A 112,852-nucleotide genomic window follows, 5' to 3' on the forward strand; every position below is an offset into this window, starting at 1 on the left:
TCCAGTCTTTGCAGATCATTCATGTCTACATGTTATTTAAGCAGTATTATTTAATGTAACATGGAAGCAAACTAAAATGACAAAGCTAAACCCAATATCATGATATTCACAAACCTAATATGTACTTAATTTAATTCACTAAATGGAACAAAGCATATTTTATTGCTTTTGAATGGATTTTACTACATATGGATTCTAGAAGGGTTTCAGTTTAAATATTAGAATTGGGATTAGAAACCAAAATTAGGGATTATTTGAGGGCATAGAATTCAATATATAATAATAATAATAATAATATATATATATATGCTTCCTACATCATTGACTCTGACTGGACTAATTATTTTTACTGCGTGTGCTTAAAGGGATAGTTCACCCAAAAAGGAAAACTCTCATCATTTACTGACCCTCATGGCATCCCAGATGTGGGTGACTTTCTCCTGCAGAACACAAATGAAGATATTTAGAAGAATTACTCAGCTTTTTATGTACATGCAGTGCAAATGAATGGTGGCCAGAATTTTGAATCTCCAAAAAAAAAATCACAGAAAAGCAGAATAAAAGTAATGTAAAAGACTCCAGTAGTTTACTCCATATCGTCAGAAGTGATATATGATTTATGTCCTTTTGTACTATAAATCTCCACTTTCGCTTTCAAAAAAGGGCTGTTTGAAAGTGGCTATGGGGCTGCGCTTGCTCAGCGGTTACTGACCAGAAGGTCACGGGTTCAAGCCCCAGCACCACCAAGATACCACTGTTGGGCCCTTGACCCTATCTGCTCCAGGGGCACCATATATGGTTGACCCTGCACTCTGACCCCAGCTTAGCTGGGATATGTGAAAACAAATACATTTCACTGTATATATGCAAGAATGTGACCAACATAAAGGCTGCTTCTTCTTAAATATTGATGTTTCTCACCTACACCTATCATATAACTTCTGAAGACATGGATTAAACCACTGGAGTCATCTTGATTACCTTTATGTGACTTTTGAAGACTTAAAGTTTTACCTACAGAGCTTAAATATTCTTCTAAATACCTTTGTATTCTGTAGAAGAAAGTCTTACACATCTGGGATGGCATGAGGGTAATTGATGAGAGAATTTTCATTTTGGGGTGAACTATCCCTTTAACAATGGTTGAGATCATTAAATGTTTCTTCCGTGAAACTGCAGGAATGTAACAGCAGTGAATATCTGCACAAATTGTTTAGTCAACTAAATAAGGCCTGAAGTCTTTGCTAAATTATTAAACAAAAAAACACACTATTCTACACAATTACTACAAAGGAATTCCAAATAACTGACCTATACAACAATCATAAAAAACAGCAGCATTTAAAACAGACATAGAAATCACTTTATTGAGTGAATACCTTCCAACAATACAAAAACACAATTAATCATCCAGATGTTTACTGTAATACAATTCAATGTAGCTACCAACAGAACAATGTCCCCTGTACTGTGGTAAATTGGTTGCGATTTGATATCATGACTGTTAGCATGGCTTTATTTGAAATACCAAATAAAAAAGGGGGAAAAATGGAGAAAAAAACAAGGCTGAGAAGACAATCATATACAACCATATACTACTCAACTAAACTGGTAAAGTATGAAACAAAGATAGACTGTAAAATTTTAAGACAGTGCCAAAGTTATAAAAAAGCATGGTAAGCAAAAACAAAAACCCTTGAATTTATGTTTTACTCAAACTATTTCATGACTGGTAGATGCAAGCACAACATTTTACTCATATTAAGTTATTCTTGCTTAACAATGGCAAAAAAAAAAAAAAAAAAAAAAAAAACTTTCAAGAGCCATAAAGCCCCAGAGTGCTCAAGTGGGCTTGTAACATCTTGCATTAAGTAAAAAGTTGTGCCTACCTGTCACACAGCTGACTGAATTTCAGTGGAGCAGCAATTAAGATGTAAAGCTCATGTGACATTATCAGAGTACTGCAGTCCTTTCACAACATCTTTCACTGTAGGATATTGGGGGGGGGTTTCTACTGTTCTCACTCGCTCTACTGCCAGGTCATGGGATTCAATGTTAAATTCTTAAGGACATAAGACTACAATGAGCAAAGTGAAACCAAGATTAATGGGGTGAGGTTATTGTGACTGGGCTGGCAGTCGCTCTTCAGGGGTGTTGTCTGAGGCCTGGGGTTCTGCTGGAGGTCCAGAGCTGCTTTCAGAAGGAGCGGTGCTGTCACTAGTGCCCTCGTCTGTAGCGCCCTCTGCAGGCTCAGGTTGGGCCAGTTTCTCTCCAGTTGCAACTGAGGCAACTTGCTCTGCCTCCGGAGGTCCTTCAGAACCTTCAGGTGGAGCCTCATCTGCAGAACAGACAACAAATAGGTCAGTTAAGTCAAACAGTCAAATATCTTACATTCTGCTATTTTAATGTTTAATCTTTGGATCGTTCAGGGTTTAGAGCAGTGGTTCTCATCTGGTTTTGCTTCTGGACCCAGATTTTAAGGCAACCCCAACAAAATATTAAACCTGTAAACTGTACTCTGGGTCATTTTATCATTTTGATTATGGTTTTCTAGGATGAAGGCATTTAATGTAACCTGTCCATGTTGGCATCTGCCTAATTTGGCTAGCTTCTACCAAGTTGCATGTTAATTTGTGCAATATACTGTTGAGTTTGTTGCTTGCCCATTAAGCCTATTGATGTTGCTATCCGGAATTTCCCTGCTTTTCTCAACCCAGATAACTGTATCTCTGTAACCCATTTTTGAGAACTACTGGTTTAGAGCTGCGTTTCACAATCCTGGTCCCGAGGACCCCATCGCTGTACATTTTGGATGTCTCTCTTATCTAACACACCACATTCTACTGATTAAATCAAAGACCTGAAATGAGTGTTTCAGATAAAGGAAAATGTGCAGTGCTGAGGTATTCCAGGATCAGGATTGAAACCCACTGGTTTAGTGGGTGGAATGGTAATCCGACCTGTCTCCATTGGCGTGGGCTTATCCTCTCCATCCTTGGCCTCACTGGTGGAGGTCTGCTCTGGGTTGGCATTGGTCTGGGCGCTGGCTGGCTGCTGTTCTTCTTGAGCAGCTCTCTCCACCTGCTCTGCCGCTTCCCTCTCTCTTTCCTCTGCCCTGCGGCGAGCTGCCTCCTCCGCAGCAGCCATTTCAGCTGCCAGCTTCTCCATGTCCACTTCCACCTTCAGACCGCACAACTGGACAAACAAACAGAAACAGTGAATCAGTCATTGACGGCGCATTTGGCATTTAAGCTCAGTCTAAACAGAAAGGCTATTAGTTTGCCAATAAAACTGAAATCACACCCGTTTGAGCTCATTGTTGAAGGAATCTGTACTCTCCAGAAACCTTCTCTTCTTATCCTGATGTCGGTCCTCAATCTGAAGCAGTTCTGCTTCCAGCTTTCTCTGAGATAACAAAATCAGTTAAAGATATGCATAATAGTCTTCATGTGTTTTATTTGTTTGTAAACATGGCCACTGACCTGGTGCACCATGAGAGACTGGACTTGACGTTTGAGGACCTGCATGCGAGCGGTGGTCACCACTGAGCGAACATCAGGCACCACAACCTCGCTCAGAATGTCGCTGATCAGCCGATGGTTCCTCTGGAAACGAGCTGCCGCTGTATGCTTCATGGAGAACCCGTCGTCATAGTCTACAACACATACAATGTCTGGATTTGAGATTTTACTTTTGGAATAATTTCATAAATACAGAATACATCCAGAGCTAAATAGTTGGTGCCATCTTTCAACATATAAAACGTAACAACTTAAGAATCATGTCTCCATTTTTATGAGATTTCACACTTGGATGATAAGGACAAATATGTATTGTAATTTGTCCATACCACCTACAGCAGCTCAACCTCTAATCCTCCACCTTCCTACATATGGATCCTTCTTCCCCAATCCATACTAGGGATGGGCAAGAGTACCCAAGTACTTGGAAGAGACAGCAATGATCGATCATGAAAATGATGATCGATAATGAAAATGCTTGACATGACTTTTAACTGAATTCAAAATTCACTGACAACTATACACTTTGTATCAAAGAGGGAACATATAATCAATCTCAAATTTAAAAATGTCATTTTCAGATGTACCCAACCAAATTGATAAACGATGCTGCAATGCTAGCATTTGTTCTACAGGTTTACGATAATTAAAAGAAAGTTCAATCCACCGTGTTTTGAACATCTGTCTCTGCAAACTTGCTAAGCAAGTTTTATTGTCATTTAATGTAGAAACTTTGACTCAATGTATATTATTTAATAAAAGTGAAGGTTTATCACTGACTACAAATCTCCCTTGGTGCCGACTTGTTTGCGTAACGTCACACACCTGCATTTCAGCTAAATCAGAGCTGAAGATTTTCGCACAAGTTTTAAGACCAACATAAAGTGGCATTCCATTGCATGAAGTTTAAAATTCTGAGTTAAATAGGAGAAAGCACGAATCATCACAGCAACAAACTCCAACAGAGCACAGCATGACTTTCTGTCTGGGGCAAAGACAGTGCACACACACAAGGTGGAATCTTTCATTCATATATTTAGATGAAGCACAGCTGAATGTAACAGAATGCAGGGTCTTCAAAAGAAAATTTCAACTTAACATTGCATTTTAAAAATGCAATGGTTATGGTGTCTCCAGTCACGCCAACTGCGGTTTGCAGATACATGGTTCAGAAACAGAGGTTTGTACCTACTAAGCTTATTACGGTAACCTGAAGGAAGAACAGAGACGCACGCTTCGTTTCACTGAAGAACATTGAGTCTTTACATAGACAAAATATCATGCATTATATTTTGATTATGACCTCTTTTGTACTTATTGTAACAGACTACAATATAAACAGCCTATAATAATGAATAGACACTGGAACAACGACAAGCAATTCAGCAGCCAAAGATGTATAACATATGTACATACTATACATGTATATGTCTATGCGCCCCCACCTCCCCCGAGTGGCAGTACTAGTACTATATTTGAAATTCTTTTAGCATTCATGAATTTTGCAGTTTGGCCTTTTTCATGGTACTTGAGGACCAACCATAGCACTTGACTTGTATACTTAGCTACCTGCACTGGTAATTAGCAAAACAATGTGTGCACTTTCTGTGCAGCAAAGGTTATGTCATTAAAGGATGCCAATCTCACCATCAGGGTCCTCAGCAGGCTGGATGCTCATATAGGGCTCGCCTTTGTCTAGTCGTGATTGTCTCTGCCGGCTTTCCTCCTCTAGGGCAGCTTCAGCACGGTTCTTAGCGTTGACGTATGCCAGGTAGGCTGGAGAGTTGTGGTAGGCCTTCAGAGAGTCATTATACTCGATCTGTGGGTAGAACAACCGCTTAGTGTCCTTAAACACTTTTGGACAATCACTCTCATATTGACCACACTCATAAAGAGCGGCCTCTACTGGTAGAAACAAACCTTCTCAGCTTCGTATTCATTTAAATAGTCCTGTTTTTCCTCATCAGTGAGGTCCCTCCACATGCCACCAATAATCTTTCCAATCTCCCATAACTTCAGGTCAGGATTAGAGGCTTTAACTTGGTCCCAAACCTAAGAAACAAACAAATGTGAGCTCAGCCTCAACAGAAAGCAGTACGGGATCATGGAATCTCCAAAAAAAAAAAAAAAAAAAAAAAAAAAAAGAGGGAGAGGGTCAGGTTTTTTTTTTTTCTTTTCAAAAGGATAGAGAGAAAGAGCACCAATCTTTTGTCTACCTATCTGATGAGTATTGTGTGCAGAGATGACCCTTTTAAAAGTCCTAATTTGAAAGTTTAACGTCAAAATTACAGATCTGACAGATTAAAATTAATCACTGATTGCAAATCCAAGTAACATTTATAAACTCAACTGCTGAAATATCTGCTTTGCTTTTTTTTTTTTTATTATTATCTTTATACAAACAATTAGGGATGCACTGATATGGAATTCCCGGGCTGATACAAATAATTTGCAGCTCATTGTGGCCGATACCGGTAACCAATATTTTTTTATTTTACGTTTACATTTTTAAACCTGGAGCTGCTAGCTAATTAAAAGCTACTTATTTGACAAATAAGTGTGACTGAAAAGCTTTAAGTTTGCCAGATATAACATGAACCAGACATTTGCCTACATTACAGATGTATGCTGATTTGAATGAGAAATACTGTAAATGAGAATGCACTTTCATAAACTGTATGGTGCCCATCTAAATGTGCATTTACCATTACCCTGATGATGTAATAATCCATTAAACCAAAACGAGGCGATAAATTAACAGCTTGTAACGCACATTAAACAACAAAACGCACAATACAAACCCTAATCTATGTATACATGGTGTAATATTTATGCTAGCAGCCAGACAGCCAGTGCAGCGGTGGTTTGTGTGTGTTATGCATGTGCGCATTGTGGACATGAGCATTTCATTAAATAGACGCTTATTACAGCGCTCACCTGTGACAGTTCCGCTGTGTACCACATTAAATGTGGTTACAATCATAATGGGAATAGGTAAAAACTTCATACCATTAGAGTAGTCATATAGTTAGAAATGTCTTAACTCATAGTACGACAAGCACATTTGTTTCACACACAAACTAGTGTCTTTAGCCATCTCGTATCGCACCGTGAGGATTATTTTAAGATCTTGGCACCGTGTTACACTGTGTTTGGGATAGTTTTATTTGCGTTGATTTGCTGTAACTAACAACACACTATTTTCCATATTCCGTTTATGTTTCATGAAGCTTTATGATTGCCCCCAAGTCAAATACATACAGTGCATCCGGAAAGTATTCACAGCGCTTCACTTTTTCCACATTTTGTTATGTTACAGCCTTATTCCAAAATGGATTAAATTCATTATTTTCCTCAAAATTCTACAAACAATACCCCATAATGACAACGTGAAAGAAGTTTGTTTGAAATCTTTGCAAATTTATTAAAAATAAAAAAAATGGAAAAAAATATCACATGTACATAAGTATTTACAGCCTTTGCCATGACACTCAAAATTGAGCTCAGGTGCATCCTGTTTCCACTGATCATCCTTGAGATGTTTCTACAACTTGATTGGAGTCCACCTGTGGTAAATTCAGTTGATTGGACATGATTTGGAAAGGCACACACCTGTCTATATAAGGTCCCACAGTTAACAGTGCATGTCAGAGCACAAACCAAGCCATGAAGTCCAAGGAATTGTCTGTAGACCTCCGAGACAGGATTGTATCGAAGCACAGATCTGGGGAAGGGTACAGAAAAATGTCTGCAGCATTGAAGGTCACAATGAGCACAGTGGCCTCCATCATCTGTAAATGGAAGAAGTTTGGAACCACCAGGACTCTTCCTAGAGCTGGCCGCCCGGCCAAACTGAGCGATTGGGGGAGAAGGGCCTTAGTCAGGGAGGTGATCAAGAACCTGATGGTCACTCTGACAGAGCTCCAGCATTTCTCTGTGGAGAGAGGAGAACCTTCCAGAAGAACAACCATCTCTGCAGCACTCCACCAATCAGGCCTGTATAGTAGAGTGGCCAGACGGAAGCCACTCCTCAGTAAAAGGCACATGACAGCCCGCATGGAGTTTGCCAAAAGGCACCTGAAGGACTCTCAGACCATGAGAAACAAAATTCTCTGGTCTGATGAAACAAAGATTGAACTCTTTGGCCTGAATGGCAAGCGTCACATCTGGAGGAAACCAGGCACCGCTCATCACCTGGCCAATACCATCCCTACAGTGAAGCATGGTGGTGGCAGCATCATGCTGTGGGATGTTTTTCAGTGGCAGGAACTGGGAGACTAGTCAGGATCGAGGGAAAGATGAATGCAGCAATTTACAGAGACATCCTTGATGAAAACCTGCCCCAGAGCGCTCTGGATCTCAGACTGGGGCGAGGGTTCATCTTCCAACAGGACAACGACCCTAAGCACACAGCCAAGATAACAAAGGAGTGGCTCCGGGACAACTCTGTGAATGTCCTTGAGTGGCCCAGCCAGAGCCCAGACTTGAACCCGATTGAACATCTCCGGAGAGATCTGAAAATGGCTGTGCACCGACGCTCCCCATCCAACCTGATGGAGCTTGAGAGGTCCTGCAAAGAAGAATGGGAGAAACTGCCCAAAACTAGGTGTGCCAAGCTTGTAGCATCATATTCAAAAAGACTTGAGGCTGTAATTGGTGCCAAAGGTGCTTCAACAAAGTACTGAGCAAAGGCTGTGAATACTTATGTACATGTGATTTTTTTTTTTCATTTTTAATAAATTTGCAAAGATTTCAAAAAACTTTTTTCATGTTGTCATTATGGGGTATTGTTTGTAGAATTGAGAAAAATAATCAATTTTGGAATAAGGCTGTAACATAACAAAATATGGAAAAAGTGAAGCGCTGTGAATACTTTCCGGATGCACTGTACATGTTTTGCCACATTTTCATTTGCTGCTTCATGAAATAAACAGAATATGGGAAATGGCACGTTGTTACTTACAGCAGATGATCACGATTAAAATCAGCTCCAAAACAATGTAAGGTGCAGAGATTTTGAAATTATCCTCACAGAGCGACATTCACTGACGCAAGCACGCTGTCACTTAAGTCTGCCCGAGTCTATGCCTAAGAGAGAAGCCGCAGGCAGTCAGAGATTCTGAGAATTGTGTATGCAGAACAAAAATTAGTGTTTTCCAATCAGCGGGCATTTGCTTTACACAATTTGCCTACTACATTAAGATTCTCTACTTTCACTGGATAGTCAGAAATGCCCATCCTAGTTTGGAAACGCCCACTGATTACATAATTGGCATGCCATACTTTCATTGGATAGTTGAAAAACGCCCACCCAGTTTGAAAACGCCCACTGATTGGGAAACACCCATTATAGTTCCACAGAAACCTACACTTCGGAGGATCGGTGATGATCTGGGGATGCTTCAGCAAGGCTGAAGTCGAGCAGATTCGTCTTTGTGAAGGACACATGAATCAAGCCACGTACAAGGTTATCCTGGAAGAAAACTTCCTTCTGCTCTGACAATGTTCCCCAACTCTGAGGATTTTTTTTTCTCCAGCAGGACAATGCTTTATGCCACACAGCCAGGTCAATCAAGGTGTGGATGGAGGACCACTGTATCGATCAAGACCCTGTCATGGCCAGCCCAATCTCCAGACCTGAACCCAATTGAAAACCAAAAGCCGAGCTGCTTGAATGTTTGCACCAGGAGTGGCATAAATTCTCCCAACAGCAATGTAACAGACTGGTAGAGAGCATGTCAAGGCGCATGAAAGCTGTGACTGAAAATCAGGATTATTCCACCAAATACTGATTTCTAAACTCTTCCTAAATTGAAACATTAGTATTGTGTTGTTTAAAAATGAATATGAACTGATGAGATCTAAAAACACTGCATCTTTTTGGTTATTTTGACCAGTTGTCATTTTCTGCAAATAACTGCTCTAAATGACAATATTTTTATTTGGAATTTGGGAGAAATGTTGTCAATTTATAGAATAAAACCAAAATGTTCATTTTACCCAAACACATACCTATAAATAGTAAATCCAGAGAAACTGATAATTTTGCACTGGTCTCTTAATTTTTTTCCAGAGCTGTATATATCAGCCCCCAATATATTGTGCATCCCTACAAACAATAGTTTGTGTAACTACTCCATTGTTTCTACTATAAACAATTTGTATTGGATCTTCTTTAAGCACACTTTTTGCTCAGAACAGAAAGAGAGTTCAGAAATTCCCCAATATGCAGAAAAGAAAGCAATTAATCAAACTGATTATTAGACATTATTCCCACTCCCAGCTTTGGTTGAACAGAGTGAAAAGCAAGCAATGAAGCGATGTTGGGGTATACCATCTGAAGGGGTGAAGTCAGGCCACTGACCGCCCCTCAGCTTTCAAGCTGATCGCAGAAGCACTTTCCTCAGCGATTTAAATTACAAGCAGTAAAAGCAGACACCGTGGGTGTCTTACCTTCCTGCTTACCTTCCGGCTATACCGCATGTAGGGCATCAGCGGCTTGTCGGGTGGTTTGGGTGGCTTAGGAACGGTGATCCCAGAGGAGTTCTGCAGGAGAGGGAGAGAAGCCCACACAGGATGTTATATATCACAAGAGGCATATGAGATCACAACAGGACACAGAGAACTATTATAATGGAGCACAATGGTGAAAGGGACAGGAGGCAAAAGCACAACTGAAAACGATGACAGCATGATCTGCTTCGGTACGGGGTAAGAGCACATACCTGAGGGACAAACCAAATACACCACATTATCATTACACTGAGAAGGCCATGCATTAAACTCTTTGAAACAAATCAACTGCCAATTATGGATTGCTCTAAGCTTCCCTAATGATTGTGCAGAGGTTTGTATAATACCAGCTGACAGCTAAAATGCCTTGAGCTTGCTAGGAAGCTGTGCCAAGTCAACAGTGCATGAGGCTACAAGCCAGACAGCAGTATCAGGGGCTGAAGTGTTCACACTGAATGCATTTTTGCATCTGCCTGTGCTATTTTTCAATTATTTTTCTATGTAGACAGACATCTTTGACCGTTGTGCTGCGCCTCACTGTTATTTTTCATCTAGCTAAATTGTTAAAGTGCAAGACCACGTTCTGTCTGAACGGCCCCTTACACTGTTTGGCACAGACATCGAAGCCATGCGAGTGGACAGGCATTATCTCTCATGCATGATGGTGTGATAAAATGGCCAACGGGCACAGGAGTAACAATTCTGAGAAGCAATCACTCTGAAACAACAATTCATACCTAAAGAACCTAGTCAATCACATCCAGTTATACAGAGAGAGTGACTGCTTGACAGAAACATGAGGATTATGGAAGCTACTAGTTGATAGAGCTAGACAACTACACTCAAGGCTTAAAACCTTCAACTAATCGACAGACTTTCACTCTACAAACTATAAATCAGTCTGTACAGTGTAAGAGCAATGTATTCGATTTCAAATACAGGACGAGTTATCGTTCTGGCTGGCTGGTTAACTTTAGAATACTCTTGTCTGGGGTTTTAATCCCTCTGCTGACGCTAAGGCCCTAGTTGGCACCGGTCCTACCATTACCCTGTTGTTCCCGCCGGGGTTCCCTCCCAGCCTGTAGTTGTTGTAGGCCAGATGGCTGTATGGGTTGTACCCCACAAACCCAGGGGTGGTGGGCATTTGCTGATGGAGACAAATGAGACAAAACACGAATGAGAAATGACACAAACAAGGGAGGAAGGGACAAAAAAAATGAGAAGAACCTGTTTTGTTTTCTGTCATGATTTGCAAAAAACATGCAAAAAGCAGCAAACTTTGCTAGCAGCACAACCTGGGATTATTTTACATCCATTTGAAGCAAGCCACAAACACTACGTGGTGGTGGTGGGTCTCAAAGAGGTACTAAAAGGCTTTATTAGCTTTGTGGATTTAGATTTGGAATATTTGAGCCGAATTTCATTGAGCGTGTTTACATTCATGTTCTTACACCAATTATGCTTAATAAGCCGACAAAAACGGCATTCCTTTATCATTGTTAGGTCATAAACAGCTCAAGAATAAACTGATCGACACAGGTAGATTTTTGCCCATTATGTCGATTTCGCATTGTATGTAAAACACCTTCACCGGCGTTCTTACAGGCTTATACAATGTGCAAAGTGTTGTGCACATGCCACTTTACTGTCTGATGTCAAAAGCAGAAAATAAAGTGATTATTTTAAATGTCATGTAAATGCGAATTTCTTGCTTCGTCTGATTTTTGGGAGTGATCAGTTTTTTGGTGTGAATGCAAACGGGCTCATTGTAATATACTATCTGTCGCCCTATCCCTCATCTTAAGACTGTGTTTGTAATCTGACCAAAATGTAATAAACGATAATTTCAATTAAAATTATTTAACCCCAGTTTTTAAAAATTACCATTGAAAATGAGCGAATTGGTCTTGCCCCCCTTTACTATGAACAGTTCTCACGATCCACTGTAATGTATGACAAGTGAAAAATTTCTATATGTAAAGGGAATTTCAAGCCTTATAAGTCCACAATTTTTATATATATATATATATATATATGAAAAAATCATAATAATCAAAACAGCCACCCCAAGTGATACTGTGAACTTGCCACAATACTTTCCTCTCATCTCTAAGTAACCTAAAGTACAGGTCTGGGTGATGGAGGGAAGGGGCCGTATGAATGATTGGCATGTTTTGAATACTTACTGTTGTGGGGGCTGGGGCAGGGGGAGGGGCATAGGATGGCCGTTCTGAGAGAGAGAAGGGGAAAAATTAATTGATTGTGACGAATGAGCCCTGGCACCACTTGGCATTGCCAGTGGGCAAAAATTTATTTTCACTATGAGTAAAGCCTACTTATTCGTCACATCTGCATCAGTTCAATTAGCATAAATTGAGACACTTTAGAGGCCATCACAAGTGTCAGGTAACATCAGAGATGTTATCAATGATCAAATACAGCTATATGATAAGCAAACCCGTATTTGAGCTATAAAACATATACACTTTAATCAGAGTATTAAAGGGCTAGTCCACCCAAAAATTATTTCAACATTTACTCTCATCATGCCCTCCCAGATGTTTATGACTTTCTTCTGCACAACACAAATTAAGATTTTTAGAAGAATATTTCAGCTCTGTAGGTTCTTAAAATGCAAGTGAATGGTGGTCAGAACTTTGAAGCTCCAAAAAGCACATAAAGTGACTCCAGGGGTTTAATCCATATCTTCAGAAGCGATCCAAGTGTGTCTGAGAAACAGATCAATATTTAAGTCCTTTTTCCAATCTCCACTTTCAAACAGCCCTCCTAAGCACTCGTCTCTCCTAAAAGTTCTTTTGTTTTGCCGATTAACATTCTTCTTGTATTTTGCCACCTACTGGGCAGGGAGGAGAATTTATAGTAAAAAAGGACTTACATATTGATCTGTTTCTCACCCACATCAATGAGATCGCTTCTGAGTAGGTGAATTTAATCACTGGAGTAATTTGGATTACTTTTATGCTGTCTTTATATGCTTTTTGGAGCTTCAAAGTTTTGGACCCTGCTGACTTGCATTGTGAGGATCTACAGAGCTGAAATATTATTCTAAAAATCCTTGTATTCAGCAGAAGTCATAAACATCTGGGATGGCATGAGGGTAAGTAAATGATGAGAGAATTTCAATTTTTGGGTGAACTAACCCTTTAAGAAAGAGAGAGTGGTAATATCAAATACAGGAACGGTACAGTATATTCATTAGAGCCATTTCTGAAGGGTTTAAGATGGGTGGCGTTTAAAACTATGTTGAAATGTGTTCTTACTTGACATCTTGTTTGTTGGATTGAGGATATCAGGCTATTGCCATCATTTGGTTCTGCAATAAGGTGAAAACTTATTAGACGAATAGGCATGCTTTCAATAAGTGCAAAGACACTATTAACTCAAACTGCAATTTAAAACTTTAGACTAACTTAGCATGTTTAAAACACATGAAATGTTAATTATAATACTTGCATTTCTTTAAATCTGACCCATTTCTGGTCATTCAAAACAAAAATGCACTCGCCGTTTTGCCTTTATTATAAAAAATAAAGGATGGTGGTAGACAGGAATGTCTTCACTCATCTTGTATGTAACACAACAACAACAACAACAACAACAACAACAACAACAACAACAACAGGCAGTGGGTTCAAGAAAAGGTAGTTATATTGTCAGGTTTATGATTTTCAGGCCTGATGGATGCGGATAATGGCGCGCACAATGAGGCGAGAGAGCTTTTAGCTCGCCAAGAGGTTTCTTTATATTCAAACGTAAAAATGACTACAGCAATTGGTGACAAATACGAAATACGTGCAACTAACACAAACGTGAGGTAAATATATTGCTCTTGGCAAGCTATGAGCTTCCTGGGGACATGAAAGTAAGCTGGTTGAGATGCTAACATGCAAAACATCAATGAATGAATCGGCACAATTAAATATCATATCTGACCATAAGAAATAAATGTTTCCTGCACGTCGGTTAGAAATTGTGATTTAATGTTGTTTAAATTATGATTAATATTTTCAAAAGCATCTGATGTTACATATTTTACGAACACGAGTTGGGGTTATCGAGAGAACAGCATGTGCTAACTGGCTTCAGAAAGTCCGACACCCGTTCTTTAGATGAGAATTACTTCTCAAAAAGCTGCGATTTCAAACTCGCATATTTGTCAAATGGTAATGGAATTAACATGTGGTTAGGCTGAAAACAGTATATGTTTTGGATAAAATAAAGGACGTTAGCAAATACTCACCACAACTCCTTTGTTCCCTCAATGGTTCTCAGCCAGGATGTGACACATTTTGAGCTTCATCTGACCTGATTTGCAGGCACATTCCTGCCACCTACTGGCTACAATCTGGTACTGTAATGACCCACCGCCATTTTGCCGTACTTGGCAACAAAACTACCACAATTTGCCAGATTTATTAAAAATAAATGAAAAAAAGAAAACCGAAAAACAATGCTGTTTTTAGATGTCTCATTGATTATATTTATAATAAATTATGCTTTATATATATATATATATATATATATATATATATATATATATACACACACACACAGTACTGTTGTTATTTATATTTTCAGTTTTAGTGTGTCAATAGGAAATATAAATGTTAGAATCCCAAACATTACTTTTGCAAATAGAAAAGATTAGAATAGAAGAACAGGAAGCCCTGTAACAGATGTCATGGCCCCCACAAAGCCCCCCACTGAACATCGAGTCAGTCTGGGATTACATGAAGAGACAAAAGCAATTGAGACAGCCTAAATAGATAGAAGAGCTGTGCCGAATTCTCCAAGAAGCTTTGAACATCCAGGTGTACCTAGGAGGATTGGTGCTGTTTTAAAGGCAAAGGTGGTCACACCGAATATTGATTTATCTTTTTTATGTTTACTGGACTTTGTATAACATTAAGTGATAAATGAAAACTATTTATGTCATTATTTTTGAAGACATCCTCACTATGCAAAACTTTTGCACAATACTGTATATATATATATATATATATATATATATATATATATATATATATATATATATATATATATATATACTGGCGGCCAAAAGTTTGGAATAATGTACAGATTTTGCAGTTTTGGAAGGAAATTGGTACTTTTATTCACCAAAGTGGTATTCAGCTGATCACAATGTATAGTCAGAACATTAATAACATGAAAGATTACCATTACAATTTGAAAAAAAAAAAAAAAAAAAAAATGTTCAGAACTTCTTAAACTACTTTAAGTAAAATCCAATTGGATCCACGTGCAGCAATGACCGCTTTGTAGATCCTTGGCATTCAAGCTGTCAGTTTGTCCAGATACTCAGGTGACATTTCACCCCACGCTTCCTGTAGCACTTGCCATAGATGTGGCTGTCTTGTCGGGCACTTCTCACGCACCTTACAGTCTAGCTCAGGGGTCGGGAACCTTTTTTCATTAAAGAGCCACATTTTTTCATTTTTTGGTTGAGGCATTTTTTTCGAAAGAGCCATATCACAAACTAATAATTTACTATTTTCAAAAAACAAAGTTTTTCAATAAAATAAAATGTTTATTATGCTCATAGACTACTCAAAAACACAAAAAGAAAACAAATATGCAGCAATTAATAGGTTACATTTTGTAATATGGAACTGAGTACACGTGTTTGTGTGGGTCTCCAAAAAATTACTTCATTTTACAATTGTTCATGAAAAAGTTCACTTCCCTTTTGGGCTGGGCGATATGTAAATGTTTTTTTGGAAAGATAATCACCTTACAAAATATCTCGATATCCAATTATATATGGTCAACCCCCCTGCTGAGGGTCAGTGAATATTTTTGCCTTATTGATTTTGCTTTACAAATTAAATTAATTTATTGTAACATGAAAAACTTAAAGTACATTTCTAAATTCAAATAGCACTTTAAATGAATTGAAAAAGCAATTAAAATAACTACGTGATCAAAAAATCCTATATATAACCACCTCCGCAAATCCAGACATGTACTGTCTCCAACGGCCCAATTTGACATCATCTACATATCAGTCAATGACACCAGGTTATACAGTTAATGCTGCCTAAAGAAAATAAAATAGAACTCAATTTTAGGTTCAAGGTGTCTTATATTATTTTATGATTTAATTTATTTTGTTTTCTTTCTTTGTTTCTTTAATACAAATATATATATTATATATAACAGAGTTGCGTTCACAAGGCTTAAGAGCGAACTGCTCCGTGGAAATAAAGCGAAACTAACAGCACCTTCTGAGATGATCTGAGATCATTTGCAGCTTTCTCATAGACGACTCTATTCTTACAAAAAGTTTTCAGACAATTGAAACAGAGAAAAGGGAGTGATAACTCTTTTGTGTTCCATGAGACAGGGTCCCGCTGCACTCCTCAGAACAAACAGCAAATCAGACACGAGCAATGATGGCTTTTCTTTTGTCTGTTTTTATATAATAAAAATATAATAACGTTTCTTCAAGATCTTTTTCTCACCCACACCTATCATATCGCTTTTGAAGACATGGATTGAAACACTGGAGTCGTATGAATTACTTTTATACTGCCATTATGTGCTTTTTGGAGTGTCAAAATTTTGGCACACATTCACTTGCATTGTGAGGACCAACAGAGCTGAAATATTCTTCTACAAATCTTAATTTGTGTTCTGCAGAAGAAAGAAAGTCACACATCTGGGATGGCATGAGGTAAATGTAAATTGGGTAAAAGAGTAAATGATAAATTTTCATTTTTGGGTGAACTATTCCTTTAAGTAGAAACAGTGATATAAATGATAACTTAAAACAAGTTGTTATTAGTTGCGAAATCTTATTCGTGTGACATATATTTTTAAGTAAATAAAGTTGAATGAACTGAAACATTTGTGTATGTCTAACAAATGTTTACTAGTTGTGCTGACATAAAATTACCATAAGTTCAATTTACTTAAAAAGCATGATGCAAAAATGCTACGTATATATTTTAAGTAAATCCAACACAATTTTTTTTTCAATGCATTTGTATTAAAGGGGCAGTTCAATCAAAAAATAAAATTCTGACATCATTTACTCACCCTCATGTTTTTCCACACCCATGACTTTCCTCCACGGAACACAAAAGGAGGTGTTAGGCCGAATGTTATTCTCTGTTATCATTCACTTTCATTATTTAGAAAAAATATGCAATTAAAGTGAATGGTGACTGAGGACAATATTCTTCCTAACTTATTTTGTGTTCCACATAAGAAAGAATGTCATAGGTCACAGGTTTGGAACAACATAATGGTGAGTAAATGATGACAGAATTTTCATTTTCTGGTGAACTATCACTTTCACTTTACAGCTTTAGAATACCCCACATTTACAAATGTAAAGAGAATTGTTCACATTGAATACTTAAATGATTTATTGGGCAGATATCACTCAATTCATTTAGCACTGTAAACACTCAGAGAAAGCAACATGCTCAAATTAGTCCCAGAAACAGGCTTGAAATCCTTTTGTTTGCCTGGTGTCAATGTTAAGTCCATATCCCTGTATATCTATATATATATATATATATATATATATATATATATATATATATATATATATACACTGTATATACTGTAAATACTGTATATACAGCTCTGGAAAAAATAAGGGACCACTGCAAAATTATCAGTTTCTCTGGGTTTACTATTTATAGGTATGTGTTTTAGTAAAATGAACATTTTTGTTTTACTCTATAAAGTACTGATGACATTTCTCCCAAATTCCAAATAAAATATTGTCATTTAGAGCATTTATTTGCAGAAATAACAAAAATCTGGCACCAATAATCATCCATGCGATTATCTAATCAGCCAGTCGTGTGGCAGCAGTGTTGTGCATAAAATCATGCAGATATGGGTCAGGAGCTTCAGTTAATGTTCACATCATCCATCAGAATGGGGGAAAAAATGTGATCTCAGTGATTTGGACCGTGGCATGATTGTTGGTGCCAGATGGGCTGCTTTGAGTATATCTGTAACTGCTCATCTCCTGGGATTTTCACACACAACAGTCTCTAGAATTTACTCCGAATGGTGCCAAAAACCAAAAACATTCAGTGAGCAGCAGTTCTGCAGATGGAAATGCCTTGTTGATGAGAGAGGTCAACAGAGAATGGCCAGACTGGTTCGAACTGACAAAGTCTATGGTAACTCAGGTAACCACTCTGTACAATTGTGGTGAGAAGAATATAATCTCAGAATGCTATTCTGAGATGCGGGTTGGCACTGTTTTTGTGGCACATGGGGACCTATACAATATTAGGCAGGGGGTTTTAATGTTGAGGCTGATTGGTGTATATATATATATATATATATATATATATATACACTATATTGCCAAAAGTATTCGCTCACCCATCCAAATAATTGAATTCAGGTGTTCCAATCACTTCCACGGCCACAGGTGTATAGAATGAAGCACCTAGGCATGCAGACTGCTTCTACAAACATTTGTGAAAGAATGGGCCGCTCTCAGGAGCTCAGTGAATTCCAGCGTGGTACTGTGATAGGATGCCACCTGTGCAACAAGTCCAGTCGTGAAATTTCCTCGCTACTAAACATTCCACAGTCAACTGTCAGTGGTATTATAACAAAGTGGAAGCAACTGGGAATGACAGCAACTCAGCCACGAAGTGGTAGGCCATGTAAAATGACAGAGCGGGGTCAGCGGATGCTGAGGCGCACAGTGCGCAGAGGTCGCCAACTTTCTGCAGAGTCAATCGCTACAGACCTCCAAAGTTCATGTGGCCTTCAGATTAGCTCAAGAACAGTGCGTAGAGAGCTTCATGGAATGGGTTTCCATGGCCGAGCAGCTGCATCCAAGCCATACATCACCAAGTGCAATGCAAAGCGTCGGATGCAGTGGTGTAAAGCACGCCGCCACTGGACTCTAGAGCAGTGGAGATGCGTTCTCTGGAGTGACGAATCACGCTTCTCCATCTGGCAATCTGATGGACGAGTCTGGGTTTGGCAGTTGCCAGGAGAACGGTACTTTTCTGACTGCATTGTGCCGACTGTGAAGTTTGGTGGAGGGGGGATTATGGTGTGGGGTTGTTTTTCAGGAGCTGGGCTTGGCCCCTTAGTTCCAGTGAAAGGAACTCTGAATGCTTCAGTATACCAAGAGATTTTGGACAATTCCATGCTCCCAACTTTGTGGGAACAGTTTGGGGATGGCCCCTTCCTGTTCCAACATGACTGCGCACCAGTGCACAAAGCAAGGTCCATAAAGACATGGATGAGCGAGTTTGGTGTGGAAGAACTTGACTGGCCTGCACAGAGTCCTGACCTCAACCCGATAGAGCACCTTTGGGATGAATTAGAGCGAAGACTGCGAGCCAGGCCTTCTCGTCCAACATCAGTGTCTGACCTCACAAATGCGCTTCTGGAAGAATGGTCAAAAATTCCCATAAACACACTCCTAAACCTTGTGGAAAGCCTTCCCAGAATAGCTGAAGCTGTTATAGCTGCAAAGGGTGGGCCGACGTCATATTAAACCCTATGGATTAAGAATGGGATGTCACTTAAGTTCATATGCGTCTAAAGGCAGGTGAGCGAATACTTTTGGCAATATAGTGTATATATATATATATATATATATATATATATATATATTGTTATAAACATAGAAACAAGTATAAAATAATTATTGTATTTTTATTGAAGAGTCCTTTCCTCTTTTAAGTCCTTTGTAATGGCCCTGTCTGTTGTTTGCTCTGTGTTTTGTTTCTCCTCCACAGAGTGGCAGCAGGTATGGGGCATTCCTTGGTTGCTCGCTGATGGGCACAAGGATAAAGATTGGTTCCTGCCTGTGCTGTCGGTCTCTCCCCTTGCTTCCAGTACTTCCTGGGGGCTCATTTGATTATTATTTTGGATGTTTTAAAGACCCTTATTTTTTTTCCTTTAATAAATGTATTTATTTTCGCTAATTTGAGTGTTGCCTTTTTTTTTCATGTTGCCCACCAGAAGCCAGGCGTGTGTAACAGTCTTGTTGATAGCTTCATCTTGCAGCATTTGTCCAAACTTCTTCAGTTTGTTGGCCATATTCTTCAGATTTTACCGGAAATTCAGAAGTAACTAATCAACATCAAGCTGTTATTTCAGGAGCCATTCATTCACTGAAAAGGGAAGCAGAGAATACAAACAGAGAGTCAAATAGCTTTGTCTCTGAAGCATAACACCTATTCACCAAGGCCCATTTTAAATATATTTCTGTTTTAAGAGCAATGGTTATTATAAAATAGCTCAATAATTATAATTGTCTATTTAGAGAGTTCAGCTTTAGAGTTTGCTTGCTGCATGGAAAATGTGTTATCTAATGGGTTTCTTTAACTGGTAGAGCATGCTTCTAGCAACGCCAAGATCATGGGTTCGATTCCCAGGGAGCCCACAAACTGATACAACGTACTAAATACCCTGAATGCACAGTAAGTTGCTTTTAATAAAAGCATCTGCCAAACACATAAATGTGACTGTTATGGGACAAAGCATGTGTATATTGTTTATGTAGAGTGCGAGACGGACCTCTATATTGTGGCCTCAGCATGCGGTTGTTGGGACAGTCCCTTTTCTGACTGAAGTTGATGTTGGTGCGGATGCAGCGCTGGTGTAGTGGCTGGGTTGGCCGCATGTTGTCACCCATACTCAGGAAGATCTGGGATGGCTGGTTTTGACTGAGAAGACGAAGAGATTGCATCTGAAGAGACAGTGAGAAAGGCAGTTAAATGTTAATTTGAGTTAGATTCCTCTTTAGATTATATAACATTAAATTCAACTTTATTGTTATAAATGCAGAGTCCAAGTACAGAGCCAATGAAATGCAGTTAGCATCTAAGCAGAAGTGAAACTAGTAATAGAGCATTTAGATTTATTTTGGAAAAGTGCAAATGGCTAATGAAGTAGAATGGCAAGTGAGGTACAGGCATTGTAGTGCAACTGATCAAAAGAGGTACAAAAAAACAGTAAAGTGCAGATGGTTCAGAGTAAAATGGGTAAAGCAATATATTCAAGTGTATGTGTATATATATATATATATATATATATATATATATATATATATATATATATATATATATATATATATAAATCATGTTTACACACACTACTGAATGGTTAAGTTTAGATAAGGGTTTTGGGTAAGGGCATAATATTAATAAGTATGTCCTTAACACCTTGTGCATGAAACTCGTGCTTACGTCCGCATTGGACATCAGGGAATTTGCATATGATGAAGTCGTACGAGTTTATGAGAACAACATCATGCGAGACCATACGAAATAGCCAACTCGTAAATTATGTACGACTTTTCATGAGATCGGGTTTAAAAAAACTGAAGATTTCATACAAAGGTGTACACTACAGTCTTCAAAGTCAAAGGACAACTGGCTCTAACAAGGACAGAAAGAGATATGGAAAGCCCAGATGTACAAATAAACAAGAGGATAAGTACATCAGAGTCTCTAGTTTGAGAAATAGACGCCTCACATGTCCTCAGCTACAGCTTCATTGAATTCTACCCGCTCAACACCAGTTTCATGTACAACAGTAAAGAAAAGATTCAGGGGTACAGGCCTTATGGGAAGAATTGCAAAGAAAAAGGCACTTTTGAAACAGAAAATCAAAAAGAAAAGGTTAGAGTGGGCAAAGAAACAGACATTGGACAACAGATAATTGGAAAAGAGTGTTATGGATCTTAACCCCATTGAGCTTTTGTGGGATCAGCTAGACTGTAAGGTGTTGAGAAGCGCCCAATAAGACAGCCACATCTATGGCAAGTGCTACAGGAAGCGTGGGGTGAAATGTCACCTGAGTATCTTGACAAACTGACAGCTAGAATGCCAAGGATCTGCAAAGCTGTCATTGCTGCACGTGGAGGATTTTTTTATGAGAACTCTTTGAAGTACTTTAAGAAATTCTGAAAAATAAATTTCAAATTGAAATAGTAATTTTTCGCATTATTAATGTCCTGACTATACATTGTGATCAGCTGAATGCCACTTTGGTGGATAAAAGTACAATATATAACACACATATGAAAGTGTAACATCTTATTTACAGAGAGGTTTCACTTTCAAAAAAGTATCAACAAAGTAACATGGTATACTATCTTTTTCTTTTCTTTCTTTCTTTTTTTTTTTTTTTTGGACATGTCCTTTGCTAATACCATGTATTCTTGTATTCTTAAAGGTACCTTGGAGTACCATGTAAATTTGATGGAACTTGATTTTAAGTACCATGGTATTCATACACAGGATTGGGAGGGTTACTTTTGAAATGTATTCCACTACAGATTACAGAATACATGCTGTAAAATGTAATTTGTAACGTATTCCGTTAGATTACTCAATGTCAGTAACGTATTCTAAATACATTGGATTACTTCTTCAGCACTGGTAGATTTTTTCACTTGTTTTGACTATAAAAACTCTGCCAGTACAGTAAGACAAAATACACGTTAAAAATACATTCTCTGAAAAACCTAAATGTCTTATGCAGTGTTGATTCTAAAACAAGATAAATCAAATTTATCTTGTTTTAAGGATTTTTAGATATTTTTACAGGAAAACAATACAAGAATTATCAAGAATATGATTTTTGTCCTAATATAAATGGTCTTAATGCACCAAAATAAAAAAAAAAATATGATCGCGCCTGGTAACGTGCATGTAAAATGGCTAGAAATAGCATTTTAGCTTAGCGTAAAGCTGACAATTTACACAAGGTTTATTTCTATTTCTTGTACTCCAAACTTACTTCAAACTTACTTCTCTGTCTGCTCGTATGAATGTGACATTCTTTCAAATGCACTTTGGATAGCATCATTTATATGTATACATTTTTCCATCTGAAAAGGACTAAATATTAAATGAAACAAATGACAATAAAATGCAAAGTAATCTCTTCAGTTATCAAAATACTTTTTGAATGTAACTGTATTCTAATTACCAATGATTTAAATTGAAACTGTAGTGGAATACAGTTACTTATATTTTGTATTTTAATACATGTATTTCGTTACTCCCCAACCCCGTGTGTGTGTATATATATATATATATATATATACACACACAGTTGAAGTCAGAAGTTTACATACACATTAGCCAAATACATTTAAACTCAGTTTTTCACAATTCCTGACATTTAATCGTTGAAAACATTCCCTGTCTTAGGTCAGTTAGGATCACTACTTTATTTTAAGAATGTGAAATGTCAGAATAATGGTAGAGAGAATGATTATTTCAGCTTTTATTTCTTTCATCACATTCCCAGTGGGTCAGAAGTTTACAAACACTTTATTAGTATTTGGTAGCATTGCCTTTAAATTGTTTAACTTGGGTCAAACATTTTAGGTAGCCTTCCACAAGCTTCTCACAATAAGTTGCTGGAATTTTGGCCTATTCCTCCAGACAGAACTGGTGTAACTGAGTCAGGTTTGTAGGCCTCCTTGCTCGCACACGCTTTTTCAGGCTTTGAGATGGCCTCTCCAATACCTTGACTTCATTGTCCTTAAGCCATTTTGCCACAACTTTGGAGGTATGCTTGGGGTCATTGTCCATTTGGAAGACCCATTTGCGACCGAGCTTTAACTTCCTGGTTGATGTCTTAAGATGTTGCTTCAATATATCCACTATTTTGTGGAGTGCACCAGTCCCTCCTGCAGCAAAGCACCCCCACAACATGATGCTGCCACCCCCATGCTTCATGGTTGGGATGGTGTTCTTTGCCTCACCCTTTTTCCTCCAAACATAATGATGGTCATTATGGCCAAACAGTTAAATTTGTTTTCATCAGACCAGAGGACATTTCTCCAAAAAGTATGATCTTTATCCCCATGTGCACTTGCAAACTGTAGTCTGGCTTTTTATGGCGGTTTTGGAGCAGTGGCTTCTTCTTTGCTGAGCTGCCTTTCAGTTTATGATATACAGTATGACTAATTTTACTGTGGATATAGATACTAATAGATACAACCTGTTTCCTCCAGCATCTTCACAAGGTCCTTTGCTGTTGTTCTAGGATTGATTTGCACTTTTTGCACCAAACTATATCCATCTCTAGGAGACAGAATGCGTCTCCTTCCTGAGCGGTATGATGGCTGCATGGTCCCATGGGGTTTATACTCATGTACTTCTGTTTGTACAGATGAACGTGGTACCTTCAGGCATTTGGAAATTGCTCCCAAGGATGAACCAGACTTGTGGAGGTCCACAATTTTTGTGGAACACTTGGCTGATTTCTTTTGATTTCCCCATGATGTCAAGCAAAGAGGCACTGAGTTTGAAGCTAGGCCTTAAAATACATCCACAAGTACACCTCCAATTCAGTACACCTCCTATCAGAAGCTAATTGGCTAATTGTCTAATAGCTTGACATCATTTTGTGGAATTTTCTAAACTGCTTAAAAGCACAGTTAACTTAGTTTATGTAAACTTCTGACCCACTAGAATTGTGATATAGTCAATTAAAAGTGAAACAATTTGTCTGTAAACAATTGTTGGAAAAATTACTCATCATGCACAAAGTAGATGTCCTAAACAACTTGCCAAAACTATAGTTTGCTAATTTTAAATCTGTGGAGTGGTTAAAAAAATGAGTTTTATTGACTTCAACTTAAGTGTATGTAAACTTCTGACTTCAACTGTATATATTTTTGTAGCATGGGGTGTGGTCATGTGTCTGTCTGCGGGAGAGAGAAAGTGGTAAAGCTCATCACCTGGGCTGTAATTACTCTAACACCTGTCTCTCATTATAATGATGGCAGAGGGAGACCTGATAAGGCATGCCAGAGTGTCAGAGTGGGAGAGAGAGTGGCAAAGGAACTGGTGTCTGAATGACTGGCAGCGATATCCAGAGACTGCATTTAGAGTTGTGCTCAAAAGATGCATACCCTTGGAGAATTGGTAATATATGTACAATTTTTAAAGAAAACATGAGTGAGCAGGCAAAACACATTTCTTTTATTTCTTATGGGTTCTATATGATTCATATTCAACTGTAGGTTATAACAGATTTGCACAATCATAAAACAAAACATGGCAACAAAAGAAAAAAATGAAATGACCCCTGTTCAAAAGTCTGCATACCCAAAGTTCTTAATACTGTGTATTGCCCCCTTTAGCATCAATGACAGCGAGCAGTCTTTTGTAATAGTTGTCTATGAGGCCCCAAATTCTTGCAGGTGGTATAGCTGCCCATTCGTCTTGGCAAAATGCCTCCAGGTCATGCAGAGTCTTTGGTCGTCTTGCATGAACCGCACGTTTGAGATCTCCCCCGAGTGGCTCGATGACATTAAGGTCAGGAGACTGTGATGGTCACTCCAGAACCTTCACCTTTTTCTGCTGTAACCACTGGAGGGTCAACTTGGCCTTGTGCTTAGGGTCATTGTCATGCTGGAAAGTCCAAGAGCGTCCCATCCGCAGCTTTCGTGCAGAAGAATGCAAATTGTCTGCCAGTATTTTCTGATTACATGCTGCATTCATCTTGCCATCAATTTTCACAAGATTCCCCGTGCCTTTAGAGCTCACACACCCCCAAAACATCAGTGAGCTACCATCATGCTTCACAGTGGGGATGGTATTCTTTTCACTATAGGCCTTGTTGACCCCTCTCCAAACATAGCGCTTATGGTTGTAACCATAAAGCTCTATTTTGGTCTCGTCACTCCAAATTACAGTGTGCCAGAAGCTGTGAGGTGTGTCAAGGTGTTGTCGGGCATATTGTAACCGGGCTTTTTTGTGGCATTGTTGCAGTAAAGGCTTCTTTCTGGCAACTCGACCATGCAGCCCATTTTTCTTCAAGTATCGTCGTATTGTGCTCCTTGAAACAACCACACCTTCTTTTTCCAGAGCAGCCTGTATTTCTCCTGAGGTTACCTGTGGGTTTTTCTTTGTATCCCGAACAATTCTTCTGGCAGTTGTGGCTGAAATCTTTCTTGGTCTACCTGACCTTGGCTTGGTATCAAGAGATCCCCAGATTTTCCACTTCTTAATAAGTAATTGAACACTGCCACTGACTGGCATTTTCAAGGCTTTGGATATCTTTTTATATCCTTTTCCATCTTTATAAAGTTCCATTACCTTGTTATGCAGGTCTTTTGACAGTTCTTTTCTGCTCCCCATGGCTCAGTATCTAGCCTGCTCAGTGCATCCACGTGAGAGCTAACAAACTCATTGACTATTTATACACAGACACTAATTGCAATTTTAAAAGCCACAGGTGTGGGAAATTAACCTTTAATTGCCATTTAAATCTGTGTGTGTCACCTTGTGTGTCTGTAACAAGGCCAAACATTCAAGGGTATGTAAACTTTTGATCAGGGCCATTTGGGTGATTTCTTTAATCATTATGATTTAAAAAGGAGCCAAACAACTATGTGATGATAAATGGCTTCATATGATCACTATCCTTAAATAAAAGACATGTTCAGTCATATTTTCAAAATCAATGCCAAAATTTCACAATTTCTGCCAGGGTATGCAAACTTTTGAGCACAACTGTATATAGTTCTATGAGCCCTGTTTGAGTTGGCCACTGAGAGCCGTTTTTCTGTTTTAGGGTCATTGTCTGCCAGTATTTTCTGATTACATGCTGCATTTATCTTGCCATCAATTTTCACAAGATTCCCTGTGCCTTTAGAGCTCACACTCCCCCAAAACATCAGTGAGCTACCATCATGCTTCACAGTGGGGATGGTATTCTTTTCACTATAGGCCTTGTAATTGTTAATTTCTCACTTATTAAGAAGTGGAAAATTCGGGGATCTCTTGACCTGACTGTGTGGAGGAAAGAAATACTCATCTTAACTGTTTGCTGTCTCCTGACTACTCCATTGTCCACCAAATTAGATCCTTCACAATATTTAAGTGAATATGTATGTCAGGGTTCTGCCCTTATTAGTTTTTTCCCATTTGTGGCGGAGCCATGACATGTACGTGTTCTATGTCTGATTTATATCTTGTGTCTGGATTCAGCCACTTTGGTTGGTTTGGTTTATTTACTCTGTGGCTGAGACCAGGCACTTGTGCTTTGTCTCTTGTTTTGTGAATGCACTTGGTTTTGTGTGTTTTCATTTCCTTGTGCATTTGTGTCTGTCTTGTCTTTAGTTATACCCGCCCTCTTGTTTGCCTTGTTACATGTTTGATTATTAGTTTATTGTCCCAGCTGTGTTCCCTGGTATTTCTCCTGATTTCTCTCCCTATTTATTCTCCCTGTGTGCTCAGTCTTGTGCCAGTTTGTTGCCAAGTCTGTCTAATCGTGTTTTTCTGCAGTCTTGTAGTTCAGTTGAGATTGATCTTTGTCTGTTAGTTTTGTATTTGCCTTTGTCTCTCCATTGTGAGAGTTTTTGTTTCTGTTTTGTGTTTTCAATAAAAGTCCATATTCATCCTCTTGCATTTGGGTCCTCTCCTCTTCACACTTGTTAGTGTTTTCGTGACGGAATGACTGGCCAGTTTTAGACCCAGCAGAGACAATGGGCATCTTCCTCTTCCCATCTCCCAGCCAGCAAAGTTCCAGCAACCAGCAGTTGGTCCAGCTCAACCAGCTCTATTCCCTTCTTGAAGGGGAGGGTGATGTTAGAGATTTCGCCTGCAAATTCTTCATTGCAGCAGATGAGCTGGATCTCAGTGAGGCTGACAACAACTAACAACTGCCTTAAGGACCCTCTCAATCCTGGGAGATGGGAAGGCTGGGGTTTCTTTCTTTTTGGGAGATTGTGGGTTATGTTCACCACCTTAAGGAGTGGATAACTCCGGAATATGGGCAGCCTCCCTCATTTAACACTCACACACTCTCAATTAATCAGAGCCCCAGTCCTCTGATGATCCATAAATGGAGAAGGAGGAAGAACGGCACTGCCTCAGTTTACCCAGTTTTTCCCCAGGAAGCAGTTAAGCCCACCGTTGAATGCCTGGAGGAGTTTGCCGATCCTGCTGCAGTGCTCCTAGAGGAATCAGCTGAGCTCACCGCAGCGTACTCAGAGGTCGTTCCACTGCCAGTGCCCTCGGCCATGGAGGCCATTCCCCTCTCAGCAGTTCTTCCCGTCCTTGTCAAGGAGATCGGTATGCCAGTTGAGCTTACCATCTCTTGCCTGGCTACCGCCCTCCTGTGTGTTTGGGCTGCTCATGTCTCCATGCTTCTCCCAGCGGCCGCCACCCAGTCCGACCCTTGCCAGCGGCCACCACCCAGTCTGGTCCCTTGTCAGCCGTGGCTGCCCAGTTTGACCCCGCTCCTATCCCAGAGCCCCTACCGGACCATACTCCTGTCCCGAGGCTGCCTGATCTCATTCCCACTCGGTTCCTCAAGTCGCCTCCCAGGCCACCGGACCCTGCCCCTTACCTGTACCCTCCTCCCAGGCCACCGGACCCCACCCCCTACCTGTACCCCCCTCCCAGGCCACCGGACCCCACCCCTGACCCATACCCTCCTTCCAGACCGCCTGACCCCACCCTCTATCTGAAGCCTCCTGCCAGGCCAATTGACCCCACCCCTAACATGGAGTCACATCCTTGGTTTCCCCCACTTCCCCCCCTTGGTCTGCTCCACCCTGGACTGTTCTGCCAGCTCCGCCCGCTCCGCCCTGTCCTGGTTTCCCCCACCCTCTTGTAGTTCGAGATTGATCTTTGTCTGTTAGTTTTGTATTTGCCTTTGCCTCTCCGTTGTGAATTTTTATTTCCGTTTTCAGGAAGTTCAGTTTTGTTATTATATTTTTTTTGGTTTTCTCTCCATCGTGAGTTTTGTGTTATTTTCAATAAAATTCCATTTTCGTCATCATGCGTTTGGGTCCTCTCCTCTTCACGCTTGTTAGCATTTCGTGACAATATATGTGTGTATATATAACATGTTCAGTAAAAAAGTAATTAAGTATGGTATTGACAAAGTATGCAATGTATAGAATAATACAATGTGCAGAAGGCAGGGTGAAACATACAAATACAATTATTTATCAGTGAAACAATGTTCAGTTCAAAACCAGACAATATTCAAAAAGTAAACCGGTTAAAATGAACATCCAAAAATAATTTACAGTGTTTGAATATTTGACCAATGCACTTTTACCTCTATCTGTGAGATGTATATTGGCTTGTTCATTAAGATCCAGGTGGCTGTCTCAAGGCACGGTGGAATAGTTATCGAGCCCTCATACGTAATAAAACGGGAGGTTTCTGGATATAGCTCATCAATATTGAGCCCCATCAGTAAGTATGCATCATCTGAAGAAACAGTATAAAACAAACAATGCATTACAGACAATTGCAATAATGGATCAAAAGGATATCATCACTCTAAGATGTCTTAATACATTCCTACATTCCTTTATCAGGATTATTAGTTTTAGATCATGTTTTGATCATGTTTCAATGCAGAGGATAAAATTGAACTTCCTAACAAAAAATGCCCACAAGATGGTAATAGAGAGCTAGGAGTATTTTAGTCTTTTTTAAATTAAGTTACTAAGCCCTTTATTATAGAGGCAATTTTTCAAACTCAGACCGTGGCAAACTCTTAAATTAAATCTTGAATTGGTGGCAATTTTCAGTCACATTTCTTTCAACAATTTTTTAAGAAACATAACTTTTAAAATTTTCAAGAGCATACAAAAGACATTAAGACCTCCCCAGGCTCCAGACCATATGGCATTATTAAAGTTAGGAAGTAGTACACGGATATTTGTGGACACTTACATTTATATGTAATCCTTGTAATGGTTTCTCTGCTCAGCATACGGTTTAAAAATGAATTTGTAGGCTCTGAAATCTGAAAAGTAGAGCCACATTTAAAAGAAAACATTATACACATCACACTGAAAAAATGTTCACTAAAACAAATCAGGTGATAAGTGATAATATATAAATTAACTAGTTTTATTCACATCAAAAATATTATTTGACATCACTGAATCGACCTGAATAGATTAGTGTAACATTTGTAACATGCTTGGTGTAACCCTTTTTTTTTTTTTTATAAATAAAGTAAAAGAAATAAAAACTGATCTAACCCTTAAAATTATTTATTTTGTATTTTTAAGTAACAATTGCAGGTAACGCATTTTTCAATGCAGACATCTAATATAAAGGCACAGTTTAATAAAACATGGTTTTGTTGAAATCATTAATCACAAAACTCAGAAATGACATATGCTTTAAAGGTTTCAAGTGTGTAATTTCCACACTACTAGCATCACCAAACAGACAACATACAAAAAATAATGACTGTTTTTACACAGGTTTTCAGAACACTTCCTGTCGTCCATTAGTCAACAAAACAGGTGCCACCCCAAACTCACCATTGTTTGAGCCAGTGTTACTGTGTCAGGCTGGTATAGGGATTTTAAAGGTGAGGTCACACCTCCATTCACTTCCATTCATAAGCATAAGAACGAAGGAGAGTGGAAGCATGAGCTCATGCAAAGAAGTTTTGTATGCTATGTACCAAAGTTTAGAAAATTTTGACATGTTCATGCTTATTGGGAAAATATGTTTGACCAATAAAAGATTTACACATCATAGACTGAACTCTCTTGGCTCAATACTAAGAATACAAACTTTAAAGCTACAGCCATAGGGTTTGCAGTGTTGCATTGTCCAAAGTAATTTCACATGCTCAAAGCCTAGAGTGGCCGTACCTTCAAACACACAGAAATGCTTTGATAGCGCTACATAGCCACAGTGTTTATACTTTCAGGGAAATAAACCTACTACAAATGACTTACTTATAGTTGAGTATGCACATTTAACTTTAATAGGAGACGTTGGACACATGACCTTCAACATACTGCCTTTCATTATTGGTCCATATTTATTACAGTTAAATTTTCAAGTTTGAAGTGTTTGATTGTTTGGTTCATGTGTTTTCAGATTGTTTCTGATTAAAAAACAGTAAAATCCATTCCAGTTTTTTGAATTTCTGTTTATTTAAATTCTAATTACAAACTCACCACACACAGTAATGGTCAATAACTGTAATATATTGAAAGCCATTTGTTTTCTGAAAAAAAGGATACCTTGCACATGAAGATAGCACATTGTTTTAGAATTTTACAGTAAAAAAAACCAAAATATCTTAAAACTACCTATTTTAGCTTCAGGTTTTAAAGGTTAATCTTTGTTTCTGGTACATTTGGACATGTTCCCCCACCCCATTTATTGAAGATGTATGTCTTTCATCCAAGTGGTCTCATGAAAGGGGGGGGGGGGTGGTGGTGAACAACACTGCATCCTTTCATCTGAAACCCTGGCAATTTACAAAATAGTCACGACTCACACCATCAGGGAGCAACTCCCGCAGCATTTTGAGTCATATGACAGGTTAAATGCTGGGGAATCTACATCACAATATCCATAGAGAACAAATGTGGTCAATAAACAAAACATGACCAGATGACCTGAATGATTTTACAGACTTCATCAATCATTTTTTAATTCTTACTGATGTGATCAGGAACACACCTCTATGCCTGCAAAGTTTTTAGAGATGAAGATAAGAATGAGAAAACATGGATCTGAATGCAAGCTTTTAATTATAAGTTCAAAAGAAACGCAAGGATCACTAGAACCTGGAAAACACAATATACACTTAAGCACTACACAAACTACTACATCCAAGAAGGACCTGAACCGACAAAGAGAACATCAGTGGATTATACTCACAAAGACTAATTGAGTAAATGAGACACACCAGGGAGCAATCAAGGGAAATATAGAGAACAGAGACAAGACAAGAACCAAAAACATGGCTTCAAAATGAAATTCCATAACAAAAGTCCAAAGACACAACATTACAGAGACTCTACAAATATTCAGTTATATGAAGCATTAGGAAAGCAGAATGCAAAATAGTTTGGCAACATTTTATGATAACTTTCATTAATAGCACTAACATATAATGCTCAACAGATTGTTAATTAATGTACATTCAAACTGTTAGAAATGTTAATTAAAGAAATGTTCTGGGTTCAATACACGTTAAGCTTAATCGACAGCATTTGTGGCATAATACTGATTACCTCACAAAATAATTTTGACTTGCCCCTCTTTTTCTTAAAAAAAAAAAAGCAAAAATCTGGGTTACAGTTAGGCACTTACAATGGAAGTGAATGGGGGCCAATTTTTGAACGTAAAAATACTCACTTTTTCAAAAGTATAGCCACAAGACATAAACAATATGTGTGTTAACATGATTTTAGTGTGATAACATCACTTACTAACATTTTCTGTGTAACGCTATAGCCAATTTTACAACTTTGTTACCATGACGATGTAACATCAACAAACCCTAAAACCTTGAAATGACTGTCAAAATTACAATTTAAACAACTTTACAGCTCAAATAATACATGAGTTTTAACAGAAGAATTAATTTAAGTGCTTTTATAAAATTATAAGCTTCACATTTCTGCCTTTAAACCCTCCAAAAATTGGCCAGATTTACTTCTATTGTAAGTGCCTCACTGTAACTGTATAACAGTGCCATTTTTGCTTTTTATAAAGAAAAGGAGGGATGAGTCTAAATACATTTTTGTGTTAATCAACATTATGCCACAAATGCTGTCGATTAAGCTTAACTTGTATTGAACCCAGAACATTCCTTTAATATACATTTGTGGTTAACCGATATATCGCTGAGGATGATAAATCAGCTGATATTCTTTTTTTTTATCCCCTTTTCTCCCCAATTTGGCATGCCCAATTCCCACTACTTACTAGGTCCTCATGGTGGCGCAGTTACTCGCCTCATTCTGGGTTGTAGAGGACAAGTCTCACTTGTCAATCCATGCATCTCATCATGTGGCTTGCTGTGCATGACACCTCAGAGACTCACAACATGTGGAAGCTCATGCTATTCTCCGCGATCAACGCACAACTTACCATGCGCCCCATTGAGAGCGAGAACCACTAATCGCGACCACGAGGAGGTTACCCCATGTGACTTTACCCTCCCTAGCAACCAGGCCAATTTGGTTGCTTAGGAGACCTGGCTGGAGTCACTCAGCACACCCTGGATTCGAACAGGGGTGGTAGCCAGCGTCAATACTCGCTGAGCTACCCAGGCCCCTAATCAGCTGATATTCTGCATTTTTGAATTATAGGCAAATTTTCCCATTTGGCCGATTTGTTTCTTGAGCACGCTGAGAATCGCCTGCTTGCTTGTGAAGCGACTGAGACATGTAAACGACCAGTCACGGTTTGTTTTGTTGTTACGTGCCATCGTGTTACTACAATAATAGACCGGTGTGCAACACAGTGTCATTTAAATGGTCTGCATATCAGAGCCATGGCAGACACATTTGAGCTCATAGTGTTAATGTGCTCGCCTGTTTCATTATCCCTCTCTCTTCTCAACAGTTCTCTGTAACTAATATCATATACCGTCTGCAAATATGCACATATCTTGTTTAAACAGATGTAATAAACAAACCTCACAAAACCTGAGCAGATCCAGCATCCTGTGGAGCGCTCATATATTTTGTCTCTAAAGCACATATTCTATCAGCCTCTCCTCAGCAGTCCCCTGTCAATTTTAACTTACTTTTCTAATGATAAAAGGCAAATATCAATAAAACTTCTATTATATACCATCTGCAAATATGTAGATATCTAATTTAAAAAGATGTAATTCACAAACCTCACAAAAATCCAGCGTTTTATTCCCGTCGAGCAGTCAACTAATATCATCCTCTGAAGCACGTATTCTATCAGCCAGAATCAAAAGTTCAGGATCAGGATCAAAAGTTCCTCTGATTCACAAATCATGATGGTCAGCCATGGCAATCCAAGCAGGCGATCCAGGCCATTTAAACTCTCAGGATATTGTTGCTCGTGCTGGATCCGCATGAGCGCAACTTCAAAGTAAAAACGCTTCACATGTGCTATGAGTAAATGTCCTATTCACTATGCACTGTATGTAGAATTGGTTTGATTCTGTATTTTTTTTTAGAAAATGTGATTGCTAACACGGACACGCCATGCATGGTTGCTGGACTACTGTGTGTACTGTTATTTCCTTCTTCCTAATATATTAACAATTTCTATGTGCAAATACATGTGCAAATAAATTACTAATATTTTATGACTAAACAAAAATAAGAAGAAACTGCTAACATTTAAAATACAATATCATTTTTTATATTATTTTTTACAAAGTTAAAGTTTTGTGTGAAATTGAGTAAATATAGTGCTAAATAAGAGTTTATTCATTTTTTAGCAATTTTATGTTGATTTAATTTACTATATTAAATTGTGTGATATATCGGCATTGTATCGGCCTATTGGCCACCCTGCTCTCTGGTTATCGGCATCGGCCATAAAAAAACCATATCGGTCGATCACTAATATACATATTTATGTTAAAGGGATAGTTCACCTAAAACTTTTAATTCTCTCATTATTTACTCACCCTCATGATATCCCAGATGTGTATGACTTTCTTTCTTCACCAGAACACATTTGAAGAAAAATAGAAAAATATCTTAGCTCAGCAGGTCCTTAAAATGCAAGTGAATGGAGATGTCTCTTTTGAAGCTTCAAAAATCACAGACAGTCAGCATAAACGTAATCCATACGACACCAGCGGTTAAATTAATGTCTTCTAAAGTGACATGATAGCTTTTGGTGCAAAAAAGATCAATATTTAAGTACCTTTTAACTATAAACCATCGCTTCCGTTAGGTTTCACGTGAGGGTGATCATGTGGTCTCTTGTGTGACATATTCCCGTTGCCATGATACAGACGAAATCTCACATTCTTTTCTCGGTTTAGACATCCAGGATGAGCACACAAACGCACCATTGCGAGTAATGAAACAGATAAATACCGATCTAAACCAAAACCAACCAAGCTACTGTACAGCATTCCTCCTTCTCACTTGTAAACAGCGCTGCTCTTCCGGCTGTGACGCATGTCAATTCTCACGTGTTTCAAATGCCAATGTGATTAAATCACACGTGTGTACCGCTCCTGACCAGAAGCATGATTTAGAGTTAAAAAGTACTTAAATATTTATATTTTCCCACCAAAAGTGATCGTGTCACTTTAGAAGATGTGAATTTAACAGCTGGTGTCACATGGATTATGTTTGGCTGACTGTCTATGATTTTTGGAGCTTCAAAAGAGAAATCTCCATTCACTTGCATTTTAAGGACCAGTTGAGCCAAGATATTTTTATATTTTTCTTCAAATGTGTTCTGGTGAAGAAAGAAAGTCATACACACCTCGGATATCATGAGGGTGAGTAAATAATGAGAGAATTAAAATTATTGGGTGAAATAGCCCTTTAATGTACCTGCACTATTGAACTGTTAAGCATAATTTAATTACACAATAAGATATGAGAGGCCATACTATATTGTGAATATAGTCACGTCTAAAAGCTGTTGCAGTGTCTGCAACCCCTTAAGCCGTGACTATTTTCACAATATAGTAGGCCTTGAGTGCCTTATTGCTTTAATAAAATGGCTTCTACACAATAAAAAATATGAATGGGATAGTTCACCCAAAAATGAAACTTTGATCATTATTTACTCATTCTTATGCTGTACCAAACCCTAACAAAAAGTAGATGTTAGGCAGAAATTTAGGGACTGACAGCACAGAAGAAAGTCATACGAGTTTGGAAAAACATGAGGTAGAGTAAATGATGACAGAATATTAATTATAGGGAGAACCAAACCATAACATTAAAATATTAAATTGCTATTTTATTAACTTCAGCAAACTTCATCCTTCCGCATGTAAACAAATACAGAACGTTATTCCATATTTGCTGAATTGATATACACAGATGAACAGGCATTTCAAGTTATAGATGTTACTATACCATTTATTTTAGCACGGCAGCATCTAGGACCAGAACAAACTGGTAAGAATCGTTTAAAAAAATTGGTTTAATAATTAATGAAGGTTACCAAGCACCTGAGCTTACTAACCTTCATGAAAATAGAAACAACTGCAATTCCATTAGGACTCCTGGCAGCATCACTGTAATTTAAATACAAGTCCTGATTATAATGGATGAGTTGCACCTGTGAAAAGACAAAAAAAGAGATTCTCAGTAAAACACTCCAGACAACACCTGCAAGGTAAATGCATGCATGGAGCCATAACAACACTTAAGCTGTACAACTGCTCGCACTCAACTTCCAAAATAGCCAGAGTCCATAAAACATGCCCATAAATTTTATCTGTACAGTATATAACATCATTACTACATGAACTTCCTTTGTGTCAGCTTGTAATCTTATGTGACACAGTATTGAGGTTCGGTGCATTAATCTGTATAAATATTTTGGTTTTTATTGTGTATAAATTGTTAATGAATTGTTAATGGGAACATTATGAAACTCCTTTACGATCCTCCATCCTGCTTTATCGTTCTTTCCGGGCAACTCAGTGAAAACAGCGAGATGAAGCCAGGAATACTGCCGCTTAATTTTCAGTTGCTCAAAATTGCATTGGAGCTCATTAGAAAATATGCTTCAGTCATCAGTTATAATGAGTTTGCCTGTCAGGCTCAAAATGAAGTTGTTGGAAAGCTGCCACCCATATAACCTCATTTGGATTAGGAAAATTAAGTGAGGCTGCTGACTTCAGTGAAATCAGAGGTGAGGTGAGGATCAACATATGGGGTGCACATCCTTGCTCCACACACAAGATTAGGTATAAAAATTAAAAAAATCAAACAGTTTGATTTGATATTTCTTGCACGACTTGATGGTTGGTGTCGACAAGTTGGAAACTGGCTCTCATTATGCATTAACAAATGTTTGCATTGTCACTTTTAGTATAAATTAAGCTCAAGAACCCATGAAATCACTTTACGAGTGCAGTTTTCTTTCCTGTGTTGACATATTTCCTATTGATACTGGAAGTTTGCCCAGGACACATCGAAGGGCTTGTCTTTTTTTTAAATAACCAATAGGCTTTAGTCAGGGCTCGAGTTGAGGGGGGATGTGAGGGGATGCCATCCTCCTTGTTGCAAGAAATACCAAAAATCATCCCCTTTGTAAAACCACCATCCCCCCTTACTATCCCCTTTAGATTAATTGTGCCATGTATTACTTAGAACTAATCATGCAAGTAAAATATAATTCTCTACATTTGATAAATAACAGACTTTAAATAACTGCGATTAACAGGTCAAAATTGGATTTTGACATGTGTGAGGCTGCCAGATTTCTATAGGTTAAATCCTTCAATCAAACCTTTACACTTGTACAGTTTGGAAATATTCTGCCAGCATGAAATCTGATTTAGTCACGCAATCTGGCAACCCTGAGCGCGCAAACACTCTCCACAGCGAAAAGATGCCGGTTTTCTGAAAACACTGGCAAACAGGTATGTCAGAGTTTAGCGATGGGTTGACATGTTCTTCCCAGTGTGTTCACATGAAACTTACGCCACTGAAGGTAATGCACGATTTCAAAAGTTTCGCGGACTTTCAAAAATGGCCAAGAGAACAGTTCAAGGAAAACTTTTTTCTTTCTTAAAAAGAGAGAGAGAGAACATAAGGTAAGATATTGCTATGAAATGTGTAAACAACATGTACATGTTTTTAACTCTTTTGTGTGTAGAACAACTTTTTTACACCACTGTTTAAGAATCTTTCATAGAAACAGCCCAAACTTCCTTTACTAGTTCAGTTAATGGAGTACACTGTGAGGGAGTGATCTAGAGAAAACCCTTTTCATGATCATAACGTGCATTCTTTTCACCAAATTCATCATAAAATACAACTACACAGGGTAACAGGTGCATATTGTGGCAATGTGTAAGGTTCAATGAAGTGACGCTCATTTTTGTCCAGATCTATTAAATTAAAAATACATAAAACTAAATAAAAAAAAATGCAATTGACATAAATCATTTACTTGAATATACCTCTTCTATGATGAGCATACTGCATTTTCAATTCCTGAGTTTAAAGTTTTATTGATAATTTTTCTAGGGTTTAAATTAAAAAATGTCATGTGGTGTCCAGAGACAGTAAAAACAAATAAAAAAAATAAATAAAAAGTCTCATTAAAAGCTGAAATTCCTTAAAAAAGAAATGTTGGCATGAGTAGTGTAGAATAATCTTTTATTTTTATTTCTTAAAAAAAAAAAAGTAGCAGTGAAACAATTGAAATGATTAATATTTAAAAATGCTTTTGTCCACCAAATCAAAGTCATTAGGTGTAACCAACATGCAGGTAGCCATTTTGTTGTTTGTGTTGATCATAAAAACCACAAAACAGAGCATAACCCCTTTAGACCCTCAAGACTGAGTATGAAGTTTAAAAAAAACATCTGATATTCATTTTGACATTTTTATGAAAAGGAACATTTTGTTCAAGTCAAAACTTCTTGACATTTTTGACTCAAAAATTCATAATATTTATAAAAATATTTTTTACCTTGAAGAATGTTTTTGAAAACATTTTTGAAATTAATGACGAAGTTGTTTAAATGCTCATGTATTTAAGGTGCAAAGAAAGTATTATAATACTTGATGGTTGCACCACATGACAATTTTAAAAAATTTTTTATAAAATGCTATAAAGGATTTTCAAAAATTTATGAAACCAAATTTGAAACAAAGATTACATTTCTAAGAACTTTTAGATTTTTAAAAGATTTCTCATTTTAACACCTCGGACAACCTTATTTTTCAATAACCCATAAGCATTAGACCCCCCCCATAAAAAAATAAAATAAATGTTTGACAACACCATCCCTCTTGAAATTTGCAAGAGGGATTTGCAACTTGCTATAGAGAGCAACAGTGCCGCCCATTTTTTTTTTGTTTTTTTTTTTGACGGCTGAGTTCCGAAGTATTTTCCCATTCATTTCTTTTATTATTCATTTATAGAATTTTCAAAAAATCCTTCATAAAAGAGTTCTAAGCCATGAACCAAACCAACCAGCTCAGGTGAATCACAACATTACAAACTTTGTTTTGAAGCAAATGAGTATTTAAAAATTGGACAAAAAGACAAAGGTAAGATTGTTTACTTCACAAGGGCACGAACTACACTCCCATGAAGCATTGAGAATGACATAATCGAATCTAAAACAATGGAAATATATAAAACTATTGATTTTAGGTTGTTGATTATGAGTATATAAACAATATAGTTTATGTTAATTGTGAAATATTCTTATATATACAAATATCAGTAGTTTGAAGGGAATGAAGGGAGACTGACTAGTTTGCATCATTCACAGTACATCTTGGCCGCATTTCTCTGATTGGTGGATCTTTCTCTGCTGGGCCACGGGTAATGTAGTTGTCCACCAGAATCTCCACTATCAAACATGATTTTTAAACAAGTTGAAATACTACAGACTGATGGCATCAACAGAAGCATGCACCATCGATGAACAACCTCGGAGCTCATGGAAGGTCTGTCTTTAAAGGGTTGTCAGTTAACTGTAAAAATAAATTCATCTATGGAAAAAAGTAATGGGATTTTAACATCTTGAACCAGACTGTTGTACTCTATTGCTAGTCAGAAGCAGTTGGTATTTGGGGGAGGGACATTCTCATTCTGGAGAGCATTTCACTGGGCAAAAATATAGATACACCAGTGATGCAAGATGCATCAGCAATATTTTTGGTCTGTTTTTCTGGTAGAGAATACTACATTTTTTTCTCTGCTAACAAACATTGACTAAAAGCCACAAAACTGCAATTCTGATATTATGGGGTCTTTAAAAACACCTGTGTGACGGATGAAGCCCATATTCACAGCCTGTTTTCACCATGCAGACCTTCTGTCTCATAAAAACATACGTTAACATTCTTAGATTCAGCGTAAGACCAATTAACAACTGCCTTTGCAAACTAGAAGACATTTCATTTTGTTCCCCAATTGTTTCACAGCTTTATCTACCTTGTGCTCGAATCACTTCTTAAAAAAGAATTTCTGTAATCCTGACCTTTGCCCGTAATCTCGAATAAAAAAGATTTAATAATGCAAACTCAGCGACACAGCACAATCCACACATTGTCAGAGAAATCACTGCTCAAATTTATCACTCTAGTAAAAGTTGCAGCAAATGGATTTGCTTTGGAAGATTTTTATTGAATTGCAGTTCAAATGAGATGTCATTGCAGTCTGGTAACTATTTAATCTTCTTGTTAAAGAAAACCAGATTGAGGGTAATAGATCTTTTCTAGTGGTTCAAAAAATCTGTGATGAAAGGGACTAATGTCACAATTTCATCTGCTTCATTGCCAAAACTTCAAGGGTTTATCACAGCACCCAGATTTTTGAAAGGAGACAGGTTTAATTGAGTCCCACACCAGTGATGTATTTCTAGGCTTTTTTGTTAGCTCACCTCTCCAGGGAAGGCCTGGCCGTTGAGCAGGTGCTCTGAGCCCCGACTGTCCTCACTGCCAAAGTGAAGCCGGATCTCCTCCAGCCTGTAGCTGTAACTCAGCGGCCCACCAGAGATGTTCACCAGGTGCAGCTTGTCTGGGCGCAGGGAAACGTGCCGACCTGTATTGTACATGGTTCCACTGACCTGAAAAGACACTTAGGTTATATTTTCTAGATCAGATTCTCCTGCCTTTCTCATCTCTGACGATCAAATTATGTACTTAGTGACTCCAAGTCCACCACTATATATTTACAACGTGTAATGGACTTCTTGGGGGACAAAGAGTTTCACCCGGCTAGGTTAAAAGGCATTATATGCACTGTTGGACATTGCAAAAAAGGCATGAATACAGTTAACAGATTGAATTCTAAAAGATTAAGGGGTTTTCCAAGGTAAATATGGTTGGCAGGTGCAACTGCTGAACAGAAGTGTTATAATGCCCATTCAGTGAACTATGCAAGTGGATTGTGAAACTTAAAAAAATTAAAGGGATAGTTTACCCAAAAATGAAAATTCTTCGTTTTTTTCTCTCATGTTGTTCCAAACCTGTATTACCTTCTTTCTTTTGTGGAACACAAAAGGAGATGTTTGGCAGAATATTAGCCTAAGTCACCATTCACTTTCATTGTATGGAAAAAGAAAAGTGAAAGTGAATGGTGACTGAATGCCCCTGCATATTTCCTACAAAATCGAAGAACAAACGAGTGTGAACAAAGGTGTTTTTAAGGTCGTTTTGGTGGTTTGTTGCAGCTCACCAGGGAGAACTTTCAGGAAAACTTCTTACCGGCTGCTAAACACCTTACTGCGTTTGGCCCACATCATTGGTTGCTTTGACCTGGAGCTCCACCTGCTTTGAGGCTGACAGTTAATTCCCATTCAGTCAGTTAAGATCAGTCAAATCATGAACACACCGGTGTGCAGAGTTATTAGCGAACTGGTGCAAATTTACCTACATCTGTACGGTTGTTTGCGTAGAGACATTTTCCAAAGACATTTCATGCGATTTTTATGTTACTCATTCTACAAAAGGAATCAAATCTACTCAGATGCTCTTAAGTTCCCTTTCACTCATGTGCCATCTGCAGCCAAAAGCCATTCACACATTTGCCCAAAGTAAGAGATGGCTATTATCATTCTTTTGTCTGTATTCTGCTCATTAACACTCTTTTACACACCCATCTTTGCAATAGTATCAGTGTCATCATAAATTACAAAAACAGAGTGTAATCGGTGCTTTTTATGGCCAAATATAGCATGTTAGTGCATTAGCGCCATGAATGCATAAGGTAAACATTACAAATGACACATTATCTACTGCATTTATATTACTTCAAATCATCATCGAGTGGTTAAAACAGCTTCTTTCACTTGTGTGAATTCTCATAGAATGAGGCATGAAGTCATCGAGCGTTCCCTTATTTAAATGCTCCTCTAAAAGCCTCCCACTGCAGCATGTCTGAATGTTCGCAAACAGTGTGTCATTGCTCAGCTGTTTCAAACATATTTTTACCTCTGAACGAAGAAGAATTTCTCCATAAGTGTGCTGGACCCTTGAGGCTAACATTCTGCCTAAAATCTCTAATAGTGTTCCACAGAAAAAAAAAAGGTCATATGAGTTTGGAACAACTTGAGAATAATTGATGACAGTATATTTTTTTTATTTATTTATTTTTTTTTTTTTGGGTCAACTATCACTTTAATTATATATATTTTTTAAAAGCTGCATTCAAAATCCACTTACATAGTTCACTGAATGGGCATTATAACACTTCTGTTCAGCAGTTGCACACTGCCAACCAGATTTACCTTGAAAAACCTACAGTCTGTCAGAACTATCCAATCTGTTTACTGTATCATATGAGTTTGGAACTATGTGAGTGAATAATGTGAGAGCAATGGATGACAGAATTTTCATTTTTGGGTGAACTATCACATTAAGTTGCCCATTTATTGTTGGTCAAAAAAGTTTGTCTAAAACTAAATTGTCTAAATTTAGTCAGTCTTTCAGCAGATAATTTGCTTTAAACTGCCAATTCTGTCCACCAAACCCTCATGTTACTTGAAACAGTTCCAATTTGCCTTGGATTAAATATAATGGCATGTCCCCTTGCATGTAAAATATAAGCTTTACCCCTAAACCATCACAACATATATTTGTAACTGTATAATGTCTTGTGGGTGAGTCTTGTGGCCACTGGTGCCCCCCTATAAATACAGGCGCATAACACCCTTGCTGCTGAGGCAATAAGTGAGAACTAAGTAGCAAGAGGACCTATAAATAGAAAACAACACCTGGCATGTTAAGGCAACTTTCTAGTTATAATTACTAATTAGGAAGCAAGTGTGTCTTATTATGGCATGCTACTGAACAACAACATCTTTGTGAACAGCTATGAGTGCATCCATGAATGTATTTGAACGGGGGTATTTCAAATTAGCCAATATTGATGGCTCATTTGTGATCTTGGGATAGTTTAAAAACTCCCGATCCCTCAGGAACAAGAGAATAAGCAATAAATTAATCGTGACACTTCATCTCGATAAATTCACAGCAGGAGCTAATTATGTTCTCTTTGGTCTGTGGCCCTTATTCAATGTAAAATGGCAACTTAAGCCGAACCAAACTATGTCACAGTACTATGAACGACACTCATAATTTCACTATCCACAAAAATACAGAAAATAGAGGGCTGAGATAAGATTAAGCACAAATAAGACAATATTTCCATTTAATAACTTAAAGGGATGATTCCCTGAAAAATGAAAATTCAATTACGTATTATTTACTCCCACTCATGACATTCCAGATGTGTATAACTTTCTTCTGCTGAACATAAATGAAAATTTTGTGAAAACATTTCTGAATATCTCAGCTCTTTAGGTCCTCACAATGCAAGTGAATGGTGGCCAGAAATTTGAAGGTCCGCATATCATTTAAAGGCATCATAAAAGTAATCCACACGACTCCAGTGGATTAATCAATGTCTTCTGAAGCGATCCAATCAGTTTTGGGTGAGAACAAATCAAAATCTAACTCCTTTTTCACTGTACATCTTGCCATTGCAGTCTCTAGACACGATCACGATTTCAAGCTCAATTATACTTCCTAGTACTTGACGCATGCGCAGAGTGCTAGATGGCGCTATAGGAAGTGTATTCGAGCTTAAAATCACGATCGCCATGGAGACCGTTGTCAACATTTATAGTGAAAAAGGAGTTAAATTTTGGTTTGTTCTCACCCAAAACCCATTGGATCGCTAACATTTACATTTATGCATTTGGCTGATGCTTTTATCCAAAGCGACTTACAGTGACCTGATTACAGAGACAATCCCCCTGGAGCAACCCGGAGTTAAGTGTCTTGCTCAAGGACACAATGGTGGTGGCTGTGGGGATTGACAGTTCAGTGCTTTAGTCCACTACACCACCACCACTCCATCCGCAACACAGAGGAGTCTTCTGAAGACATTGATTAAATCACTGGAGTCGTATGGATTACTTTTATGATGCCTTTATGTCATATTTGGACCTTCAGTGTTCTGGTCACCATTCACTTGCACTGTATGGACCTACAGAGCAGAAATATTCTTCTAAAAATCTTCATTTGAGTTCTGCAGAAGAAAAAAAGTTATTCACATATGGGATGGCATGAGGGTGAATTAAGAGAGAATTTTCATTTTTGAGTGAAATTCCATCAAGAATTAATGAATGCCTTACATGTAATATATTCCACATATTTAGTTTGTCCATATAGAGCAGTGGATCTCAAATTGTGGTCCACAAATCACTGGCGGTCAATGCAAGATTCAAAGTGGTCTGTGAGTTGATCGGCTTAATGAAATAGACCTAAATAAACAAAATAGTTATATTTGACAAAAGGGACCAACATTGAATTAGTCATGGGACCAACTAATCATCCCATAACAATGAATTATAGTGACACCTGGGACAGTGAGGTGCGGCGACCTTGGTGTGCACACATGTTAAGACTCCTCTGTGTTGCGGTTGTACAGAGACAGTTCCATCTCTAAAAACTAAATTGTGCCCAAGACAAAAAATGACCAATGCGGGGTGGCCAATGGGGTGGCCAGGCTTTGGTCCATGGTGGCCACGGCCACCCCTGGCCACGCCCTAGCTCCGCCACTGCCCTTTGAATGGGAACTTTGTCTTATATATACATTTTCTCCTAGCTGATACAATTGTTTTATGAACATTATTCTTTGCACTGTATGGCAGGGAGAAAATTAGTTCAGTTGAGAGACTGATTAAGTCTGAACCAGATTTATAGTCTATAATTTATGGTACATTTGTGAGAAAAAATACATAGTTGTAATTAAACAATGAGTAATGCTTGCAATACCATGCTGTGATATGATTGACCTGTTACTGCACATAAACTTTAAGCAGACTAGGCAACTAGGTACACACAGATATCCTCTCTCAGCATACAAAATCCAACAATGGTGAAAATTAACAAACATTGCAAGTTAAAAAATACACATTTAATATTTGTGATTGTACAATACAGCACTGCTACATTAGTCATTTCATGGCCCAGTTCACTGTGAAGTCACAGTATACAGTTGTCTTTTCATTGTAATAGGTTGTCGAATTACTACTGTAAAATATATTGTGAATGTAATGCAACTAGTTGCCAGGAATTTACTGTAAAATCACAGTAAAAAATTTTTTTACTGTGTCGTCTAGTTTAGCTAAATGAAATTAGACCAAAATAGCAGTCTAGCAAAATTACTGATCAGTGGCTCAAGACAGGAACAGTGAAAATTATGCCAAATGAGATACCTTAATGAAATGTGGGGTGTTAAATGGTTCAAAATTTTAGTTCTATTGTTAAAGTGGTCCACCACCTGAAAACATTAGCAAATGTATCTGATCTAGAGTAGACAATACACGTTTCCGATACAGCCCAAAGTTTAGTATAAAACCTTGCATAAATCCCCATTACAAAACAGCCCTCCGGTAACCAATGCAGCTAACCAATCAAACGGACTTGAATTCACTGAGAACATTTAGGTCTCCAGTGAAATTTTCTCTAGGAATAAAAGCGACTCTACACGTTGAGAACACATTCATAACAAGCATAAAGGAGCAATACATTAATAAATGTAATTGGGTCTCTTCAAATAGGACCAGAAAATAATCTCCTAAAAATAAACACCAACACCCTTTGTTTGGGCTCTTGTCTAAGTCCAGGGTACTAATGGATTATTGAGATCAGATGAACTACGGTGTATCATCTACAACCACAACCTCTTGGAGCTTCACTGGAGAATTCTTCACTGACAGGCCCTGTCAGCACAGATGGTGAGTCGGCCTAATCTCCCCCAGCAGATGCACAGCAGCATTAATCATAAAAGAGGATGTTAAATGAGAAATTAACTCTTTCATTTCCCTTTTGGGTCTTTGGACTAAATCCCTCCTATTGCACTTGAGATCATTATTACAACTATAGCCTAAAATCCCTTTAGAGGTCAGAGCAAAATATCTGATATACACAAGCCATCTTTAATCAAAAACTGGATCCGTGTCAATGTTGGATGATATTTATAAATGCTAAATGAGTTTAGTCACACTAATATGCTGACCGATTGCAGGTGCGTGGCATTGAAAGCAAATGGCAAGCAATTTTCTGTCCCAGAGAGAATTAGTGATCTCATTACTACGCCGGTGTAACAAACTAGGTGTAGTGCATTAGCCATCAAGCCGGCGCATCTTCAAAGGCTTAATTTGGAAAGCTCTCCTGCTATGCTTTGTGAATATAATTGAGGATGTGGTTCATTGGCCAACAGAGTATAAAAGAAGTCACTCCTAAATTAAAATTCAGCTGTGCGCTTTAACAAACTAAACAACTAGCTTTCTAAATAACAGCAACAGAGGTGAATACACTGATTATTTTTGACAAATGGACTGGTCATAGCTGCTAAACTGGGGTACACAATGTGACCCGATCTTCAAAATCCTGATCTTCCCAATCCCAGTGAATTATGAATAACAATGATATCTATGTCTTCTGTGACTGTCCATCTTCTAGCGGTTTAAATATTGCAGAAAATAGCTATTTTAAAATACAGTAATGCTTCATACAGATATTGTAGACAGTATTATAATGCAACTGTCAATCAAAGTGTTACTGTTACCTTAAGCCATGAGTACAATAAAGAGCTTTATCCTTCCCAGTACTTACCTTCCGTTGCCCTGCATTGAGCTGTAGGGGGTTGAGGAAGGGGTCGAAAATCATACGACTAGTTTCGATATTTACAGGTGACTGTCTCTTCCCAATTGCACAAAGATTCCAGGCAGTGTTTACTAGTCCCCAGAAAGATGGCACTGATGAAATAAAAACAAAAAAGTGTTGATTTCTGAAGAACTGAAATTCAGAGCATTAACATGAACACAAAAGGAGATGTTTTAAAAAATGTTACGATGGCTGATTTTCATACTATTGCAGCTGATTGTGACTTACTTTAAAGCATACAAAAGCACCCAAAAGTGTCATAAAAATAGTCCATGCGACTTGTGTGCCATTTTCCAAGTCTTCTGAAGACATCACTTTGTATGATCAACAGACCAAAAGTTGTTATTCACCCTCAAATCAAATCTAATCGCATTGATCAACTCTTGTATACAGAGCCCAAATAAAATAGGATGACACGTCAATACTATCAGACCTTATTGTTTCTCGGGTGTATTGTGATCAAACGTCATGACACAAGAATCAATGCACCCATTGAACATAAAGGATTAAAAGTAGTGAAAACTTTTTACACCACACCATGACACAAGAACCAATGAGTTTTTGCAGTATGTTATTGGTATGTTGCCATAGTTGGTTTGTGCTTTGTTTACAGGAATTCAATTATTTGATTTGATTTGAAAGTGAAAAACAATTTAAATTTTGCTCTGTTCATCACACAAAATGATAGTTTGTCTTCAGAAGACACACGTAGCATGGACAACTTTTATGACACTTTCGTGCACTTTTCACAGCTATTAAATTAATCACTTTAAATTGCTATTCTACAGAAATCAACGATCAAAACATTCTTTGAAATATCTCAATTTGTGTTCTGCAGAATAACGAAAGTTATTCAGGTTGAGGGAAAGTACGGACAGATAATTTTTGGTTGAACTATTCCTTTAATGAAAAAGTATAGTGTTGATGCAGTGGCTGTATATGGATCGTGATCTGATAGGTGGTGGATATGTTTGGGATTATCTCAAAATGCTCATCCCAAATTTACTCTGTGAGCTCCATTCACAGTGTTGATATTATTTAGGGTTTCATTCTAGTTTGTGATATCCTTTGCAACAAACTTTTGTCTAGCAATCAATTTGACCACTTAATTACATGTCACTGTGTCAGCTCTCTTTTAAAATTAGATCATTATCATGAGGCTCTTGCATCCAAACCAAAGAGCTGCCTATTATTGCAATTCGCTTCACAGAAAAACAAACTCGCAAAAAAGAAACACAGATGGAATTAGGCAGCCACATACCCAAAGGACATACTTGACCTTATATGATTAATTTATTCTCTGAGATGTTTTGCCATCCAAAAACAGTAATCAGCTCCACTGATGAGAATGAGATGCATTAGTGCACTGAACCCCAGAGTGCAATATGACAGATGAAGGGAAGAGCCCAACATCAGGGGAATTCCAGTCATTAAGAGGAAAAATCCAACGTGAGGAGCATGAACTGAGCCTGACTGGAACGTGAGCAAGAGCAGATGTGCAGTACGAGCACTTATGGTGATTTTGTGACCCTGATCTCTATACACTGTCCATGTCAGCCTTATTAGATCATCAAGAGCTAGGATGCTTCAGTGGAGAGAGTAACACCTTTTATCCCCATAGGATGAGATTATAAACAGATTTTACCAGCAGATCACTGTTACGAACAAGCAATCTCCTGACCTGATTTTCCTCACATCCTGTTTAGCTCTGTGAAAGGTTAGCAGTGAAACTGGACTAGACTACATGAATTTGATGTGTTGGGGTATTACATTTGAATGAGTAACTGCATTTGAGATTAATATATAGTAGGAGACAGTGGAATAAAACAAGCTCTCTTCCTTCGAATGCATCAAAGGTATTTATACAGAATTTGTATATTTTCAGCATCTCTTTGTACATTGACCTAAATAAATGATTGTTACCAAAACTCTGATCAAACTAAGGTGTTATCCTGCTTTTCTCTGACATTCTAACAGCCACTGAGCTCATTACATAGAATCAGTTTCATTTTTTTTTTCAGATTTCAAATTCCTCACTCTGTGCTTCCTTAAATGTCAAGGACAGATGGAGTATGAAACTACTTACAAAACTGCTTATAAAACTGTGAAACAGGTTATAAAAATGTGCTTATTTCGAAGTGGAACCACTTCCAGTGGAAGGGTTCCAGCTGGGCCCATAATTCTATGCATTCTGTACATAATGAGAGCAACACAAGAGATTTAAATTTCAAACGCCATAAACTTGTCAGATCCTAGCTGTATAAGCTTAGAAGGAAAAACAGAGAAATGCAAAAAAATAAAAAATAAAAAAAAAAAAAAAATGCAAATAAAACCAGAACACATAAAAGGATTTTTCACCCCCCAAAAAATCTGTCATCATTTACTGACCATAATGTTATTCCAAACCCTTTACTTCTTTCATGAAACCAAAAAAAAAAGAGGAGATGTTTGGCAGAATGATAGACTGTCACCATTCACTTTCATTTTATGAAAAGAAAAAAAAATTGCTGTGAAAGTGATTGGTGACTGAGACTAACTGCTTAATATCTTTTGTATTCAAACAAAAGAAAGAAAGTCATACGGGTGTGGAACAACATAAGAGTTAGTAAATTATGACAACACTTTCATTTTGCATGGATTATCCCTTTAAAGAGAGAGAGAGAAAAAAAGACAAATAATAAATTAATAAATAAATAAATGAAACGTCCAATGTCATGTTTGAGTTCACATTTGAGGTCATGTTCAGTCTGTTTGTATGAATCCATTGGTAAAGTCAGCAAAGAGTTTTGACCTCAGATGCAAACTCGAGTGATACAGTGATTTTGCTGAAGCAATTGATAAGTGGTAGACAGATGGCACCCTCACCCTCAGGGATCTGTGCCAGGTTTGGCTTGGGATTCAATACATCAATTAAGAACTCTCTGACAGTGCTTTTTAGGTATAACAAGGGACAAATGATACATCATCTGATATAATAAAACACATTCAAATGCAATGCAAGACTGAATACTGATGTTGCATAATATTGAAAGTTAAATGAAGTCTTAAATATGGCATTAGTGGATACATTTGAATGCAACAAATGTTAACTTTTTTGCATTCTCTGTCCACATAAAATGGGCTTTATTCATGAAAAATAAGCAGAACAAAGTTTTTTGTAAAATGGTTTATGTAAATTGTTGGTTTAAATTGAATGTGACAATTTATGCAAGAATGGTTTTTACGAATTATTTACACAGAAATGCTCTTGAAATAAATGAGTGAAGGAGGCCCAGTGACATTGAACATTTGTGCATCTTAGAATTTACTCAACAGTCCAATTTTTCTAGATGGGAAAAAGAGATTAGGAAATGTTTCTTTAAAATTTGCTTAGACAACGTTTGTTTACCCCCTGAGCACAAATGCTGATGTGAGAATATATGACATTTAATCACAGTAAAATGGTGCATTGCTTCTAATTTTTCCGCTAATAGTAGCACATAAATGCAATCACCTCTGCAATATGAGCCCAAAAGTTCATTATTGCTTATTGTTAAAATGTTTACAGGTTAAAAGCAAAAAGCTTTCTTCTAATACTCAAGAGTAAACTCTAGTGATTGCTCAGCATTAAGTTACACTGCACTAAAATTAAAATGTAACACAATAACACATAAGGCAGCTCCAGGCCATTGATCAAGGATTTATAAAAAAAAAAAAAAAAAATGCAGTAAGCCCTCAGTTCGACATCAACTTGTTCTGTTCCCTAAATGCAAACTGCATTTTAAAAGTAGAACATCTCATTTGGTAACCTTAGTGTAACCCTCAAGAGAATGTGTTCTCATGTTAAAAAGTGGGATTTTCCTGTTACAACAAATAAAGCATATTATAAGCTCACACTAGACAGAACAGAAATATTAATTTATGAATATGTACACATTAAAGACAAGTTTATGAATATGTATGTTCATATCTCATTGAAGTTAGATTATGCCCATGACTTGGATGGGAAATAATGTATGTCAATCATGATACTTTTTTGTGTATCACATTCAACTGATGAGGCAAAACTATACAATGCAGAAGAACTTCTTCCTTCTATACTAAAATTAGGCTCTTAAACCTCTTAAAATAAAATGGACATTTTTAATGGTAAGAGATGAAAGCTAATACATGTGACTGCAAGGATCAAAGTGACCGTGGACAACTTAGTCCTGCATATGATGAATCAATAAGTATGACGAATCAATCTTTCTTGCATCTTATACTTAATGGTGCACTCAGTGATTTTGAATAAAACTTGCTACAACTATAGAATAGAACTTTTGACAAGTCTGACTAATCACACTGTGAATTCGGCGACAGGAGGTCGAGTTCTGCAGCTGAAATCAGTCTAAACTTATGTACATTCGAACCACTGCCCCCAGTGGCAGTAGCTGGAATTGTTGCTGAAGTGAAATGTCCACATGGTGGCGCCAAAAGTGAGTTTAATTTTTAGTTGCAAATTATGTAATACAGTCAACAGGAATGCAAATGTTATTAACCATATGCCCTTTAGCTGGCATCACACTAGCAGACTCAAAACAACTCAAAATAAAATCAGGCCACTGAGATCTCGCTCTCTTCAGTCGGAGGTATGACACACTTGTCGATTAAGAATGGTAGAGGGGTGACAAAAATACAGTACCAACTCACCGCAGCACTCTCTGATTCCCTGTCACATGGAGCACATCAAAATAACAACAGGAATACCTGTGTGAGTATGAATAATTGTTAAAGAGCGATTTAGGATGTGATTCATGGAGTAACTTTACCTTATGAAAGTGTAAAATTGTGTATTTATCCCCTGGAGGCTTGCTGTAGAACACGTATGTCCATAAGCAGCTTTCAGTGAGTTAAGAAATTACGTTTAATAAAAACAGACTGTTGTGCCTCTGCTTTTTGATTTCATTAGTCATTTTAATGTAGGAGAAAATGCAGGAAAAACACTTGGTGACAGAATCACTTTGGATTACAATCAGAGTTTGTGATGATATGCAGCTGAGTACGATGAAAACATTTAGATCAGCTTGACGTCTTTTCATTTCTTCAGTAATTGAAGCTCATTGGTCACTTATAGACAACACAAGAGCCCGCCCCAGCAACAGAACAACTTTTTCTGTCATGTTGGATCCTTTTTTTCCCCGCTGCTGTAACCATTAACTTAGCAGAGAGTCCCGACGGTCAAGTGATTAACAACCTCCCGCTGACAGACGCTAGTGCACGCTTCGTCTCACACCTACTGACCTGCGATTATGTTAATGAAGCTCACACCTGAAAATCATTGGAAAAATAGGCTAGTGTGGCGCCGGCTTTACCCAAAACCTAAATCTAACCATCATGGGAGTAAAAATTTTACTTTAGAGTGAAAACGCAACCTCGGAATTACTTCATGGCTTCCCTGGGACCAGAACCTGTGTCTCAGAGATTGCTCAAGCAACACATTATTAGTCGAGCCACAGGGAAAGGTGAAAACAGTTGATGCAAAAATGTCTGGTGGTAGACAGCGTTTGTCAGTAATTCACCAGAATGGGGTCAATTTCAGAGTTCATTAACATTCAGGAGCAGCATGACGAATTCCAATGTGATCATGTTGGACGAATAGACTTCAGTCATTTCAGTGGTCTTTAATTTTACATGGAGTAGGTCTTCTCATAGGGGTCAACTTGCGTGTTAAGATCACACGACCAGACAAATCCTACTTGCTTTATCTCATGTTATTGGATACTTTTGGATGTAGAATAAATTAATCATGGCTGACTGTGAATAATGCAATAACTGAAAACTAAAAAACAAAAAATGGCAAAGTACACCTTTAAACTATGAATGCAGTGAATAACAGAATAACCTATATTTTGACAGCTGAACAAGTGTCACAAACGTTTAAAAATGACTTCTAATATGCTTCTTTAGTTTTCTCAAACCATTGCACAAGCAAACGAGGTATTCAGTATACTTGTGAGAAATGTCTTCAGATTAATCTAGACATACTCTTGGGAACTGATGACATTTGCTCTTTGAATGCTTTCTCATCTTCTTTCTTTACACTTAGTCATTTTTTTAAGTCTCAAGGACATTTATGCAAAATAAATCCAGAGAGCTTTTCTCCCTCACAAAACACTTACTAAAGAGGTAAATTTATGTGCAATACATATATTTATGAGTTGCTGTGGGGCTTACTTGATATCTGCTACAGCTGTGATTGATGCAATAGGCTGTGTCCTTGTAAGCAGACCAAGCCTGCCTTTTGTGAATATAAAAAGACCATTCCTAACGAAACATTCAACATCCCCTGGCAACTATTGATCTCTTTCTTATTAAAAGCTTTTAAGCATACTGAACAACAAAGTACTATTATAATCCTTGTCAACGTACCAAGAGCTCCTTGACTAGCTACATACAGCACATTTGCTTACTCTGACTACATAATGAAGTACTTCGAATAAAACTCATAAAGTGGCTGCAGTAGTGAGCATAAATCAATTGAAACCATAAACCTTAAAAATGGATTATAACTTGTTCACTGGTAAGATGCTTAAGGTTGTTTTACTCATGCTGACTCTCACATACATCATCTAGCAAACTAAAATGCATCAGACTAATTAATCTAGTGTTGGTATGTAAGCAAAAATTTAACTAGAACCCCTACATTTAAGCCCTGATGCAGCATGTGCAAATCGGTGTTAAACATCTTTTCTTGTCATTGTTTAAAAACCAGACCCTTCACGCCGTATATATACAAACATGTTTGAATCAAGCAGAATCAAATATGAATTGGTACAGAGAAAGATTCATGTGGTACATTCATGCATACCTTGAAAGTCTTAGGGGCAAACAGCATGATTCTAGACAAGGCTCATTCTGAATAGTCTCATCTTTTTGTTTTTATTTTGAAAGGCTTACCAGGTATAAAGCTCCCCTGGACAACATCTTTGTATGCCCACCAACCATCGTGAAGCTTTGATGACACCGGCTGTGCTGCAAGCAAAAAAAAAAAAATAAAAATCACTCACCTATGGCACTTTGAAAAAGCAGTCACACCTGTAAAAGACCTCAGCTCCCCATAGAGAGAAGTTTCTGCTGTCAAATCAGAGGATGAAGTTGTTTCTTCTCACATTTCAAGGCACATTTAAACATTCACACAGTGTTTAGTGGGAAATTTCAAGTCAAAGTCCAAGTCAATGCATTTGAGAAAAATTGTAGATGAGAGTTATATGTAAATGTATCAATTCAATATTTGCCTAGCACACGGCTTAATTGCCCGAAAAACAAATTTACAAAATGACGACAGATGCATTCTGGATCCTCTGCTCTGTGTCCTATCAGCGGAGCTGAAAAGTAGGTCAGAGAGGCAGCAGACTCCTGCATTCTGAATTCACTCTGTTATCTCACATCACTATTCCCCTCACCTCTCTCCCTCTGGCTCCTGGCTGCAGCTTGCATCATATCCACTGCCAAGTCAAGCACCCTGGCCTGCTCTTTAATACACCACACCATAGCTCTCCTCTCATGCCAGCCCACTTTGATGTGCCCATCATGAATAGGGCAGAGGAGCACTCGGCCGCAATTTGCTTCCACACCAATTTATCGACATCTGTGTCTGAGATATGAGCAGCCTGCGCATTTTCACTAATACCACTGGTAGGAAGCCACTATTCTGAAATTACACTCTGCAGTATTTGGAAGAGTCGGGAGACAGATTGCATGGATTTGCTACATGTGCAGTTGCGAGGACTTGGGATTCATACACCAGGAAATTCACAAAATGCTGACACTCAATTGAGCCCCTGCCATATATCCTCTATTGTGTATTTCTCTAAAATAGATTCCCTGTGTGCACTGTGATACTGAATTGACCATTGTAAGGCAGGCTTATACTATATATAGACATTTTACATAAGGAAAATTCTGTCTGGAGGGCTTGCTTTTACAGTTCTTTTACAACTCTCAGTCTCATTGCCTGTGTTAGACATGCATGAGTCATCGTGATAGTAGTACTGACTGAAATGAGAAAATCAACTCCAATCATTTAACTAGGTCTATCCTTCATACAGTCCTCCTTTCTGCATTAGATTTAGCCTACCTCAAATCAAACTGATTACATCGACTTTCAAATGCAAATCCTACATGCACATACTGTATCCAACTCTTGGAAGATCTAACTTGAGCTTGTGTTTGTGATCTCCATCACTGGGAGAGAAACTGACGTCAATCTCATTTGTGCAAAAGAACTTAGACTCTGAGGTTCAAGACACGACTCACTGAAAACTTCACAACTGTTTTCTCTCTCTTTCATAGTACTTTTTAATTTTATACACTTATCTCAGTATGTTTCTTGTCTTTTAGGGTATCCTTCTCCTATATATTTCTTAGCAATGAAAAGCATGTTCTGGTATAGGCTATTACAATAAGATGTTTCCCCCTCATTACGGAAAGGTCTCCGAATATTCAGCACCATGGACAGCTCATTTTTGAGAAGCGAATGGGCAAGGTGAGAAGGAAAAGAGAAGACATAATGGAAACAACAATGGCAAGCAAAAAAAAAAAAATAAATAAATAAAAAAATAAATATTGGGAAATTTTTTGCTCATAATCTTTTCTGCCCCATTAAAAAAAAATAATAAAAATAAATAAATAAATAAAAGGAAAAAATGTTGCTCATAATCTTTTCTGCCCCATTAAAAAAAAAGAATAAACTAAAAAAATGTAAATAGGGAACAAATTTTGCTCATAATCTTTTCTGCCCCATTAAAAAAAAAGAATAAACTAAAAAAATGTAAATAGGGAACAAATTTTGCTCATAATCTTTTCTGCCCCATTAAAAAAAAAATAAAAAAAAAAAAAAAATAAAAAAATAGGGAACAAACTTTGCTCATAACCTTTTCTGCCCCATTTAAAAATAAAATAAAAATATTAAACATTCAGTTTGGACAGTAAAAACCATGCATTGTGTTTTGACTAATAACACTGGGTGATAGCAATATATAACACTTTAAAAGAACGTCTTTTTTTACGTGGCTTTGGATATAAATGCATCATAAGCCTAACGGAACATTTGTCAATGCATTAATTACAGAGCTGACAACAGCTTAAGGAAACTGTCACTTTCTTTTCGGGCCACGACAAGTACGAGCTTTTCATGTCTGAACACAATTTACCTTCTAAAAAGATGACATTAACGTTGAGAATCAGAACGAACTCCCAAACGTGCGGCATTCTTCATCTAGTCCATGACCACCACGCTTCGCTTCAGGTAATTAACTTGATAACACTTGAGTCAAAGTCTGAAGCATCATTCGTAGCGAACGGAGCGGACTCGCGCGGTCCAGTCACTCTCAAACACGACGAACATCGTCCTTTCCAAATGTCGCGACCCAGAGCACAGGTGTAGTATGAAATTTGCCAAACGTAAAATCACTTGACAGTTCTCAGCATAGAAACTTTAAAGTCCGGGAATAGATTAGTCGCTGGTATCACGCGTTGCAAAACAGAAAAAAATAAATGTCTTTCTTTTTAATCCTTGTTTGTGCTATTTGAGTCATGTATAGTGTTGGCTGCGTTACCTGCCCGTGCGCGCGGATCTGAGGTTTTAGCGCGCGCTAATCCTGCTGCAGGCGGGGCTCGCGCTCCCGTGACGCTCGTTTGAGAATGCGCTTAGTTTTGACATCTATTCAAACTCTAATGCAATTACGTTCATGCTGGCGATAGGCTTAACCGGATTAGAGATCACCAAATTTATGTTCGTTACTTATACATTTAGTAAAATGAGCTCGCATTAAGGACTGGTAAAACCGCAAAACATGCTCACTTTGTATTTTTAAGCTATCACATTATTATTATTATTATTATTCTAAGGTAGTTTTGAGAGCTAATTAATGCGCGAGCTGTGTGATAAACAACTTTCGGACAATTAGATTTCCAGATCTCTTGACACATGATAGCACAGCATTTATTTTAAAAGACACACGAACATTTCAAATAGACATGTAAACATCAGTCACTTACTTTATGAAACATTTTAAATACAAAAATAAATCACTGCATCAAAACATTATATCCACAAAGTCATGACAGGTTACAACAATTTAACTATTTAGACAAATGTAATCAGCACATTTCCATGACACATACTAGCCTGACCCCCCCCCCCGCCGCCAGATATCTGAAACATTGGGTATGCCATTCACTAAAAACTTTTAGAGTCAGAGCATGAAAACATAAGAGCATGTAGAAAAAGAAAAAGAAAAAAAGCGACATCTGAAACCAGAGTGGAGCTAAAACAGGCTGAATTTGAGAGTTGGTACTGTCCCAATGGCATAGACTAAGAATAGTATGTGTTTGTTTACAGTTCTGCCTTAAAAGACATGATTCACGTTCAAGAATGCAGCACTAATTTCTGGTGGTTTGCTTCTTAAAAGAATCCATCAATGTTTCACATGCACTTGACCCGATTCAAGATAAAAATATGACTGATAAAAGCCATATAAATATCTAAATCAAGAACCAAAAAAGAGGGCTGAAAGAGTGAGTCACGACTGGCCAAATCATTTTATCAATCAGATGTTAGCAAGCATCTGAAAGTTTCAAGAGGAAATACTGTATTTTCAGTTAGGCGACATAAATGTAAAAATCCTCACACAGATAAATGCAAAAGAAAGACAATTAAGATACATATAAAACATTCATATAACATGAAAAACAGTAACAAAATGAACATAAAAAACCAGTATGCACACTCACATTAAGATGACACTTCTGGATAATCAGTTCCTGACCAATAGTTTGTACTGCACAAGGTTACATCTGGTATCCAGACAAAGTTCAAATCAAGTAGAGTTGCATTGATTTTTATAATAATAATAATAATAATAATAATAATAATACTAAAACATTCTCAGAAGTCTTCTGACCATTGAAGTGCACTGTCTAGGAGAGGCAGTGTCAGAGTGCTTTCATCAGTAGTACCGTTTCATTTCTGTCCAGTTTGTGATCCAGTGTTTCTTGTTGGTGTCCACAATCAGAAAGCCCTGATTTACCTGGTACTGTTCCCTCTTACAAATCTTCACTCCTTGGTATTTTGGCATAGATCTGAAATAAGCAGCCCGCTGAAAAAAGCCACTCTGCAAGAATACAAAAAGGACCTTGTGAGAGAGCAGTCTACATACCACATACTCTTAACAAGCAGAATTACAGTGGCAAGGTGAGCAGCAATTATTCAGGGAAGTTTTGAGAAGACTGAAATCTGCATGCACCTTTCCAAAGATGACAGCCTCAAATGAAGTCATTTCATGAGATTATAGATTTGTATCAGCATACCCGTATATCAACTGAGTGAAACAATTCTTTAAACTCAACCAAAATCATTAAGAGACTGAATTATTAAGAGACAGAGAGAGCATGTATGAAACCGGTGATCATTTCTGTAGCAGGTTTTGTAGAAGCTTGTTAGCTCTGTAAGAAAAAAGATAATCAGGAGTTTGTTGCCTCAGTTGAAAGCAAGCTCTCAAACAGAAAGAAAAGAAAGGAACACGGTATCACAGAAGGAAGTTATTACTCTTGTCAAAGGAAGACTTTCAGAAGTTGGATTAAAGCAATATACAGTTGCTGTTTTAAGACATTGTTCTATCTCCAAGATAGCAGCGTCAAATGCCGGAGGACATGATAAAAGCTTCACATATCAATTTGTTTCAGGAAAAAAACAACCTCTAGTGCTTTCGAGAACAATGATGAGTCAAAAACACAGGCAAGGCAAGTGTTACATTGCGTTTCTTGGGTCTAAAGGAAAGGAGAAAGTCGGTATCAGAGGAGCTTACATGCAAAACATTATTGGTATTTGAGGGGCTAGTTCACACAAAAATGAAAATTCTGTCAGCATTTGCTCACCCTTATGTCATTCCACACCTGTATGAATTTCATTCTTCCATGGAAATTTGATGAACGCTCAACCTGCTTTTTTCCATTGAACGAAAGTGAATGGGGACTATGCCTGCACTCGAAAAAATTAACTTTCACTATTGTCAGTTTTACTGAATCCTCCCTTGTTCATTTTACTCAAAAAATACATGAAACCAAGTGAACTTAAATTAACTGAGTTGTTTCAATGCTTTCAAGCTTTACCTAATCTTTTTGTGTTGGGACAACATGAACATTTTTTGGTTGGTTGTCTGAAACTGGGCAGGGGATTTCTAATTCCTAGTATGCTCTACATGGCACACAATAGGGTGAATAAATTGTAAAATTACGTGTTATATAATGTATCTTTGTGCATGATGAATGTAAAGGGGGAAACGTGTTAGTGTTTAATGTTTTGCTGTGTTTAGCTTTAGAAGACTTTCTGTTATGTTGGAATTTTGAGGTTACCATTATGGCGAAGAGTGGAGCTTGAGCTTATTTTGAGCAGAGGTACATGTTGAAAATGATCTATATTGCTTTACTCATTCAGCAAATGCTATGCTAATCAAAGCACAGTGTTTCCCTTTAGCATGTGTTTAGCATGATAGCATTCAATGTATTAGCTAGTTTATAATGAAAAGAGATTCATTTAATTAATTTAAGAGATAATTTAACATGTCTAATTTAGTTGGGTTTAATCAATTAAATTAGGTTCCCTCTATTTAAAGTATTTAAATTGAGATTATATAGTAATTTAATTTAAGAAAACTCATTTCAAACACGTGGAACCATTGTCCAAGATTCAATCAAGTTCAATCAAAAAGTTTTGTGTGTGTGTGTGTGTGTTTGCATGTGTTTCAGCTCCAAAATGAACAAACAAACACCGTAAAAGTAGTCCATATGACTCAAGTAGTATACTCTAAGTCTTCTGAAGTCATACAATAGTTTTGTTTGAGGAACAGACCAAAATTTAAACTAAAAGCCATAATTCACAAAAATCCTCCATGCCGCTGCAGCTCTCAAATCTCATTTTTGTTTCACTTTCATAAAAATGACTTACATTTCAGTCTGTTCCTCACCCAAAGCTATCGAATGACTTCAGTAGATGAGAAAAAAGAAGAAAGAAACTCATACAGGGTTGAAACAACATAAGGGTGTGTACATGATGACAGAATAAGCATTTTTTGGTGAACTATTCATTTAAGCCAAGCATTTTAAAAGCTAGAGAGCTGTTGGCTGTGGGACCTACAAACTTGCAATTTGTGTCAGAGGCCCACAAAAGACCAATGAATCTCAGTCGTCCTCAGTAAGGCGGTCCTTTTCAGATGGCTGTGTTTTCATCTCAGCTTTCTGGGCCTTGGCCTCATAAAGCTCTCTGGTGTTGGCCCTCTTGAAGAAACCACACTGGGGAACAGGATTCAAATATGAGCAGTCAAACAAAACAGACATTGCTGGACGAAGTGGGCTAGGCTCGAATCCACAACTTTTCTTCAATCTGCATTTCAAGCACAAAAGCACAAAATGATCCTCACCTTCCACAAGAGAATGACAATCAGACCCAACAGAATGACTCCTGCCAGGACAGACACAATGATTATCCACAGTGGTGCTTCATATGGACCATTTTCTGTGCCTGCAGACTCTATTAATACTGAGAACTAAAAAGAGAAAAGATGTTTACTGTCATTAATCTCTAATGCATAAAAAGTTGTCTAGCCATACAATACACACAGGAAAATTGCCTAATTTTAATATTTATTTGATTCTCCCTCACTTATGCTAAAGTTATGCAGGAGAGAGTTCTACAAGACAGAAGAGCAAAGTCAAAGATGTTGAGTGTGTACCTCACGGGTGTCACTGATCATCTTGATGGTAGGTTTGTCTGTTTTTAAACTCAAAATGGCATTACCATACACTATTATTTCTGCACCAGTGTAGTCCTGAGAAAACACCAGCACAAACTTTATTTTTCAAGACTTTACAATGAGTGTCACATACAGAAAATGCTGACACATAATAAACCAATTGCTAAAATCAAGGCTTTGTGACTTAATTAGCCACTGTATTTCACACTATAAATCACAATTACATTTCCAATTTGCATATTCAGTGGGTCCATAAAGTATACAGACACTTATAGTAAGGCACACTTAAAAATGGATGAATTGCATTAGATAACAACATATAAAAGCAAGTGTAATTTATTTGAAAGAAAGACGGCACATGCACACTTTGAGAAAACCATTTCACAAAAAAGTTTGTTGCATCCACATTTGATGTGATTAAATGGATAGTTCACCCAAAAATGAAAATTCTCTCATGACTTACTCAGCCTCATGCCATCTCAGATGTGTATGACTTTCTTTCTTCTGTAGTACACAATTGAAGATTTTCAGAATATCTCAGCTCTGTAGGTCCATACAGTGCAAGTGAATGGGTGCCAAAATTTTGAAGCTCCAAAATCCACATAAGGGCATCATAAAAGTAATCCATATGACTCCAATGGTTAAATCCATGTGTTCAGACACGATATGATATATGTAGGTGAGAAAAAGATCAATATTTAAGTTGTGTTTTAGCATAAATTCTCTCCCAGTAGGGGGCGATATGCATGAAGAATGTGAATCACCAAAACAGAAGAAGGAGAAAGTGAAAGAAAAATGACTTAAATATTGATCTGTTTCTCACCCACACCTATCATATCGCTTCTGAAGACATGGATTTAACCACCAAAGTCATCTGGAGTACTTTTATATTGCCCTTATGTGGATTTTGGAGCTTCAACATTTTTACACCCATTCACTTGTATTGAATGGACCTACAGAGCTGAGATATTCTTCTAAAAATCTTTGTTTGTGTTCAGTGTGATTTAAGTGTCCAAATACAGTACTTTCTGGACCACTGCTTATATCAACTTTTAGCTAACTAAAAATAATTAATTCTAATATAGCACACTCTAATGGCAAGTCCTGGGGCATACAATTTGAAACCACATAAACTCTCATAAACATCAAAAATGTTCGATTTATCCTTGAGAGTCTGACAAGGTTACTGCGAGTCTGCAGTAATAAGCTGAGATAGTGGAGTTTCCAATAAAAACTGAGTACTGACCTCAAGTATTGTGCTGTTCCATAAGCGCGCTTTAACAATGAGTGTGGTTGAGGTGCCCATGTCCAGCAAGGGGCAGGTAAAGGTCTGACAGTGGGCAGTGCCTGTGGTACAGTCCTGACATTGAGAGAGAATGAGGACTGACAGCAAAAACACTTCAAAACCTTTCTTTACACTGCTGAAACAAAACAAAACAAAACAAAACAAATAAACAACTTAAACCAACCTTAGCTTTTTGACTGGTTTTAGAAGGATTTTGGACACTTTTTTGCTGGTCAGGCATCTTCCCAACCAACTAAACCAGTTGAGCACCAGTTTGTCCAAACAGGGAGACCAGCTTAAACAACCTAAGACCATTTTGGCCAGGTTGGAAGACCAGCTTAAACCAGCTAAGACCATCTTGGCCAGGCGGGTAACCCATTTAAACCAGCTGAGCCCATCTTAAACCAGTTAAGAACAGCTTGGATAGGCTGGGATATCAGCTTAAACCAGCTAAGATCATCTTGGCCAAGCAGGGAATACCAACTTAAACCAACTAAAATCATCTTAAACCAACTAAAACCAGATTCTCCAGGGTGGGAGATCATTTTAAACCAGCTAAGACCATCTTGGCCAGGCTAATATATAATCTTAAACCAGCTAAGACCATCTTGGAGAGGCTTGGAGACCAGTTTACACCAGCTAAGACCACCTTCAATCAGCTAAGACCATCTTGACCAGGCTGGGAGACCAGCTTAAACCAGCTAAGACCAGCTTGGCCAGGCTGGAAGACCAGCTTGGCCAGGCTGGGAGACAAGCTTTAACCATCTAAGACAACCTTAAAGCAGATAAGACCAGCAACCAGCTTAAACTGGTTTAAGCTGTTCATTTCAGCAGGGTAGTCTCTGTTGTACTAGATCTCGGAAACTATCAGTGAAGATATGACATGCCAGTATTCTCCAGTTGCCTAGCAACTAAAAAATTGTTGAGAGAGACTGATATACTCACCAGTTTGACAGTTTTCCTGACGTCCCGTGAGTTCAGGGAGACCTGTGGCTTGGGGTGTTTAGACTCAACTGAGGCCTCATTTCTCCTCTTCCTCCTCCTCCCAGACTTATGCTCCGACACCTATCCACAGGAGGCAACACATGCATTGCATTTACAAGCACATTAGATTAACTGCATGATAATTAGATTCCATTTCACCACATGACTTAGTTAATCCTATATGATATTAATAAGCATGAATCACCTTTAATTAGCATACTTTAATTGGGCTCCTTTGTATTATACACGATGTTCTGTCACAGCTAAATCCCAGGTTCTCTTTTAAATATTGGGTTTATTTGTATAAAATCTACTCTTCATAAGCACAAGTCACACTGACTTAAAGGAACAGTGTGAGACAGACAGTCTAACTCAAAGTGATAACCGATGACCCTCAGTTTATTTCAGAGTATGGACATTTCCAAATGTAAATCCCCACATGGCAGTGTGAGCTTTGTGTAACAGAGTTCTGAGAAAGGGGGAATTCCTAGTCTTGGCATGATGTGCTAGACTCTGCTAAACTGCTGTTATTTATTGTCATGTTGTCATGCTTAAATCAGAGGCCAGGGGGCAGTATAATAGGCACACCATGTAAAGTTTTGAAAACAACTCAGTCTAGCAAGACTGATGCAAAGCAAAACTAGATTGTATATAACTTAATAGCAAGTCCTATAATAATCAATAATGCTACTGTATTTATTTACCCTGGAAATGCCTGATGCCTGTTGACAGACACCCTGTTCCTATGTATGTCACGTTGCATAAAATTATTTAATTTATACTGTAAATTTCATATGTGTGAATTGATTGCTATCAAATTATTCATTATAATTTCTGACTGTGCCATCGAGCGCTGCTTGTGATGCATAAAGACTTTATCATCCAAATGACTTTGTAAGGCTAATTAACAAATACAGTGATGCATTATGTTTGTTTGTGGGCAGGTTATGAAATAACATAGTCAGTTAAATCATCGTTCAGCTCTCAGCGGAGACATCGGCCGGTTTTGAGAGCAGTTTGCAGTTCTGTCATGAGAAACAGCACCATTTCTGTGGAAAAAGGGTATCATACATCCAATGACTTACTGTTAGATTGAGGGGGTTTATAATGTTCTTTTCAGGGACACAGAATGACTTGGAGTTTCCTGTCATCAGGATCTCTGACAAATAAAGTAGCCACTTCCCATTAGACACTGAATAAGGCCACTGAAAGACCACTTCTAGAAACCCCAGATTTCCCAGAGGTTTTCCAGGAACAGTCACCTGCAGACAAATTAAAGAACACATACAACAAGTAACTATACTGTGTAACTTTAATCCATATACAGTGCTTTGAAAAAGTATTTACCCCCATGCTGCTTTCTTATGTTTTTGTGTATATCTCATACTAAATTGTTAAAAAAATTCAAACAAAATCTAACATAAAACAAAAGCAATCTGAGTAAACACAAAATACAGTTTTTAAATAATAATGTTATATATTGAAGCAAAAAAGTTATCCAATACCAACTGGGTCTGTGTGAAAAAGTATTTGCCCTTAGTTATTAAATCCCCAAATCTATGAAACTGCATTCATAATGGGGTTCAGCTGGACTAGTCACACACAGGCCTGATTACTACCAGCCCTGTTCAATCAAATCGACACCTAAATAGAACTTTTTCATCAGCATGAAGTTGGTTAAAAGGTCTCACCCAGTAGCACACTATGCCAAGGTAAAAAGAAATTCCATTAATGATGAGGAAAATGGTGATTGAGGTACATCAGTCTGGGAAGGGTTACAAGGCTATTTCAAAGGCTCTGGGACTCCAAAGAACCACAGTGAGAGCTATTATCTCCAAATGGAGAAAACCTGGCACAGTAGTGAACCTTCCCAGAAGTGTCCAGCCTTCCAAAATTCCTCCAAGAGCATAACGACAACTCATCCAGGAAGTCACAAAAAAAGCCAAGGACAACATTCAAGGAACTGCTCTGGTAGTATCAATAAATGTCACTGTTCATGACTCCACTATCAGAAAGACACTGGCCAAAAATGCCATCCATGGAGGAGTGGCAAAAACCACTGCTAACCCAGAATTACATTAAGGCTAGTCTGAATTTTGCCAAAACACACTTGATGATCCTCAAAGCTTTTGGAAGAATGTTCTAGGGACTGATGAGTCGAAAGTGGAACTGTTTGGAAGACGGGGTCCTGTTACATCTGGCATAAATCAAACACAGAATTCCACAAAAAGAACATCATACCTACGGTCAAGCATGGTGAGTGTAGGGTGATGGTGTGGGGATGCTTTGCTGTTTCAGGGCCAGGGCGACTTGCAATAATTGAGGGAAACATGAATTCTGCTTTCTACCAGAAAATCCTAAAGGAGAATGTCTGGTCACCAGTCTGTGAGTTGAAGCTCAAACGTAACTGGATTATGCAGCAAGACAATGATCCAAATCATAGGAGTAAGTCCAACTCTGAATGACTCAATAGAAGCAAAATTAAAGTTTTGGAGTGGCCTAGTCAAAGTCCTGACTTGAACACAATTGAGATGCTGTGGCAGGAACTTAAACGGGCAGTTCATGCTCAAAAACCCTCGAATGTGGCTGAACTAAAGCAGTTCTACAAAGAAGAGTGGGCCAAAACTCCACCACAGCGTTGAGAAAGACTGCTCTCCAGTTATCGGAAACATTTGGTTGCAGTTGCTGCTGCTAAAGGTGGCACAACCAGCTATTAAGTTTAACGGGGCAGTTCGTTTTTCACATGGGTGATATAGGTGTTGGATAACTTTTTTGCTTCAATAAAAAAAATAAAATAAATATATATATATATATATATATATATTTGAAAAACATATTTTGTTTACACACAGGTTGCCTTTGTTTTATGTTATATCTTGTTTGAAGATCTAAAACAATTTAGTATGAAAAATAAAATTTAAGAAATTAGGAAGAGGGCAAATAATTTTTCACAGCACTGTAGGTAACAACTTGCATTGCACAATTTTTTTGTTTTTACGGACAGTTATCTATGACAATAACAAATTAGAAAAATGGTCTTGCCGTGATGTTGAATTCCACTGGGCTTCCAATGTCACTAATGGATTTCATGGCTGATTCTCCCATTATTTTGCCACTGCATTCGGTCTTAAACTGGGAGGGAAGTCTAAAACAAAATGTGTCAGATGAAGTACATACAACTAAAACTGGACACTTAAATGGGTCATGACATGCCTTTTTTATTATTATTTTAACCCTTTCGCACGCACGATCAAACCGGTGTGATTACACAAGGATGGGCTCAGACGCGTACGATCAAACTGATGTGATCTGCATTCATGCTGCTGTTAACCAGCAAAATCGGTTGTCATAATGACTGAAGCAGTTATAATTAACCAGCTGCTCAAATAGTCTTTTCAACATCACAATATCTTTATTTTTATATGTTACAAACTTTGAAACAATCACTAAATAAATGTATAAAGCCATTACAGTCAGAGCACACTGTTTAGATGCAGCTCTGCGGCCATGTTTTCTGACATCAAAGAATATACAAACTAGTCAGTCCACTCAAGCCTTCTCCCACTCCACCTGTCACAACCACTTCCGGGGCTGGAAGAGCTAGGTTTTTAGAACCTTCTATGCTCCTCCTTTTTTATGCTTCTATGACAATACACACTCAGAATCCCATCTTGCATTGCAACGATATAATTAATCATTATAAACATCTAAAAACCACATTATATGTTTGATAATATATAATCTGCCCTTTGGTGCACCAGCTGTCATATAATCTGTCCTCCAGTGCACCTGCTGTAAAGTGTAAGGTAAGATTTATTTTAATTTCAAAAATTCAAAATTTTATTCCACTTGTCATGACCCCTTTAAGTCACATTTTAAAATATTTAGTTTTCATTGCATTAGATAACAAAATGCAAAGCCTTTCTCAGAACCACTTTTGCTTTGCATTTAACCAACTGGTGTCAAGAGGATTTTTAGTGAATGTATGAAGTCTTGAATGTATAAAGTCAAGTCCTCTCAAGTTCAAACAAGTGTCAAACAAACTCACCAGCGTGTTTGTGCCTTTTTTTTCTTGAAAATAAATGCCACTTGGTTTGATTCTTTGTTCTATAAGGTAAAGACATTTCAACTATAAAAAAGTGTGGAAATACTTTTTGGGGCCACTGTATAACATGTAATAAGATTTTATGTCAGCAAAAAGTATGAAAATCCTGGATGAAATCTTGAATTCAGTGTTGTAACCGAGTCATTATTGACATCACTTTGAAAAGCAAGAAGGCAGAAGACAGCTGTGGGGATGGGTGCGTGGTTGTGTGTCTGTCTGTCTGCGGCAGAGGGAGAGCGGTAAGGTTCGTCACCTGGGCTGTCATTATCATTAACACCTGTCTCTTGTTATAGTGATGGCGGAGGAAGACCTGAAAAGGCTGACAAAGCGCATCAGTTGGCAGAAAGAGAGGGACCACAGAGAAACTGTTCCTGTGTGTGCGCGAATGTTTATCTGGCCACTGAGTGCCCTTTTTGTTTCAATTTTGTGAACGACACTGAAGAGTAATAAAATACTCATGTTGACTGTTCCTGCTGATTCCCGACTCCCTTTACCCTGAAAATACGAACTCCGTTACTAAAGCATACACTGAAATGCTCTAAGGATAGAAAGATGCTGCATAACTCACACAAGAAAGTGGGGCTTTAGGATGTACTCCACCACCAGCACTCTCGTCAGGGGCCGTAGATCATTCTGATCACTCCGCCTGAGAAGATAGCAGATAAAATAATCAGCCAGTGTCAAAATCTGTGTCATATCCTTTGATCATGCCTCTTTTGCAGCAGTTAAAGCAACAAAACAAGTTTTCCTGCAGATATACACATATAAACTCGATGTGAAAGGGGTTAAAGGTGCGGTCACACATAACTTCTCATGGCAAAATTCTGCGGGCGAAGATGGCATGGGCGGACGCTGAGCGCGTGTGAAACCAGCAAAAATATAATTGTCAAGCAGCCTTTTTTAATGCTGCACTTTATACTCAGTGAGACTTAAGTATAAAAAAATAATAAAATAAAAATAAAAAAAAAAACACTAAAATGATATCCTTGTCCATTGTGAATATTCAGTGTAGCTACGTACGAAGCACCAGCCACACAGAGGTCACTGCCAAAGAAAACATCATCCTAATGGTCAATGCGGCGATTTTGCCTGTCAAAGTTCACCGAACTTGAGAAATCAGCACAAGGAAATTCTTCGCCACCTGAAGTCCATCACGCAAAATTCATGATCGCATGGATTCCCACAGAGATGACTCTTTCGCCCACGGAATGTCACCATGCAAAGGTATGTGTGACCGTGCCTTAACACTGAAAATAACATGCCCTGCTTTTTGCAGTGGATTCAAGTGTAAGGTGGGCAAAAAAAACAAAAAAACTTGATTTGTTAATGGTATTGAGATTGAGTGATTGCATGTTTTAGTACAGATATATTTTTTCTTTGAGCTCATTTACTGCAAAACAGCTCACTGCAAAATGTTCAATTTAATCTGAAAAAAAAAAAAAAAAGATATAGTTTTCTCATACGTTGAGAGTTGCAGTTCAATCTGAATTTCTTGCATATCTATTGTGATTCCTGACGTTTCAAAGGTGATCTCAATCTCCATCTGTGAAAGAAAGAAGTGACCACAACAGAATTAAGACTTAATACATCTTGAAATTAACTACACCTACTCATAGTAATGTTCTTTATTACTACACTTGAGATTCAATTCACATCCTATTACCACAACTCCTGTCTCCAGTGAATAAGAATAATTTTATGCCCATCTAATTTTGTATATATAGCTGGCCCAAAATGTATTTGGACACTTGATCCACACACCGGAGATGAATGTATGAATGTTTTTACATTATAGAACAAAATATCCAAACATGTGGCAATTATAAAAAAATATATATATATATATAATTAATAAAAAAAATAAAAATAAAAATATATATATATATGGTAAATGGTCTGCACTTATATAGCACTTTAACCTTAGTGGTTCCAAAGCGCTTTACACTGTGACTCATTCACCCATTCACGCACATACCAATGACGGCAGAGCTGCCATGCAAGGTGCTAGCCTGCCATTGGGAGCAACTTGGGGTTCAGTGTCTTGCCCAAGGACACTTCGGCATGTGGAGTCATGTGGGCCAGGAATCGAACTGCCAACCCTGCGATTAGTGGCCAACCCGCTCTACCACCTGAGCCACAAGCTGCAAGCTATTGTTGAAAATGGACACATTGTGGTTGTCAAACATTAAAGGGATAGTTCACCCAAAAATGAAAATTCTCTCAGTATTTACTCACCCTCATGGTATCCCAGGTGTGTATGACTTTCTTTCTTCACCAAAACACATTTGAAGAAAAATAGAAAAATATCTTAACTCAGCAGGTCCTTAAAATGCAAGTGAATGGAGATTTCTCTTTTGAAGCTCCAAAAATCACAGACAGACAGCATAATACGACTTCATTGGATAAATTAATGTCTTCTAAAGCGACATGATTACTTTTGGTGCGAAAAAGATCAATATTTAAGGACTTTTTTAACTCTAAATCATGCTTCTGGTCAGGAGCAGTACACACGTGTGATTTCATCGCATTTGCATTTGAAACACACGAGAATTGAAGCACATGTGTCACAGCTGGAAGAGCAGTGCTGTTTACAAGTGAGGAGGAGGAACGCTGTACAGTAGCTTGGTTGGTTTTGGTTTAGATCTGTATTTATCTTTTTCTTTACTCTCAACCGAGTGGAAAACATGAGATTACTTTGGTATCATTGCAACGTGAATACATCACACAAGAGACTGCTTGGACTCCACCTTCTTGTGAACCTTACACCTCACGGTAGATTATAGTTAAATGTTGATGCACCAAAAGTGATTGTATCCTTTTAGAAGACATTAATTTAACTGCTAGAATCGTATGAATGACGTTTATGCTGACTGTCTGTGATTTTTGGAGCTTCAAAAGAGAAATCTCCATTCACTTGCATTTTAAGGACCTACTGAGCTAAGATATTTTTCTTCAAATGTGTTCTGGTGAAGAAAGAATATCATGAGAGTGAGTAAATAATGAGAAAATCCTTTTTGTGTGAAATATGTTCATAGTTAATGTGATGAACTATATCCTGTTGTTCCTCTGCAAAGACATATGTGTGAACCTGAGAGGAACTTTCTTCATCCACTTAAACCACATTGAGACCAGTTGGTAAAACGTCATTGCAAAAAATGGCTCAGAAAAGTTAGTGCTGAGAAAATGTCTAGCATTTTTTCTTAGCAGAAGGCACTTGTGTGCAGTGATATTTTGTTATCTAATCCAATGGAATTCATACATTTGAAGTGTGAGTCTAAGCATCCAAAAGTGTCTTTTTGCGGCCACTTTATGTGCATTACAATGTACAGTCGTCAGTATCTGCTATTAAAAGAATATTTCACCGAAAAATGAAAAGAATGTTTGGTGAACTATACCTTAAAATATCTCTACAATTAAACTCTGAGGTACCTGTGAGCTAAATTCAATGGTACCAATCAGATCCTACCCTCTGATTGCTTTTAAAAGGGTCCCCCAGCGTACACTGAAGAAAAAAAGGCCCATCTGGAAATTCAGGAGTCAAGTTCTGTAAGAAAACAAAAAAATCAAGAACTGAGAAAAAAGATTCTAATGTACTGTCTCATAGAGTGGTACATGAGGACCTTGTATACTATGTGAGGAACTACTGAAAACGGTAGGAGGAAGTGAACTGTAATTAATGAGGAACTCTCGTGATCTAAAACCCTCTGGCTCTTACCTTGGGGTTCAAGCTAGAGAAGCTGAGTGAGGTGGGAATGGTGACATTTAGAAAAGCACTGTAAGCATCTTCCGCTATCCTGTCCTTTGATGGAATGTTGGACACATTTACCATCAATCTTAGCTTCTTCAGATCAGTTGTGTAGTGGAAAATCTGGCTGCCATCCTGCCTGTGGAAACACACCAAAACTTGATGTCTATTAAAGCAATAGTTCACTCAGAAATAAAACTTCTGTTTACTTATATTGTTCCAAAACTGTATGACTTCCTTTCATCCATGCAACACAAAAGGAAAAGGAAAATTACATAAATATGGTAAGCTTTTTTGAAGCATTATAGGTACATGTCCCATGTTTTTTGTTATGATAACTATTAGATGTCAGATAAACTATTCTCTAACATTAAATTAACCTAAGTTAGCATGAAAAGTAGCTAGTTTTGAACCCATAACATTTTTGTATACAGTATACACCCCATATGGTGATTTCGTCCTGCCGCAACCCAGAGGTTTTGAACTTCAGCTGTGTCTAACAATTAAAATCATACAACATTGTCATAATTTTGACATGATCTAATTGATATTTGATTCATTGCATTAGAAAGAAATTAAATTATTATATTAAATGTAGTAATTGGTGACTGTGAGTTTAAATAGAAGAAATTTTGTTGTTTCTTTAAGAGTAGAAAATGTGATAGACTATCATAGGAGATAATATGCTTATATCTGATTGGTTAGACAAGTGGGTGGGGGCATTGCATGTATAAGAGAAACCGGGTTACACCGAGTGGGTGCGTGTAATAAAGTTGAAAGTATTGAGTAAGCAGCCACGAACATCTCTGGCCTGTTTTTATTGTGATCTTAAGTTATCACATTAAATTATTACAAATGATTGTATAACTAATTTTAATGATAAAAACAACATTTAGCTGTGTCACACATTTTGTGTGCAACCTTGCTACCACATAACTTCCCCCTGTTGTGTTGAATGCATTTGTCAAGCTTGACATGCAACGCTGTTATTGTAACCCAAATTATTGCAAGAAAATTATCAATCAAATATGTTTCTTTAAATATAAGTTTATCAATAACCATAAACCAACATTTGATCCCACACAAGCAAGCCCTTACTGAGTGAAAGCTTAATTTAGGCTCAATTTGCAACTCTGTTATCCATTCTGGCATAGTTTTGTTATTTGATAAATTTTGCCTATTTAATTTGGATATCTAATTAATGTTTATTGCTTGAAAATGACAAAATCATAAAAATCAGGAAGGACAACTCCAGTTGCCTTGTAAAGATAAGGATCTGATTGGCTACATTCTTTCTTTGCGGCATGATCGGAGATATTCAGTCAATAAAATGAAAGCACTGAGTCGTATTTCTCCTTTCACATAAAGAGTGATGCTGAGCCTGTGACTTACGTTGGGAGCGGCCTGTTCTGCTCATCTGTGAATAAAGCTGTCATTTGAAGGTTGCTCTCACATTTGTTATCTGGTCCACAGGCTTTCTGAATGTGAATCTAAAGAATGAGATGGCACTGGTGGTATATACAACTGAAAAAGTGACCAGGTGGCAAAGGGCAGACATTATGTTTCCAATAAAACACAATTTGTGTTTGAGCAAAGTGAAGCATGCTGTCTAGGACACCTCTTTTCTGACAGTCAGAGCGTCTCCTTGGCCGATGATAGGAAAAGCACTGAGATCCTCCACCGACTGCTTGGCTGAGGGAGGAGGCTCTTCCAATGACACGTTCAGCGAGAAAACAATTGGAGCCACCTTGTCTTGGATTGCCTTGGGCTGTGGGAGTCAAATACAGGGACAATGAAACTCATATCACAGTTATACCAGGCATACATTTAAATAAGAGTTTAAATAGTTGGTGAGGGACAGACCAACATTTAAAGAGATAGATCACCCCAAAATGGAAATGCTGTCATTATTTACGAATCCTCATGTAGTTCCATACCAGTATGCTGTTATTTTTCCATGGAACACAGTAGACATTTAGGGTTGCTGCACAGTTTTTTTTAATCATATTTAAGACCTTTAAATACATTTAAGACATGAACAAATAAAAGTAATTCTGTATGTCCATTCTACAACAAACCTACACAATCTCAAAATAAATCATGCATGCACATATTCAACAAGGATGTAGAAGTTGTAACTGCTTTTCAGCAAAACTCATGAACGTGCAACGGACAAGATTTTCACTGAAACATGACTTACCTTTTGGGGTGTTTCTCACCAAAACATTTTGGATGCCATTGGAAGACTTGGAATACATTGCACAAGTCATACAGAGTACTTTTACAAATTTCTACTTTTGTGTTCCGCATAAAGGCTAATTTATACTTACTGGACGAACAGTCTTCGCTTAGTTCACCTACAAATGATGACAAAATGCATTGACATTTATGTTCTGCCAATGTGTTTGTTTGGTGATATTTCTCCTGTTCAAGCACATCTCTGAAATTCTTGACCCACGAGAACTCGGCTGGTCCAAGAGTGCTTATGATTGGTTAAAACTATTCGTGGGTGTGACTTTTTATTACAATCACACGTGCCAGTTGAGGACTAATGTTACTGTCATTAAAATGTATTACTTTGAAGCCTGTCTCTCAGATATTGTGCAGTAGTATACATTTTTACATGGCAAACGACAAATGAGTGGAGAGAGATTTGAGTTTTTAAAAGTCGAAGGGGCTGTGACAAGTTTAGTAAAGCAAAGAAGTGACACTGCGCTAAAAGTGGTGGTCTGCGGTGGCTGGAACAGTACGTTAAACATCACCCTTCATTTTTTTAAATGTTGCGTGTTGTATAAACGCCGGCTTCGTTTACCAAGGTTGCTTTAGTTCGTCCAGGAGCACAAAGTTCAGCCTCTTCCATAGTATAAATCAGGCTTTAGAAAGAAATTCATACAGGTTTGTAGCAACATGAGGGTGAGTAAATTATGACAGAATTTTCATTTTTGGGTGAACTATCTCTTCAAAATTTGGACTGTTTCTCACCTACGGTATCTTATTGCTCACCTATCATCACCTATAATATAGTATCAGAAGACTAGTGGGCAAGTCATATGGACTACTACTTTTGGTATTAGTTATGTCCTTTGTGGTGTTTGACAGCGTATGGTCATTATGAGCTGTCACTGTGTGGCAAGAGCTATGTAAGGATTCTTCCAAAATTTGTACTTTTGTGTTTCACAGAAAAAAATAAATAAATAACAGCATAAGGGTTTGGAACAACATGAGGGTAAGAAAATAATGACAGAATTCTCATTTTTGGGTGAACTATTACTATAATGAATCAACCCATTTCAATAACATGTAGGCCTACTCGAGGTATATATTTGAGTCCCTCCGCCAAATACAGTAATAAATGCATTTTAAGGTTAGCATAATGTCATACCACCAGCTCGAGTTTCAGAGCACGACATTCACCAGATGGATTAATGGACATTTTGTCAGAGAATTTGCCTTCTTTGTTGTCAAGGAAACGAACACGAGGGCTCCGATGAAATCGATCAGCTTCCACTGTATATTGCAATGCTAAGAAAACAACAGACTTTTCTTAGGATCTGAATTCTGACACTCAGAAAACTAGAGCACACATTAAATCATACATGTTATATGCCAACATTTAGGAAGTTTTGAAGGGTATAAATATTGTGATGTGGCACTTACTAATTCTCCCTGTGGAGCTGGTACTGCCAGTGCCCGGTTTGTAAGAGAAACATACCTTTGCCTCAATACTGTAGCAAGAACACAGTAGATTAACCTAAATTAATTTGTCTTAGAGATATTTTAAAAATATTTGTGGCACTTCAGCCATGTGGTATGTATAGTACTGCATCCAACAAGAGGAGAGAGTTTGAGTAAGAAGTTTGGAAATGTAGTACCAGGAATCACAGTCATTAGGGTCAATAACTTCTGGTGTCACGGTGAAAGTTTTCTTAAGGTGAACCACAGGACGTGCCCTTATGAGGGGGGAAATAAAGACAACAAATTGTGATACAAAACCTGTTAAAATACACTGTAACTCTATATTATGATTTCATAATTAACTGATTAGTTAACTTTGGTCTTTGTCTTCTAGTTTGGTGCTAAACAACCAATCACTCAGTAAAATGTCATCAAAATCACCTAAGCAATACCACACGATCATCTAATGATCCAACTACTATATCCGGGTAACTGTTCCCGTCCACGTCCATGCCACCACTGATGGAGTAGCCAAATGTCTGGAATCCGGCAGCTGGGAAGTCTTTTCCATCAATGATCTGAGGAAATATTGTATGAGAAAAAGTTGTACATTTGCAAGTTATACAAGTTATACACAAGTGGGATAATATAAAGTCAGCCAGGTCACTCTCTCAAAATAAATCTCTTCATGGTCCTTACTGTACATTATCCCAAACAAATACTTCTACAGAATACTTCTAAAACTTGTAATTCTAAAAAATTCCATCTCACCTGACTGGCATGGTGGAAATGCCCATCTTTGTTGCCAATCCATATATACACCCTGCCTGATTCATGATATGGAGCACCAATAGCAAAATCTGTGATGTAAAGGAGTGAGAAGCCATCACATTGAGAAACTACTTCTGAGTAATGCAACATGTTCTAGGCTGTAATATGTGCTACTCGGTCTGAGCTTCACACACATAAGTGAATAAATGCACAAAAACACCACATTAGCATTAAATAACCTAAACGGACATTCATGTTACTTGCACAAGGGAATCGCAGAGTGCAAAACAAGCAAGCAAATCCACAAATCCTACCTTGAAAGCCATCTTGGTTAATGTCACCAACAGCAACAACTGCCATGCCAAAAGCTGAGTCCTTCGGTCCAGTGAGGATCACATCATCGTTGTCATGAAAAGATCCATTCTGGTTCATATAGATATACACTGCCCCGCCTTTTTCTGTCTTCCGATCAAAAAAGAAAGGGGCTCCAACAATAAGATCCTTCCAACTGTATGGATAATAAAAATACATGTTTAAATAATAAAATCATTTACACACCCTCTTGTTGCTCCAAACCTGATTGACTTTCTTTCTTCTGTGTAACAGGGAAGATGTTAGGCAGAATGTTAGCCTCCGTCACCATTCACTTTCATTGTATGAAAAAAGATGCAATGAAAGTGAATTGTGACTGAGGCTAACATTCTGTCTAACATCTTCCCTGTTCCACTGAAGCAGTCATGTGGGTTTGGAACAACATTAGTTTTCATTTTCGAGGAGGTTAACTATCCCTATTAAGAAATCTCCACTTTATAAACTTTTTTGTTTTCATTGATGACATCTAGATATGGAGGGGGAAAAAAATACTGACCCATCATTATTAAGGTCCACAAGAGCAATGCTGTTGCCAAAATAGGATCCAACTTGCTTCCCCATGACAGTGGCTTTTAATATTAGTTTTTCTTCCATGTTACTGTTTTTCAAAGATTCAGCCATCATCACTGATCCTTTGGCTCCATCCCTTGGGGCTCCTGTTACCACTGTGTCTTTCTCCTTGCTTAGTACGCCTTGATCCATAGCCACAGAGTAGCCTAAAGAGCAATTAATCATCAGTAAAAATAATTACATTTTCTATGTGCACATGTTGACATGTAATTATGAAAACTGTTGTAAAAGAAGATTTATACTAGATCAGTTCTTTGTGACTGCAGTACATGCAAAGCTAGTAGCAGAAAATAGCTATTGTGGTTCAGTATTGTGAGCTAAAACAGTATCCACTGTATAATTAGATTGACGGAATAGAATAAATGTCTATAAATCCTGCTTTCTGTAGTTCAGTTCATAGAGCATGGCTGCAAGCAACACCAAGGTCATGTGTTTTATTCCAGGAAACACATAAACTGATAAAAGTCTTCATAGCTTGAATGTACATTAAGTCACTTTGGATAGAAGTATCTGTACCTCTATTTACAATACATTTTAAAAATAACAATGTAACAAGTTTTCGTAACAAGTGAATATCAGTTAAAATCTGACTGCATGCATACTTTAAGTTGTGCCACTGCCTTACCAATGTAAATATTTCCTCTATTCATGTCTGGAAACTTGATCTTCAGCTCATACCCAGGATCATTAGGGTTATGCCAGTTCAGAAATGCATTCCCTGCATATGAAGACAAAATTATTAGAGGAATACATTTTTCAGAGGGCAATTAAAGAAAAAAAGTGGCATCGTTTACTCATCCTCATATTGTTCCAAACCAAACTCAAAGCAACCTGGTCTCATAGTGAAAATGTGACTACATTTTTGCAAAACTCGTTATACGTACATACAGTACACTCCAGGTACAAATTGCTGCAGTTTCTAGATGAAATGAACACTACAGGCACTACAACAACTGTGTTTTATTCACACAAATCATAAGGTCAAAAGCTGATAAGGACCTTCTAAACAGTTATTCTTCTCTCTATTACTCATACACTGCTATGTTGTGATATTGACACACTTTTACTCTAACTCAACATTTGAAAAATGAGACATTTTTTAAGCTTGTATTATAGACCCTCCTGCTTACAGTATATGCACTTATTCTGATGTAACTAGCTTGCACAGTAACACATGGTAGAGCACTGGACTTTGAACCCAGTTGATCAGGGTTCAAGACCACTCAAAAACACAAGCTGAAACATGACACCATGTTTCAGAAATTTGCTTTTCATTTCGCTTATGCATTTTAAAATGGTATCGGTTGGGTTTAGCCATTGGTTGGCTAGATGCTTCAGAAAAAAACTGCTTTTCATTTCACTTTTGCATTTTAAAACACTATCGGTTGGGTTTAGCCATTGGTTAGCTAGATGCTTCAGAAAAAACAACTGCTTTTCATTTCACTTTTGCATTTTAAAACACTATCGGTTGGGTTTAGCCATTGGTTGGCTAGTTGCTTCAGAAAAAAACTGCTTTTCTTTTCACTTTTGCATTTTAAAACACTATCAGTTGGGTTTAGCCATTGGTTGGCTAGTTGCTTCAGAAAACAACTGCTTTTCATTTCACTTTTGCATTTTAAAACACTAACGGTTGGGTTTAGCCATTGGTTGGCAAGATGCTTCAGAAAAAAAAACTGCTTTTCATTTCACTTTTGCATTTTAAAACACTATCAGTTGGGTTTAGCCATTGGTTGGCTAGTTGCTTTAGAAAACACCTGCTTTTCTTTTCACTTTTGCATTTTAAAACATTATCGGTTGGGTTTAGTTTTTTAGAAAACAACTGCTTTTCATTTCACTTTTGCATTTTATAACACTATCACTTGGGTTTAGCCATTGGTTGGCTAGTTGATTCAGAAAAAAACTGATTTTCATTTCACTTTTGCATTTTAAAACACTATCAGTTGGGTTTAGCCGTTGGTTGGCTAGTTGATTCAGAAAAAAAAAAAAAAAAAAAAACTGCTTTTCATTTCACTTATGCATTTTAAAACACTATCGGTTGAGTTTAGGGTTTGGTTGGGTTAAGTTGTCTTTTTTATTATCTCATTTATATCTTAAAACACTATTAGTTAGGTTTAGAGTACAGTTTTTGTTAAGGAACATGTTTTACTCATTAAAACCTCCAAACCCACCTTCAAAAGCGCGTCTGAATACAACACATTTCACTTTCAAACGGCAACCAAACGTGTAATACACCACGTAAATTACGTTTTGCAAAAACATAGCAATACTCACGTTCATTTCATGAGACCAGGCTGACTCAAAAGAAAATGTTAGGCAAAATGTTAGCCTAAACTATCTTTTTTCCAAACAATCCAAGTGAATGGTGACTAAGGCTGTCATTCCCTGACATTCTGCATGACATCTCCATCTATGTTCCACAGAAGAAAAAAAGTCCTGTATGTTCCCGAGATGACATGAGAGTGAGTAAATGATGACAGAGTTTTTTTAGGTTTGGGTCTTGTCCCATTAAAAAGTGCAAGCTTTTTTCCTTTTGCATTATTTTTTGGAGCTTGCACGCATGACCTAGTTTGTGATTTCATTTGGAAAGTAAAATGTTTACTGAAGAGAAACTCCTCTAACCTTGCCAGTTGTAGCAACCAGGCGTGCCCGAGATGACAACAGTCTGAGTGATGGCAGAAGACATTCCCGCAAGACACAGGCCTTCATCATCCTTAGATCCAATGGGATTACACAATTCATTATATGCCTGCCAACCAGGGTCATCCTCGTTGTACATTAAATTATTTCCACGAATATAGCACTTCCCAATCATGCGAAGGTTGGCCGTCATGTTCCGGACATAACGATGGCCACAGGCCTATTAAGAAATAGAGCGATAAATATTATGTTTAGATAGGAGGAACATTGTTTTTGTGGATGCACACAACCAAATTTACATTTCTCACAGATCAGAGACAAAGACTGTGTTTGAAAGCAGAAAAATGCTGACTAAATTGAAATCCAATGTTTGACAACCTCTTCACTTAGATGCCTTCATTTGATCATTATTGAAGGAAGCACAGGTGTATCCTTTGCTGCCTATATGATACTGTATAACAACAATCGCGTGTGTGTAGTTGAGTAGCAGTTGGTGGCAAGAATAAAAAAATGGTTTTCAACTTATGACTCCATATCACTCTCTGTAAAGAAATAAGCATTGTAGTTACCAAATATTTGCTTGGTTCTGTCTAAATCTAACTTGAAGTTGTTCTCTTTCAATAGACATTATGATATGGTTTCTCAGAAGCCTGTCTGAAACCAGTTTGCTTAAAAGGTGCCTTCATTCACAAAAAAGTGCCTGTAACTGGGCATTGAGGTTTCAGACACAGCCTACAATTAAGAGAGTTCGCTATTGAAACTCACCAATATACGACCGCCTGGTTGACTCTGACTGGCTACAGAAACGCCGAGCCACATCCCTTCTATCACGTCCATTTTAGGTTCTGGGATGTCTTCAGGATCTGCATAACACAAAGCAATTCATACAATTCAAATCTGTTCTTTCTGCAGTAACTTGACATCCTGACTGGGTTACAAATTCAAAACAGTCTCATCCCACAAGTATACTTGTTATATATCCTGATCGGTAAGTCTGTCCTGAAGTGTAAGTCCTGCACTGCAAAAAGAGGTAACCTGAAGGATTTATACTTTCTACACTTAAAAAAATGTTAAGCTAAAAAATTGGCTTCTTATGGTAATGTCTAAATTAACTGGTTTGATTAATGTCAAACATATTATTTAACATGTGAATCAACCTGAATACACTAGGTTACACCAACAAAACTAAATTAAAGGGTTGGATCAGGTTGAAATAGCTCTTTAAGTCAACAAATGCAGGTTACAGCTTTTTACTGTGTACTTGGTTTAACTCGTGTAAGCTAATGAGGTCTGATTGATTTAATCATTTTACAATATATTTTTGAGGTAATAAATAAAACTTGTTTCCTGACAACATCATTGACTTCAATACAGTCTTTTTAGACTGCAGCAAAAATTACTATAGGTGATGTAAATAAATAATGCAGTACAACTGCTTAAAACTTTTTATAACAATGTATTGTAAATATTTTTTTAGTAGACAGTTTATCAGTTATGTGTAACCTTTCACATAATAATAATAGCAAAAATAATACTGAATTGTCCTCATACTACTACTACTACTACTACTACTAAATATAATAATAATGACAATAATAGGTATTTATTTAAAAATGAAGTGGTATGAATGGCAAGAAAATTACTTGATTTGAGAAGGTTCAGTCTTTTGCAATCTTTTGGGTCTGCAGTGATTGGACAGGCATACACGTCTCCAGTCTCAGTAGCTGGCAGTCCAGACCCTGCCTTCTCCTTCGGCGCTCCTACAAGAAGTCTGAAACATGTAGAAACCTGACTGAGCTGAAGTCTGTGCTGAGGCACAGTATTCAGCCACAGTACGACAGTAATGGTTGTCTGAGACAAAGACGTGAACAATTTCAAGGATAAGACTTTAAGTCACATTCAGCTCAGTCTATTGTATGTACTTTACCTTATCCTCAAACTTTGGTGCACTTTTATTACAGTTAATCTCCAGCATGACTAACCCTTATCTGTCAGGGCTTGTCAGACTATGTGAACTGATTTTGACTGAAAGGACTTGTCAGAACCCATAACTGCCATGGCACGGTGCGACTATGGACAAAAAGCACCACTAAAAAAGCTACAGGATTTTAAAGGTGAAGTGTATCATTTTTGTGCTACTACAATCACAGAATAAAAAGAGAGTTATTTAATACATTTCCATCAAACTGAATTGAGTAATCTACTTAAGATTAAATAAATACTTCACATTATGTGTAATTCATAATATGTACATTTTGTCAAACATTACGCAATTCAGTTTCTGGACTGAGGTCATAATTTGTCATAAATATGAAATGTGTAAATAAAAAAATTAAAAAAAAATTTAGGAGGATTTTTATTTATTTTTAACATCAGAAAATTACACATTTCACCTTTAACTATGTGCAGAATCCTGCTGTTAAATGTTAACATAAAATAACATATAAATGCCACAGGGGAGAATGACATTTCATTCAAATAGGCATAACTTCTAGCAGGAAGAGCACTTTAAGCTTTCAAATCTCTTCTTCTACTTCTCTGCTCCTTGTTCTTCCACAGGGGGGCAGTTATGATGAGCAGAACGTGCTGCATTCTTGAACTTGTGTTTCAACTGATGAGTGACTGATATGATTTCAATCACACACACACACACACACACAACACAAAAACTACTGTATGCAGCCTTAAAGATAAGAATCAGGCCTAAGATACCCAGATCTGAAATGAAACAGATGTAATCCTCTAGAGGCCCAATGAAAAGTGAGCAGAATTTAGGAGGCGTTTCATTTTAATATCATCAGTAAATCAATGAATTTCATCTCAATATTTGTGAGAACATGACAGACATAATAATCAGTCAGGCAGAGCAGCCTGCTGGTCTGATTCATTAATGTTTCATAATTTTTTGATACACACACACAGTATTTGCTGTTTTATCCACCTTGCTGCCTGTGGCCTCATAAATATTCCACTCTGTGAGAGATGAGCTCCCATCAGATTATGACTTGTTATGTCTAGCAGGATGGGATTGAGAACGGACTTTGGTGGGCGATACGTTCATTTAATCTTCCTTAAAATTCCGTTTGGTGAGTTTTAATAGAAATATATTATGTCTGACAAACTAATCATCACACATTTCATTCCTTCACCAGAGAAGTTAAACGAAACAAAGTTTGGTTAAAGATAAAAGCATGGCAATTTAAAGGTGAAAGGTGTAATTTCTGCGCCACTAACAATACCAAGTAGAATTGGAATGCTTTTTTAAGGAATATTCCAGGTTCAATACAAGTTAAGCTCAGTCTACAGCATTTGTGGCATAATTTTGTTACCACAAAAATTAATTTCAACTCGTCCCTCCTTTTCATTAAAAAAAGCAAAAATCGAGGTTACAGTGAGGCACTTACAATGGAAGTCGAAATACATTTTTGTGATAATCAACATTATGCCTCAAATGCTGTCGATTGAACTTAACTTGTATTGAATCCTGAAAATTCCTTTAAGCCTGCCGTGTTGGGCTGGCTAGGATGCTCAAACAAACAGAGCAATGTTCTGATAGTGCTACAGAGCCACAGTGTGTACACACTTTTTGTAATGGCTTACTTGTAAATGTCTTAGCACATTTCAACTTAAAGTGCTTAATTTTAAATCATTCTGAAGAACTTAAACAATTGAGGAAGATAGGTTTGCTCTCTAAATGATGCCAATGAAATAAATTACAATTTAAGGCCTGACAAGTGAGCATTTTACTGAAATACACTTTCCCTTGTGAACATCACATACACAGACAATGGTTTCCTCTTCACTCATTTTGACAACATTCTTTTCAACACATCCTTAAAAGTCTTGATTTGTTCTTGTGTCTACTTGTTTGTATGCATCACACATTGTGATGAGGTAGACTGTGATGAGGACACAGACTGAGGTTAAAGACGAGAGAGAGAGCGAGAGAGAGAGAGCAAGAGAGAAGACAGGGAGGGACAACGAAAGACAAAAGGTGAGGTGAAAGACATCCCTCCTCCATGTCCCTATGGGCCTAATTTCATTTGGACGCCCACTCACCCCTCTAAACCATGACCACCAATCTGCTGGTACCCCCGCCTCATTCCTGTCATGTGACTCTAAATCTGGTTTCACCAAGGACAGAAATGAGAAAGGCAAGAGAAAGGTGAATGAGCGAGACATAATGTCCAACCTTTTTTCCACCTTGAAATCATGATTCAGATACACTTACTGAGATATACTGAGTGTAAAGAAAGGGTGCTATTTAAGCAATCTGTTTACTATAACAACATTGTACAACTTACAAGGTTTCAAATTTTTGGATGCTGTACATTGACAGCTTTTAAGAGTCAGAAAAGGGGGAAAACAGAAATGGTTTTGGGGAAAAAAATTACTAACATTATACAGTAGATGGACATGTAAAAAAAGAGAGAAAAAGATAGGAATTTTTTTTTTTATAAGACCCCTTTAACACAGAAAATAAATAAAACATCCATGAGCATACAGAGATTAACAAGCCTTTCATATACATATTGACTGTGAGATTGTTTACTCCAATGTCTGTTAAATGCACCTTTTTCAAGAAATACAAGTTATTTATAACGTAGTTTTACTACCTCAATGCTGAAGTTTGCTTAGTGAATCATAACACTTTCAGTGAACTAGAGGAGGCAGTTTATGCTTAAAAAGATAACATTCACATGACATGGGTTTTACCACTACAATTACTAAAAGGTCTGGTGGTGAGAAGCACATACCTCAGAGGCAAGTTTATGAACTGTATGCAGGTTGAGTGGGTTCATATTCACTGGTGCTTAATTTTAGAGAAGCTGCTTGTCGGTTTGAGGGTATATTGCTCAACACAAATAGATTAATATAATCTTTTCCACAGCATTACTCCGAAGCTTTGCTGTCAGAGGCTAACTTTCTTCAGTACACTTTGAACTGCAAAAAGCAAAGAAAAAAAATCAGCTTTCATTTCTCGGTGTACTGAAATTTTTTCTAGAAGCTGAAACATTTCAATACAACGCGTCTTGTTTCAAAGGTGAAGTGTTTACTCTCTGTGATACTATGAGCATCAAACGTAAATGCCCACGTCTTCCTTTGGTTGTGCCAAACAGATAGTCCCGACCCCAAACTCACACCATTGATCGAGCCAATGTTGCTGGGTCTGGCAAAACAGAGCAATGTTTTGATAGCACCACAGTCTTTCAATTTTTTTAGGGAAAGCAATGGCCTTCTTACAGTTGTCTCTGCATATTAGGTTGGGATAGGATAAATCATTTTTTAGGATAAAGAAAAATTACACACTTCACCTTTAACATACTTTTAAAAACATTAGAAAATAAGACTTTGCCCCTATTTATGCAGTTTTTTCCCCCTTCAAATAGAAAAAAAACCAGCTCTGAGTCAACCACACCACAGGGAACAGAACTACCTTTAACTTGTTAAAGGTGTGTCTGCTTTGGTGGTTTCTCTGAGAGTTCACATGTTTTGTACCTTTATTTGATCAGTGTGCCTCCCAAGTACATAGAATGTTAGATACAAAAGGAATCGCTATAAAGGCCTGGCCTTTCAGTTAACAATTAGTCCTTATAGCAAAAAAATATTGCTGCTACAATATTGAGAGTGACTGGCCATAAACAAAGAGCTTGATCAAGGGATGAGAAGTAAAAAACACTGGCAGTGTTGCACAGATTCATGTTCAGGCAGGTGGAATGCATGCCCCTTATCTCCCACATATTCCTATTAATAAAACCACTTCCCTACTTTATAATTGAAAACACCACCAAAACATTCAAAGCCTGTCTATAAATGGAAAGCCATGTTACAGAGATGAATCAGAACTAGCTGCAGGTCAGTAAATTGACAAGGGGATCTACCACTTTAATGAAGTGACAAATCATATTATTCACATTCCAGCTCTTACAGATTAATGGATAATATCTAATCCTAAAACCCAGGATGCTCCACATTGTCAGCAAGTCATCATCTTCCCCCACTCCTTCAAGCCCCGAGGCAAGACAAACTTATTCTACTTCAGCAAAATATGTTTTATGACATGATGTCTAGAGCAGTGGTTTCCAAACATTTCAGAGCATCTACCCCATTCACATCTTTGACAACTTTCAAGCACAATAATACAATCTTTTTGATAATAATCATAAAAGGAAGTATGAAAGGTTTGTTGACTATAATGTGGACATTTTTAGTTTTGTCGCGTCACTTGTAGTAACAGTGTTAGTCTTAATATATTGGCCTGCATGATTGCACAATATTTTATTTTTTAATCGTTTTCAGAACTGAGCCATTGGCTATGTTTGGTGTTTAGTAAGGTCAGCACAGAAATGTACTGTAGGTTTTGCAGTAGTGCTTAGGGCATCAACACTTGCGGTATTAGCCTGAATAAATAAGCCTGGAAAGCCCACTATTGATTTTTATTTTAACAGTTAATCAGCTGTTCATCATCCTGAATGTAAGCTACTGTAATCTAATTAACTGTATGCTATTTTACTCCATAAGTGTTTGTAATCTATTTGAGATGATAAGTTAGTGCTTTCCAGGTTTTGTTTGAATGCCTGCTATCAATAATGCATTAATGTGACATTTTATTTCCCAATGAAAGACTGAAATCAAGCAGCCTAAACTGGTAAATTTAAAATAGGTTACATTTTGCAGTATTACAAATCTTACCTTGAGTTCATAATAGAAATCACGCAGTGACTTACAGTACATTACAATTTAGACTTACATTATTTGTATTTGTTACCAATACTGTTAATGCTTTTAATACATGTACAAGCTCTAAATACCAACATGGGTAACGTTTTTAAATAAATATCCAGTCAATTGATTTTAATCTTTTTAATTAACTTTTTACAACAAAATTGTCTCAAAACCTGCTGCTGTGTAAAGACAGACAGATAACAGACTTATCTGATATCTAGCTGTGAACCGGATAACCACAGCTGCTAATGGAGGAAAAATCATGCAGCTGTAGGAAACAAGTCAGACAAATTTAAACATGCAGACAGGAAATCACACAGGAAATTCATCTTACCTGGCAGCATATGTTTGGTTAAATTTTAGACCCTAAAAATTTGCCATCATGATGATAAACACATCATATATGCATTAATTAATGTAACTCTGATCATAAATATATTAATGAAATACAATTAGAATATTGATTAACTGACTTGTTTAATGGTCAAATGGTTTAAAACTAAAAAGTTCATGAGTTTTGAATAGTAATCATCAGTAAATAAACTCTTTTGAACCAGGGAACACTGCTGTGGTCGTGTGACGTGCTTTAGCTTTAAGAGTATAACCATAAATATCTCCTGTTAGCTTTCAGTACACTTGTCAAAAGGTAGAAATGAATCATAAAACATTACATCCTCTCTGTAAAGACAGACAGACAAATAGACAGACAGACAGACACAAATTGAGTGTGTGATGGCATACAAGGACTGAGCCAGTTCTTTATGTGTTGACCAAGATGATGAATGTCTAGCCAGTCTAATTAGTATTATTGCAATTGATCTTGGTTCTCATATTGTCCTTGGTCAGACAACTTCAAGAGGACCTCTGAATGGTTTATGCATGCATTAATCTGTAAGGCAGGGCAGGGCCCTTTCTCAATATGTAAAAAACAAAATGTTTCTAAATTACAAAGGTAATGTGTAATTTAAGCACATTTATCTTTCTCAGCTGTAGAAAGATAAATACTTAAGAATTATTTAATAGTCATTACTTAAAGGTGAAGCGTGTCATTTTCTTCTATGATAATCTACTGGAAATGACAATACTTCCTTCAAATTTTACAGGGAAGCAAAAAGATGCATAGCTTGAAGCTCTTGCTTCATCTGAGGCTCAATGACAAGCAACCACAAAGTCACCAGAAAATGTATTTAGCAATATAGTCAGAGCTTCATGTTAATTGGGACTTCTCCTCTGAGACAATGACAAGGGCAGACACAAACATATGAGCAAAGAAGTGCATTTGGGTTTTTCTTAGTTTGAACATAAGTTATGTTACATACGACAAACAACAAACAATTACACCACACTGCTTTTGAGAACACAGCATTCACAGACCGCAGTGACAAATGAGCCAGTCCAGACATCACCACTCTCTTGTGGTATAGTTTCTTACATCTGTTAACAATGAAAGAGACTTATAACTCATTTAGTCAGATTATTGTATGTTATTACTTCATTCTATGCACCAACTGTGTCACAAATGACAGTCAACCCAATGTTTGTCCTATACAGTCAAAGTATGTTTTTGATGTACAAATTTAAATAGGCACATCCGTACTGCCCTTCAAAGCCAAAACACAGTAACTACAGCAACACTGAAACAGAGAAGCATGATTGTCCAGCCAAATGTGGATTATAAAACTGTCTTTCTCTGTTTTCTCTGAATCTGAGCATAGTTGACCCAAACCCTTCTGTCACAGGACAGATCAATGTGGCTCATAACTCAATTTTGACAGATTGTTTAGTTACTGCATTTTGCCTTTGCAGGGCAGCATAGTTCCCAAGTGTATAATACTTTGATATCTCTGTTGTCCTCTCAAAAATCCCACCAACGTAACAGGGGACATGTTATAACTTGGGAGAAATTTGTGGTTTTATCATGTTACTGTCATAACATCAGAAATACAAATGCATTTCTGATAACAAGAAGTCTCTCTAAAAATACAGTGGTAAGCTGTCTGTCACTTAAGTGAGAACAGTTTGACTAACAACTGAAGTGACGACAGAACTGAAAAGTGTTCTATTATATTACAATATATGTCAACAATTAACATGCTTCAGCAATACCTCTGTTTCTACATTGGTTTCAAATAAATTCCACAAAGCGGCAATATATTTTGCCTGAGCACTCAGGCAAACCACAAAAAAATCATTACTTTCCACCATTATGGTCATATTTATGGTGCATTTCCTTAAATGCCATTTGGGTTTTCTCAATCAAAGTAGGACTGTAGTGGGTTGGGCATTATTTTCCTCTGTAATAAAAGAAAACATCCTGCATGAATCAATGCCGTTACATGGCTGGCTTCCACTGTGAAATCTTTGGAATTCTTATTCCCTGGGGATATGAAAAAAGCACTGTGTGCAAACCAATATATGAGTCACTAGTACTGAAAAACTGCCTGCACTATCATGCTCAGTCATATTATGTGCTGCATCTGCAAAGGTGGTGTCTTAATACACCTTAGTGGGATATGAAAGCTACACTCGTAGCACTGAACATATGATTTTAAGTAACACCATAAAAGGTTTTTCATTTTTTCGACTATAAAATACTTTCTTTGATCCCACACTGCAAAAAAAAAAAAAAAAAAAACTTTTGTCGGGTACTTAAAAAATGTGCTTCATGTGGTGACATATGACTTGAAGCCATACCAGTGCCGGTCCTTCCCCATTTGACACCCTAGATGAGACCCATTGTTGTGTTTGTCTGAATGTGCAGCAGCTAACATGCACATGCTAACACAGTGTGTCTGTGTATGTTCTAGCAGTAGCAAGTCTTCGTACTTGCTCTGCAGCAGCGTATCAGACCTTGTCCACCAAGACACTGAACTAAATTAACTGGTTTTATTAAAGTCAAAAATATGATGTAATATGACTAAATCAATCTCACCATTTACCTGATTATTTACATTGTAGCTTAATATACAAAAAACAATTGAAGTAAGCCATTTATTGGTTGCTTTCCTTGAAATGTGTACACATGGCTCTGTGGTACAATTTAAACATTGCTCTGTTTGTTTGAGCATCCCGATCTGCCCAACATAGCAACATTGACTCAGCCAATGGCATGAGTTTGGGGCAGGGCTATCTCTTTGCCCGACCAATGGAAGACAGGGAATATATATATATATATATATATTATTTTTTTTATTTTTTTTGCAATTCTATTTGATGACTGTATTGGCACAAAAATTACACACTTCACCTTTAAGGTGGTACACTGCTATAACAGTAGCAACAGTGGTCTGTAACCTGTTTGATATCCTTAGTTGTTCAATCTCCTTGCAGAATACTAACAAATTTAAGTGATCTACTGGTTACTTCTTTACGAGGCTGGTGATATAGGTCTTGCAGTGCTCATAAGCTCTGTACAGTAAAGGACACTTTCGTTCCCATTCATTTTTTGAGAATCATAAATGATACCTGAACTACAAAGCAAGAACTACAAAGGAACAATCCTCTTGCCCAACAGCAAATTGGTCTGTGGAACATAGAAACTATTTAAAATGATAAGTTGGTTTGTAGAGATATTTCTCTGCAACAAGAGGTAAGTGGTCAATGTGCAAACCTCAAAAGGTATTTACCAAAATGTACATATTTTTCAGAGAGTTTTCTACCTTTATATTCAGTAACTAATATAAAATTAATGGCCATACTCATTTCGCAGCTGACTGTGTCCAACTGTACTCAAACTTTCAATCATCACTACTCTGTAGGACTTCTTCATAAATACTCTCATACTATCTCATATTGCAGTCAGTCTATATAGGTCAGTATTCTACCCATTGCCTTATCCATCTGAGTTCTAAATGTCTGAACCCCGGATTTCTGACCTAAAGGAGCCTACATTGTAGCACTGTAATTTTGTTGTTGCTACCATAACTACAAAACATAAGACAAGGGGGACCTGACCTGCCCAACCCAATGTCACAGTTAGTTCTTGTGAAATGGAGGTTTGAATGTTAATCGAGTTAATCCAACACCACAAATTAAAAAAATAAAAATACAGTTTCCTTCTTTTGCAAGATGAATAAACTTGAAATTTTCAACCCCAAAAATTCAGACCTGCATGATGACAGAATTTTTCCAGGTTATTCAATTTACAGGTCACTATGTCAAGTCAAAGAAGAAAAAAGGTTTGCAATTTGCATCCTACAAATAATGCATAGAAAATAATGCAGCTTTAAAAAAAAATAAAAATAAATAAATACATTAAAAAAAAATTAAATTAAAATAAAAAAAAGAAGAAGAAGCGCATTACTTATAAAACAAACAAACAAACAAAAAAAAATTCAACAGGTGCATACTCGCGGAAAAAATGGATGACACTTGACCTAAGGTCAGGTTATTTACAGTGGTGAGAAATACTTACAAGTATCGTTTCTCTCCCACGACCTGTTCATGAAGTGCAACGGAAAGTCCAAATAAGCTCCCCGCAGTTTTTCCCTCTTTGACGACTGGAAACCTCACATCCAAGTTGAACGCGTGACAGCAATGAGGCGCGAACAGCATCAACACCAAGACAAACATGTTTTTATTATGTCCATGCCGATGAAATACATTCATTTTTTCAATAGTCTCCGTGGGACTTCAGTTCCGAGATCTTTAGGTTTGCCAAGAAAGAAAGACAGAACGGAGCGAAATGACTGTCCGGGTCTGAATCGGAGAAGATTTATCAGACGCCGTAAAATCATTGTTCATGTTAGTCATTCTTCCTTCCGGGGTGTTCGCGTCAGTCAGTCAGTCAGTCATTAGTGAAATCCTAACTGAAGGGCATTGAAATGGACTTTCAATACACATGCTGGACTACACACACCTTACTTTCATTCAGTCGTCATAATGTCGAGAAATCTGCTGGGTAGACTTTTAAGAAGACTAAAGTGATGATGGTGATTAAAACCGAACGCGTACTGAAAATGAAAGTTAATCTTTAAGAGTTAGGGGCCGTTTACACGCGTTTTTCTATGTAAACATGCGCTAAACGGACGTCTTTTACCGTAGCGTCTCGCTGTTTTTTCAGGGTCTCGCGCAGAAGCGCCGCGTTTTTTAGACGCCGTGTCAAGTTAGGTGCTGTTCACACCGAACACGTTTTTGCGTCCGTCCGCGCTGTTTTTCCAAACGTTTCCCCGTTGGAAACATTGACACACGTACAGGTGCATCTCAATAAATTAGAATGTCGTGGAAAAGTTCATTTATTTCAGTAATTCAACTCAAATTGTGAAACTCGTGTATTAAATAAATTCAATGCACACAGACTGAAGTAGTTTAAGTCTTTGGTTCTTTTAATTGTGATGATTTTGGCTCACATTTAACAAAAACCCACCAATTCACTATCTCAAAAAATTAGAATATATCATAAGACCAATAAAAAAAAAACATTTTTAGTGAATTGTTGGCCTTCTGGAAAGTATGTTCATTTACTGCATATGTACTCAATACTTGGTAGGGGCTCCTTTTGCTTTAATTACTGCTTCAATTTGGCGTGGCATGGAGGTGATCAGTTTGTGGCACTGCTGAGGTGGTATGGAAGCCCAGGTTTCTTTGACAGTGGCCTTCAGCTCATCTGCATTTTTTGGTCTCTTGTTTCTCATTTTCCTCTTGACAATACCCCATAGATTCTCTATGGGGTTCAGGTCTGGTGAGTTTGCTGGCCAGTCAAGCACACCAACACCATGGTCATTTAACCAACTTTTGGTGCTTTTGGCAGTGTGGGCAGGTGCCAAATCCTGCTGGAAAATGAAATCAGCATCTTTAAAAAGCTGGTCAGCAGAAGGAAGCATGAAGTGCTCCAAAATTTCTTGGTAAACGGGTGCAGTGACTTTGGTTTTCAAAAAACACAATGGATCAACACCAGCAGATGACATGGCACCCCAAATCATCACAGACTGTGGAAACTTAACACTGGACTTCAAGCAACTTGGGCTATGAGCTTCTCCACCCTTCCTCCAGACTCTAGGACCTTGGTTTCCAAATGAAATACAAAACTTGCTCTCATCTGAAAAGAGGACTTTGGACCACTGGGCAACAGTCCAGTTCTTCTTCTCCTTAGCCCAGGTAAGACGCCTCTGACGTTGTCTGTGGTTCAGGAGTGGCTTAACAAGAGGAATACGACAACTGTAGCCAAATTCCTTGACATGTCTGTGTGTGGTGGCTCTTGATGCCTTGACCCCAGCCTCAGTCCATTCCTTGTGAAGTTCACCCAAATTCCTGAATCGATTTTGCTTGACAATCCTCATAAGGCTGCTGTTCTCTCGGTTGGTTGTGCATCTTTTTCTTCCACACTTTTTCCTTCCACTCAACTTTCTGTTAACATGCTTGGATACAGCACTCTGTGAACAGCCAGCTTCTTTGGCAGTGAATGTTTGTGGCTTACCCTCCTTGTGAAGGGTGTCAATGATTGTGTTCTGGACAACTGTCAGATCAGCAGTCTTCCCCATGACTGTGTAGCCTAGTGAACCAAACTGAGAGACCATTTTGAAGGCTCAGGAAATCTTTGCAGGTGTTTTGAGTTGATTAGCTGATTGGCATGTCACCATATTCTAATTTTTTGAGATAGTGAATTGGTGGGTTTTTGTTAAATGTGAGCCAAAATCATCACAATTAAAAGAACCAATGACTTAAACTACTTCAGTCTGTGTGCACTGAATTTATTTAATACACGAGTTTCACAATTTGAGTTGAATTACTGAAATAAATGAACTTTTCCACGACATTCTAATTTATTGAGATGCACCTGTAATTGAAAGTTGCGCCGCGTCTCGCTGTTTTTTCACCCTCTCGTGCAGGGTACCGTGGATTTTTAGATACCGCGTCAAGTTTAAAAAACTTTTATAAACGCGTCTGGAGACACCTGCCTTTTTTATATATTCGTTACTCTGGGTCTAGCTGTTTAAGCGCAAGGACGAGTTCGTTCTGCACGGTCCCTTATTATGTTCATTATGGAGCTTTTATAAATGATCTTATATCTATCAAAGCGAGTGATATTGACTATATTCACATAACATTATACATATATATATATATACACACATATATATATATATATATATATATATATATATATATACATATATATATATATATATATATATATATATATATAAAGCAATATCACAGGAGCAAGAGTGCAATATGGCCCTACATCAGCACTGCTGTGATTCGGCCGCAGGCCCAGTGCCGTAGGTAATCACAGCAGTGCTGATTTAAGGCCATATAGCACGATTGCGAGTGTGATATTGCTTATATACAACAGTTCAATGAACAAGTAAATTTAAAAAAATTAGGAAAAACTGAATATGGTCATAAAAAACGCATTCGTGCATGGAACTACTTTTTTTTGCGATGGATCAGAATCTGCCGTTGCTAGTTCAAAACAAATGATGCGTCCAAGTCTTTTTAGTAATTAAAAAATGTCACTTCAGAAATAGTATCATGGCTTGTGCTGTTTGTACCAAGTTATTGGATAAACAAGGATGGATGAGTGTGAGTGTGAGTGAGAGAGAGAGAGAGAGAGAGAGAGAGAGAGAGAGAGAGTGACAGAGTGTGTGCTATCACCTGTTGCCACTCCCAAGCAGAGATGCTGTCAGCTTTCTGAGGATCGGTTTTCTCAGTGGCAAAATAGCCATCCAAGTGGGGGTATTTCTCCCTATTTCATGGTAGCCGGTGCGCAAGAGTCATTCACTATAGAAACTGCAATCTTCTCTACCAGTTTAAACAGTATGTCCTCTCCAATGTGGAAACTCTGGTAAGAGGTAAGTGCCTTGAGTTCTGTAATTAATCAGTCTGTTATGTCTCTCAGCTGTGATGAGCTGTAATGCTGAAGTTGTTTGTTTAAAGCCATTTCCTAGCTTTAGTGGTGTAGTAGTAATACAAGCGATCACGTAGTGCTGTTGTATGTAAACACTGACTGACGCGGATTCACTTCACCTCACCTAACTGGCTCATATTACACACAAAAATTATCTTTTGCCACCACCTGCTGGCTAACATATGTAATGTCAAAAAATTACATGTAAAGAGACACATATACAGTAGCTCTCAAAGGAATAGTTTAAATTGTTTTGGAATTTGTGCAAGTGGTCTGTGCAAGTTTCTCTTGTAAACAATGACACGCTTCCTGACTCCTCCTCCACGTGACGGCCTTACCAATGAGCTTACGTCATCCCTTTCATGGGCGCGCGTCACAGAGATGTACGCAAGCGAACATTTGTGGTTAAAAAGTATATAAGTATTGTTTTGTTTCTAAAAATAACCAATCGTTTGGGTTCAGAAGAACTTTATTTGTCGACTGGAGTCGTGTGGATTATTTTGATTCACCCTAAATATGCATTTTGGACTGTCAAAAAAATGTATTACATTCACTTGCATTGTTTAAAAGAGGAGGCCTGAAATGAAATCCTAAAAATCTTAAATTCTGTTTTGATGAAGAAAGAAACTCAGATACATCTTGGATGGCCTGAGAGTGAGTAAATTATCAATTTTCATTTTTGGGTGAGCTATTCCTTTAACACATCTGCACTGCTCTTACACTTTAGTTTAGAACAGCACAAACACAAGCAGAGTGATACACACAGTGAAGCATCCCAGTGATGATGGTGTGAGACCATCAGTACTCATGGAAAGTCTCTCGTCCAATCAGATTCAAGGACCGGAACTAACTGTTGTGTGTGTGTGTGTATATATATATATATATATATATATATATATATATATACAGTACTGTGCAAAAGTTTTATGCACTTGAGAAAAATGTTGCATGTGAGGATGTCTTCAAAAATAATGCCATAAAAAGTTTTCATTTATCAATTAAAGTCATAAAAAGTCCAGTAAACATAAAAAAGCTAAATCAATATTTGGTGTGACCACCTTTGCCTTCAAAACAGCACCAATTCTCCTAGGTACACTTGGAAACAGTTTTTCTTTGTTGTTGGCAGATAGGATGTTCCAAGCTTTTTGGAGAATTTGCCACAGTTCTTCTATATATTTCGGCTGTCTCAATTGCTTCTGTCTCTTCATGTAATCCCAGACTGAATCAATATTCTGTGTGTGTGTATATATGTATATATATATATATATATACCACACACACACACACACATACTGTACATAAACAGATGTACAGGTAGCTGTAATAACCTGCCGGGCATTATTGCCAGCTGCACCTCCATCAGTGCCTTCAACCTAGCTGCGGGGTCATCAGCCGGGAGCCACCAATCTTCAATGTTTCACCCCATTAATACCGGAATATCTCCTGGTGGTGGGGCAGCTGGACACCGGATCATCCTTGTCTTCCCATCCAGACATCCTTCCTTCACAAATTGCTTGCAACCAGGGTTCTGTATGTCATAATACCTTGGCACGACCATACGTGCCAGCCCGTTGGCTAACTGGCACCAAGATGCATACTCAGGGCCCTACTGGCACTGGCACCGTATTTCTCAGTAACTCAATGCCACCGCTTCCGTATGGCATACTGCCTCAGCACAAGCCCACACCACATATCACCCAGATTCCCTATTCCTCAGTTTCCTATTTCTAAACCCCCCACTTTTTGTCCTTCCTTCTTAACCATAGCCAGAAACTCCTTTTCTCAGCTTCCTCTGCCAATTCCTTCAGACTTTTTTAAAGCTGCTACTATGATGCCAATGTCTCTAAATAGGTGCTGCATTGATGTTCCCATAAATCCTCGGCACCCAACCTCCACAGGGTAGGTGGCAGTCCTCCATCCATTTTCCCTGCACTCTGCGGCCCGATCAGCATATTTTAGCTTCTTCCTCTCATAGGCTGTCTCCAGACCCTCTTCCCATGTAACAGTAAGCTCAATCATTACTATTTTCCTAACTGAAGTTGACCACAACATTACATCCGGCCTCAAGGAGATAATGGCAACCTCGGTAGGAAATTTTAGCTGCTGGCCAAGGTCGACCATCATTGACCAATCACTTCCAGGTGCCAAGCTTGATCTGGCTTCTCTCCGTGCTGTGCCTTGTGTGGCACCTCCATTTTTAACTAGATCAACACCCTGCCTCTGGGGAGCATGGTTGCCTATGTTTGCCTTTACTCCATGCACTTCTAGGATATCTGCCAGCTTACGCAGGACCTGATAATGCCACCACCTGTACCGTCCTTGTGCCAGGGCAGTCTTGCACCCAATCAATATGTGCTTCAAGTTTGCTCTGGGGGCCTCACAGATGGGGCAACTCTCATCTTTGCCATACCACCGAGACAAATCCCCAGGGCTTGGTTGGGTATCGTAGGTGGATCTTATTAGGAAACTTAGCCTTGCCTGGGATACCTTCCACAGGTCAGCCTATCCTAACACTCTATCAGATGTCCCCTCCCATATGGTACAGCACCCTTGTTGCTGCTGGCTGACTGCCCTAACCTTATACCCTTCCTCTTCCATCCTAGTTACTTCCATAACTACCATTGCTTTCCTCTGTTTTCAGGAGGCTGTTGACCACAGTTTGGGAGCCACCCCTCATCCAAGGCCTGTTCTTCCTAACAGTGTTCTTCCAACAATCTCTTGATGCTTCAGTCTTGAAACTGCCTGGTTAACGACCTCCTCTGCCTTCCAAGTTCTGCCTGTTCGGACTTGGACTTGATCTGCCCTCACTGCCTGGTCTATCGATTCCCGTAGCTCCAAAACAAGCCTGGTCTTTTCCTGCTTGTAGCCCAGAGTGAGTAATTTTAGGGGCAGTTGTAAAGCATTTCTTCCAAACAATGCTTCATCTGAGAGACAACATGGCAGTCTAGCCACTTCCTGATGTAACTGTTGGCCTTGGTGTCCATCCATTCCACTGTGCTGCAGAAATCTCACACATTTTTAATGGCCAAATCAGGTGATGGTAAAGTGGAAATTGGTAACATTCTGACCCATGCCAGTAGCTCTTCCAGCCTTTTCAAGAGCCAGTTAGTACATGCAGCAGTCTGGAGGATGCTTGTGACATCATCCATATAACCGCACAGAGCTGGCAATCTCACCCCAGATTGTGCACGGATTCCTCTGACCATTTGTCTTGCACCAATTAGGACGATCTCGAATGCAGCTGTGAATAGGATGGGAGAGTGAACATCCCATCGCTATTCCTTTTTCCAGTTGCTTCCATTGTGTTGTGTAGTCCCGTGTTGCATGACATATCTTCAGGTCCCCATAATAGCTGTCAACCAAGCTCCTAATGCACTCTGGTATATGGAAAAACTCCAGTGCATAGTTAACAATCTGGTGTGGAACTGATCCATAGGCATTTGCCAAGCCCAGCCAGACTACGTGGATGTCTTTCTTATCTCTCTTGGCAGACTGGATCTGCTCACATATTACTGACGTATGTTCCATACACCCAGGAAAACCTGGTATGCCTGCCTTCTGGCAGCTTGTGTCTATGTATCCATTCTTCAGGAGGTAGTCAGACATCCTCCTTGCTACCATCGAAAAGAAAAGCTTTCCTTCCACGTTCAATAGAGCAATGCTCCTAAACTGACTAATGCTGGTGGATCCCTGCTCTTTGGGTATGAAGATGGCCACTGCCCTTCGCCACTCCACGGGTATGCACTGCTTCTTCCAGGCAACCCTCAACAGTCTCCACAACATTTTAAGAACCATGGGACACTTCTTATACAGTTTGTATGGTATCTCATTCAGGCCTGGAGCTGAAGTTGCCCTGGCTTTTTCTACCACCTGCCTCACCTCACTCAGCTTAGGCAGATCTACATCAAATTTCACTACTGGCTCTACTAGCCGTGTGACAATATATATACTGTATATATAATGTTATGTGTATATAGTCAATATCACTATATTCACATACACACACACACACACACACACACACACTAATATATATATATATATATGTGTGTGTGTGTGTGTGTGTGTGTGTGTGTGTGTTTTATGTGAATATAGTGATATTGACTATATGGGAAGTGAATGATTGATTTTTGCCAAGTTGTTGATTATGTGTACAAGTATCTTGAACCCTCTTTTGACATGTTCTGAATTGTTACAGAAACAGCACATCAAAGCATGTAGCGTAATATATCACACTGATTCAATTTCTCCCCAAAATACTTTATGAAGGGGTGGGTAAAGCAAAACCATTTTAATTAATGGCTAAAATAAAATAAAAAAATAAAATAAAAAAAATCTGTTAAACAACCTGCAAGGCTTCACATACATAGCTGCTTGTGACTAATGCTTGGAGATTCATATCCCCCTTTAGAGTCATCTCCTTGCCCGAGGACTCCAACAAGATTAGCAATATTACATTGATATCCCCAAGAAGGGTCAGTGAGTTTCTGCTTCACTTATTATTCCTGTATCTATTCAGAATTATCAGCCCTCCTCATCCACCATGCCCAGGGCTACTAATTCAGCTGAGGTAATAAGCAGAAAATGTGCCCAGTGTTCATGTGCTTTGGGAATCTCTGACACTTGCTTTTTTTAAAGAATCAGTTGATTGCCTGAGGCTCCTCATTTGCTCTCTTACTGTTTTCACTCATGCTAAACAAGAGAAGTGGTCAAATGTATAGACCTCTTGTGACTAAAAATGGCTTCTTTGCCATTTATGCCAAGACTCCTGTACAGGGGCAGAGCTTGATTTTCTTCAGTATGTGGGCACAAGTGAGAAAGAGAAACAATGCAACCTTTGCTGCAAGGTCAAAATGGATGACAAATGGCCTGATGTATTAATGGTATTTTCATCTATTTAGAAAAAGCTAAATTTTTTTCAAATAATATCACTATATATTTCAAAGCCTTTTCAAAGCTGTTTGCTTATAGCTAGCCAGCCATGGAAGTGGTGCTATAACTATAAATTCAGTACAAAGTATTTGTTGTCATGTGGTATAAAACTCTTTTAATTTCAATTAATGGGAAGCTGTTTTGAAACTATATGGATACTGAATTCAGGCAAGATTTGTGATTTATGTTGCTGTGACAATGCTTAATCAGCTGAATAACAATTTAATGAACCTGTATGAAAAATTCTCAGCACTGAGGGACTGATACTTATGTTGTACATCTCTTTTCTCTCTTTTGTTATGTGTCCCAGCAGCTTGCCATGTCACACAGTAATTAGACTCAGTGGGTTTGTTCTTGTCAGCTCTCCTCAGAATAGACCTTCACTGATTAAAGTCAGAACATGCCGTGTGAAGGCCGCTTGATTTACTCACCAGTTCCCACATGTGAGATCCTGTTACAGTTTTTAATTTTTTTTTTATACATCAGTACATGCCAGATGAATTCTGATAGCTTTGAGAATCTAGTCTGGGCATATGTTTCAGGTCTCTGTGAATTCTTAGAGTACAGATGAGCATAAGTGAAATTCACAGATATGTACAGTACCTGTTGTCTTTTTCAAGCTGTTTTTGTTGTCAAGTTTAGATGAAAGAATAGCTATAATCAGTGGCAGAAATTAAACAGGTGTTTGGGCCAATCACCAAAAGAGAGAAAAGTGCCTAGGATATTTTAAACACTCTTGTAGGGAATTCTTGGTTTTAATTTGTTAAAACTGTATACCAATGTATGTTACAGTATAGGGATGAAACTGACAGTAGACACCATTTCTTAATAAGGATTAAATCAGACTAGTATTAAATGCACACAATCACATTATGGCTGGACTTTTTTTGTTTAATGTTTGTTGAATAAAGCACATTTATATTGTTAGTCATTCTCAACAAGTATTTGATATTTGTGTCTAAAGCTTGTCATTTCTCAAATGAAAATGCAATTAAACTCTGTCATGGCCTATTCTACCTTCAGTGATGTGTTAATATTTTATCATTTTGGCAGGAACCAACAAATTTCATAGAGGTAAAATCAAGAGTGTAACTGAACTGTCTGTTGCAAATATGCAGTCTTGAGTCGTTCAAACTGAACTTGTCATGTCCTAGTGGTTTTCTGACCCTTTTTACATTCTCAGTTATTGTTAGACAAAGTTTATTGGAAACAACTGTGAGAATTCAAGCCTCAAAGCAACAGACCACAACCATTTCCTGAGACATAGACCACTTCATCTGTCTGTTTAAAGAACTTTGAATTTCTAATGCTTTAGAATAATTCCATTGACACTGACAGGCAAGTGATTCATAATAACACGTAATAAAATACAGTAACAATACGAGAATTATACTAAGATTGTAACATTTTATTTTGTCTATTAACATTTTTTACAGATTGAGGGCAGAGAAAAAATTTAATTACAGTGAATATTGCAAAGCCCTGTAGTCTTCTGTTGCCTTCAGGGAGACCCTTTTTGCACTTAATTTATCGGTTCAGTAATTCAAAAGAGTTTACCAGTAAAGTGCTGGTGAACCAAGGAGTAATTATGAGGGCTCCATTTTTCTTAAATCTTTTTAAAGTCACCTCCACATACAGCAACCAACCAGCCATCTGTTTAGAGGCCCTGAAATTAAATTAAAATTAAAATATCCTTGATTTTCTGAGTAAAATTTGTCAGTGAGTAGGCCTAAATAAACTTTGGGGCTAAATATACGGTATTGTGCCTACTTGGTTGTCAGCATATGAGCAGTGGATTATCAGACCACAACCATGAAAAAGAGCAAATTGATAAGGGATGTTAGGTCTTTACAGACAATTATTTTTATTTTAGGAGTACATTGACCGTTACCCAGGCTTGGGGAGTAACGGAATACTTGTTTTACGTAATCAGGATAAAAATGTGTAACTGTAATCCGTTACAGTTACATAAAAATAAACGTATTCAGATTACTAGCAGGATTACAATTTTCAATATATAAAAAAACAAAAGATCCTCCTGACATAAAATGATAAAAACCGCTGCTTGCTTTATAGTGATACAGATATGATCAGATGCACATTGGTGACCTCTTCTGGTTCTCTCGTGACCATTAAAAGTGCTTTTCATCGCAATGGCCACTAGAGGACTATTATAATTTTTGTAGAAATTCCAACATTCTTGTCACTTCAATGGAGAAAAGAGAAACAACATTACAGTTCAGTGTAAATTACCTTCCAGCTGTGAAGATGCAGTGTTTTTCCAAGGACCCGACATATAACTTGAAGCATTTAGACCCAAGGTAAGACCCACACGAGAATCATATTAGCAAGGATAGCTAAAATTAGTCATAAGTGTTCCCTAATTTCGCCGTCCAACCGTCTGTCAATTGTTTTCGCAGGAGAAGGAATAGAAGTGGAGAAATGACCACTCCCCCAGGCGAACCGCCAGTATTCTGGTACACGGGACCCTATACTGTCCAAACTTTAGCGTGACCTCATTTCCATCCTAACTTCAGTTGAAACTCTAAAATTGTTCTCTGAAATGCTTTCATGTTGTATTGACAACTGTAATTGGGAAATTTGGAAAGAAATCCAAATTGTACTCATGAATACCAAATGAATTGAAAATATTATTAAGTTCTTAAAGGAAAAGTGCAATGGGTAATTTATCTGACGTTGATACTTATTATAAATATGTCCTTAAGATGTTCAAAAGCATGGGTGAGGGAGAAACACTGGCAAATGTAACATTTGAAAACTCATAGAAAGTAGGAATAAGTAAATCAAGACACACTAAAAAGCTTTAAATCTATTTGTATCTACTCTTTAAAACAATATTTTAATATTTTATTTTTTATTTTATTTATTGTTTGGTCATTAACTAATGTTAACACATGGAACCTTATTGAAAAGGCTACAATTACATGTTATAGATAGTAATCAATGAAATCGATGTAAAACAGCACATTTTTAATCTAAAAATGCAAACAAACGTGCTCGAACGATAGATGGCGATAATCTAACCCCGCATCATGGGGATGAATTAGCGGTTCTCTTTCCCCCTTGGGTATTCCTTTCTTTTTTGAATATTCATAAGGTACTTAAGGAACTCGTAAGCACTCCTCATTATGCACATATCCAAAAAGTAATGTAACAATTCCTTTTTAACATGTAAGAATTCAGTTACAGATATCAAGAATGATGATTTTTACTAGTTGAAATTAATAAGTCATTGTTGATATCAAGAATTTACGTTTTTACCAGTGGAAATGTAATTACTGATATCAACAATTGCTATTTCCACTAGTAGAAATTACATTCCTGATATCAAAAATTAGCATTTTAACTAGTGAAAATGTAATTGTTTATACCAACAATTCATATCCTTCATGTGATTAAAAATTAAAAGGGTGCCAAAACTATGCAAAGGTAATTAAAGATATCAACAATTACATTTTCACGAGTTAAAATTCGAATTCTTGATATCAAGAAAGTACTTCTTACTAGTAAACATATAATTTTTGATATCAACAATTACATTGTTACTAGTAAAAATATAAATTCCTGAAATCAAGAAATACATTTTCACTAGTGAAAATGGTAAATCTTGATGTCTGTAAATGTATTTCAACATGTTACAATTGGGATTTCTGATATCTGGAAGTGAATTTCAGATATCAGTAATTTGGAGTGTAATTAATGATATCTAAAAAAAACCTTTCTTACTAGTAACAATTACATTACAGATGTCAGAGATTAAAATTGTCACTAGTGAATACTGAATATCTGATATCAAAAATGAGCATTTTTACTAGTTGAAATTCAGTTGCTGATATTAAAAATGGGCATTTCCACTTGTAGAAATTGCATTGTTTATATCAAAAATTCTATTTTTACTAGTAAGAAAAGAATTGTTGATCAGTGAAATTGGAATTTCAACTAGTAAGAAACTAATTTTTGATATCAATAATTGCATTTTGAATAAGAGTGAATGACATATCGTTGTGAAACTTTACTTGTGAAAATTCAATTATAGATATAAAAATATATGGTTTTTACTTGTTAAAATCCCATTTTTGACATCAAGAATGTGATTTCTGCGAGTGATGACGTCATTTTTTATATCAAGAATTCACGTTTTCACTAGTGGAAATGTAATTCTTGATATCAAAAATTAGAATTATAACTAGTGAAAATTACATTCTTGATATCAAGAATTAGAATTATAACTAGTGAAAACTGAATTGTTTATATCAACAACTCATATCCTGTGAATGAATAACATTGAATTCGGCTTGCCATAGAACACATAAGGTTTGAGGGCCACCTGCTGGCCGATCAATGCCTAGTGCACAGATTAGGCTTCTCACATAAATTTTAAATAATTAAGAGTTACACATATCCATATTATCCATATCCACACAAATAAACATTCTATTTCACTGTTTTTAAGATAATTAGTGCAGAAATGAGTTTTTGTTGACTCACTGTCTGGCGTAGTGTTTGTAATGATGTAAGAGAGTGTGGCTGTGGTGTGTCTGGTCCAAGACAGTTATTGCTGTTATTAGCACGTCCATTGTGTGTCTCTTTGATGTGACTGCAGTTCCATCTGCCTTCTGCAGTGTGATCATGGAAGAAATATTGAGGAACAGCTGCTTGTGTTAAAACAGCTGGCTTCCAATGTCTCTGTTCTTAGATTTTAAATGGGTATGCTGAGTAAAGTAGAGACTTGGTCAGTCTGTCTTAACTCCTCTTTTATGCTGTTTAGCATGGCTTCTGTCCTTTTTACATGCACTTTATCACCTGTTTTCGACATTGTTAGCAAATGATTTGAACATCTGGCTGCATGTTGCATGAGATCATTAGACCATACCCTGATCAATAGACATGACATTATGGTGCCTTAATTGCCTGTCTGAAATCAGATTTTTTTTAAAGGCACCAAAAACGCTGCATGTTAAGCAGTGGACTGTCTAGGCAGCGAGGCAGCAAGGCACATGAAAGTCTAGTCAGTCACAGAAAGTCTAGTGTGACCGCACCTTTATTTATGCTAGCTGGAAGGCTGGCCAACAGAGCATTGCAGTTGTCCAGTCTTGAGATGACACACTGTGCAGCATACACAGTTAAAAGGTTTTGTTAGGTAACGTAAATAATTTACTTTATATTGGTAACATCTAAATTAACTGGTTTTATTCAAGTAAATAGATATACATGCAAATGTGTTTTAAACATTAAATACTTAGCCAAAAATTATTACATACTCTGGTCTTTAGTGACCCAGCATGTATAGCTACAGTATCACAAATGGATCTACAAAATGTCCAGATAGTGGCAACATTTTCCAAAACATTTTCCAGACAATTAGAAAATAATAGAATGGAATATACTGTGACATATTTTGATGTAATGTATATCAAATATATATCAAAGAGATGATGCAACAAATGTAGAAAAGGATTCATTGCTTCCACACTGAAATTTCATGAGACGCAACTGGCTGTCAAACAGAAACTGAGCTACATATAACACATAAGCTACACAGAAGCTACATATAAGCTGTAGTTTTCTCAGGCATTTTTTGATTCTAATAGATGCACAACCTACATAATTTCAATAGTACATCCAAATGACAATTCCCATATTGTACTATTCATGTGTTGTACTTGCTATAGTTTACTTCCATGTTGTTTCTTCATCAAATTGCAAAGCCAAATGTAAATCAGTTCAGTCACTGAAACATCAGTGCATATATGTATGTGTATGTGCATATGTAATTCTGATAATTCTCCATTGTCACATAGAAAATCAATGTGACAGTTTAAAAATATATATCCTTAGTAAATTTATATAGATATGAAATAATCATAAAATGTGATATATGGAAGCACATAAAAAGTGACACTATTACATATCTCAGGTCAATAATGACCCTGAGAACTTTAGGTAATTAAGCAGTTATAAAAAAACATATTTTACCTTTTTTATTTCTTTTTTTCTTTATTTAGAAGAGAAAGATTGAGCAATACTAAAGAGGTGTGGGCATAACTCAAAAAATGGATGAGGTACAGGGGGTGGAATGAGGTCCCGGATTACTAAAGATCCAGGGTATGCATTAAGGGGTTAAACAGACTAAAATAACTTGACAAATTAGGATACACAAACAAAAGCCATTTTTTAGAGTCTGATCAAGGAGAAATAGATCCTTGAGGTTGATCCCCAGGTTACCATTTTTGTTTTTAGTGTATTCAGAGAGATAAGGGTTTAATAGTACTTACATCAGATAGTATATAATATAATAATACCTCTGTAGGTCAATACAAAGCAAGTTAATGGTGACCAAAAACTTTGAAGCTCCAGAAAGCACATACAGGCAGCAAGTAATCCATACCACTCTAGTGGTTTAATTAAAGTCTTCTGAAGCAATACAATCGATTTTGGATGAGAACAGACCAAAAATCGATTTGATAACTTCTGAAGACATGGATTAAACCACTGGAGTCATATGGATTGCTTTTAAGATGCCTTTATGTGCCTTTTGGAGCTTCAATGTTTTGATCACCATTCACTTGCATAGTGTGAACTTACAGAGCTAAAATATTCTTCTACAAATCTTCATTTGGGACAGTGAAATCTTCACATATACACACGCAAATACTGTACATGTGCACTAGCCCACATCTTCACCTGTCTTATTATGTTGTTCTCCAGAAGACGGCAGTAATCTGCACTGTGATGTGTGCCCATATTGAGAGCTCCTAAATGGCAGTAGTGTGGAATGGATTTACATAATACTGCAGTTGCTCCTCATTACTAGACAGTGAGGTATATGTGCTTATGTCTTACAGGATTCAAACTCACAAGTTACATATGAGGTTGAGAATCTACAGTATGCTCTAGTATGACATCATCCCATTGCCCAATCAAGTATGTCCACAAGTGTGCCACCACAGCAGAAACTGTTGCTGGGCTGGCTAACTTTGATTTCCTCTCAGCATCACTTCACATCATTTTAAAACACACATTTCAGACAACAAACAAATTTTAGCCAAAACAAAAAACAAGACACAAAATGGTATTTGCTTGCAAATGCACATTTTTATATAAAGTAGAAGAATTGACCAAAAGTCATTGCACAGCTCACATTCATACACACCCATATGTAAGAGATTGCTTCTTTAAATATGTTATAGTTACATCTCATTTTTGTTTCATTTTTCTCAACAAAGTTCACACAATGTGAAACATAAGGAAAAGAGAAAATCAAGTTTCAGTCTTTTGTTGCTGTACAGATTTTTTGTTGAAGAATATAACATTTACCACAAAAATTTATATGAAACATAACAACACAATTTTGTTACTTTAATTATCTATGACAAGATCAGAGTTGTTGTAATTTGTATCCCCCTCCTTACCCATTACTGTTACAGTCAGTTATCATTCCCATATTTGAATTCCCATTCTACCATTAGAGCCACTATTTTGATCAGTACATCAATAATACATGTACAGTCTTTTTGCCCTAAGTACAAGACTCCATTACATTCAGCAAACCAATGATAAAAGTCTTGCTTATGGGTAGAACGAGATCTTTGCATCAATAGCACCATCAGTGTTTTACTAGAATGAGGCCAGACACTAAATATGGCTGGAAAATGTACATGCATTGTGTTATCAGTGAATTAAATATGTAAATAGAAACATGCCATTTATCCCATAGAGCAGCAAAAACCCTTTATTTAACAGAAGAAGACAAATAAAGGTTAGACTTAAACAGTGTTCTGTTAGCTTTTGTCTGTCATTGATCTTTAAAACTTCACATGTGCATAAACGTTTGCAGTTGGTTTTCACATATTGCTTAATATAGTGCAATCAGATCACCTATGACCTGCCATCTGAGCTGATTTGATCAGTTTTTGTGTGCTTCAGGAAACTAATCATTGTGTAATTCCATCCTAATAAATAGGTGGTAAATAACACAATGCCAGTATGCCACTTGCATACTTAAAAACTGCTGGACTTTTTATAGAGGCCTATCAAGACCCTCAGAAATCTATTCAAGTGCCTCTTTGCAAATTATGTTAATATTATACCTGTGAACTGCTCCATTTCAACATTGTTTTTTTGGAATAAAGAAAGTCTCACTCCTTCATCATTGTTGATCATATTTAACAAAGGGAGTATCTGAAAATTATTTTTGTCCTAAAGTCACATACTTAAGCGGAATAGTGAGTAAACACTGTATATTGATAAAATGCTGATGAAAACTTTTCTCTCATTACTAGGAATGACAAGAGCACATCATTCACAAGATGATCATTTTTACAAGATTACATCACATCTCATCAGCAAACCATCTTCTGTTAACACTGGTTTGCAATGTGTATCACATTACTGAAGTAAATTTGTGTAGACATTTCATTTCAACCATCCTCTTAAATTTGCTGTTTACACTCATATCTCATATATGTGGGAAAGTGGCATCACAAATGCAGATAAAAATGATTAAAAACAAAAGCACGTAAAAAATAAACACTTTAACCTTATTGGCCTGTGTGGACTTGTAAATTTTTTTAAGTGCTTTCTTTTACAATTGATCGATTTCAAGCTGTAACAGAACTCTTCTCATACTTTGATACTTAATTATGCTTTGCACACGACCCTGCCTTTAAGAATTTATTTTATCTGACACATAATCTAAGGCTTTCAAGTGAATAAACTCAGAGTTGTAGGGCTTTGATTTAATGTATGTATACTTATGAAAAAAGTAAGCTCAATTGACTTATTATGAATCAAATAGACAAAGCAATGGCTTTTTTCTTTCTTGTTAAACAAAATACTTGTGACATTGTATGTCTTCTTCTAAAGCCTTCACATGATGTCCCTTCCCTTTTGCTCCTTCAAAAATATCATTTTCGTAATGAGAAGACTACAAAAGCTTTTGGGTTCTTTTCCTGACCAACTTTATGGCACATTAGTTTGGAACACTGTCCAAAAGAACTTCATACAAAAATGATGACCATTAAATCATAAACAACAAAGATCTTTAAAAAATGTGTGGTTGATCGAAGAAGCATGCATTAACACCCGTATATGAACATACAGTACTTGCTGTTGAAAATACATAAAATATCTACCTCTCCATTGATTTGTTCCATATTACAGAATTTCAGTTCTTTAGACGATGACAATAGGTAGTGTAAAATGGAAAACATGTCAGAGGAATGCTCCTTCTTGAGGTGAAAGATTCTTATGTTCTGATGGAAGTGGTGCAGACAATCACTTTATCTCCAATTCAAGAAGCATCAGATTTCCTCTTCTTTACTTGCCACTGTAGTGTAGTCACTCACAGCGGTCGGAGAGACCATCTCGTAATATGGCCTTGCACCTGCAGCAGTTAAAGACCCTGACCTTCTTAAAGGCCACTAGGATATGCTTAACAAACACAACATGTCGAAAATGTGATGCCATGCAAGGGACAGCACTTCAGTCGCCTGACCTGCAAAATCAGCAGTTCATGGTCCTCACATTTCTTTATCAATAACTAAGTAATATTCGCTGTGCAGGATTCATTTGCATGTAGAAACTGGAGTCCCCAGAAGGTCAAACTAGTGCTGAAGTTAAGCTGAGTCTTTGGTTTGGTTACATTTTGCAGGTGTTGCTAACTTGGCTACAGTGTCCCATTTTCAAACTGCTCAGTCTGTTGAGTGCATCATGGCAAGCATCCCTTTTCAATGAATGGATTTCAGACTTTATTGACAGTCAAGAGTTTGTGTGTGGATGGAATCTTTAGAGAAAAGGTCGAGATGCTGCACAGTTGGTCAGAGGACTCCTTTTCTACTGGCATTGTGATTAAGACTCTGGTGTCCTGCATCTTGGTCAGACCTTTAGGGTTCAAGAATGGTAGATCCAGTCCCATTCATTGCTACAAATAAGCCTGAAAACTATGCTCTGAAGCTTCAACTTAGAGAAGATTTTTTAACACTAATAATGACACTAAAGAAGTTTGTAAAAAAGAAAACACACACACACACACACACACACACACACACACACACACTTCCATGGCACATTTATCGATCCAAGCCAATGAGCAGCCGGCTTTCTTCCTCCTTTTGACACTCATTCTTAAGGTCAGAAAAAACTTGGGTGAAGTAGTGCGGATCAGAGTTAAGCTGAAGCATTTTGCTACTCATGTGGTTGATGATTGCCAGGCTGCGATTCCAGAAGGCATCCTTGTCTGTCTCCACCAGGAAGGGCTTGAGTGGGTAGGAAATCTCATTGCCCATGTAGGAATAGGACAGGTAGAGGCAAGTGAGCAGCTCAGCCTGCAACTCACGCTCGCTGGAGACCTCGGCAGAAATGACCTCACGGCAGAGCATATAAAGGAAGACAACGTTAGCTGGAGTGATAAAGCCCTGGTCTTGCCAGCCCTGCAGCAGAAGTGAGCGGTCCACACTGCGGAGCCACAGAACTGGGTCGGCTGGAGAAAGGCGCTTCAGTCGGTAGCAGCGCCGGCACAGGAATTCACCCAGGCTCCTCAGGAGCTCGCTGGTGGAAGCCTGCACAATCACTCTTTTGGGTGTGCCTGCGTTGGTGGCTTGGCCCATGGATCCAGTGATTGAGGTCCTCTTTGCAGTGGAGGCCACATTGGCAGTCGTCTTAGATGTGGGTATGGAGCTCACTGCTGGTTCCTGGGTGAAGCCAGAAAGGTTGGCACAGGACTGGGACTTCTTCAAATTTTGGCTGTTGAGGGTGCCCACACTCTCTTCATCTTGACTGTCACCAGAGGCCAGCTTTTTCGAGCCTTTTCTCTTGGCCGAAGCAGCCACAATGCGCTTCCATGGCAGGACATTGATGATGGACTGTCGTTTCAGGCTCTTGTCCTTGGCATTTTTGCTGTTCTGCACAGCTGTATAATGTGCCAGAGGGGGTGGCATTTCATCAAAGAGGCCAGCCTTACGGTAGCCTGGGGAGACTGAGAGTACAGTTCCCATGTTGCCTTGACTATTAGGGGATCTGTAGATATGGAATCTGCCATTAAAAGAAATAAATACAATTAATACGCGAAAAATAATTACTGTTCCCTATCCATAATCCATTTTAACTGAGAATTCATAGCTACATACACGCGTTTTCTTCGAACATGCGCAAAACAAGCTGTACAAAGAACTTGCAGGTCAAACTATTTTTTGTGATCAACACAACTTAATGCGTGTACAAGAAACCTACATTTTGACAATGAAAGGTAATTCAAAGCGAATTATTTCTGAGACGTATGTAGAGATTTCGCTATAAGCGATCTGAACCGCTGGCACGCGATACCGCAGGAAAGCAGAATGTGCGTAAGCATCCATCTTAGCTTCAAAATGGAGGTCGCGAATGTAAACAGGTTCTTTGCCTTTTGGTTCTGATTTATAAGAAAAATCTACTTCGTTGCGAGGTTAAATGGTACCTTTTTGTTACGAAATTGAAGCTTTGTGACGTGTATTAACTCAACACGAGTGGTCAACAGGAGTCCTTCACTACTGAGAACATCAATACGCTTCAGACAAAATAAGCTACCAGAAATTAAGATATTGTCTTAATTTTTCCATAAAAGCAGGCTCTTAATTGTTTTAAATGCGGACATATAATGCAAATAGTTTTATTTTATTTTTTTTATTGTATTTTTTTTTACATTTTGTGAACCAGGTAAAAGCGAATTTGCTTTTGAAATGGAGACCATTTGATTGAAAAACAAGCATATGTACTATACATAAACATTTTTTGGTACTTACCAGTCAGTACAGTCTTCCCCTCTGCTTTAAACGTAGATATGGAAGAAATATTGATAAATGCATAATTATCCGTCGAATAAACGTTTAATATATTTATTTTTTTTCTTAAGCGTGTCGCACTGTGAACCAACGTGTTCGTCGTTGTCCAAGGTGCTGAAAATGGAACGTCAGCGATGTAATAATGCTTCGACGTAATAGTCACTATGCAGTCAATGAGTGTTCAGGATTCTCCGGTTGCTAAGGTTATTTCCCAGATGCAAACCAAGTCTTCCCACATAAACCTTAACACACTGCCATCTATGCATGACAAATCTCTTTTTTCTCCTCTAGCTTTACCTTTCTCTGTGAATTTTAGGTCTGTTTTCCCCTTGTTGAAATGCGCAGGCGGGTGCTACAGAGCTATAAGCTAAAATATAACTGAAAAGGCTTAATATCAAAGGTAAAACAACAAATAAAAGTCCCTTTCAGAATTCCAAACATAGATAAATGTTCCTTAAGTAAAGTCAAGAGAAGAATTGCGTTCATTGACAGCCGCGCAAGAGAGAAATTGGCGCTCGGTCATTGCTACTGATGCTGAATCTCAGCAATCGACGCGGGCAGCTGGGTGGGGAACTTGGCAGCGGTTGAGCACCCTCTAGTTATCTGTCCATGGTGCTGTCCGTCACTAGCGCTCTAAAATCCTCCTCCTTACATCAGCATCGTGCTTCCTGTTTGGACATAAAAGATTGACATTCAACTTTAAACGCGCCGTCTTTACATTGCACGCAGCAGCTGGCAGATTAGAACCTTTAATCAAAAGCCAGAGTGTAGAAAGTCCAACACAACAATCACGAAAGATTAATTGAAATCCTGATGTGCAATACAGTCGACGAGGCTTTGTCGACCTCAGTGGCGCAGTGACATGAATGGGACCCAATATAGTAAGCAACATATTTCCTTAAATAAATTCATTTGCATCCTTTTTAAGTTAATACGTTTGACCTTATCCTGTCATCAATTCAGTCCCGGTTCCAGATTAAAATAGCTGAGGGTGCTTCTGAAAATAGTGGGGATGCTAAATGGTGATGGGGGTTCAACAAAGTGGTAATCAATTATCTGCTTCAAACAGTAGCAGTTCTTAAATATCTTTCAAAGATTCAATGTCATAAACTTTGCAAGCTTTGGCAAATCTAATAAAAAAGTTTTAGACTAGTGCTCATTGTAACAATCTGGTAAACAAAACTTTGTTACCTGATGAACTGAAGAACAAAAAACCTGCACACTTGTTTCATAAGAGTTGCCGTTGCATTGAACGGTCTGTGGGCATTCCATGGGCATGCTGTGTAAGACTGAGATAAACCTTTATCCGTAACACATTTTGATATAATAATAGCAGATAGATAGATAGATAGATAGATAGATAGATTTAAAACTATACAATCAAATATTAGAGCAGGTATCAGTGGTCAGGTATTTAGGTGTGAAGATGGATTCTAAACTAACATTGGTGCACATAGTCAGAAAATAGTAGATAAATGTAAGAAAGTAATAAATGTCTTGCAATGTTTGGTAGGAATGGACTGGGGAACCAAACGTTATTCACTAAGGAGAATTTATTGTGCATTGATTAGATCAACAATTAACTATGGCTGTTTAGTATACAGTTAAGGATTGACTAAATAAATAAATGCAATTCAGTCTCAAGCTTTGAGAATATGCTGTGGTGCTTTTAGATCATCAACTATAGCAACATTGCAAGTAGAAATGGGAGAAATGCATTTAGACATTCAAAGACTCCAACTCAGAATGGTTTATTGGATTTCTATAAAAGGTCATTTTATTTATCATCCTGTTAAAAAGGTATTGGAGAATTGGAATATGAATATAAACAGTTAGACAGTTTTGAATGGACTGCAAACAAGGAGGCTCAACACATAAGAATACATAATATTGAAATTAGCCCAACTGTGCCTGTGCCAGTCTCACCCCCTTGGTTTTTCCCAATGCCATCAGTTGATCTCCAGATATTAAATATCATCAATGATAAACAAAGGTGTGTTGCTAAGGATATAGTAGTACAATAGTACCTGGATGAAAAGTACTTCTTTTTTTTTATTTTTATAAATATGCACTGATGGTTCAAAAGATCCTGATTCTGGACGTACAGCTGCAGCAGTGTTCATTCCTCATTTTAAATATAAACTTGTAAATTTTAACATCTAGTAAAGACATTCTATTGGAAATCCTTCAGAGTTTGTTCAGAATACATCAGCTAAGAATAATAATTGTCTTCTTATGGGTACCTGCTCATGTTGGAGTGGAGTGTAATGAGGAGGTGGATAATATGGCTAAGCAAGCTCTAACACATTCAATAATTGACATCAATGCACCATTAAGCAAATCTGAAGTCAAAGGACTAATTAAAACGGCTGTTAAAGGGATGTGGCAAGAGAGGTGGGACAAGGAAATAAAGGGACGACATCTTCATAATATCCAGAAACAAGTTGGTTATGAACCCAGATAGCACACATATGTCTCCAAGATGTCTGTTTTAGATCTTTTCATCTGGAAAGCATCACATTCTAAATAACATCTGCTAAACATCTTAAAAAGATCAGATTTACAAATATTCTTTTTTTCTCCCCAATGTGGAATGCCCAATTCCCAATGCACTCTAAGTCCTCGTGGTGGCGTAGTGACTCGCCTCAATCTGGGTGGCGGAGGACGAATCTCAGTTGCCTCCGCGTCTGAGACCATCAGTCTGCGCATCTTATCACATGGCTTGTTGAGCGCGTTACTGCGGAGACCTAGCACATGTGAAGGCTTCATGCTATTCTCCACGGCATCCATGCACAACTCACCACGTGCCCCACCGAGAGTGAACCACATTATAGCGACCACGAGTAGGTTACCCCATGTGACTCTACCCACCCTAGCAACCGGGCCAATTTGGTTGCTTGGGAGACCTGGCTGGA

At 37.6% G+C, this 112,852-nt stretch overlaps 4 protein-coding genes across 15 annotated transcripts; all 4 read right to left on the minus strand.

Moving 5' to 3' along the window:
- Positions 1–1,777: 1,777 nt before the first annotated feature.
- smarce1 (SWI/SNF related, matrix associated, actin dependent regulator of chromatin, subfamily e, member 1) lies at positions 1,778–14,356 on the minus strand. Of its 4 annotated transcripts, none has more exons than XM_051715512.1 (11): positions 14,296–14,356; positions 13,316–13,368; positions 12,221–12,264; positions 11,077–11,181; positions 9,975–10,067; positions 5,442–5,573; positions 5,169–5,340; positions 3,483–3,655; positions 3,304–3,405; positions 2,961–3,195; positions 1,778–2,338 (listed from the first exon to the last, which is right to left on the minus strand). In XM_051715512.1, exons 2-11 carry the CDS (start codon positions 13,320–13,322, stop codon positions 2,118–2,120), a joined length of 1,284 nt encoding a protein of 427 aa, XP_051571472.1. In that variant the 5' UTR covers positions 13,323–13,368; positions 14,296–14,356; the 3' UTR covers positions 1,778–2,117. The 4 variants fall into 4 exon arrangements, with proteins under 4 accessions (XP_051571472.1, XP_051571476.1, XP_051571473.1 ...); XM_051715516.1 differs by having other exon boundaries at positions 9,987–10,067; positions 11,083–11,181; positions 14,296–14,349; XM_051715513.1 differs by having other exon boundaries at positions 11,083–11,181; positions 14,296–14,349.
- A 5,693-nt stretch (positions 14,357–20,049) lies between these two features.
- LOC127451034 (carbonic anhydrase-related protein 10-like) lies at positions 20,050–55,933 on the minus strand. 2 transcript variants are annotated; one of them, XM_051715517.1, is made up of 9 exons: positions 55,851–55,933; positions 53,596–53,670; positions 46,627–46,769; positions 40,380–40,565; positions 35,987–36,082; positions 29,747–29,819; positions 29,121–29,275; positions 20,595–20,766; positions 20,050–20,188 (listed from the first exon to the last, which is right to left on the minus strand). In XM_051715517.1, exons 1-9 carry the CDS (start codon positions 55,906–55,908, stop codon positions 20,166–20,168), a joined length of 981 nt encoding a protein of 326 aa, XP_051571477.1. In that variant the 5' UTR covers positions 55,909–55,933; the 3' UTR covers positions 20,050–20,165. The 2 variants fall into 2 exon arrangements, with proteins under 2 accessions (XP_051571477.1, XP_051571478.1); XM_051715518.1 differs by lacking the exons at positions 20,050–20,188; positions 20,595–20,766 and adding an exon at positions 21,619–21,984.
- Positions 55,934–57,548: 1,615 nt separating this feature from the next.
- Positions 57,549–90,055, minus strand: itga3a (integrin, alpha 3a). 7 transcript variants are annotated; one of them, XM_051715411.1, is made up of 26 exons: positions 89,734–90,055; positions 80,237–80,364; positions 79,359–79,456; positions 78,576–78,813; positions 76,582–76,674; positions 75,883–76,102; positions 75,329–75,522; positions 75,015–75,103; positions 74,685–74,821; positions 74,441–74,518; positions 74,226–74,293; positions 73,951–74,090; positions 72,187–72,336; positions 71,961–72,058; positions 70,539–70,707; positions 70,290–70,367; positions 68,287–68,366; positions 67,392–67,469; positions 65,761–65,863; positions 63,804–63,980; positions 62,680–62,799; positions 61,696–61,809; positions 60,429–60,524; positions 60,117–60,242; positions 59,842–59,988; positions 57,549–57,812 (listed from the first exon to the last, which is right to left on the minus strand). In XM_051715411.1, exons 1-25 carry the CDS (start codon positions 89,925–89,927, stop codon positions 59,878–59,880), a joined length of 3,177 nt encoding a protein of 1,058 aa, XP_051571371.1. In that variant the 5' UTR covers positions 89,928–90,055; the 3' UTR covers positions 57,549–57,812; positions 59,842–59,877. The 7 variants fall into 7 exon arrangements, 5 of the variants coding, with proteins under 5 accessions (XP_051571371.1, XP_051571370.1, XP_051571369.1 ...); XM_051715410.1 differs by having other exon boundaries at positions 59,838–59,988; XM_051715409.1 differs by having other exon boundaries at positions 57,549–58,467; positions 59,838–59,988.
- Positions 90,056–105,202: 15,147 nt separating this feature from the next.
- Positions 105,203–110,468, minus strand: cdk5r1a (cyclin-dependent kinase 5, regulatory subunit 1a (p35)). Of its 2 annotated transcripts, none has more exons than XM_051715438.1 (2): positions 110,235–110,468; positions 105,203–109,152 (listed from the first exon to the last, which is right to left on the minus strand). In XM_051715438.1, exon 2 carries the CDS (start codon positions 109,113–109,115, stop codon positions 108,192–108,194), a length of 924 nt encoding a protein of 307 aa, XP_051571398.1. In that variant the 5' UTR covers positions 109,116–109,152; positions 110,235–110,468; the 3' UTR covers positions 105,203–108,191. The 2 variants fall into 2 exon arrangements, with proteins under 2 accessions (XP_051571398.1, XP_051571397.1); XM_051715437.1 differs by having other exon boundaries at positions 109,899–110,468.
- Between the last annotated feature and the right edge of the window lie 2,384 nt (positions 110,469–112,852).

The sequence above is a fragment of the Myxocyprinus asiaticus genome, chromosome 13 (assembly GCF_019703515.2).
Source record: "Myxocyprinus asiaticus isolate MX2 ecotype Aquarium Trade chromosome 13, UBuf_Myxa_2, whole genome shotgun sequence".
Taxonomy (NCBI): Eukaryota; Metazoa; Chordata; class Actinopteri; order Cypriniformes; family Catostomidae; genus Myxocyprinus; species Myxocyprinus asiaticus.

Bases quoted from the DNA above. Each gene is read 5' to 3' on its own strand.
- smarce1 (XM_051715512.1), bottom strand. The intron at 3,406-3,482 runs GTCAGTGGCCAT...TTGTTATCTCAG, and splicing joins AGTCTCTCATGGTGCACCAG to AGAAAGCTGGAAGCAGAACT. The intron at 3,196-3,303 runs GTGTGATTTCAG...TTGTTTGTCCAG, and splicing joins TCAACAATGAGCTCAAACGG to TTGTGCGGTCTGAAGGTGGA.
- LOC127451034 (XM_051715517.1), bottom strand. From the start codon at position 55,908: ATGCCGCACGTTTGGGAGTTCGTTCTGATTCTCAACGTTAATGTCATC. The intron at 36,083-40,379 runs GTGAGCTAACAA...GTCTTTTCACAG, and splicing joins GCCAGGCCTTCCCTGGAGAG to GTGCAACTCATCCATTATAA. The intron at 20,767-29,120 runs GTAAAAGTGCAT...CTGTCTCTTCAG, and splicing joins TATACATCTCACAGATAGAG to ATGCAATCTCTTCGTCTTCT.
- itga3a (XM_051715411.1), bottom strand. From the start codon at position 89,927: ATGAATGTATTTCATCGGCATGGACATAATAAAAACATGTTTGTCTTG. The intron at 75,523-75,882 runs GTCAGTATTTTT...TTATCCATACAG, and splicing joins GTGGACCTTAATAATGATGG to TTGGAAGGATCTTATTGTTG. The intron at 74,519-74,684 runs GTGATTTTGATG...CCCCCTCATAAG, and splicing joins GATCGTGTGGTATTGCTTAG to GGCACGTCCTGTGGTTCACC.
- cdk5r1a (XM_051715438.1), bottom strand. From the start codon at position 109,115: ATGGGAACTGTACTCTCAGTCTCCCCAGGCTACCGTAAGGCTGGCCTC.